General features: G+C 36.9%; 1 protein-coding gene and 1 non-coding gene across 5 annotated transcripts; one reads left to right on the forward strand and one right to left on the reverse strand.

Annotated features, from left to right (window-relative positions):
* The first annotated feature begins 32,410 nt into the window (after positions 1-32,410).
* On the forward strand, positions 32,411-102,864 carry TBC1D31 (TBC1 domain family member 31). 4 transcript variants are annotated; one of them, XM_031947155.1, is made up of 22 exons: positions 32,413-32,819; positions 44,725-44,871; positions 45,884-45,999; positions 52,295-52,473; positions 57,454-57,605; positions 57,967-58,126; positions 58,667-58,867; positions 63,798-63,971; positions 64,299-64,378; positions 64,458-64,604; positions 66,330-66,463; positions 72,636-72,769; positions 73,222-73,401; positions 75,099-75,331; positions 76,151-76,303; positions 77,386-77,521; positions 79,541-79,633; positions 85,031-85,171; positions 91,048-91,242; positions 96,425-96,539; positions 98,427-98,534; positions 99,002-99,522. In XM_031947155.1, the coding sequence occupies exons 1-22, from the start codon at positions 32,743-32,745 to the stop codon at positions 99,052-99,054; spliced, it is 3,108 nt and encodes a 1,035-aa protein (XP_031803015.1). In that variant the 5' UTR covers positions 32,413-32,742; the 3' UTR covers positions 99,055-99,522. The 4 variants fall into 4 exon arrangements, with proteins under 4 accessions (XP_012397256.1, XP_031803015.1, XP_012397253.1 ...); XM_012541799.3 differs by lacking the exon at positions 99,002-99,522 and adding an exon at positions 102,546-102,864 and having other exon boundaries at positions 32,414-32,819; XM_012541801.3 differs by lacking the exons at positions 32,413-32,819; positions 44,725-44,871; positions 99,002-99,522 and adding exons at positions 50,660-50,809; positions 102,546-102,864 and having other exon boundaries at positions 45,913-45,999.
* A 16,779-nt stretch (positions 102,865-119,643) lies between these two features.
* TRNAM-CAU lies at positions 119,644-119,716 on the reverse strand. Its single transcript has one exon. It is a non-coding gene; the product is annotated as a tRNA-Met (tRNA).
* Positions 119,717-144,179: the final 24,463 nt, after the last annotated feature.

The raw sequence follows: 144,179 nt of genomic DNA on the forward strand, positions 1-144,179 counted from the left end.
AACCAATGATTCCAGCAGATTTTGAAGTCCGTAACAGTCTTATCATTTCTTAGAAATCAATGATTCCTGAGGTTTTAAGTCCCATGTCTCAGAGAATCCAATGATTCCTGAGGGTTTTCGAGTCCCTGGCTCAGAAATCAATGATTCCTAGAGTTTTAAGTCCAACTCTTTGATGTATGGGTCAAACGCCAAACCCCACTTTCAAGGTGAGACAATCAGCAACAAACCACCCCGATTTTTTTTCTTCCCTTTGTTTCAAGGGTCTGTCCCATCTCTCTGGGTGGAAAGGGAATAAAGCCTTGGCCCAACTGATTCCTTTCCACCTGTGAATCAAGCAAACCCTCTCCCCAAGCGTTAGCCTCTCTGGTCCCTTCCATTCACCCTTTTGGTCCTCCATCACCCAATGTAAAGATAGTGGAGCTCCCCTAACCTGCCCCCGTGGGTTATAAAACCTGTCTGGAGCCAGTGCATCTTTTCAAAAATCAAAATTAATACTATAAAGGGTTAATTTAGAAGTTCTCTGGGTTCCTGGTCCCTCCTTTCTTTTGTTTTGGGAGGAGCGTCTTATTCTCTGTTTCTCCTCCTCTTGCCTGTCCTTGAGGATTAAAAAGGGTATCCAGTGGTGTGTAAAATCTTACACGTACAAAAGTGCAAAATGTTTAGAAGTATTAGAGGTCCATTGTCATTTTTATCATGGGCACCCATAATTCAAATCTTAGATAAAATTCAGTGACTGCTAGGGCTGTGTCTTTTGCTGCTGGTATTGCAAAATTGAATCCTAAAAAGGTGCCTACCACAATGTAGATAAAAGACAGGCAACCAAAAGATTTATAATGGATCATATCCATTTGCTAGATTTCATTGGGTCTCAAACCACAAGAATTCTTCCCTGGACGCAGTGTAGGAGTGTGGAGAGGAAGGCAAGCTGCACAGGCTTTTATTGTTCTCCTAGCTACCTCTCTTGTTATTCCAAATTGCAAACATAAAGCTAGAGCAGCCTGGTGATATTTAGAATGAGATTCCTGGGTGTCTTGGAATAAAGGAGTATTGGCCAGCAGGGTTAGAAGGCTATCTGCCTTTGAATTACCATCTTCCTTCTCCTGGGCACAAAATTGAGGGAGGAAGATCAGGAAGAGGACACCCCAAGGGTGTATGTGCTGGTGATGGTAGAAGTGTAGCTGGGTTGTAAAAGAAGCACCAGGCCCCTTAAACTTCCCAGGTCAGTGCTTATCTCATTCTGTGGCTCATGCGGGGCTGTTGACAACATTCCCTAATTTGTTCTCTTCATAATTCCTTGTTTGCAAACTGTGCATACCCTTTGATCCAGCAGTGTTACTACTGGGCTTATATCCCAAAGAGATTATAAAGAAGGGAAAGGGACCTGTATGTGCACGAATGTTTGTGGCAGCCCTTTTTAGTGGTAGAAACTGGAAACTGAATGGATGTCCATCAGTTGGAGAATGGCTGAAAAATTGGTATAAATATTATGGAATATTATTTCTGTAAGAAATGACCAACAGGATGATTTCAGAAAGGCCTGGAGGGACTTAACAACTGATGCTGAGTGAAATAAGGACCAGGAGATTTTTCTTCAACAAAATACTAGTGACCAGTTCTGATGGACCTGGCCATCCTCAGCAAAGATCAACCAAATCATTTCCAATGGACAGTAATGAACTGAACCAGCTATGAAAAAAAGAACTCTGGGAGATGACTAAAACCAACATTAATTCCCAATCCTATTTATAAACCATTTTTTATTTCCTTCACAAGCTAATTTACAATATTTAAATCTGATTCTTTTTGTACAGCAAAATAAGGTTTTTGTCATGTATACTTATTGTGTATCAATTTATATTTTAATGCTTAACATTACTGGTCATCCCTGCCATCTGGGGAGGGTGGGGGGGGTAAGGGGAAAAAATGGAACAAGAGGTTTGGCAATTGTTAATGGAAAAGTTACCCAAATTATCCTGTAAATAAAAGGCTATTAAAAAAAAAAAAAAAAAAAAAAAAAAAAAGAAACACTGGGGAAAAAAAAAAAGAAAACTTTTTTTTTCTTATATGTGGGATTTCTTAAAACCAATTTTATTACATTGTATGTAAGGAATTCATACTAGGGGATTGAGCCAAGACCCATAGTATGGTAGAATTCATTTAATTGTTCTCCCACTACCTTCCACATCTCTGGCTCCAACTTCTCCTCCCCAGAGAGCCACAGAGACATGCACTCCACAACATCCAAGAACTAGGTGATCTGCTTCCGAGTGGCCAACAAACCTTACTCCTTTATCAACCCAACCAAGTATTCTTCACATTTCCCTCAAGAGGGAGGCTCTTTTGTTAACATTTGCCCCATTTCGGCTGAAAAATGAAAGTACCTAGATTAGCCTTTACCAAATCTACTCCCTTTCCTGTTTTTTTTTTTGTTTGTTTGTTTTTTGTTTTTTGTTTTTTTTTTTAACTTATTCTGTTCCTGGGTCATGGGGATTCCTTGTCTGAACTTGCACTGATCTCAGCTGAGCTGCTGTGTGCTCTGCTTTCCAGGGCCCTGCATTGAATGTTAATTGTCTGGACCTGCTCACTGGAGGATTTCAGTACTAGCCCCAATCCTGATCATAGTAAGGAGTAAAGGGGCAGAATTCACGAAGATGATCAAACAGGAGTCCATTTATTCAAAATTTTCTCAGCCTTATGTAGCCTAAGACACTTACATAACTATAGCTCACTACACATGTGCTAAACATACCGTGCATGCAGGACTGTATGAACAACTTGCTATTGTGTCCAGATGCTTCCTTGCCACTTTGGAATAACTCTGCTTTAATTATAACACAGGCTGTCATGCCCCCTGACTTCTCAGGAAGACCCAGTCGCCCCTAGGAGGGATGGAGAGCCAAACCAGACACGTCAGCCAGATTCTACGGGACTAAAGGATCTTGTAACTCACCAAGCTTCCCCACTCTCTGCCACCCTCTATAGAAGTATATAATAAAACCAAGTCAATAATCTCCCCTTCAAAATTTGAGAACCCATCTTCCATTAGCTGCCTCTTTCTTCTTTCTTGGGCTTTCATTTTGTCACTATACAGTTCAAGAGGCATAGTTTTGGGATAATTTAATCATTTTATTAATAAAACCATCTGGTCATTAATAAAAGGACATAATTTGGCCAATTCTCTCAGTCCAAAGATCCTGATTGTGGCAGGATCACAGTTTAGATGCCCTTTGAAAACGAGGTATTCCAAAAGAGTGCCTACTCAACTTGAAACTGTGTTCCCTTTAATCTGAAATTGTGTCCTCTTTTGTCCTGAGAAATTAGGGTCTTCCAGGCTCCAAAGAGTCTAGAGAGGGCCCATTGTCCCAGGATGAGACAAGCAACATTATTCAAGGCAAGCCAGATCTCTATTCAAATTCAGTCTGAGGAAGCCTTCAAGCAATTTCATTTGGGAAACCCTGGTCTGATCAGGTCATGCTGCCCCATCCCCTGCCAAGAGCTCTTCATAAAATAGGTTTCCTTTTACTCATTTCTTTGCAGAAGATTCAAAGCAGCTTGCTCTGCCTCTTTGGTATAGTGGCCAGTATCCTGCTCACTGAGAAAACATTCTCTTCTCAGTGCCAGCCTCCATTTCTCTAATAGGATACATTATTTCTTGGGCCAGTCCAGGGAAAATGTTGATTCTTCCTATTAACAGACAATCTTGAAATTGATGTCTTTTTGACCAACATTTGAATGACTTAAGTCATGTATCCCAAGACAGCCTATCTCTTATTTGATTAACCAGTAAGATGATGGTTAATGGCAGTTCAGGGAATTGTGGAAATCTCCTTTTGGTTGGAGGCGCAGGTTCTTTTTGACTTTGATGAGATACGAATGATGATTCCTTAACAGCAATGGGATCCATTTGGTCAATGGCAGGCTTTGGGAAAGAATTCACAAACCTCAATGAATATAAGCAGGAGGTTTGTGGCAAAGAATAAGATTTATTTATACTAAGAAGAAAGCTTGCTAAAAAGACAGCCTTCTTAGTGGGAGGGTCCTGTTAGGAATATAGCAAAGGTGGGTTAACAGCGTGAAGGAAATGTCTTCAGTAGTGGGCAAGATCCTGTTAGGACTTCTGCAAAGATGTCTGGGCATTCAGCCCTAGGTTTATTGGGGCTGCTTTGATTTTTGGCCCCTGTTGGGGCCAACTCCTGAGAGACTGATTTTTAATTCAATTCAAAATTCAATGAGATTACTTAACTGGGAGTTTGAGCCACTCATTATTGACCATGCCCCAGGCCGAGATTTCCAATTGAAAAGAGATTACTTATCTTGGGAAGGGTGTGGCCACTCCCAGAGGAGAACTTGAGACCCTAATCACCCTTCCCCCACAGATTAAAGGGAATACAGTTTCAGGGGGCCCCCAAAGGTTAAAGGGGACACAATTTACATCAAACCCTGTTCTTTGCGAACCCAAATCTATTTCACATTTACTACTCCTAGTTCTATTTTACCTCTTCATTTTGTCTGCAACCTCTTTTCATAAATAAAGGTACCTTTTGGCAAGGAGAAAGCCATTGTAAATTCTTCACATGTGAATTGCAGTCTCATCACTTGTTGCCAAACGTAATCATTAGGTGCCAGACCCCACACAGATGCAAGTATGATTTTGTATTATTATTTTAGCTACCTGGACCAAAGATTTCATGTTCAATAGCCAGCCTATTGATGATGAGCCCTCTCCATTTTTTGCTAGATGGGGCCTCAGAAAGCAGACCCACTGTTTTGCTAAGACCAGACTCAAGTTTTTTCCTAATGTAATAAACCGGTGAGGTGTGGTGTTCAGCTGAAAAAGTCGTCAAAAGCTTAGGTTCACCTCCCTTGTCATGATGAAATTTTAGAATAGGACTTGAACCTGATGCATCGTTCTTCAGAAACTTAAAGACAGTTCTTTATGTCCTTCTTATATCCCTTCTTTCCAAATTAAGCTTTCCATGTTCCTTAAACCAATCCTCAATGGTATTCCTTCATCTACCCAGGTGCCCTTATGTGGCTAAGAAATATTCTTCCATTTTATCCTGCTCCAACTGTAGTGTTTAATTCTGAACATAAAATTCCAGAATTGATCTCCATGATCTAGGTTACAAAACCTCTCAATGGAATTTAAGATTCTATTGACTTTTTCAATTATGATATAACAATAATAACTAGCATTTATACAGAACCTAACTGGATGAGGCGAATAAAACCCCAGTAAAAAGACTCCAGGTCCTTGGTAACTTTGTGGGCCATAGGGAGAGAAGTAATGGGGAGAGGGCCTGAATTTAATGTCCAACCCACTGCTTAAGGCAATCAGGGAGGAGCACTGACAGGATCATCCCATACTTAAGTGGACCTTTTGTTCTTAAGTAGATCTTTTGTTTTCTTTAGTGGACCTTTATAGCAGTAGGTGGCCCCACTTGAATTCCTTGTCCAATTCCTTGTATTGATGTGACCCCACAATTACTGTATTCAATCAGAAAGCCAAGTTATGAGGTCAACCCTGAAGTTATTTTTCTCCTATTTGTACCCCACTTCTTTTTTTTGGTTCATTAGGAGTCCTGCCTGTATTGTGACATCAGGTCATTCTTTCCTTCCTTCCTCCTTGTTATAGCTAGATATAGCTAGATAGACATCAGGAATTTGCCTTGCCTTATTGATGAGGTTTGAGTGAGTTCTAGATTCCTGGTAGTCTAGAGGTTAGTGGCTATAAGAGAGTTATTGAGAATCCCCATTAAATTGGCCACAAGTTTTAGGAGTGAAAGAATTCACTCATTCCCGAATATTAGTTACAAAATGAAAATTTATTGTTAGAAATCAGTTTAACCAGAGACTAACTTCTATAGTGGCAGATCTATGGAAAATGGAATTTTGCACTGAGAATGCAGTTCTGGCAGCTGAGTGAGCTACCAAGGTCCATCTGCAAAGACTTTAGTTGATGGAAGCTATTATATTGGGTATCTTAGTGGGGGTTGGAAGCCCGAGCAGATCAGAACCAGTAGGGGCTGGGTGGCCCAAGGAAGTCAGAATGGGGGCTCGGACAAGCTCTGATCTCCTATTGGAATTCAAAGGGATGCTTTTTGACCAGGATTTGTAATTGAATCAAAGGCTCTGGCATCCTGGAAAGACAACTTGTCTGGGGAGGATATGCCTCAGCCAGGAGGGGCTGGGAATCTGAAAAGAATCACAGATCAACAGGAAATACAGTTTCTTAAAGGGATCATAACCCAATTCAACCTCAGATACTTAAGTCTTCCTTGCTGTGTGACCCTGGGCAAGTCACTTAACCCCAATTGCCTCAGCAAAAAAAAAAAAAAAATTATTTAGTATAGAGCTAATAAGAGGGAAGCAACATATGTGGATTGTGGGCACTGCTATCTCCAGAGCTCTGGGGTTTTCCTGCTGGCAGGTAGTAGTTGGATTGATGGATGGCGATAGTGATAGTAATGGTGGGGACAATAGGTACGTCCTCTACAGGGGTTACTGCTTTCTATGAAGACTCCAGACTGAGCTGAAAGCAGAAACTCAGATCTCGGGGGACATTTCTACTCTCCCAGCTCTTGGGCTGAGTTTGCTGGGCTATTTCAACCAGGCCTGTGATATAAGGGAGGTGATAGTCAAGGTGGTGACAGTAGTTTAACTTTCTGCCCATATTCTTCCTCCTTTCTCTTCCTCAAGATGTTTGCTGCTTGAGATAAGTACACTATCTAGTAAACACAGGTTTACCATATAAACTAGTACTTTTCCCCCATTATAAAAATATATAGTCAAGCAAAACAAATGTCTGCATGGTCCCTGTCCTAAACAATATTTGGTTCATTCTTCATTCTGAGTCCTTTGCTTCTCTATCAGGAGGAGGGTAGCATGTTTCATCATTAATCTTCTTGAAATTCTAGTTGATCATTATACTGATAAAGAGTTCAGCACATGCTGTTCCAGAAGGAATGTATGTATCATATTACCAGATTTGAATGTAAGCACAATAGTGTTCATTTTTATATACCATAACCATTCCCCAATTTATGGGCAACCTCTTAGATTTGCATTTTTTGCCATTTCAAAAACAGTTCTTTTTTTTTGTACATCCTTAAAATTTGTTTTGCTTAGGATGAATCTTTCCTTTAATTTACCCTCCTTTTAATTCTCTCTTTCCTTCTCCTCATTCTCTCCTATTTCCCTTTTGAATAAAATATATCTCTATACCTAATTCTGTATGTTTGTTCTTTCTTTTTTTGACCAATTTACATAAGATTGAAGTTCAAGTGTCAACTTCTCTCACCACCCTTCTTCATTATTTGTGTAGATATCTATTTGTATATCCTAATTATGTCAGTTGATTTCCCCTAACTTTCCTTTCCCTTCCCAGTCCCCCTCTTCTCTTGTCTTTCTATTCTTTTCTTTTCTTTTTAATTCTAGAGGTAGCATAATTCTGGCCCAACTCAATCCCCAGTGTTTAAAGACCTCCCTGTCTGTCTGTCTACACTAAATTGAGTTGAACAAATGACTTATTATGACTTTTTTTGAATTTTCTCAACAGAATTCAGTTTGATTTCTGAGATTTTGAGGAGAGAACTTTCCACACTGCTTTCTATTAATCTACCTTTTATTTATTTTTTTATTTTGAAACCATCCATTTTTTTTTTATTATTTAATAGCCTTTTATTCAGGTTATATGCATGGGTAACTTTACAGCATTAACAATTGCCAAACCTCTTGTTCCAATTTTTCACCTCTTACCCCCCACCCCCTCCCCTAGATGGCAGGATGACCATTAGATGTTAAATACATTAAAATATAAATTAGATACACAATAAGTATACATGACCAAAACGTTATTTTGCTGTACAAAAAGAATCAGACTCTGAAATATTGTACAATTAGCTTGTGAACAAAATCAAAAATGCATGTGGGCATAAATATAGGGATTGGGAATTCAATGTAATGGTTTTTAGTCATCTCCCAGAGTTCTTTCTCTGGGCGTAGCTGGTTCAGTTCATTACTGCTCCATTGGAAATGATTTGGATGATCTCGTTGCTGAGGATGGCCAGGTCCATCAGAACTGGTCATCATATAGTATTGTTGTTGAAGTATATAATGATCTCCTGGTCCTGCTCATTTCACTCAGCATCAGTTCGTGTAAGTCCCTCCAGGCCTTTCTGAAATCATCCTGTTGGTCATTTCTTACAGAACAGTAATATTCCATAATATTCATATACCACAATTTATTCAGCCATTCTCCAACTGATGGACATCCATTCAGTTTCCAGTTTTTAGCCACTACAAAAAGGGCTGCCACAAACATTCGTGCAAATACAGGTCCCTTTCCCTTCTTTATAATCTCTTTGGGATATAAGCCCAGTAGTAACACTGCTGGATCAAAGGGTATGCACAGTTTGATGACTTTTTGAGCATAGTTCCAAACTACTCTCCAAAATGGTTGGATTCGTTCACAACTCCACCAACAATGCATCAATGTCCCAGTTTTCCCACATCCCCTCCAACAATCATCATTATTTTTTCCTGTATGACTCTACCTTTTAACTAATCTTTCTTTAAAATGCGATTTGCTACAATCATGGGAATTGATAATGATGAGAGGAGCCCTGAAACTCTCTCACTCTCTCTCTCAGACTTTGGGGGAAAAGCTTGGGAAACTCCCTCAGAGAATCTCTCCCCTGAAAGATCTGCCCCAGGGAATCAAGATAAAGTGGTTTCATTCTGTTATGTGGGTGGGACTAGTTGAGTCCAGGACCACTCCTACTTACCCTTAGCTGGAGATGGAGATTTCTATACAACTCTATTGAGTTGGAGATTAGCCCAGGGACATTTGTTCAATTCCAAGATTCTCTATTCTGATTCTAGTTCAAATTGCTCCCAGCCACCCCCAAGAACTACCCATATAATCTTCAGCTCAATCCCTTGCAAAGGACCCAAAAGCAGGAATCATGCCAAGGAATCTCTCTCCCCTTGGCATAGCTGCAACCCTCTGCCTGCTGAAAAGACATTCTCTTTTCAGCATTACTCCCTGTTTATCTTTCTCACCTATTTCCCTAACAGGACCCTACCTCTCTTTACCTCTCTGTCAGGATTTCTCTGCTAGATCTTTACTTCTCTGTCAGAACCTGCCACTAAAGAAGTCAGCCTGCAAAATCTAACTCCTCAGTTTTAATAATAAACTTCTTTTGTCAGTTTAACTTTTTGGGTTTGTAAATTCATTTACAAAGGACCTGCACCAACCAGAAGGGGGTTCCCACAGCTCCTGCCCTGCCCTCATCAATAAGCTTGGAAATTTGTTGTTTGGTCATTTTTCAGTCATATCTGACTCTGACCCCTTTTAGGGTTTTCTTGGCAAAGATATTGGAATGGCTTGCCATTTCCTTCTTTAGTTTATTTTACAAATGAGGAAATTGAGACAAACAGAGTTAAGTGACTTTCCCAGGATCATAGAGTTAGTTAATATCTGAAGCTGCATTTGAACTTAGGTCTTCCTGACTCCAGGCTTGGCACTCTATTCACTGTGCCACCTACTTTGGAAATGAATAACACACACACACACACATACACAGTATTTTTGTAATTTTGTATTAACCAGAATATTTGTTTAACTCTGACCATGCGACATCGTTTATGTCACACAAAAATTTAATCAGTGATACATTAATAATTATTACAAGCAGTGTGTAATAATGGAAATGTTGATCTGGATTCCAGAGAACTTGGATTGAATCACATATTGATGAATGAATATCAATGAGAACAGTTTCACCTAGAAATCTCAAATAGCAACACTACCCTTCAAGAACTAAAGGGTCAATTGTCACTGAAGCTCAGGTCATGCAGTACTTTACTATCAGTAGTGTTTGGGATAAACCAAGTGAAGATCTCTCATGGGAATGTGACTCTGAATTATGCCGTAATTGTGACTTGAGACTTTATAATAACAAGTTGAGCAATAGCAAAAAAGCTGCAAGTGTCAATTGTCTTGAATGAACATTTCCTCTCCTGTTTCCACCCACCTCTTAACATTTAAGTACTTTTTTTTAAAGGCAAAGGTAACAGAATTCTCTCATTCAAGAATATCTGCTGTATAACAGTTCTCTGGGGAAATTTAAATTACGAGTTTGTTATATACTAATATTTTTTGTTTTTGTTTTTGGGATAGACTTGGGTATTTAGAGTGTTCAGGGAGAGGTGGGGGCTTCTGATCTATTTAATCTTGTGTTTTGCAGTTTGTGCTTTCCACTCCTCTACTGACATCTCGTCTGTTGAGAGTTGCCCTTTCTCAAGAGCCCATTTTTTTATGAGTCTCTGCTTGTTTTTGTGAGTGCTATTGTCCCACAAAGTAGGACAAGATACACAAAGAAATAAATCAGTGATGGTGCAGAGGAAGTACGTTTTTACTTCTTTAGACTCTTCTTTGATTAGCTGGTTATTCCATAAGCCATTTATAAAGACCATGTCTTTATTCCCTTCTAGGCTGTACTGCCGATTCTCCAGACTTTCTGTACTCTCACATCCTCCCTCTTACCCCTTTCCCATTCTCTCCCTTTTACAGATTCCTTTTATGTATTGTCTTACTCCATTAGAATGTAAACTTATTGAAGTCAAAGATTTTCCTTTTACTTGTACTGATATTCTCAGCTTTGCATAGTACTTAGAACTTAGAAATTAACAAATGCTTATTGACATGAATGAATGAAAAAACATTTAATAAAGGCTTATTATCTGCCTAGAGGCAGTTAGATTGAGTAGTACATAGTATACTGGCCCAGGAGTTAGGAAGGTCTGTTAAAATCCAGTTTCAGATATTGAGTAGCAGTGTGATCCCAGGCAAGTCATTTAACTTCTATTTACATCTGTTTATTCAACTGCAAAACGGAGATCATAATAGTACCAATCTCCCGGAGTTTTTGTGAAGATCAAATGAGATATTTGAAAAACACTGGGCAAGAATTTCAAGAAAAAAAATAGTGTGCAGCTGCATAAATGCTTCATATTGCCAAGTTTTCCAAGTATTAATAAGGACTTACTATAAGTTGAGTTGTTTATCACTATTTGCCCATGAATTTGACTGAAGTGAGGCAGTTACACAAAGTCATTATTTTTTCTTCCTGAGTCAGCAAAGTCCAGTGGTAAGACAGAAGTTAGAATGACTGGAAATGGCTTGGGATGCAGTGATGGACTTTGGTGTCTTCAGTGTCTGACCAAGCTCTAAGTGCTCCACAGTATCTACTTCAATCATCTTCATGGCCATAGGAACAAATTGTTCTTGTTTTGTTCCCCCATCATTTCACCCAGAGAACTCTTCAAGTGCTTTGGGTAAACACCCCCCCTAACTCACAAGTTATCTTCTGAAGTGAGAGTCTACTGAGCCCTTTGCTGGACTGCTCATCCAACTTTGGTGTCCACAACTCATGTAGTTATCATCTATGGCTCCAAGAAGCTATAGCATGTGCAGCAGCCACACCCTGATAAAACTATCTAGGTAGAAGATAGGCAAAACTCAATTAGAATTTAAAATGAAAAACAAAGCTAGTTCCTGTCTTCAAGGAACTTATATGCTTTTTTGTTTTGTTTGTTTGTTTGTTTTCGTTTTTGTTTTTAATTTTTTTTTGTTTTTCTGTTTGTTTTTAGGAGTTTATATTTTAAAGGAAAAGTCAATAAGCTTTATTGGAGAGGAATATTTGAATTACTAGAGTAGTGAATAGGGTGTTGGGATAATTACCACACTAGCAATAATAGCTAATATTTATATAGTGCTCTAAAGCTTGCAAAGAGAATAGTATGCTATATTATTTGAGTAGTAGTAGTAGATTGACACACCCCATCCAGAAGAATGATGAGTTGATTTGATTATAGTCCCAAAACTATAAAGGACAAGAAGAGGAAGGCTACGAAGCCATTTGGTGAGGTTGTAGCAGAGATGCCTTCTATCTGTTAATTATTTCCTATTTACCCTGTTTATAGTTTATTTGCATATATTTGTTTGCCTGTTGTCTTCCCCATTTTGTGTCCCTGGCCCTTAGCAAAGTACATGGCACAGAGTAAGGAATGAAGTAAAGTATGATGGTCAAAACTTCCTGAAATATTGTTATTAGAGAAACAGGTCAGTGATACTGTAGAACGTATGTTCTTATAGAGTATGGTCTCTTCCTGCTTCTTAGCAAGGACATTGGTAAGGCTAAAAAGAAACTGAATGGATAACAGGAAGTGATATGACATAAGGGAATTTTGATAATGCCATGTGAATTTAAATTCTGTTGAAGATCCCACATTATATCCACCAAAAGTTGGTAAGCATGCTTGGCAATTCCCCTGAATCTCTAAGAAATCATGAGGGTTTCCTCAATATTCTACAAATCTAATAACTATGAATTGTCTATACATGTGAACAAATCAGCTATATATAAACCAGTCTCTTTGCATGGATGTCTTGCCATATCAGGATTTCTTCAATATTTCAAGAATCAATGGTTATGTGGATATTATTATCATTTTACATCTAATCAAGTGACAAGATTTCAAGGTCTCTAAGCTTTGGTAGTTGCTCTTCATGAGTTATTGTGGCCCAGGGATTTATCATCTAGTAGCTAACTTTCTGGGTTAGTTAGAGGGCTTAGTGGTAAGAGCACTGGATCTAGAGTCAAGAAATCCTGAATTCAAATGCAGCTGTATGATCCTTAACAAATCACTTAATCTCTGTTGAATCCATTGATTTTATTCCACTAGAGAAGGAAATGGCTAACCACTCCAGCATTCTTGCCAAGAAAGTCTCATAAACAGAATGGTCCATGTCAAGAAAAGTCAGACACAAATAAATGACAACAACAAAAACTAAAGTTCTAGAGATATTTCTCCCTATCTTTACTAAGTTGGTCCTTAAATAAAATAATATCCCCTCGGCAGAAGCATGACCATTCTTGAAATGATTCTGATTTGCCAGAACTTATATTGCAGAAACATAATCTTTGAGAACCCTGGGTCACTACCATGCCACAAAACCATTTACCTCTTTGGGTATCAGATGATGTCTGAGGTCCCTTCTTGCTTTAATCCTCTGATCATAGAACCCTCCTCTTATAAATCTGGATGATTGGTTCTTTAAAGTCCTCCTTTTACCACAGTTCTATTTCTCTCTATCAAGTTCAGTATGTCTAAAAAATATTTATGAGTTCATTTTTAAGGTTGGTTCCATCCTTGGGTAAAATGTGGATTCTTGACTTTTCTGGGCTAGCCTCTGGGTCTGTACTTCCTTATTGCTATGTGACCTCAGGGGTAGAAAGCAAAAATCCCAGAATCCTAGTTTATATTTTATCAGATTCTTCCAATATTCTAAATCCAATTCCCTTGACTATTCCTGTTACTTACCAATCATATAACAATAAACTAAGTAATTTGGCTTATTTTAATCTCATCTCTAAAATAAGAATAATAGTATATCACCATAAATCTAGCATGTTCCTCTTTTTCCCATGGACCCCTAGTTACTTTTAGATACAGTATTAAATATTTTCATTAATACTAATTGATTAAGACTTTGAGTCAGGAAGAAGTCCAACAGGATATTATCGGGCAAAACCAAGTCCCAGACTTTCCTGTTATATAGAATGATGGTAAGGATGGAACTCTTTATTAACCTCCCTTGTCTATTCCTCTAACCTCTGGGCAGTTTTAAACAACTTTTGAGACATTTAATTAGTATGTCTTTTAGACAGATCTGGGACCTGGTCTGCCAGGTGCATTCCATCTAGTACCTCCTTTATCATTCCCTCTGAGCTACCAAATTCTTCCTGGCACTTCCTCTCTTCCCCTAATAAATCCCCAAGGTTGTATTTTCCCTTTAAGACTTGCCCACGATGATCTTTTCAGGACTAACCTCACTGAGGTATTCTTTCTCTCTCCTTCATAGTGTCTTCCCTTTAATGGCATCTTTCTCCTACTTTAGGTCACTTTGATTAGTCTGCTAAATATGCCTGTGGAGCTAACCTGCCAGATAGTGGCGTACTCCCACTTCATGGCATATTCCTTTAATGGAGTCTTCCAAACCCTTTTTCTTGATAATGATACCCTATTTCTCTCCCATATTTATTCCATATTTATCATTTCTGGTGCCAATTTTACCTCTTCATTTTGTCTGTGACTTCTTCTCCTAAACAAAGCGACCTTTTGGCAAAGAAAATGGCCATTGTGAATTTGTCACGTGTTTATTTTGAACTAGGAATTGCAACCCTGACCTCATCACTAATTACATGTAAATATGATTTGAACCTCCATACTCCCATTCCTATACATGATTCATATATCCTACAAAATCACAAGTGAAATGACAAAAATATTTAATATAGAAAAGACTAGGCATGCTGAATATACCTATAATTCCAGTTCCTGAAGTAACTGAGCCTGAGTGATCTCTTTAGGAGTTCTGAGATAAAGCAGTGGGACTAAAGATAATAAGAGTATCTACACTAAATTCAGTCCCAATATGATAAGCCAGCAGACTGACTAAAGAGAGACAAGCCAGTCCAAGGAATAAATGGAAAAGGTCAAAGCTCCAGTGCTGATTAACAGCTAGATCAGCTCTATGATTAACTGTTACACTTTCACTCTGAGTGAGATAAAAAGACCTAATATCCAAAGAAGGAAAAAAAAAAAATTTAGGAAAGATGGTGACGATGATAATCAATATATTTATATAATAAATTAAGGTTTGCAAATTACTTTCCATGAATTATTTCATTAGAAATGGATAAAACACTGATCCTAGAGTAAGGAAGAAGATTTAAGTTCAAATTTCAACTTAGATACTTTAATAGCTGTGTGATTCTCTGCAAGACACTTAACTTCTATTTGCCTCCATTTTTTCAACTGCAAAAAAAAAAAAAAGCATTAAGGGTGTTGAAAGGATCAAGTGAGATAATATATTTGTAAAGAACTTTGCAAATCTTAAAGCACTATATTCTAGTTATATTATTATCATGTGGATAACAATTTCCCTGCATGTGAAAAAAGATTCAGTTCTTCTGTCTCTTTTCAGCTTGGTCTCTTGCTAGCCAGTATGGAATCTATAGATACCCCTCAGATGAAAGGATTTGCCTAACCTCTGACACTGGGCTGCTAAATCAACTCTCTCTACGTGTAATCAATCCCCTGGATTATTTTCTTCCATAGTTTCTGAAGTCTGAGAATGGCAAATGTAAATTACAATATCATCATCCCTTGCTGAGCAATTGTATCCCACAGCCTCAGGCTTCTTTCTCCAATTCTCTGTTGACATCATGCCTTTTTCCTTGAGCCTTCCTCCTTTTCTTCAAACCAGCATGAGCCTCCTGATGCAATCCTCAAGTCCAGCACCAGTGTCATGGGATTTTAATGTCCTCAGGCTTCCCACAGTGAACAAGCGCTCCTGTGTTTCTGCCATTATTGACACAAAAGTGAGCCAGAAGTCCTTTATTATGGGCAGTCTGATGTACTGTTATTCTCAGGCTCAATTAATATGAGATGATATAATCTGAAGGTCATATCTAATTCTCACTTCATTTACAGAGCAGATTTGATTCACAATTCTTGAGTTCAACTAAAATAGCTCAGTCCACACTTCTCCAGCACTCCCTCCCCTTTCAGGGAGGTGGCATTTCAAATTATTATTGCATAGTATGATAATGTCAAAATTACTGTAAATCTATAATAATAACAGAATTTCTATCAAAAGCAAGAGAAGGCATTCAGTGCTGTTACGGTGTATATTCCAATAAAGAAAAAGGACAATACTAGGGCATATGAAACTACCAAAAAACTTAAGAAAAACTATTTTATAGAAAAAATGCATGTGCAGAATAGTCAAATAGTAGTATATATGGAAACTGAGAGCTTGAATGTTGAAAAGGAAAACAATTTTACATTTTTCAGGGAAAGTGAGACACTTCTTATTTCTGTTACTATAAGACTGATATGCACATGGAAATATTTTTGGTGGGCAAAGTACTCTAAGCTTCAAGGACTATGTCAGCCATATTCAGTTAAAACCAATCCAAGTATACTGAATGAGTATTTAGTGACCTCAAAGAAAATTTAATATCTATTCAAGTATGTCTATTTCTTATTTGCCAAATGCAGATTGATGAAATTAATAAAGAACAAGTATGTCCCTTATACAGCTTAGATAATATAGTAATAGGTAATAATAACCTACCTGCTGGTATGTGATCATATGTTCATATTTTCTCCTCCCTCACTCAATGCATGATCTTTTTGATAGTCATCATTTGTCATCATAGCAATAGTAGGAGAAAGCATAATTGATTTTCCCAATATATGCAGGGGCTACCCAATTTTACCTCCTCAGTATCATCTCCACTTGTTGCCTTCTCTCCATTATTATCCAGAATTTCATCATGTATGCAATGAATGAAAAGTTTGAGAGACTTAATTTTGGGACAATTAATCACATTATTAATTATTAATAAATTAATTGATTAATGAATAATTAATAAAGGGTGGTCACTTCACTTTCTCTCATAAACTAAAGACTAGTCCTGGAGGCCTCTCAATATTTATATGCCCTTGGAAAAGTGGTTGTTCCTAATAGTTGGTTATCAATTCTGATTGGTTAACAATTAATGAGAGAATTATTATTATAGCGAGAGTTAAACTGATTCTAATGATGAATTGCATTTTGTTTTAAGCCTCCCTCTTGTAATTAAACTGTTTAGAGAAAGCATTTTATTACAAGTTGTTTTTCAAAACTAAGATAAGCATCTGTGTGGTATGATATAATAAATAACATATATGTGTGTGTGTGTTCTTAAACAACTGACAATCATAAGTGTATCTTCCAAAAAGACAGGCCATCAGCCTACAGTCTAGCCTATTTCATACCAGACTCAAGTCAAGGTTTCCTCCCCACTTAGCCAGAGGCCATCTGCTTCTCCCTCCAAGTGGGTCATCTGATAAGGCTCTGTTGATCAGCACTGTCCCAAACCAAATACACATTACCTGAGTATGTGGAAGGAATGCTGGGAGCCAGTCCTAGCTAACTGCACCCTAGGAAATAGGTTGATGATAATAACAGGGCCTCAGGTGGATCTTTTATCATTTGTGGAATGAGTGTTCCTAACTTGTTTGCTACATAATTGAGTAGGGAGTTACTATATAATTTGCTGATAAAGTTGTTAATAAAACTTTTTTCATTGGTAGTCTATTTTATGGAAAGGCCTACACATGTTTATCAATTGAGAATATGCATTGTTTACTACATCATTCCATACAATTGTATATCTTTTTTTTTTTTAAATAACTTTTTATTGACAGAACCCATGCCAGGGTAATTTTTTACATTATCCCTTGCACTCACTTCTGTTCCAATTTTTCCCCTCCCTCCCTTCCTCCCTCCACCCCCTCCCCCAGAAGGCAAGCAGTCCTATACATGTTAAATAGGTTACAGTATATCTTAGATACAACATATGTGTTGCAGAACGGAACAGTTCTCTTGTTGCTCAAGGGAGAATTGGATTCAGAAGGTAAAAATAACCCGGGAAGAAAAACAAAAATTCAAGCAGTTTACATTCATTTCCCAGTGTTTTTCTTTTTGGGTGTAGCTGCTTCTGTCCATCCTTGATCAACAATTGTATATCTTAATGTTGAAAAATTTATTTAAAATAGTCCAATCACAAAATGAAGGCTTAAAACAAAATGCAATCAATTATATTAACAAACATTTCTACTACTTAATAAGGTAGTAAAACCTTATTCAGACAAAGTTCAGATAAAGGTGTTGCTGTTCAGTCATGTTAGATTCCTTGTGACATCATTTGAGGTTTTCTTGGCAAAGATACTAGAGTGGCTTGCCATTTCCTTCTCTGACTTATTTTAAAAATGAGGAAACTGAGGCAAACAGGGGTGAGTGACTTGCCCAGAATCACACAGCTAATCAGTGTCTGAGGTTGGATTTGAGCTCAGTAAGATGAGTCTCCCTGACCTCTAGGCCCAGCACTATATCCAGTTTCATTTCTAAGAAAAATAATAAATAATCATAAGAGAACTAAAAAACAAAAAACCCCTGATTTTAGAATTAAAAGAACACAGCAGAGCCCATTTTTCTTGTTGGTCACACTTCAATAACGAAGCACTTTAGCTGAGGCCAAAAGTTGTTTTAATAAAAACAAACAGTCCAACAAAATGACTTGGAATAATAAGTCCTAAGAAGTTTATTCAGAGACATACAGTTATAGAAAAGATGCTAAATCAAAGTAGATTTCCTTACCTCCCCACCTGAGTCCCTCAAGATTTAATAGCTGTGATGCAGAATCTACAGCATGGTCCCTGCACAGATATAAGTCTTACATCCTAAGGAAATAGCAAACCTCTTATACTCAAAGGGAATAATTATTGTTGAAAGCTGTTCATAACTGTCCTTTCAGACAGAGCAGAGGGATCATTTTCTCTAAATTCAGCCTCCTTAAGAGAAGCAGTATTTCTTCCACAGTTGTCTCTCCATGCATAGCCTTTCAGAACAAAGGGAAAGAGGAGTATAAACTCAAACACAGGAGATTTCTCAGTTTACACCAAATGGAACTAGATCTAAAACAGTCTTTCATGTCAAGAGACGGAAAATACAAGGCTCCTCTTTTTTTGCCTCTATTAAATGAAGAGAAGCTCCACAGGAACATTGTATCCAGTGGAGCTGTGCTGGCAACATCCCGTAAAGAATATGAATTACAGCTTCTTACAGAGTAGCAATCTATGCCCAGAGGAAACTTACAGGGATATATGAAAGCTAGCTCAAAATTTTTGGCATATGGATTTATACCTCTGAAATTAGTAAACACCACAAATGAGAGCTTAGATTTCTTGCTTTGTTGACTCTTTGACTTGTTGATTCAAGAAAATGATAAAGAAAGTATTAATAATGTTGACTGAACTTAAAATATGTCCTACATACAATTGTTCTGTTCAGAGCTAATTGGGAAACACTTATCATTGCTCCCTTGCATAGGACACAAGACTATCAGGGAACAGCATGATGGTATCACTAAAAGTTGTAGCAGCCCTACAATATTGGAGGCACGATTAGAGCTCCCTAGGTATTTGTTCTTACTACATATATATGTCTATCACAATGTATGCACTTTTGTGCCTGTGTCCTAGCAATGTTCCCTATGTATGTCTAAGAACTGGCAATAAATGTATTTGTGGGAGAGCATGCCCCAGATTTAGGGGGAAATGTTTATTTCTACTTGTATTACTATGTCATTTTTGAAAAATGACTTTGCTTTGAACTAATTTTGTCTTCTGTCTGATTATTAAAGATTCATACATCAGTGGGGGCTTCTGAACTCTGATTTTGGTGGATGATTATCTCTAAGGACCCTTGAATTATTATTATATTAGCTTGGTTTGTAAAACCTACAAACTCTGAGCTAAATATATTAATACAAAAAGTTCAAGAAATTGCATTAACAAGGAAAACTGATAAACTATGTGTCTTATTTTGGAAGGTAGAATGATGTAGTGTCTTTGAAATCAGATCAATTGTGTTTAAATATCTTCCTCTATTTGTGTGATCTTAGGCATAATATTTAACTTCTCTGGACCCTAGTTTCCTTATCTGTTAAATTAAAACTTTGGACTAGATGGCTCTCTTCCAACTCCAAAATGATTAATATTATGATCTTATGACCATATATTGTGGAGGCTGGAACTCTGAAGAAGTATACTTGAAACAAAGATACAACAAGATGTTTAACTCAGTGGAATTGATGAGATGATGGTTTTTTAGTATACATATACTTAGTACTTAGCATGGTGATGTAATGGTTATCTAGTTCACATATACATAGTATGTTGTAATGATGTAATCATACCAAGGTATTTAAGGGCTGGAAATGAGAAATTCCATTTTTGACCATCCTCTTGGTGGCTCTCCTGCCTCCTGCCCTCTTCCACTAAAGACCAAGGCTGGTCCCTAGATCCTCCAGAGAGCTAGTCCGGTCATTACAATATATACCAATTTTTTGGTTTAGAAAATATGGTTACTACAGTTATGACTTGTGGAGTAATCTTGGCTCCAGGTCATTCTTTTCCTAGGCTATTGCCAAAAATGATCCTAGACTCAAGATGATCAACGATGGGGAAATGTTCTTCTACCTCAGTCCCATTCTGAGTGGACCTAACCAGAACAGAACTTTGGACCACTAGTACAGTGAATCTGTGCTCTCCATCACTAATAAAACTCTGTACAAAGTTGCTTGCTCTCTCTCAATAGTTCACAGAGCAGAGATATCTGCTCATGGAACACTGCCATCTCTTCATAACTTTTAAAAAGGTAAAATCACAGTCCAAAGTATCTTTCTGCTTCAACCTATATTTCTTCTTCCTCTGAATTTTTCTCTGTTGTTTATGAGGTAAAAGGAGCCAGAAATATAGAGATTAAATAACTCTGGCCACTGGGCAGTAGAGAAGGCTACCATAAAGGTTAGTCAGAGGTCATGGTGGTCTCATTTTCTGGTGGGATTTTTACAAATTAATTTTTAAAAATTAGTAAGCATATATTTCTTTTTCCTCCTATCTGTCTCCTACTCCTGTGAGGTAAAGAGTAAGGGAAAGGAGGTAGTAGGAGAAAGAAAGCAAATAAACTTCATAACAAATATGTAAATCAAGCAAAATAAATTTCTTCCAGATGTCACGTTCTGTTTCCTCTTTGTCCATCTCTTTGTCAGAAGGTGGGTAGCATGTTCATCATTGGTTATCTAGAATCGTTGTTGATTATTATATAGCTTAGAGTTATTAGGTTCTTCAATCTGATGAGACTTTTAAAAAGAGACTGGGTTGTTTTGTGGAACTCACTTTTTTCTAGCTTCACGCTTTTTGACTGTTCACATTCTCTTGGCTACTCTTGTGGCTCTATTTAATGGATAGCCTAGGGAGATTTTCCAAGGCTAAAATATTAGGCAGCAGGTTTCTTTTGGCTATTATCCTTACATTATCAACTGACAGTGTCTACCAGCCATGCAAGTTACCAGATGGTACAATACCTTCCTCTTTCCCCTGTGATTTTGAAATTCACAATGCTTGATAGAATTTTTCTATAAAGGCCTTTGGGTATGTGTTTCTCTCCTTCTGTGTTGGAACAAAGAGGCACAATGGAGAAAAGAGTGAGGGGGTGATTGTTAAAAATTCGACTTTACCAGGAATTATGGGTTATCATTTTGGAGTTTACATTACCATTTTCCATGATAAATATTAATATGCATTTTAACCCATGTGCCAATTGAGCAAATTATGTGAGGGCTGTTCTGAAAAGGGTAGGAATACTAGCAAGTGAGAACACATTTATCAAAAGAATGATAACTTCCATATTCAATACAAATACATATAACAATAATAATGCCTAACACTTATAGTTAGTGCTATATAGTGCTTAGATATATATTTACATAATATACACATACAACATATGTAGTACTATAAGCATATATAGTACTTACCATGTGGCAGGCACTATGCTAAGTACTATACAGTTATTATCTCATTTAATCATCACAACAACTCTATAATGTAGGTGCAATTAATTTGAGACAAACAAAGTTTAAGTCACTTGCCTAGCATTGGACACCTAGTAAATATCTAAAATGGAATTTGCATACAAGTTCTCCTAACTCATTGCCCTTAGACAGGAATGTAGAACACGGGAAGCCTAAGGACTCTTTAGAGGTTGGGAAATACTAGAAAGTTATTTTTGAGGTGTCAGTGGAAGTGAGTTGGTAGTTTGCATAGCTGTCACAAGCCACATCTCTTAATTTAGTATAAAATTTCCTAGATATATAGAATCCCTATAGACCCAATTTGTCCCTTTGAGGGAAGGGCAAAAGAATTTCCAAAAAGTTGTAAGGTCTTCTCCATCTCTCAGATTTATTTATTAACCATATGCACAAATTACCTAATCCCTCTGTGCCTGGTTCCTTTTCTGCAAAGTGGGGGTATTATAATATCTATAGTATCTACTAGACATTTGTTTGAAGAGATATAGATGAGTTGAGATATAGATATAGATAAAATATATATAATGCTTTGTAAATATTGAATTGCTATATAAATGGCAATTTTTGTTGTAAACGCAATAACCATGTCATATTTGTGTTTCCCTTAGCACCTAATACTGTGAGTGCTCAAACTACAATTTTTGTTGTTGTTCAGTCCTGTCCAACTCTTTGTGACCACTTTGAGGTTTTCTTGACAAAAATGATGGAGTGGTTGTCCATGTTCCCTTACAGCTCATTTTACAGATGAGATAACTGAGGGAAACAGAGCTAAATCACTTGCTCAACATCTCACAGTTTATTAAATGTCTAAGGTCTGATTTGAACTCAGGAAAATGAGTCCTCTTGACCCTAGGCCCAAAGCTTTATCCATTGATAAGCTGCTCCTTGACTACATTAGGTACTTAATAAAAGTCTATTGTACTATGTTAGAGGTGTCAAATACTTTTGCTTGTAGCTGCATGCATGCTGACCCATTACAATCCTCAAATGAGCCTACCCAAATTAAAATATTCAAACAAAATTAACAGAATAAATAAGAAATACAATAACACAAAATAAAAATACAACCATAAAATTTAAACTACAACAAACATAAATAAAATTACATTTTAAAAACGAAGTCAATATGTAGCTTACAGGAATCCTTATTTTTTTGTGTGTTTGATATCACTAGACTACACAAGTACTACAACTAGGTCACCCTCTTATAGGAGAAAGAAAAGAAAATCGGGTCTGTAGGTGAAGCAGAACATTAGGAATGCATTCAGTAAAAGTATCAGGAACTCTTCCAGATGGCCACCTGCTTTATACAGGTTTCTGTGCTAAGAGCTAAAAACTGGGTCCCTGCTGCTACTTTCTCCACTCCTCAGAGAACTATAGCTGATTGGAACCCTGAGAACTTGGAGCCTGTTCAGTCCTAGTCCCAGCTGTAGAGCCTCCAATTCTGTGATCTCTTTCTACTTGGAGTCTCTAGTGATGTCTATACATATACATTCATGTTAGCATTTATCTTCTTGTATATGGGAATTGTCTCTGTGCCTTCCTGTCAGGCTTAACATTCAAGCTTTTTCTTCAGTCAAACCCTGTATTGTTTCCGTTGGAAGCACTGATTCCTTTTGATGATACATGAACCACTGCCCTTGGTTGCTTTCATGTATATTTTATGAGAACACCTAGCCATGAATATTTATTTAACTGGCTAGCAGCACATTTCTTTGATTTCCTTTTTCCCTTTCTTAATTCATACTGAAAAAAAAGGAATCTACTCTGTCACTTTGCAACTGCCATACCTTTCCTTTCTTCACTTGTGTTTTCAGTCTTGAAAAGCTGGGCTCTGTGGTAAATGTGAGAACTTTGCCTGCTTTTGGATTCATTAGTAGCATTACAAAATTTCTTCTTATTTAAGTAAATGTGACAATTTCCTTTATGTGGTCAGCTTTCCTATATCCATTAGAATGCTGGATGGGATGGGAAGAAGATTCTTTTTTTTTTTTTTTCTTCTTTTCTATATATCCCAATTCTCTTCCATATTTAAAAGTGGGCACAAATCCCAATACTTCCTTTTTTATGTCAGGCTGGAGACAATAGCGATAGAAGAAGATCCTATAAGCTAACCCAAGAAAGACAATGCACAAGAGAATGAATGGAAAAGTACTTCTGTCTGTCTTACTCTCCTCATCCATGAAACAGGGTTATAATAATAGCACTTGTTCCACCAGGGTTCTGTAGATCAAATGAGATCATTTTTTGTAAAATACTATATAAATACTAGTCATTATTATTATTGAGTGGTGTCAAGGTTGTACTACATTAAAGGGAAAGCAAGCATTTGCCCAGCAGATTTCCCTCAAGATTGAACCTCACTCATACAAACTGAAGAATCTTTGGAGTCAAAGATTATACATATTTGAGTTGGACTTGAAACAAGGATAGTAATAAGAGACTTCTCCTCTATTTAAAAGTTCCATTTTTTAACATCAGTTTTCTCTTGATTGAGAAAAGGCAACATAATAGACTGAATAGACTGTTAGAGTCAGAAAGGAAGATGTGGATTCAAATCTTTTGTACTTACTAGTTGTGTAATTAGCAACAAGTTACTTAATTTAGAGAACCTCATGCAACTTTCTAAGACTTATCCAGTAAGTTATAGATGGATGAACTTCCATTAAAGTCAAATAAAAGAAAAGCTTCCCCCGTGTATGATGCATTTGTTACTTTGAATGTTTCCCTCTTTGTACTAATTCTGATGAGTTATGTTCAATCGTTGCCTGCCACCCCACCCCTTTCTGCTATAATAACTCTTACTTGAATACCTTTTTTATGTGAGAAAAATTTCTTCATTCTACTTCTTTTTCCCTTTTATTCAGTACATCCCTTTTCCTTATCTCTTCATTTTTTTTTGGAGATCATTCCTATATAATTGATTCACATCCATGCTCTCTATAAATTCCTTTTAACTGCCCTAATAATGGTAAAGTTCTTAGGAGTTATGTGTATAATCACCCCATATAGGAATGCAATTAATTTAACATTATTAAGACTTTAGGATTACTCTTTTGTGTTTTTCTTTTTCATCCCCCCCTCCCCCATAACATGTAAGAAAAAAATTTTAACTTTTTTTTGAAATATTGAGTTTCAAATTCTATTACTCCCTTTCCCCCCTCTTCTCCAAGAAAGTAATCAATCTGAAATATTTCATACATGTGCAATCACATAAAACATTTCGATTTTGTGCAAGAAAACTGGTACAAAAAAGAAAAAAAGTGAAAATAGTATGCTTTAGTCTATTCTGGCAACAGCAGTTCTTTCTATGGAAAAGGATAACATTTTCATCACGAGTCCTTTGGAATTGTCTTGGATTACTGTATTGCTCAGAAAAACTAAGCTATTTATAGTTGATCATTGAACTATATTACTATTATTGTGTATAATGTTCTCCTGGGTCTGCTCACTTTACTTTGTATCAGTTCATGTTAAGTGTTTTTAGTTTTTTTTTTTTAATTTTAATTTTTTAAAAACTTTTTATTTTCAAAACATATATAAGGATAATTTTTCACTACTGACTTGCAAATCCTTGTGTTCCAATTTTCATCCTTTCCCCCATCCCCTCTCCTGGATGGCAAATAATCTAATATATGTTAAATATGGTAAAAAATATATAAATATATATAAATTCAATATAGGCATATGTATTTATACAATTATCTTGCTGCACAAGAAGAATCAGACCAAAAAGGGAAAAAAATGAGAAAGAAAATAAAATTCAAGCAAACAACAACAAAAGAAGTGAAAATGCTTTATTGTGAAACACACTCAGTTTCCACAGTCCTCTCTCTGGATTTAGATGGTTCTCATCATTATAAGATTATTGCAACTGGCCTGAATAGTCTCCTTCTTGAAAAGAACCATAGCCATCAAAATTGATCATTGTATAATCTTGTTGTTGCTATGTACAATGAAATCCTGATTTTGCTCATTTCACTTAGCATCAGTTCATGAAACTCTCTCCAGACCTCTCTAAAACCATCCTACTCATCATTTCTTATAGAACAATAATATTCCATAACATTCATATACCATAACTTATTCTGTCATTTTCCAGCTGATGGACATCCACTCAGTTTCAAATTTCTTGCCACTACAACAAGGGCTGCCACAAACATTTTTGCACATTTGGATCCCTTTCCCTCCTTTAAGATCTTTTTGGGATATAAGCATATCCCAAAACACTGTTGGATCAAAGGGTATGCACAATTTGATAACTTTTTGAGCATAGTTCCAAATTGCTCTCCAGAATGGTTGGATTCATTCACAGTTCTACCAACAATGTATTAGTGATCCACTTTTCCCACATCCACTCCAACATTTGTCATTATCTTTTCCAGTCATCTTAGCCAATCTGAGAGGTGTGTGGTGGTATTTCAGAGTTGTTTTAATTTGCATTTCCTGATTAATAGTGATTGAGAGCACCTTTTAATATCACTAGAAATGCTTTAATTTCTTCATTTGAAAATTGTCTGTTCCCATCTTTTGACTACCAATCAGAGAATGGCTTGAATTCTTATAAATTTGAGTCAATTCTCTATATATTTTAGAAATGAGGCTTTTGTCAGAACCCTTAAATGTAAAAATATTTTCCCAATTTATTACTTTCCTTCTAATCTTGTCTGCATTAGCTTTGTTGATACAAAAATGTTTCAACTTAATATAATCAAAATTCTCTATTTGGTGTTCAATAATGAGTTCCAGTTCTTTTTTGGTAACAAATTCCTTCCTTTTCCACAGATCTGAGAGGTAAATTATTCTATGTTCTTCTAATTTGCTTATAATATCACTCTTTATGTCTAAATCATGAACCCATTTCGACCTTATCTTGGTGTTAGGTGTGGGTCAATATCTAGTTTCTACCATACTTGTTTCCAATTTTCCCAGTAGTTTTTGTTAAATAATGAATTCTTATCCCAAAAAGTGGGGTCTTTGTGTTTGTCAAACACTAGATTGCTATAGTCATTGATTATTTTGTCCTGTGAATCTAACCTATTCCACTGAGCGACTGCTCTATTTCTTAGCCAGTACCAAATCGTTTTGATGACCACTGTTTTATAATATAGTTTTAGGTCTGGCACAGATAAACCACTTTCATTGGTATTTTTTTCATTAATTCCCTTGAAATTCTTGACCTTGTGTTCTTCTAGATGAACTTTGTTATGATTTTTTCTAGATCTGTAAAATAATTTTTTGGTAGTTTGATTGATATGGTATGAAATAAAGCAGATTAATTTAGATAGTATTGTCATTTTTATTATATTTGCTCAACCAACCCATGAGCACTTGATATTTTTTCAACTGATTAGATCTGACTTTATTTGTGTGGAAAGTATTTTGTATTTGTGTTCATATACTTCCTGACTTTCCTTTGGTAGATAGATTCCCAAATATTTTATACTATCTACAGTTATTTTAAATGGAATTTCTCTTTGTATCTCTTGCTGCTGGATTTTTAGGGTGGTTTTTTTTTTTTTTAAGATCATCCTGTTTTTCATTTCTTATAGCACAACAATATTCCATTATGATCATATAATCATATGCCATAATTTCTTCATTTCCTAATTGATGGGTATCCCCTCAATTTCTAATTTTTAGTTACCACAAAAGAGGTACTATAAATAGTGCAAATAAGTTCCCCCTCCCCTTTTTTAAATCTATTTGCAATAGAGATCTAGCAATGGTATTGTTAAATCAAAAGGAATGCTCAGTTTTAAAGCCCTTTGAGTATAGTTCTAAACTTCTCTCCAGAATGGTTGGATCAATTTATAACTCAACCAACAGTGCGTTAGTGTTCCAGTTTTCCCACATTCTCTCCAATATTTATCATTTTCCTTTTTTGTCATGTTAGCAAATCTGATAAACTGAAGTAATACGTAAGAATTGTTTTAATTTGCATCTATCTAATCCATAGTTATTTAGAGCATTTTGGGGTGGAGCCATGATAGTGGAGTAAAGGCAGCAACTAGCCCAACCTCTCCCCCAAACCACTCCAAATTTCTCTAAATACTATTTTATTTTTTCCCCACTTATGTCAAGAAAATTTTTAGCATTCATTTTTAAATTTTTAATTGTTTTTTTAATTAATGCTTTTTATTTCTAAACATATGCTACCTGAGTTTTCAACATTCACCCTTGCAAAACCTTGTGCTTTTCCCTCCCTTCTTTCCACCTTCTTCCCTAGATGACAAGTAATTCAATATATATTAAACATGTGCAATTCTTCTATATATATATATTGCCACAATTATCATGCTGCACAAGAAAAATCAAATCTAAAAGAAAAAAATAGCATTTACTTTTAAAAGATTTTGAGTCCCAAGTTTTTCTCTCTCTTCCCCTCTTTCAAAGATGTTAGGTAATTTGATATAGTTTATATATGTGCTATCAGATCAAGCCTATTTCCATATTAGTCACAGTTGTGAGAAAAGAAACAGATCAAAATAAACCTACTAGAATGAATAAAGTAAGTGAAAAAGACGTTTCAATCTGCATTCAGAATCCATCTGTTCTTTATCTGGATATAGATTGTATTTTCCTTTCTGAGTCCTTTGTACTTGGCTTGGATTGTCATGTTGCTGAGAAGAGTCATTCATAATTGATCATCACACCATGTTGCTGTGTACATACTGTGTACAATGTTTTCCTGGTTCTGTTCATACAAATTAGTTCATACAAATCTTTACAAGTTTTTTCTGAAATCTGACTGTTCATCAGTTGTTAATGCACAATAGTATTCCATTACTTGCATGTATCACAGCTTGTTCAGTCATTCTCTGAATTGATAAGCATCTCCTCAATTCCCAATATTTTGCCACCAAGAAAAGGGTTGCTATAAATATTTTTGCACACGTATGTCATTTTCTCTTTTTGTAATCTCTTTGGTATATAGGCCTAATAGTGGTATTGATGAATCAAAGGGTATGCACAATTTGATAGCCTTTTGGGTGTAGGTCAAACTGCTCTCCAGAATAGTTTTATCAGTTTACAATTCTACCAAAAGTTTATTAGTGTCTCAATTTTCCCTCATCCTCTTCAACATTTATCACTTTCCTTTTTTGTCATATAAGCTAATCTGACAGGTTAGCTGGGAGGATCTCAGAGTTGTTTCAATTTGAATTTCTCTAATCAAAAGTGATTTTAGAGCATTTTTTCATATGCCTTTAGATGCCTTTTGATTTCTTCATATGAAAACTATCCATTCATATCCTTTGATGTTTATCAATTAGAGAATGACTTTTATTCTTATAAATTTGATTCAGTTCTCGACTTGAAAAATAAGGACTTTATCAAAAGATATTTGCTGTAAAAGATATTTGCTTTCTTTCTAATTTTGGTTGCATTGGTCTTGTTTGTGCAAAAATTTTTATATAATCAAAATTATAAATTTTACAGTTTGTAATGCTCTCTATAATTATTTAATCCTAATTTTTTCCCCTTATCCATAGATCTGACAGGTGAACTATTCCTTACTCTCCTGTTTATGGTATTACCTCTTATGTATAATTCATATATCCATTTTGACCTTATTTTGGTATACAATCTGTTTCTCCTGAGTTGTGTTTAATGTGAAATTTTCTCTTCAGATGCGGTCTTTTCATCAGGAAAGTTTAGATGTTTTCTATTTCATTTGAATATCCATTCTCCCTCTTCTTCCCCCCCCCCAAAAAAAAAAAAGATTCTACTCAGTTTTACTGGGTAGGTGATTTTTTTTTTGTAATTCTAGTTCCTTTGCCTTCCAGAATATGATATCCTAAGTTCTCTGTTTCTGTAATGTGGAACTGCTAACTCTTGACTAAACTTGAATTATTTCTTTGTGGGTGCTTAATGGATTTTCTCTTTGACCTGGGAACTAAAGAATTTTCCTTTTGGGATCTCTTTCAAGAGGTGATTGGTGAATTGTTTCAATTTCTATTTTACCCTCTGTTTCTAGGATATCAGGACTTTTTTCCTTCAAAATTTCTTGAAAGATGTCTAGCTATTTTTTTTTTTTTGATCATAGCTTTCAGTTAGTCCACTAATTATTGATCTCCTTGATTTGTTTTCCAGGTCTGTTATTTTTTTTTTTTATTTGTTTCAATAGTAATTTTATTTTTCCAAGTACATGTAAAGATAGTTTTCAACATACATGCCCACCAAAACATTTCCATGTTCCAAATTTTTCTTCCTCCCTCCCCTGCCCCTTTCCCAAGACAGCAAGCAATCTCATACAGGTTAAATATGTGCAATGCTTTTTTTTTTTTTTTTTTAATTTAATAGCCTTTTATTTACAGGATATATGCATGGGTAACTTTACAGCATTAACAATGTGCAATGCTTTTAAACATATTTCCATATTTGTCTTGTGCAAAAAAAATCAGCAAGTCAGTTCTTTTTCTGATGAGATGTTGCACATTTTCTTTTATTTTTTCATTCTTTTAATTTCAGATGTCTTTTGAGTTTTTGATATCTCAAGTTATTTAGTTTCCACTTACCCAATTCTAATTTTTTAAGAATTATTTTCTTAAATGAGATTTTTGTACCTCCTCTTCCATTTGGTCAGTTCTCTTTCTTACAGATTTTTTTTCTTGTGTGAAATTTTATCCAAGGTTTTTTTTTTTTTTTTTGCTAAGCCAATTGGGGTTAAGTGACTTGCAGATTTGAACTCAGATCCTCCTGACTTCAGGGCTGGTGCTCTATCCACTACACCAACTGGCTGCCCCTTCTTCTGCAAAATTTTGTACTTCTTTTACAATTAGGCCAGTTTTGTTTTTTGAAGTATTATTTTTTGTGTCTCTTTTGCCAAGCTGGTAATTCTCTCTAATAGCTATATTTTGATAACTAAATTTCAATGTAATGTTTTTCTTTGGAATCTTAAATATTTTGTGAATTAAAAAACCTTATTTTGAGCAGGGTCTGTAGGATACACCAGACTGCTTAATGGGTCCATGACACATACTGCAAAGCTTAGAAACTCTGCTCTAGAGAGCAAAATTAGATATAATGGGAAGAAAATGATAAAATGGCAATTTTAGGTTGAAGGCAACCTATGACATATTTGGGGGCCTAATATCAGAGTAAAAATTCACATAGCATAATATACAGGAAACAGTGCTATACAGTAAAGAGTCGAGAGGTTTTGGGTTCAGCTCTCACCTATAATCACTGCTTGTGAAGAAGTAGGGAAGTCAGTTAATTTCCTTGGGCCTCAGTTTCCTTATTTATAAAATTAAAAAATTCCTTCAAGGTTCCTTCAAGATTTAGGTAACTATAGGAAGGATATACATATAGCTTTCCTATATCCTATATCTGCTCAAGACTGAGCAGATACCCCCACGTGCGTTGGTGTGGCCGGTGGCAACTGAGTTTCCTAGACCTGCGGCGATGCCTGGAGCCCAAATCTTGCTTTACATCCCTCTTCGGTTTCTATGGAGGCTATTGAGACACAGGAATTTTATCATTTAACCAATTGCAGCTCTCTCCTATCCTCCTCCTTTCCTAATGAGTCTCTCTAGGTTTTTTAGAAATTATGTCCTACCTACACCAGGGAGACTTCTCATTGAAGCTGAACTCCAGGATGACAAATGAATGAAAACTCAAATATATTATATTTAGCACAATCAAACCTGTTATAGGCCAGAACCTGAAACAAGGTGTTAACTCATTAGAGTTGATAGAAACAATGCTTGAGTTTACACCTTTGAGAGTTCACACATTACCTCACACAGTGGAGTCCACATACACCTCCCACAATCCCACTCTCTCAGAGGAGGAGTCAACCTTTGGCTTCACACCTTTAAGAGATCATAGATAAGAAGCTCTTAGAGCTTCAGTCAGTCAGACAGGCAGTTCGGGAGATTGACAAGCTAGAGACTGCAGTCGGGCAAAAGGAAGGAGTCCGAGGAGTAAGACCAAGATTCAGAGGGAGCTGGAGGCGACAAAGGACAAGCTGCAAGAACTCTTAGAACGAAGCAGAAAGAAAGGCCTCTGAGAAAACTAACCGGGGCTATTTTGGATGAGACAATAAACGATTTGAACTTTTATCAGCTGGCTGCGTTTGAGGTGATTATTACACTGAACTGAAACTAAGGCTGCCCAAGAAACCTGCTCCCAGAGAACGATCATATTTTAGAAAAAAAAAAAAGAACATCACACAAACCAATAGAAACATTCCTGTTCAGAGGAAAACTCCCGTCCCTGGGCTCCCCTCTTTTATATCCATTGTATGCCCCCTTCAAACTATAAGCTCCCTGACATCAAGAACCGTCTCACTTTTATATTAGCATTGGGTATACGTAGTTTTTTGCAGGTTGTCTCTCTCAATAGCATATGAAGCTCCTTAAGAGGGAAGACTTTTTTACCTTCCTTTTTTATCTCTAGCGGTTAGCCTGGCATACAGCAGGCGCTTAATAAATGATTCTTGATTTGATTTTTAATCCCAAGCCTTAGCACATGTCTGCTGATTGACTGCTTTGATTGCTTAACAACCAGAGAACTCCAAAAGCAGGATGGAGATACTGGGGTCTTGAAGGGGAAGCTACATCACTGACGGAGGTGCTTAATCAGTCAGCTACACAAGCGGATCCTTAATCTGTGCCTCAATTTTCTCCTCTTTACAATGAGTGCTTTGGGTTCAAAGACCTCTATGAGGTTCAAATCTATGAGACTCCCAATGCTCCTCTAATCCTTTATTCTTTAAGCGCCTGAGAATGAAAGAGTAAACTACCATTCCCAGAAGGCTTAGCGTTCTCCTAGGACAATCCTTGGAAGCAGAGGAGGAGCCCAAGGAGTTCATGATTGGCCAATTCCATCCCCGAGATCGATAGGGGAGGATGGGTCACTCGGCTGCTGGGATGCGGTTTTAAGGAAAAGCCAGTTGTGGATAATGAAAAATAAAATTTCTGATGTTAAGCACAGAGGGAACGGAATCTTAGCTCTTAGGACTGGACGAGGCCTTAGCGGCCATCTAGTTCAAGACTGAGCGGATACCCCCGCGCGCGTTGGTGCGGCCCGCGGCCTCTGAGTTTCCTAGACCTGCGGCGATGACTGGAGCCTCCCGCGGCGCTGGCGGGCAGAGCGTGGTGGCAGTCGGGAAAGGTACGGGGAACGGTTAGCCAACGGGCCACATCGGTCCGCTTTGGGCGCCGACGCCGCCGCCGCCATGCAGAAAACCGACGTGGGCAACAAGGAGTCCGGGAAGATCTGGCTCCGGAAGCCCTGCCCGGCGACGCGGGACGGGTAAAGGCGGGGGTTCTGGGGGAAGGGAGGAGGAGGAGGAGGCGAGGCCGGGCCGGGCCGGGCCGGGATGGTTCTCTCGGGATCCGAGCCGCTGCGCGAGCAGCGGCCTGCTGGAGCCCTCGCGAGAGCCCAGCTTTAGGAAATCCTGGGACCTGGGTTCGAATCCCGCCGGGACCTCGGGCGAGTGAAATAGGGGATTTAGAGGGGTATCATTACTCACGTGTGAAAATTCGGAGGTTTGGACGTGAGGGTAGGTGAGCGTCAGTTTCCCCTTCTGTCAAAAAGACAGGGAGCTTAGATGAGATGGCCTCTGCGTTCTCATTTTGACATCAGGTTTTTTTTTTTAAATGAGGACCTCAGTTTACCCCTTTGTAAAAAGTAAAACAGAATGGGTTCGGGTTAAATGGCCTCTGCATTCTACTCGGCGTCCGTGCCCTGGTTTGTAAAAATGAGGGCGTCTTTTCCCTCCCGTGTAAGAAACAAGGAGGGGTGGAGGTTATGGCGTTTGGACTTCAGTTTCACCCTTTGTAAAAAACAAAAACAGCATTTGGCATCGGTTTTTTCCCCCTTTGTTGGATTGGATGGCTTCTGTGTTCTCTCTAGTATCCATTTCCTTCTTTGTAGGATTAAATGGCACCTGCAGTTCCTTCCAGCTCTAAATTTAGGACCCTAGTATTTATTTATTGGGGAAATTAATGTGTCAAAATCAGGAATTGTACCCAGGTCCTTCAAATTCAAGTCTTACTGGCATTACTGTTATCTTTTTCTTTTTTCTTTTTTTTTCTTTTTCTTTTCCTTTTTTCTTTTTTTTTTTTCTTTTTCTTTTTTCTTTAAGGAAATATTTTTTCCAGTACCCGTTTAGTTTTCCTAGATGCATGGATTATCGTTTCTTCGTGGTGATGTATATAGGCCATGCATACACACTCTTGAATGTCAATTAGAAAAAATTTATTAAACACATATTCATTGTGATGGGAAGAAGATCGTTTTCCTCACATAATCAGGATTCCTTCTCCCCTCCGTAGTGTAGTCCCACATTCTCCTCTGTCATGTCTGACTGAGTAGTGATATGAGGGAAGGAAGGAACTATGAGCTAGTGATGTAGAGAGGAGACAGACTAAAGTAGTGGGACTTGCAAATAGTCTTGGGAAGGTAAGGGCGACATTTGTCCATTTTTGTACCCTTGTGTCCCCAATACTTAAGCACAGTGCCTGGCTTTATGCTCTGCAGATACTCAGTGTGTTTGTTGAGTAAATGGACAATTGTTTTTTTTAGTTGTATCCAATTCTTCCTGACCTCATTTGAGGTTTTCTTGGCAAAGATACTGGAATGGTTTACCATTTCCTTCTCCAGCTCATTTTACAGATAAGGAAACTGAGGCAAACAGTGTTAAGTGACTTACCTTGTTAACATAGCTAGTAAATTAAGCCATAATTGAATTCAGGAAGATGGATCTTCCTCACCCCAGACCTGGTCCTCTATTTACTACACCATCCACCTGATCCAAACAGACAATTAGCCTTGGATTAGAAGTGGAAAAATAGGGAGAGGGGTAGGTTAAGAAGAAATGAGAGTAAGTGGAGTGAAGATTAGGAGGTGATTGTGGAGAAAATTTTTCCAAGAACAAGGAGATTTGATCCAAGGCCCAAAGGTGTATTATTAACAGCAAACCTTTGATATGGGAAAATAGTGTGTTCTCTCTCATGGTAATTGTTACTGTGATCTAAGAACAAGCATTTTTAGTTCTTACAAATTTTTTATTTTAATTAAAAGCATTTAATAAAATAAAATTTATTTTAACAATTATTTTCTGTCCTTTCCACCTTCCCTCTCAGTTAAAAAAAAAAGGAGAAACATAAAACTCTTGTAGAAAATTATGCATAGTCAAAAAAAGTTCCCACGTTGACCATACTTAAGAAATTTGTGTCTTATCTTGTTAAAAATTTTTCAATTATATATAAAATTTGTTTAAACATTTTCTTTTTAAAATTTTGGGTTCCAAATTCTCCCCACTCCTTGAGAAGAAAGCAGTTTGATATTGATCATAACATGTAAAGTCATGCAAAACATTTCCATATTACTCATGTTACAAAAGAAAACATAAATAAAAATAAAAGAGAAAAATGGCATGCTTCGATTTGCATTCAGAGTTCATTAGTTTTCTCTCTCTGGTGGTGAATGGTATTTTTCTTTATAAGTCCTATGGAATTGTGTTGAATCATTGTATTGATTACAATAGCTACGTCTTTCACAGTTAATCATTCTTATAATATTGCTTTCACTGTATACAATGTGCTCATGATTCTGCTCACTTCATTTTGCATTAGTTTATATGTCTTCCTAGATTTTTTTTGAAGTCATCCTGTTCTTTTCTTGTATCACAATAGTATTCTATCAAAATCACATACAACTTGTTCAGTCATACCCACTTGATGAGCATCCCTTCAATTTCCAGTTCTTTGCCACCACAAAAAGAGCTGAAATATTATTTGAGTTCTAAGTTCTCTCCATTATCCCCAATCCCAATTAACAAATCATATATGAAGTTATGCAATGCAAGACATTTCCATAAGTCATGTTGTGAAAAAAACCATAGAACTCTCACCCTAATGAAAAAATAACCTTCAAGAAAAATAGTTAAAAAGAGAAAGAGAAGGAGAATGTTTAAATCTGTATTCAGATAACAATTAGTTCCTTCTCTGGGTATGGATAGGATTTTTCATCTTAAGTCCTTCCGAGTAATCATGGGTACTGCTGAGAATAGTAAAGTCATTCACAGCTGATCATCTCAGAATATTGCTATTGTATACAGTACATTTCATTTTGATTGAGTTCATGTAAGTGTCCCAATTTTTCACATCCCTTCCAGCAATTGTATTTTTCCTTTTCTGTTATGTTAGCCATCTATGTATGCATTGAAGTCTTTAGAGTTATTTAAATTTGCATTTCTCCAATTATTAGTGATTTGGAGCATCTCTTTATGTGACTATTGGAAGTATTGATTGCTCCATCTGAAAATATCATGTTTGTATTCTTTGAACCATTTATCAGTTGGGAAATGGTTGTTATTTTTATAAGTTTGTCTTAGTTCCCTATGTTTTTGAGAAATAAAACCTTTATCAGAGAAATTTGCTCAGAAGCATTTAACATGACCTTGGCTTCTAGGTCTGGATCTACTAAAAACTACTTGTATTTAGAGAAGCCACTGAACTTCTCTAGACCTCAGATATTTTATACGTAAACTAAGAAGTTTTAACTAGGGAATCTCTTAAGATTCCTTCTATCCATGATAGTCTGTGAGCTCTTTGTTTATTACCTTGGGGTACAAGATCCCAGTGTGTCTATCATTGAATTGTTGAGAAGAGTTTTATCAGTAGAATAAGGGATGAAGTTCAGGAAATTTGTTACCAAGTTGAAAACAGATATACTAAAGAAACCATTCTGTCCAGTAGGCCATCTAAAATAATTTTGAACCAGCAGTGGGTTCTGAATCATTTGTCAGAGGTTTCCAAGTACTCTCATTGATAGCGCTTAAAAATAAAGAAAATCAATAATAAAGCAAAACTCTACAATATATGCATATGGTATAATACAGGTTTTTTCTATAAATAAAAAATAAACTTATTTGAGAAGAGAAGAATTTATGGGCTTATTCCTTTCCTAAAAAGTAGTTTGTGATTAGAATTTATCTGAGGATCAAAATATGCTGTTGATAAAATTTTACAAATAGTAGCTTTATTTTGTAGAATAATATCTAATTTGATTTGTATAAAAATATTGATAATATATGCATAAAGTATGAGAATAAATGGCATAAATTGAGGCTTTTCTTTTTTGGAAGAGCTGCTGACATTCAAAATAATAATTCTCTTGGTTCAAAGCAGTGAACTATTGGTTATTGTGTTTTCATTATGTATTTTGTGGGTAAAAGAACATATCACCTTGATTTATAGCAGGAGTTATGAACTTTCTCATTTGTCCTGAACTTCTTTTGCAATGTGGGTACACCTATGAACCACTTCTCAGAATAAGTTTTTAAATGCATAAAACAGATTGCACAGATTAAAAAAAAAAAACCATTTATGTGGAGTTAGCATTATCAAAAGACTTTTCTAAAAGTTCATGAACCTAGATTCAGGATATTGATTTAGTGAGTCTAATTCTGATCCATTTACTTCATAATGTTGATTCTGATGTTATGTCATAGAGCTGTGACCTCTCAGAAATGCACAATTCCTTACTTTTAAGCTAACTACTCAATTGAAAAAGACCCACTGCTTAGCCTTTTAAATAATTTACTCTCTCATTCAGAATATGAAATTGTGCCTTGCTCTGAAAGAATTCATATATCTCATTCTTTCTAAGATCAAAATTTTCCATATTCTTCAAGGCTATTTAGCCATGCAATCCAAAGTCATATTGGTAACTGTGAAATGTCCCAGTCATTTATTCCTCCAACAGACATTTAAGGACTTTGAGAATTATACTAGTACTTGAGAGAAATTTTGGAGAAAACAAATTCCATGCCTTTATTGTGCTTATAGTCTAATAGAAAGATGATGTTCAAAGGTAGATAATTATAAGACATATTTAATAGCTGCACTAAAAGTTAAGTGAAATCTGAGTAAAAGATCATTACTAATGGAGGATCAAGAAAAACATCATAAAAGGAGTGACATTTAAGCTGTGCCCTAAAAGCTAGATTGGAATTCAATAGGCAAAGAATGGTAGAAAGATAGTTCAGCCATAGAAAACCACATATGAGCCAACACACAGAGTAGAGTAGTTTGTCTAGGCTCTATGAGATAGGATTAGAAAGATAAGGTGGCAGTTAGATTGTGGAAGCCTTTGAATTACTAGGCAAAGAAGTTTGAACGTAGTCATTATGTAGTAGTCAATCCTAAAGATTTTTGAACTGAGCGACATGATTAGATCTATGCATAAGGAAAATTGTTCTGACAGTATTATGGGTAAGTTGCAGAAAGGGGAAAATGAAAGTAATGTTCCAATATTATAATAAGCTAGGTAAGTGGTATTGAGGGATTTTACAAAGATGTAAATTTGGATGAAGAAAGCTGATTAATTTTTAAAAGGCATAAATGAACAAATTACAAATAGTATATTTGGATTTTTAAAAGTCAACTTTGTAGGTAGAAGATTTAGCAATCCTTGTCTAGACAATGTTGGATCTGAAAAAGACCTGAGGGTTTTAGTGGACCACAAACTCAATAGACATTAACAATATGGACAAGATAGCCAAGAAAGCATAGTATCCAGAACTGAGGAATGTCTTGTCTCCTGCCCCAGTTAACAGTACCATTTCAGGGTATCATATTTTAGTAAAGACATTAACAAATTGGAGGTCTTTTAGAAAAGAGTAACTAGGATAGTAAAGGACCTCAGTTGAGGGCATTAGATGTTGTTTAGCTTCAAGAAGAGAAGGCAGAGTAGGGATATGACATCATGTCCAAAATAGAACACATTATCTTCTCTCTCAAGCCCACCCCTTTTTCCAAATTTCTGTGTTATTGGTTAGGGTAATCTGATATATATTAAACATGTTAAAACATGTTAAATACAATATATGTAAACATATTTATACAGTTATCTTGCTGCATAAGAAAAATCAGATCAAAAAAGAAAGAATGAGTGTAATGGGCTGACGTTTGAGTTGATGCACTGAGGTCCCAAGTACGTGAAGCTAAATAGTAATTGGGCTATACTCCATTAATATACATGATTGGATAAAGAATGGTCCCTGCCCATTCTCCATGCAAGTCCTGATGTGTTGTATAGGAAATGACGATTTTGGTGGGTGGAGGCAGAGAGAGACAGGAAGAGAAGCTGGGAGAGATTGGGCCTGGGTTCCATACTCCTAACTGCTGGTCCTGTGGCTGCTGGTCTAGCTAGCTTCTTGACTCAGCGGCACACATTGCTATCGCTGATTCCCTTCCACCTCTGATCTTTCTTCACTGAGAATAAAGACTGATGATTTTCCCCTAACCTGAATTCCTGACTCCTACTGATTTAAAAATACCGGTCTTCACAAATGAGTAAGAAAACAAAATGCCAGCAAACAATAACAAAAAGTGAGAATGCTATGTGGTGATTCACATTCAGTCCTCACAGTTCTCTCTCTGGGTTTAGACAGTTCTCATCATCACAAGATTATTGGAATTGATCTGAATCATCTCATTGTTGAGAAGAGCCACATCCATCAAGATTGATCATCGTATAATCTTGTTACTGTGTACAATGTTCTCCTGGTTCGGCTCATTTCACTTAGCATCAGTTCATGTAGGTCTCTCCAGGCCTCTCCGAAACTATCCTGCTGATCACCTCTTATAGAATAATAATATTCTTTTATTTATTTATTTTAATAGCCTTTTATTTACAGGTTATATGCGTGGGTAACTTTACAGCATTAACAATTGCCAAACCTCTGAACAATAATATTCTATATCATTCATATGCCATAACTTATTCAGCCATTCTCCAACTGATGGACATCCACTCAGTCTCAAGTTTCCGACTGCCACAAACATCCTTGCACATATGGATCTCCTTCCCTCCCCTAAGATCTCCTTGGGACACAGGCCTAATGGAAACACTGATGGATCAAAGGGTATGCACAATTTGATAACTTTTTGAGCACAGCTCCAAATTGCTCTCCAGAATGGCCGGATCCATCCACAACTCCACCAACAAGGCACTAATGTTCCAACTCTCCCACATCCTCTTCAATATTTGTCACCATCTTTTCCTGTCATCTTAGCCAATCTGAGAGGTGTGAAGTAGTATCTCAGAGTTATCTTAATTTGAATTCTAGAATTGTTTTTTGATAAATGATTGTTGACTGATTCAACATTACTTTATATCCACAATGGCCTTCAAGATTGTTCTTTGGATTTAGCAGATCTCTTGGTTCTTTTCAACAATGAGATGTTTCAAGGCAATTCCAATAGATTTGGGATGCAAAGTGCCGTTTGCATTCAAAGAGAGAAATATGAAGACTGAAGGGGGATCTAAGCATAGTACTTTCACTTTTTAAAAATTTTTTGCTTGCTTTTTTTTTCTTGTGTTTTTTTTCCCTTTTGATCTCATTTTTCCTGTGCAGCATGAGGAATATAGAAATATGTTTAGAAGAATTTGTTTAGGGCACATGTTTAGCCTATTTTAGATTGCTTGCTGTCTTGGGGGAGAGAAGAAGGAAGGAGAAATATTTGGAATGTAAGGTTTTGTAGAGGGAAATGTTGAAAACCATCTTTGCATGTATTGGGGAAAATAAAATATTGAGAAAAAATAGAATTTGGAAACTCACCTCCTGTGTGTACTTAAAACATGATTTTCCTATTAAAAATAAAAACAAAAAAATGAAATCATGAACCTCAGTTATGTATAGTTTGGTGTTTTGTTTTAAAAGTATATAATAATTTCAATATGGTAATTTCACTACCGCCCTGGTTTTGTCTTTTTCTGAACCTCTGTTGTGTGTATTTTATCAGTATTTCATTAATGCTCTTTTTTTTTGTATCACTTACTACTCTTCTTACCCTAACCCCTCCCCCAAACTTGTATCAAGTATCATTAAGTAAAACAGATTGTGCATTGGCCATGTCAGAAAATGTTTATCTCCTTCTTTAACTCATATATCACCTTTCTTTAAAGAGGTAAAAAGTATAATTCATCATCTTTCCAACTTGTTTTACTTTGCTGTGTTATTATTGTATGTGTTTCTCCTGGTTCTGCTTAGTTCTTTCTGTCAGTTTATATTAGTCTTGCCATATTTTCCTGAATCCATCCCTTTGCTATTTTTTATGGTGGGATAATATTGCGTTACATTTATTTACTGTCAGTTGCTTAGTCATTCCTTGATATACAAATATAACCCCTTTCTTTGCTATGACAGAAAGAACTGCTATGAATTTTTTTTTTTTCAAATTAATCCATTCTTTGATCTCATTGGAGTTAGACCAATGCCAAACCAAAGACAGTTTAGTGATTTTTGGAATACACTTCCAAATTCTTTTCCAGAATTGTTGAACCACCACAAAGCTCTCCCAAGACTTCATCACAAATCTGCCTGTCCTTCTACAACCCTTCCAGCAACTGTCATTTTCCTTTTTTAAATTATGTTTGTCTTTGCTAACTTAATTTACATAATCATGGAACCATAAAGCTGTTTTAATTTGCACTTTTGTTAGTTTTTTAGAGCACGTTTTCATATGATTGTTAATAGTGTGTAGTTATTTTGAGAACTGTCTTTATCCTTTGATCATTTATCTTTTGGGGAATGGATATCTATTTCTCAGATTATTCCTGGGCCTGAAATGTCTTTCCTCCTCTCTTCTTCTTAGAACCTTTATCTTTCTCAGTGCCTTTTCTTACTCCAAGGACCTGAGTTCAAAACTAGTTGCAACATTAACCAATCTAATTACCTTAGGCAAGTCATATAACCCCTCTGAGCCCAAGTTTTCTTGCTTGTAAAATGAAGATGTTGGCCTAGATGTTATTTTAAAGAACCTTCCAGCTCTTAAATCTGTGATCTGGTTTAGGATCTGCTTTTTACCTTAAATTTACTTGCCTGTATATATATTTTATTCTTGGCCCTCACCTTCATCCTTTGTTTTTGTTTTCAACAAGTTGTTGGATTCAATGACATGCTATATCCTGGAAGCAAGGACAGAGAAAGATGGATTTTGAGCATTTTCCATTGATAAGAATTGTCAATTTATGTATGGCAGAAGGGCAGAGAGGCAAGACTGTCTACCTCGGCAGTGCTGCACACCAAGGGTTGCAGGATACATTTGTTCAAAATGCAGCCTCTTGGGTCTGACTGCTACTGTTTCTCTAGCATTTTTCAGTCTTCTGTATTTCTTGAAGTTCTGTTACTGTAGCATCTACCATGTCCCCTCTGAGTATATCTCTTCACAAATCCATTGATGTCTCAATTCCATCTCATTGGTTTGGGGAAGTGCTCTACCTGATGTACTATAGACTTTCTTCTGGTTCTTTTAATATTTTGTGAATACCAATGTAACCCATCAACTCTGGCTCTTAATCAATGAATAATACTCTCTCTTGAGTTCTCTGCCACATTTTCCATCATAATTAGTACTGTGCTGCTACCTCCTTACACTTATAGTGAACTTTCCTCTTCCCCTTTGGGGGGATTTTTTTTCATGGCATTCCATGATCCAAAACTATCTAATAGTATCACTGAGAGAATATTGGAGGGTTTATTTCTTTTTTTTTTTTTTCCTTTTAATGGTTTTTAATAGCATTTAGCATGTGTAGGTTCTTTAAAAGTATTCTAGTGTTTTCTAACCATGATCCAGGCTGATCATAGCCAGCTAAGTGTTACAGTAGGTAGAGTACTGGTAGCCTGGAATCAGAAAGACCTGACTCCAAATCCAGTCTCAGACACTTATTAATTGTGATTGTCATGTTACCACTATTTGCCTCAATTTCCTCATTCTGTAAAATGGGGGTCGTAATAGCACTTCCTCCCTAGGTTTTTGTGAGGATGAAATGAGATAATAGTGGCACATAGTAGGTTCTTATCAGTTCTGAGTTTGCTTGTTATTCATCTGAAGCAACATTGCATGTTTCCTGAGCACCTACTACTTATAAATGATAAGCTGGTATGGGAACTTTTTCTGTTGCCATCTATTTAGTATCCTACTATCATCAGCCCCAACACAGCACTATGGCCCAAGCACCTCACTACCTAATCGTTGGAAAAGCACATTTTCCTCTGGTGATATGATTAGGCATTTGGGTGTTGTCACCTTCCTCCTCACTACCCCCCAGAATGTAAAAACTCACATTTTTTTTCAATATAGAATATTAAAAAGCAGAGTAGACATGGTCTAAGAGATAAAAAGATAGATTTCCTGTTCATACAATTCAGGCTTTATTGCTGACATTAGGCAGCCAACAATTGCTCTGAGTTTTCCCCAATTCCTTTGAAATTAACTGTCTCATGTAGTAGGTCGTAGTAATAGTAAATAGCAGTAGTTATACAAAAAGTGTATATTCTTAATTTAGCTATCTGAATTTCTGAGCTGCTTATTTGCCATCACAGTCCTTTGATTTAAAGTTGTTTTTCTTCTCTTGGGAATCGGGATGATCCTAAAAAAACTAATGTTGTCCCCTAACTGTATTTAATGTGCATTATTAGTAAGAATAAAGAAAATGTTTCTAGTTAGATGATTTAGAAAGTCACACAAATTCACTTAAATTAAGATTTTAAAAAAGAACTGGAGATGATGGTTGTCAGAATAGAATTAATGAAAGAATAGATCCAAGAGCTGGTCTTCTAGTCAAGAAGGTATGGATTCCAGTCCTGCCTCAGGCACATTGGCTCTGTGGCCCTGGGCCTTTAGTGCCCCATGCAACTGTTTCTATAGTACTTGACTCACTCTAAGTCTGAAAGTGCAAAAATATCCCCATTTTTCTGATAAGGAAACTGAAGGTTAGAGAAGTTAAATGACCTTGTCTTTGGTCATGCCCAGTAAGGCAGGACTCTTGTTCAGGCTTTCTGTTTCTAAGTCCAGATTGCTTTCCTCTGTGGCTTGGTACATCTCTAAGTGGGAAGAATACTGGATGTGGGTGGAGTCAGGAGAAACTTGGGCTTGAATCTGTTCCCTGTATTTAATATGTGTGCCCCAGGACTAACCTTGTTGATTCTTCATTTCTTTATGATTGATACCAACCTCAGAGATGGTTGTGCAGGTTTAGTGAGATAATGAATACTTTAAAAGTAGAGAACTGTTCGCTGTATTCATCATAATTAGGTTTACCCCTGTGATTTCATAGGATCATAGGTTTAGAATTAAAAAGGATCATAGAGGCCATCTAGTCTAATTTCTTTTAAGGAAACAGGGTCAGAAAGAAGTGACCTGATCAAAGTCACACAAACAGAATTTGAAACCACTGTGGACCATGCTAAGCCAGCAATTATATTATTCACTCATGTAGGTTTTTGTACATTCTTTAGCAGCCGGTTTTGTTGGTACTTTTAGTCAACAGGTAGTATTTGTTATTCTTGTAATCCTAGAAAGTAATGATCTATTTGGAATTTGAAGGGTATAACAATCTTTGACCTGTTATTGTTTACATCTATATATTTACAACCCATTTATAATGAGAATGAAAAATTAAAATCAGCTTGACTTTTAAAAAAACATTAAAAATAATATAACTGAGTTTAAGTGAAATATTATGAGTATTAGTATTATCCTATGAATATTAGTTTTATATTTGATAGGGTAGATTTAAAAGAAATCTTTCATAGCTACTGTGTCTTGAAAAATTCAGAAACATTCAAAAGCTCAATGGAGTGTCATCTGCCAATTGATAAAATAATTTTATCTCATTGATAATTTTCACTCATTAATAATTTCTAATTAATAGAATCTATTCTTTTTGTGTTAATTCTTTTTATCAGATATCATTACAATATCTCTGTCACATTAATTACATTAACAATGACTAACTGAATGCATGATGGCATAGGTAGAGAGCAAGTTTGGAGCCAGGAAGATCTGGGTTCAAGTATGACTATGCATTGGTTATGTGCCTTTTTCAGAGCCTCAGGCTGTTATTTTAAGTTTCAGAAGAGGTACTGAGCTCCACTGATAATAGGAGTTTCCCCCGTTGGGTGTTTTCCAAATCAATAAAATCACAGGTCCAGGCCAATGTCCCAATTCCTTCAAGAAAACAATCCCTGAATTCTCTCAGAAGTTATTTTAAAGTTGTTTATTGAATTGTAGAGGAGCATTTAATTTATTTTGAAAACACCATTTCTTCATCACTAAAAAAGTACACCAAAGTCATGTTTTTTGATGTACCTCAAAGCCCGACATACACTTTGATGAATTTTGTTTTTCTTTCAAAACAGACTCATAGTGAACATTGTTCACACTGCTGCAGAGTATCAACCGAAGTCCCTCAGGTTTTTGAATGTGGCTTTTGATTCTACAGGAGATGCCTTCATTGCTGGAGATCACCAAGGAAATATATATGTTTTTGACCTAAATGGAAACAGGTAATAAGATTCTCCAGTTGGCAGCATCAAATTCAAAGAGACTAGGCATGGCAACATATACCTGTGACTCTTGCTAAGGGGTGGGTTGCTGAGCTCAGGATTTCTGAGCCACCTGATTTAAGGCTATCTAAAGAGAATTTACTGTCCAAGCCAGAAACAGAGCAGGCAGAGGCTTCCTTGAGATCAGTAGTGGGATCAGGCCTATGAGTAGTCACTATACTTCCAGTTTGGGTGAGATAAGAAACCTAAGCTAAAAAAAATTCTAACAAGTGAGCAGCTTCATGCTCTGGAGGAGAATTGTCAAATGTACAGCTTTTGGAGAAACCAGAATGTAATTGAGAAATATTTAGCAAAGTAAATTAATATGTTGTAGAATATAAATAAGTTAATGTGTGGTTTTCTATTGTCAGTATGTGGTCTACAAGAGATCCTTATATACAGTTTGGTGGCCCTGTTTCTATTTGAGTTTGATATTTTGGAGGATTCAAATATGAGTAGGACATGACACCTGCATGTGCTAAAGAAGTTAATAATTGTTTTGAAAGGATTTCTATCCACGACTTTTTTTTTTCCTTTTTTAAATTTGTGAACTCCATCTCTTCTTTACTAATACTGCACTTACTGGCTGGTAATTAAAATTAGTTTTTAAAAAGTTATTAAGGGCTATATTCCCTTGAATCACCAGGGCACTCTTTTATGCATTACTATGGGACGTCAGAGAATACATATAACTGCTTTATCTGGTACTTTATCTTCTGAAAATCTCTTGATCAGTCCTTTAACCCTTTCTAATGTCATGAGAGTTGATATGCAGAATGATGACTCTGAGGTTCTAGAGCTTGGCACCTCCTGGTTGAAAGATTAAATGGTACAAGCACTCTGTAGTTTATGTACATTAAGTAGATTTTGTTGCATTCTAACTAGGAAGTTAAGATAAATGTAGGTTGTGAAGTTGATTATCTTAATACAAACCGAGTCTCTTATACTAATTGATTAATTCTTTTAAAAATAGGTTTACCCTTGTACAACGAACAAATCAAGCTTCTACAGCTCTAGCCTTTAATCTTCACAGGAAGTCTGAATTTCTTGTGGCTTTGGCAGATTATTCCATTAAGTGTTTTGATACAGGTAAAAATCTTTCCTGCTCATTTTTTTGTAATGTAGAAAGAGTTAATTAATAATTCAAAAGCAACACATGCAAATACTCGGACAACTAGATGGATAGAGTACAGGCCCTGGAGTCAGGAGGACCCAAATTCAAATCTGGCCTCAGACACTTAATACTCCCTAGCTGTGTGACCCTGGCCAGGTCACTTAACTCTGATTGCTTCTCCAAAAAAACCCCAAAAAAACTAATGATTTAGAATTATTTTTATATCACTCTGATGTTATTTTTCTTATTAGAAACCTTATCAGAATCCTCATCGTTATTCAGATTTTCCCTGATGCTTGACCATATATATTTGAGCATTTGAGCATAATAAAGCCTATCTATTAAAAAAAAAAAGTGCAAATATTCTCCTTTGTTCTACTCTATAAATTCCATACTATAGATTCTATTACTTCTAGGAGTTTCTAGAGTTTCTCCAGGGGCCTGCACCCCTTTTAGCCTTTTATCAGTAGTAGAAATTGCATGTTTTAAGGTGATAAAGTCTATAAGTCCAGATTTATACAAAAGATAAACTAAGTCATAATAATTCTATTTGCAGAAGATTCAACTTTATATCTTTAATGTGTGTGTGTGTGTGTGTGTGTATATATATATACATATATATGTATATATATATATTTTATTGATTAAACTCTCCTAATAAATTTAAATGGACTTTACTAAAATTTCTTAAAACCCTAAATCATTTCAGCAATTGATCTTTTGTAAAAATGAGGGATACTAACAAAAGGAATAGTATGCCATAGACAAAGGCTTCCCTGTGTTTTCTATGAGACATCTAATTTTTATTTTCTTTAACTGACAAGATTCCTGAGAGAATTCCAGGAATAGTGCCAACAGAAACAAATGTCCACCAAATATCACTTGGCCTATTAACCTAAGGGACCAAGAGGAAAGAGCTGGGTCAGCTGCCTTTGGAATGGTCTCTACTTCATTATCCCCACCAAAAGATCACATATGGAAAAGAGGCATAGTGGCTGCTGCAGGTCCATGGGTAATCAGTGGTCATAAAGGTGAATTGGAAGCTTCTCACTGGGAAGCTTCAGATTATATGATCAACAACATGAGAGGTTTTTCCCTTTTGATTTTTGTTGATATTTTTTTCTTGTTACATCTGGCAAACATATCTCAGCACTTACTGGCACAGTGGATAGAGCTGGTAGGTAACATTGAGGTGGACAGGGTGCTAGACCTGAAGTCAGAAAGGTCTGATTTTAAATCCAGCCCCTAACACTTCTTAGCTATATGATTTAGACAAATCTGTTTGCCTCAGTTTCTTCAACTGTAAAATGGGGATAATACATCTCCCTCCCAGGGTGATTGTGAGGATCAAATGAAATAATTATTTGAAAGCATCTTGTAGAGTGACTGTTATGTAATAGTTGATATATAAATACTTATTCCTTTACTTCACTGCTTCTCCCCCAATTACTCGAAAATAATAAAGCAAGAAAAAAGGGGGGGAGGGGAAGTAGCAGTTCGACAAAACCAACCAAGTATATCACCCGTGAATGATGGCCAATATAGTACTCTGCACCCATATCTGCCGCCTCCTTCAGAGAAGAGAGGCAGACACATTTTTTCCACTCTTCTCTGATGCTGAGTTTGCTCATCATAACTCTTAAGCACTTAGTGTCATTTTGTTGTTCCGTTTCTGTGATGGCAGCCATTATGCACATCTTTTCTTTGGTTCTTATTTCACTCCAGCCTTAGGTGGAGTAGGGATTGTCTTTGTGTTCCAAGCACTGAAGACAGTACCTGACACATGGTAGGCACTCAGTAAATGCTATTAACATTTAGTAATTCATAATATATAAAATGATATGTTATTACTGTTCATTCCAGGTTTATATAATAAGGTCCTTCTCCACTTGTGATATCTATCTTGCTGCAGAAATTGAGCAAGTCATACCAAACTTTGTATTTACTGTTGTTCCAATATCATTCAACTCTGCCATTTAACATCATGACAGATCCAATGATGTTTCTTTAGCACACTCCACAATCAATAAGTATAAGACTATAACTAAATAGATTAATTATGCAATCCTGTAAGAGTAATTATACATTCCTTTATGAGATCAGAGTTGTGAGATCACTGTATGTTTCATGATTTTTATAATGACAAAGAGATAGTCTCAGAACTGTTAAGTTAGATGCTGACCTTTAAAAAAAAGTTTTGTTTGCAACCTATATGCAGCAATTTGTCATTTCCCCTCTTCATCATTGCTATGACATACATTGTTGTTATTTTGGAGTCACATCTGACTCTTCATGACCCCATTTGGGGGTTTTCTTGACAAAGATACTGGTGTGATTTGCCATTTCCTTCTTTAGCTTATTTTTACCAAAACAAAAAAACAAACAAAAAAAAAAAAAAACTGAGGCAACAGTTAAGTGACTGGTCCAGGGTCACACAGCTAGTATATTTCCAAGGCTGAAGAAGGTGAATCTTTCTGTCTTCCTTATTCTTTGTCAACTGTGTCACCTAGCTGCCCCATGATATATGCTGATTTTCAAATATAAAAATCTTATGTTGGTGACTGCATGGATATTTATTTGTTAAAGAATTTTACTTCTTATGGTAGATCTTTGGAGAAAACTGAATGGAGACAGAAAGGAGTACACTTTCTTCTGAGCAGTTCATGGAAACTATATAAAAATTGACCATATATTAAGACATAAAGACCTCAAAATTAAAGGCAGAAATAGGAAATACATTCTTTTCAGATCACGATGCAATAAAAACTACATTCAACAAAAAGCTAGGGGTAAATAGATCAAAAAGTAATTGAAAACTAAATAATCTCATTCTAAAGGATGAATGGGTGAAACAGCAAATCATTGACACAATAATTTCACTTAAGATAATGACAACGATGAGACATCATACCAAAATTTGTGGGATGCAGCCAAAGCGGTAATAAGCGGAAATTTTATATCTCTAGGGGCTTACTTGAATAAAATAGAGAAAGAGAAGATAAATGAATTGGGCTTGCAACTTAAAAAGCTAGAAAAAGACTAAATTAAAAACCCCCAATCAAATACTAAATTTGAAATTCTAAAATTAAAAAGAGAAATTAATAAAATTGAAAGTAAAAAACTATTGAATTAATAAAACTAAGAGTTAGTTTTATGAAAAAACCAACAAAATAAATAAACGTTTAGTAAATTTGATTAGATAAAGGAAAGAGGAAAATCAAATTGTTAGTCTTAAAAATGAAAAGGGAGAACTTTCCACCAATGAAGAGGAAATTAGAGCAATAATTAGGAGTAACTTTGCCCAACTTTATGCCAATAAATTTGATAGCTTAAGTGAAATGGATGAATACCTTCAAAAATATAGGCTTCCCATATTAACAGAAGAGGAATTAAATTGCTTAAATAGTCCTATTTTAGAAAAAGAAATGGAACAAACTATTAATCAACTCCCTAAGAAAAAATCCCCAGGATCAGATAGATTTACAGGTGAATTCTACCAAACATTTTTATTTATTTATTTTATTTATTATAGCTTTTTATTTATAAGATATATGCATGAGTAATTTTTCAGCATTGACAATTGCAAAACCTTTTGTTCCAACTTTTCCCCTCCTTCCCCCTACGCCTTCCCCCAGATGGCAGGTTGATCAATACATGTTAAATATGCATAAGTTAAGCATAAGTTAAATACAATATATGTATACATGTCCAAACAGTAATTTTGCTTCTACTAAACATTTAAAGAACAATTAACTCCAATGTTATATAAATATTTGAAAAAATAGTGAATGAAGGACTCCTACTAAATTCCTTTTATGATGCAGACATGATACTGATACCTAAACCAGGTAGATTGAAAACAGAGAAAAAAAATTATAGATCAATCTCCCTAATGAATATTGATGCAAAAATCTTAAATAAAATATTAACAAAAAGACTACAGAAAATCATCCCCAGGATAATACACCACAACCAAGTAGGATTTATACTAGGAATGCAGGGTTGGTTCAATATTATGCATACTATTAGCATAATTGTATCAATAACCAAATTAACAAAAAACATGATCATCTCAATAGATGCAGAAAAAGCATTTGATAAAATCCAACATCCATTCCTATTAAAAATGCTTGAGAATATAGGAATAAATGAACTTTTCCTTAAAGTAGTCAGTTGCATCTATTTAAAACCATCAGTAAGCATCATATGTAATGGGGATAAACTTAAAACATTCCCAATAAGATCAGGAATGAAACAAGGTTGCCCACTATCACCATTACTATTCAGTATTGTATTAGAAATACTAGCTTTGGCAAAACACTTTCCACACAAATAAAATCATATCTAAACTATATAAAACCAAACTATATTAAACTCAGATTAAAGTATATTAAAGTCAGATCTAAAAAATATTAAGTGCTCTTGGATAGGTTGTGCAAATATAATAAAGATGACAGTAGTACCTAAACTAATCTATTAAGTAGTGCTATGCCAATCAGACTCCTGGAAAACTATTTTAGTGACCTAAAAAAAATAACAAAATTTCATCTAGAAAAAGAATTTTACCTCTCTAAGCTAAATGTCTGTGAATTAGACATTGATTTAGTGACCCCAGAATGTTGTTTTGGTCATTAGGAACATACACCCAAGCTTACTTTTTACTGGTGGTCATATACATGTGAAAAAGACTTATGTGCATGTTGGCATGGATTGGAGTTGGCTCAGAAGTGAGGTGGTGACCTGATTCTGGGAAAGAGAAGATGAAAGGTCGCCTGTCAGACTTTGGTGAGTTAAATGGTCTTGGGAAATAAAGACTTCATTTAGTACAGTCACACATTGATACATATTGCAAAGTGATCAGTGTAAACAAATAAATTATTTTTATCCAATATACAGTATAACGTTTATTATTTTACTTTTGAGAGTGTGGATAGGTTATTTTTCCTTGAAAATAATTTATTTTTCAGGAAGGAGGAAACAGCATGGTACCATGAAAAAGCAATGAATTTAAACACAGAGGACTTGAGTTCAAATTCTCTTGTCACTCTGTCATTCACTCCCTATGTGATAGGACAGTTCACTTTACTTGTGGCCTTGGTTTTCTCAATTACAAAATCAAAGTTTGGAATATAAGGATCTTTATGGCCTCTTCTAGTTATGAATCTTATGATCCTTTAACTGAGATACATAGGTTTTGACATTTTATTTAAATTTATTTAATAAAGATCTACCCACATGAATAATAATAATATTTATGAAATACTCTAAGCTTTGCAGAGTACTTTATTTCATTTGATCCTTTCTATAATCCTAGGAAATTGGTCTTGAGGTTAATAGCCTCAATTTAAATTTGAGGAAACTGAGGCAAACAGGGTTAAGTGAGTATCATCATATAGCTAGGGTGTATCTGAGTTTGGCTTTGAACTGAGGTCTTCCTGACTACAGGCTCCATGCTCTATCCACTGAGCTACTTAGCCGCTTTTAAGACTTTATGGGTCATTATTTAAAGACTTATTAGACACAATTTGCTTTCAAGATGTCACTAACTCACATGAATCTGATTTCTAAATTGATGGATCCTATCTGATAAAACTCAACCCTTTCAAAAGTTGTTGGAAAAATAAACACGGGTCACTGCCAATTCAAACAGTTATTGGCAGTAACATGTTTGAGTCAAACATTTGAGATAAAAATAATCTTTTTCTCTTCAGATGCAAAGAGCAAGTTTTTCTGTTTTTCTTTTAACTTTTTAAAAAAAATTTCCATATGCATAGCTACTGCTGGTATTAAGCCTTTTAGTTATAAACAAAGCCAGATATTTGAGGAATGTTGGTGATTTGAATATACCTTGTAACAGTGTTCATAACAATAGATTTGAGAGACTGACCTGGAGACATTTACTTAAACTTTGTACTTCAGTTATGAAAGAAGAAAAGAAGCAAGTTATACAACATACCTATTTATGCAGAACTTAGAAATGACATGAAATATTTTCTCAGACTCAAAAACTTCTTCCCATAGTTGTAGTTTTTACCATTTTAAAAACATAATTCTGCTTTAGATAATCTCAGATTGCCTTTGTAAGTAACAAAAGCAGTTTTCCTATTTCTCCTCTGGGAAGGAGTCGTTTAAGAATGTTTATATAATTCTGCGCCTGCTGTAAAGGTATTTCTTTGTTATAAAGTCTAGCTTGATACGTTGAATATTCAGTAGATTTCAAATAGAGCTCTTTCTGTATTCGCCTTGTAAGATTTAAAGTTTGTATTACAGTCACTAAAGAACTGGTTAGCTGGATGAGTGGACATGAATCTTCAATTTTTTCGATCTCTGTCCATGCATCGGGGAGGTATGCCATCACCACATCTTCTGATACGGCCCAGCTCTGGGACCTGGATACTTTTCAGAGAAAAAGAAAGCTGAATATTAGCCAGTCTGTGGGCATACAAAAGGTCAGTAAAGAAAGAGAATTCATTGTAAGAAATAATTCACTTCAATCCTAAATTCTGATGAAGGCATTTGTGTCATTGTATTTTTCAAGGATTTTCTGATCAATGTTAGTCTGCCATTGTTTATAAAAATGACTCTTAGCATGTATCATCCCATTGAATTGAATCATCTGTGATGTTCCAACTTTAACCAAGTAAAATAACCAGTGGAGTTGCAGGTGCCATCCCTGGCCACAGATTTACATTTAGTGTGCATTTTCTTATTCTAACCTTGAGACTATGGTGATGCGGTTAGTGGCAGTGCATAGAATTGAGGTGTGAGAATCCCCTTCCTGTCAACACCGGTTAAAGGAAGTTTTAATGTTGGCCTTGCAGAAGTCAGCTTTGGTAGAAAGACAGACTTGTGAGTGACAAGGTCTTAACAGAGAAATAAAGGTCTTAGCAGGGAAATCCTGGCAGAGAAATAAAAAGGGCTTATTGCTGAGAAGAGAGTGTTTTCACAGAGGGCAGGAATCCTGGCAGGCAGCTATGCCTGCATATGCCTCTGCATATTATGAGTTTAAAATTGCCTTTTTTATAAGAATTCATTTGAATGAGATTGAATGAGAGGAGAGTTGTCACTGCCCCCAGGCCTAGATTTCCAGTTGAATGAGACCACTTCAAGTTCAAGCTAAGTAGGAGTGGTCCTGGACTAATTTTCAATTCAATAGAGGGTACAGCTACTCAAAAGAGGATGTAGCTAGTCTCACTGAGATAACAAAATGAAGCTACTTTATCTTGATTCCCTGAGGCAGGCATCTCCCAGAAGAGAGTTTCTCAGGCTTTCTCAAGAGTTCACCCCATGGCTTCGCCCCATCAGAGTCAGAAAGGACAGTTTCAGGGTTCCCCCCATGAATAGTATTCTTCAGAGAGTAGCTTGTGTATTATTTTTATATCTACCTAGCAAAGTCAAAATTCATATTATCACTTCATGTCTACATATGTTAAGTTGTATACGTGATATTTTCAATTTTTATATTGTGACTATTTCATGTTAATAAAAATTCATTTCAACAGACATCCGAGGGTCCTTTAGTTTAAATAATTAAAGAGAGATAACAATTATACCAAGCTAATTCATTAGAGATTTGAACCAAATACCTACTAGTCTTTTCCATCTCTAATTGCCTTAGCTTTAAAATTGAATTTTAATTCCTGGAGAAGAGACCAGTTTCTGTCTCCACTGGGACTCAGTTCTGCCACAGATCCCACATTACAAAACAAAGTCACAGAAACCAGCTGTTCTCTCTACCACGGGATTGTACCTAGATTCCATGGGACGGTACCAGATTTTAAAATGTGTTACCAGTGCTGGAGAGCTACCAGTTCTAACCTTTGTGGACATTTAAATGATAAAAAGATTATCTGACTTAGAGAATTCCATACACTAAAGCCCGGTGGCATATGAATGAGAATTAGAGATATTCCAAGTAACTTAAGTAAATTGGAATCAAGATATAATGTTTTAGAGTTGTGAAGGAGCAGAGTTTTATAATAAATGAATGAATAAATCTAGTATTCAGAAGAGGAAATTACAGTAACCGTATCTTAAAATAAAAGTTTAGTTCTTTTAGAATTTTAGGATACTATCCCAGTGAATATTTTGGCTCCTAATTGATGATTTTGAACATTACATTTGTAATTTCGGTTGGTAGGGAATTTATTCTACTAGAGCCCCTCATGATGACATTATTTTTGGGGACTTTTGTCCTGGATCCCTTATATAAGATGATCTTTTAATGAATTAATCTCTCCAGGATTCAGTTTGTTATCTAGAAAATTTATGGGTCATATTAGATAAATTTTACAGCCTTACTAGCTCTGATATTTTTTATTGAAAACATTTACAGCCTTACTAGCTCTGATATTTTTTATTGAAAACATTTTTATTAATTTTGGTATTATTTTTAATTAATTAAATTAGTTTAAAAATTAAATTTTATTAATTATAATGTCACCTTTATTTCCAAATGTATTTTTTCCTTCATCTTCTCTCCAGAACCATCCCTTGTGGCTTTATGATCCTTTAAAGAAAGAGTAGGGAAAACTAGCAATTCAGCAAAACTAACCAACATGTCATCTGAATCTGACAGTATCAGTGTTTTCTACATCCATGGTTTGCCAACTCTTCAGAGAAGGATAGGGGGTGCTTTTTGTTCTTTTAGGGTTATTACAGTTACTCATTTTTGCATTGTTGTAGTCTTTATATATTGTTTTTCTAATTCTGTTGACTTTACTTAGCATCAGTTCATTCAGTTTTCTCCTTTTCTAAGTTTCTTTGCATGGGTTACAAAACGGAATCCCATTTCATTTTAAATCTTTACAATCAATCAATTAATAATTTTATTAAATTCCTATTATATGCCAAGCACTGACCAAGGACATTCTCTGTTCACCAGGAGCTTAAATCTGATGGAGAGACAACATGTAAACAAATATATACAAACAAGCTATGTACAGGATAAGTAGGAAGTAACAAAGAGAGGCAGGTATTGGAATTAAGAAGTGGGAAAAACTTTCAGTAAATGATAAAATTTTTGTTAGTATTTAAGGGAAGATCAGTAGTCAGTGAAGGGAGAACATTCCATGAATGGGGCAGAGTGGGATATAATACCTGGAGCCAAAAGAAGGAGTGTCTTATTTGTTGAATAGCCAGGAGGCCACATACCACTGGATTGAAGAGTATGGAGGATGGATTGGGGTAAGGGAAAACTAGACAGACAAGATCACTAGCAGTTATTGCCATAGTCTTGGTAGGAGATGAGTTCCTGACCAGAGTTGGGATGGTATCAGAGGAGGGAAGAAAGATATTGAAAGGGAGAATAAAGGTGGTTGTCTATAGCTTGTGTATGGAGAGAGATAGGAGTTAGAATGAGTCCTCCCCTAGAGAATAAAAGGGATTATTTTGAGGTCTGATCTTTTATCATTAATTCTCATATGTACTGAATAGGTTTACTTTGTGCAACTTAATGCTTTTCTGAAAAATTGAGTTAAATCATATTTCCTTTGAATTACAATATGATTTCCAAAATAGCCTCACTAGCACAAATCCTTTTCCTGAGTCGTCAAGGGTCATTGTGCCCAACAACAGCAGGGCTAGCAACTTAATATCTGAAAAGGATAAGATCTCATTTTAACTCGGTATCTTTTGCTGAAGTAAAGTTCTGGCAATTTCCATGAGATATTGAGAAGAAACAGTGAGCTATTGGACAGAGATCAATATATAGAACAAGAGTTAGAGGAGGCCTGAGATCAAATCCTGCCTGTTCACCTATTAGTATAAACATGGGGAAGTCACTTAACCTCTCTCAATCTTGCTTTCTTCCTCCTTAAAAATGAGAACACTACCTCTGGTACTTGCCTTTCAGACATTTGGTAAAGATTGAATGAGATAATATACGTTAAGCACTTAGGGATCCATCAAGTACCAGATAAATGTTGGTAGAATTGTTATTGTTAACTCCTACTAGTCTCTTCAGGGAGCAATCTTGGGTGTTGCTATCTCTACTCCTTTAATGACTGGAATCCCTGAGAAATCACTCTTGTATTCTGAAAAGTCACTGTGATGCATGCAAAAGAATATATTTCACCACAGGGATTCTGAAAGAAGTGCCATTGAGCAGGACTCTGCCCTTAGCAGGTGTTCAGTAAACTATTGTTGAACATTTTCCCTTAACTTTTAGTAACTGGAACCCCAGAGTCCTGAAGTAACTAAGGCAAGGCCAGTTTCCCCAAAAGACCAGTATGCTCTTCCCACAGAGCATTTTCCATTGCTATTTATAAAGAAGTTATCACTTGGAAGATAACATGGTTGAAGATTCCTTAAGCTTTGAAAACAAGAGATAATGGTGTTTCCATTGACAATGATCTCTATTAAAATCTTACCCCTACTAATGAACAGTCACCTAATCCCTAATATACCAAAGCTAATCCTATAGAATAGTTTCTCCTCATTTATTTATAAACTTTTGCTTTCATCAGAAGAAATAACATGTATTACTTTTCTGGAAAAATAAATTCCTTTTTAACAAGGATTTTCTCAGATTTCTTTCTTATGACATGAGCCCCAGGATGATTTTTTTTAAAACATCAGATGGATCTTGTTATAGATCTTCATATTAAAAGTATTTCTTTCACAACAGAGCAGTTCATATAGAGTCTTACCAGAGCCCATCTTTGGGAAGAAGGGATCTAAGAGAAAAGACAAAAGATAGGGAGAGATCCCTGTTCCATCCCTATCCTATCCTAATTCAGTTACATCAGTCTACAACTGAGTTAGTATCCTTACACATGTAGAACATGCCTTAGTACAACATATCATGTTGTATTTTTAGTGTATGTTTATTATATGTTGAGTTTGTTAATGACATTGTGATCATAAGATCATAAATTTAGAGTCAAAAATAACCTATTTAATTACCTGGTTCAATGCCTTCGTTTTACAAATAAGGAACCTTAACCCCAGGAGGATCATATCACTATCCATGATCCTATATAGGTAGGAAGGGGAAGAGCTAGGATCAAATGCTCATCATCCTCAGACTTCAAATCCAGTGCTCAAGTCTTGATAGTGCCTGGCACAGTGCCTGATATATAGTAGGTACTTAATATATTTTAGTGAAAAATAATCTCAAACCATTAGTAGTGTTTTTCAGTGAAAATATTGATTAGTATTTATATAGTAGAAAAAATAAATTATGTGACTAATATCTTATTTTTAATATTGCCATCAGTTCATTTAGCCTTTAGTGCCCTCGTTTGCCCATCATTAGAATGGTGGAAATAGTTTGAGACCCTTCCAGTAAGACTGATGTTAAGTGTATTGGAATAATATTATTAAGTTAATCTTATATTCTCATTCAGTGAAAATGTTTATTGTTGCAAAATGTGGATAAAGAATTTTGTTTATTATTGGAAAAAAATGCATATGTTCTTTCCATTCAGGTGTTCTTTCTTCCATTCAGCAATATCATCCTTAGCTGTTTTAAAGACAATTCCATCTTTGCCTGGGAATGCGATACACTTGTTTGTAAATATCAGTTTCCACCACCACCAGCTGGGTCAGATTTGAAGTACAAAGTTTTTGCTGTTACCAGGTATATAGTGGGGAGGCGGGAAGGGTGTGGGTGTGGGTGTAGGTGTTCTGTAGTGGGGAGACGGGACCATTCCTTAAGACAAAAATGGGTGGAGAGGGAGTTCTTGGAGCAGAAAGCCTGTTCCTATTTTCTTCTATGTATCATGATAGCTATTTTCTACTTTCTAATCATATAGGTTTATATATGTGTGTATGTTTAGAAAGATATATCATATTTGTATACATATAAAGTATTACATATGAACATAAAGTTTTATATTTATAAACATGATTATTTTTTCTGACTAGAAAAAAATTTTTTAAAGAATAATGCAATAGTAACTTATGACATCATTAAAATTTCTCACTTCTGTCTTATGTAGAGATGGTCGAATCTTGGCTGCTGGAGGTAAATCGAACCATATTCACTTGTGGTGTTTGGAAACTCAGCAATTATTTAGAATAATCCAGTTGCCTACAAAAATCCGATCCATTCGCTATATAGAATTTATTCCTGACAGTTTTGATGCTGGTTCTAATCAGGTTAGTTTTGTCCCTTTACAGTCAAAAATATGTTGTTGCTGTTGTTGTTTTTTAAATATATATGTTTTCTGAGCTGTAAAATATTTTCTAAAGAGACTGATTGATCTAATTTTCAGTTCAAATTTTATACTATCTGTTAATGTCCAATTTATAGTTATTCTTATTTGTATGTCAGCATGGAGGTAAGAATTGGGAATCACCTTACATCTAGGAATACTTGAGTCTGAGTTTTGAATCTCACTTATACTGACTATGTGACGTTGGTCAAGTCATTTAATTTCTCAGGCTTCTAAGTAACTCTTACGACTAGAAGCTGCCAACCTGCATTGATAAGAGAGAATTTTACAGGTGTGATTAATGAAATCACAAATCCTATCCCTATCACTAGCTTGGTCTTGATTATTTATTGTTTGTTTTAAGAACCTATGTTAGTTCTCATACTTAGGATATTCCCAGTAAAATGTTTTGAGCCCTAACAGATTTTACTGAGAAGCGTTTAAAATAATATTTCTATAATTGGACATTGTCTCTTTGTTTTAGATTCTTGGAGTGTTGGGTCAAGATGGAATTATGAGATTTATCAATATACAAAACTGTAAACTTCTTTTTGATATTGGGACCCTTGATGAAGGAATCAGCACATCACTAATTAGTCCAAATGGGCGATATATTACATCAATAATGGAAAATGGGAGCCTAAATGTATATTCTGTTCAGGTTTTAACCCAAGAAATAAATAAGGTGAGACATGAAGGCTCACTAAATCATCAAAGACTTATTAAGTACTGTATCATTTGAAGTAAACTTTGTGTATTTCTCTGTGTACTTCTTCCCTCTTTTCTATACTCCCTCTTTCACCTACTTGACTAATTTCCCCTCTCTTTTTTGGGTTGTTGACTTCCACATCTGTCTCTAACACTTACTATAATTGTGTGATTTTAAATGGTGTCTACATTTCTGAAACTGTTTCCCACTATTCCGTTTCTGTGTTTTGTCCCAATAGACTTTTTTTTTTAATAGATTTTTATTTACAAGATACATGCATGGGTAATTTTTCAGCATTGACAATTGTAAAACCTTTTGTTCTAACTTTTCCCCTCCTTCCCCCCACTCCTTCCCTTAGATGGCAGGTTGACCAATACATGTTAAATATGTTAATGTATAAATTAAATACAATATATGTATACATGTACAGACAGTTATTTTGCTGTACAAAAAGAATCGGACTTTGAAATATTGTACCATTAGCCTGTGAAGGAAATCAAAAATGCAGGTGGACAAAAATAGAGGGATTGGGAATTCTATATAGTGGTTCATAGTCATCTCCCAGAGTTCTTTTGCTGGGTGTAGTTGGTTCAATTCTTACTGTTCTATTGGAACTGATTTGGTTCATCTCATTGTTGAAGATAGCCACATCCATCAGAATTGATCATCATATAGTATTGTTGTTGAAGTATATAATGATCTCCTAGTCCTTCTCATTTCACTCAGCATCAGTTCATGTAAGTCTCTCCAGGCCTTTCTGAAATCATCCTGGTGGTCATTTCTTACCGAACAATAATATTCCATAATATTCATATACCACAGTTTATTCAGCCATTCTCCAGTTGAGGGGCATCCACTCAGTTTCCAGTTTCTGGCCACTACAAAGAGGGCTGCCACAAACATTCTTGCACATATAGGTCCCTTTCCTTTCTTTAAGATCCCTTTAGGATATAATCCCAGTAGTAATACTGCTGGATCAAAGGCTATGCACAGTTTGATAACTTTTTGAGAATAGTTTCAAATTGCTCTCCAGAATGGCTGGATGTATTCACAGTTCCACCAACAATGTATCAGTGTCCCTGTTTTCCCACATCCCCTCCAACATTCCGCATTATCTTTCCCTGTCATTCTAGCCAATCTGACTGGTGTGTAGTGGTATCTCAGAGTTGTCTTAATTTGCATTTCTCTGATTAATAATGACTTGGAGCATCTTTTCATATGTATAGAAATAGTTTCAATTTCTTCGTCTGAAACCAATAAACTTTTAAAAAAAATAGCTTTTCATTTTCAAAATACATGCAAAGATAGTTTTCAACATTCACCCTTGCAAAACCTTGTGCTCCAAATTTTTTTCCCTCCCTTCCACCCCCTCCTCTAGATAGGAAATAATTCAATGTATGTTAAACATGTAGTTTTTCTATATATATTTCCACATTTATCATACTGCACAAGAAAAATTAGGTCAAAAAGGAGGGGGAAAAGTGAGAAAACAAAAAATAACAAAAAAGGTGAAAATACTACATTTTAATCCATATTCAGTTCCCATAGTCCTGTTTCTGGATGCAGATAGTTCTGTCCATCACAAGTCTTAGAATTGGCTTGAATCACCTCATTGTTGAAAAGAACCATGAACATCAGAATTGATTATCACATAATCCCAATAGATTTCTAGACCAAACCATGGGTGTGGGCTTGGATCCTTCTTTCCTTTCTGTTAGCTCCCTGATGATCTGTTCTTATGAATCTCCTGCCTTCACTCTTATTCACTCTTTTCCCCAGTGCTACTTCTTCCCTGCATAAGAAAAAAAACAGGTATATATTAAGCCTTACTTTGTGCCAGGCACTGGACTAAGCACTTTACAAAGATGACCTCATTTGATCTCACAACAGCCCTGAGAAGTAGATGCTGGAAACAGGCAGTCAGAGGTTAATTGCTTTGCCTATAGTAATACTGTAAGTGTCTGAGATTGGATTTGAAGTTGGGTTGCTTGGACTTTAGGTCCAGCACTCTATCTACTTTGCTGCTTCTGTGGAAAGGGAATTCTCTTTTCCTCATCTCTAGGTGGGAGTCTTTAACTCTCATTACTACTTTTCAATCACTTTTTTCAGCCACCTTGGGAACAGTCCCTACCTTACTCATCTTTACCCCAGCTCCGTTCATTCCATGAGTCTACCCTCAGCATCTTCATAATTTCTGTGCCACTGTAGGTCTCCCAATATTTACCTTGAAGTTTCTCACTATTACCTGTCTTCTTGCTCCCTGGACTCCATGCTGTTTGTATTCATCACACTTCTTAGAAACCTTTTTTCCTCCCCAGCATTCTTGCTTCTCTGATATCTTGGTTCTATTAATCAGGGCCATCTTTGATTTCCATTTTAACCTGAAAAACCTCAGTCTTTAACAGTGTTGGACACATACACACCTTTAGGAACTGCTATGATCTTTCTAATAATTTAATACAGGATCTTAACCTAGGATGTTTCCATTCCTAGGAAGTTGAAGATTTAAAAGTTATGTATTTTCCCTTCCTTCCTCTGAACTGTTGGGGACACCATTTAATTGTTAATTGTTCTGTACTGATTTCATTTTCTCCAGTTACACTAGAAGATGGACCATGTAATGTTTATCACTTTTAAATATCCCACATTACTTAATAGTTTGTGCTAAACCTACAGCAGGTACTCAGCACATAGTTGTTGGGTTAATTTAAATAGACTTTATTAATTAGAGTGAGTTAAGTGTTAGGCTTCAAATCTAGAAAACCTGAATTTGACTCCCAACTGTTGTGACCCAGAGCCAGTTACTTTATCTCTGATGGCCTCAAAGATTATCTCTACTTTATGGTCTCTAAAATCTCTTCCAGTACTAAATCTCTACTCTTTTGAATCTTTTGTTTATCATTTGAACATTTATCATTTAGTTATTTAATTAGATAACTTTCTCATGTCATCAGGACACAGACCAATTAATTTCCCATTTAAGAGATTAAGACTCTACACTCTTTCTCAGGCTCCTGATCCTCTTTAATTTTGTTTTCCCTTTGGAGTCTTGGTTTTGTTCACCTTGATTGCTGTTTGTAAGTACTGTCCAGCCAGGTGACCTGACTCTCACATATCAAACCTTTGTCCAGAAAACCTCAAGCTCTGACCCAGTCACCAATATTTTTACCACTGATGCCATTGACCTTTGCCTCATTTTTTAAAAAAATTATAACTATTATTAATTATAATTATTTATAAACATATTGTAACATATGCCTGAGTAATTTTTTTACAACATTATCCCTTGCACTCACTTCTGTTCTGACTTTTCCTTTCCCTCCCTCCACCTCATCCCCCAGATGATAAGCAGTCCTATACATGTTAAATATGTTATAGTATATCCTAGATACAATATATGTGTGCAGAACCAAACAGTTCTCTTGTTGCACAGGAAGAATTGGATTCAGAAGGTAAAAATAATTTGGGAAGAAAAACAAAAATGCAAACAGTTTACATTCATTTCCCAGTGTTCTTTTTTTGGGTGTGGCTGCTTCTGTCCATCACTGATCAATTGGAACTGAGTTAGATCTTCTCTTTGTCGAAGATAGCCACTTCCATCAGAATACATCCTCATACAGTATCATTGTTGAAGTATATAATGATCTCCTGGTTCTGCTTATTTCACTCAGCATCAGTTCATGTAAGTCTCTCCAAGCCTCTCTGTATTCATCCTGCTGGTCATTTCTTACAGAACAGTAATATTCCATAACATTTATAAAGTACAATTTACCCAACCATTCTCCAATTGATGGGCATCCATTTATTTTCCAGTTTCTGGCCACTACAAACAGGGCTGCCACAAACATTTTGACACATATATGACCTTTGCCGCATTATCTGATTTAAGGCCTGTTTTATAGAGACAATGAATTGTTACAGCATTTGTAACTGCCATCTGATTCATGTATTTCATATATTTGAATGATAATTCTTTTTTTTTTAAATTTATTTATTATAATAACTTTTTATTGACAAAACCCATGCCAGGGTAATTTTTTACAACATTATCCCTTACACTCACTTCTGTTCTGATTTTTCCCCTCCCTCCCTCCATCTCCTCCCCTAGATGGCAAGCAGTCCTATATATGTTGAATATGTTGTAGTATATCCTAGATACAATGTATGTGTGCAGAACCGAACAGTTCTCTTGTTGCACAGGAAGAATTGAATTCAGAAGGTAAAAATAACCCAGGAAGAAAAACAAAAATGCAAACAGTTCCCAGTGTTTTTTCTCTGGGTGTAGCTGCTTTTGTCCATCATTGATCAATTGAAACTGAATTAGATCTCTTTTTCAAAGAAATCCACTTCCATCAGAATACATCTTCATACAGTATCGTTGTTGATGTATATAACGATCTCTTGGTTCTGCTCATTTCACTTAGCATCAGATGATGATTCTTCAAAGAATTATTTTGAAATGTTTCTCAAAAAAAAAAAGCTGGGTATGATAGAGCATGCCTGAAATCCCTGCTGCTAGGAAGGCTAAGTAAGGCTGGCAAATCTCTTGAGTTTGATAGTTCTGAGCTACAGTGGACTAAAACAGTCACGTATCCATTCTGTGTGTGACATTAAAATGTGAGCCTGCAGAAGCAAGAGTCCACCAAGCTGCCTAGAGAGACAAGAGGAGAACAGATAGCAGCTCTTGTGCTGGTCAGATTAAGAAAGATAGGAAGACTCGGGTTTAAAAAAGGAACCAAGTTGAGAAGAAAGAAGGAAGGAAGGAAAATAAATTTTTTATTGTTTTTTCTTCCCAGAAGTTTCTCATGGCCTTTAACCTAATTAACGATCATAGATAGTAAAATTGAATTAGTTTAGCAATCTCATTTGCTGCTCTAAGGTAACCGCTATGTTATTTATCTTTTAGCCACCTCCTCCTTTAGTGAAAGTAATTGAAGATTTGTCCAAGAAGACAGGACCAGGTCAGCTTAAAGTAAGAGTGATAGGAGGAAAGGTACAGCGACCACGGAAAGCCAAGGATTGCAAAACCACAACTAGAATATTAAGAAACATGATGGACACTGACCTTGAAAATAAAGAGGTGAGATAATGGCCTTTAGTTGACTTGCTTTAGTTTTGCCAAAGATATTCCTAAGAGATGACCATGAAAAATGATTTCCCCAAATAACTTTTCCTTGCCCAAGATTTAATCAAAACTTGAATGGTAGACAATAGCACTAAAAGACCTAACAGAAACATTATTTTTTAAAATTCTAAAAATATTCTTAGAAGTAGGTTAAAAGGCCAGTGAAACAAATGTTACTTCAAAGATGGCTATACATTTATGCAAAAAAAGAGAAGATCAGGTTATAAGGAAATAGGTAACATCACATAGAAAATGACTCAGTTTCCATCTTCCTCTTTGTAGAATGACCTTCCTGAAGGATTATGCAAAAAAAGCCTACAAACCTTATTGAGAGGCTATGGAGAATATCCAACAAAATACAGGTAAGAAGGGAAAAAATTCCTTAGTACTATTCTTGGTTGATGGAGAGAAACTTTTTGTAAAATTATGTCTTAATTTCAGGATGTTCATTTGGCGTTCTCTACTACAATTGCCAGAAAATTATTCAGCATTTAATAGTCTACTAGATAAGGGTACTCACTGTGCATTTCTCAACATTCATGAAAAATATCCCATCAAGAGTAGGAAATTACTGAGAATTTTACAGAGGTATGTACAATATTTAGATACTGTATTTTTTAGAAATCCATTGATATGATAAATGTTGATTGATTAATTGATAAAGTATGCCCTTAGTTCTCAATTCTCCACACCAGTGGGATAGTATGTGTAATCTAGAAATGATTTGTATCTGTCATTGGAAGGTTTTCCTAATCATTTTAAAATATAGATATGTCTAATGTTCTCAGAGCCCAGGATACTTCAAACAAGCCAATAAGGCCACACTTTAGATGTAATTCAGGAGGAGCTAGAACCTTGTTCAGATGCCCCATGGTGTCCTATGATTAAAACTCCTTACTCCTATTTTGTACTTGAGAGAGTATCCTATTTTATCCATGTGGCAGAATGTCAGCCTGTATTATTCTGTGTGTTATCTCTGAATTTGTTATTCATACCTTGAATTAAAGTGTTTTGGTTTGAAAAAGTTCTAATTATATATCAGGTCATGTGAAAAGTAAAAGACAAAATAGGGTATTATTTCTCCTCATATTATTAACTGTTTAAAGTTTCCTTGTCTTTTGTTAATAGCTTAAAGTTATTTAAAAATGGACTTAAGTTCAAGACCCGCCTTTAACACATTTTGGCTGTTTTTACTCTAGCCAGGTCACTTAACCTATCAGTGTTCTAGGTTACTCTCTAAGGCCAGAAATTGCAGAGAAGGTGTCAACTTGCACTGGTAGAAAGCGTTTCCTCATCAATGAAAATCACAACTTCAGGATCCATCCTTATCCCTATCTTCAGAACAATGTAATGTGGCCAACATACAGCATAGAACTGAAATCTGTTCAATTCTCAGAAACCATTTTAATAGAAGGGAGAAGAGTTACCAATGATCTGAATCGTATACAGACTTACCATCACCCTCTGTTTCTGGCCTCTTGAATCATAGCCTTTTGGGGAAGCATTCTGTTAATAGTGTCCTGAGTCCAGTTGATCTTTGACAGTCGGTAACCTTGGGCTCTTATGAATGGTCCACTTCACAGTTGGGTAACCACTCTCACTATTGCAATAAGCACAAAATCACAGGAAAAAAATGATGTTTTAATATTTGTAGCAAAAGACCTTATTCTACTTTTCTTTGGGTTGTGCTTTTTAACACTTGATGAAACTTATTGAAACTTTTTGAAATTTATTTTAAATCTCTTTAATTATAAGCTTGTCAGTGAGCAGTATTGCTACATTTTCAGAAGTGTTATCCAATACAGTGTCAAAGATTCTAGAGCTGGAAGGGAACCTAAAAGATTGTTTTCCCTTAGACTCTACTTTTACACTTTGGTGGGAAGATTAAATACTGAATTGTGCTGCCATATTTTTTTTAAGAAGCAGTGAATGAATTAAAACTTAGAATCTTGGGACTAATGCTATTCTTCCAATTAAGATACTACTAGTGATTCTTAAGACTTGTTTTATGATTAGATTATTCTAATATGGCAAGATAGATCCACATCTTCCTAATTTGTTAGTTTTGTAATAACCTTTATGCAGGACCCAGCAGCCTGTTGGAAAAATAGCAAAAGCTTAGTTTCTCCTGTGGAAGTGCTAAGTCATACATATGTCTGTGAATCTTCAAATTATAATTATTACTTAGGAGAATTTTTTCCAAAAAACAAAAATTTCCCTTTAACCAATGTAGAGCATGCTTTTTTTTTTTTTTTTTTTTTTTTTAACTTCTGTAAATATTTTCTAGCCTCTTGGGCATTATTTCATTCACAGGACCATGTCTGCCTTAGCTCACTGGTCTGCTATCTTTGGTGACACTCCATATCTTCCTCTGTTAGCATTTCCATTCGTAAAATTATTCCAGAACAACCAGCTCGTCTGTTTTGAAGTTATTGCCACTCTCATAAGTAAGTAAAATTTTATCAAGTAATTACAATTAAAGAGTAAATTTTTATGAATTTTTTTGAAGTGCTTTTTCCCACAGCATTGAAGTTAACAATGAAGTTAGAAGAAAAAAAAAAACTACTCTAGATGTTAGACTTGTAAATTTTCAGTTTGATTAGTTTGAGTTAGGAGTTTATAGATAATGACTTTGAGAGTTCAACTGAACTGGACAACTGAAGCCTGTTTGCAGAAAAAAACAAATCTTAATAGTCTGGTTGTTTACATATGGCTGAGTATAAGGAAATAGGCCTTTATTGCTTATCTCTTGAATTTGCAATAGCTTCTCACTTTTTCAAATAAGAAATCGAATTTGACCTGAAATAATTTAATATATCTCCCAGTAAGTAAGAAAGCATCAGCTAAATTAGATCTCATCACTTACATGAAGTGATGCTGAGTGAAATGAGCAGGATCAGGAGATATCATATATTTCAACAACAATACTATATGATGATCAGTTCTGATGAACGTGGCTCTCTTCAACAATGAGATGAACCAAATCAGTTCCAATAGAGCAGTAAGGAATAGAACCATCTACACTCAGCAAAAGACTCTGGGAAATAAGTGTGAACCACTATATAGAATTCCCAATCCCTCTATTTTTGTCCGCCTGCATTTTTGATTTCCTTCACAGGCTAATTGTACACTATTTCAAAGTCCGATTCTTTGCGTACAGCAAAATAACTGTTTGGACATGTATACATATATTGTATTTAACTTATACTTTAACATTTTTAACATGTATTGGTCAACCTGCCATCTGAGGAAGGGGTGGAGGGAAGGAGGGGAAAGGTTAGAACAAAAGGTTTTGCAATTGTCAATGCTGAAAAATTACCCATGCATATATCTTGTAAATAAAAAGCTATAATTTAAAAAAAAATTTTTTTTAAATTAGATCTCGTCTATATTATTGATCACATCACTGGAAATAGTAGATTTTACGTATAGAAGTAAAAAAATTTTTTGAGATTATGATTTATGTATTTTTAGTGAGAATGAAAAATGTGATTTCCACATGGAGTAGACCTGCTCTATGAGTGTGACTCTCTAAGACAAGAGTTTTTTTGTTTGTTTGAAACAAATGAAACATGACCATTCTCACTTTGGGATGTTAGACTCTTAGTTCATTAATGTGGATGGCTTTTCCAGAATGTTTTGGGAATTCCTGTTTTAAATTTCCTTTAGAGCCAATTTCATTTTCTTGATTAGAAATACCATCCCTCATGCAAATTGGCACCTGTCTTACTTTTTTGAAATGTCTTTACTGATGGGAAATTGTCTGACCTTTAAAGATGGAATTGATTTTTGGCTATTTACAAAGCCAAGTTTGATGAGTAAGTCATGTGATAGTCTTTTTAGACAAAGGTAGGACATTACGGTCACATTTTATTCAGTCATTTCAGTCATATTGACTCTTTGTGATCCTTTTTTTGGGTTTTCTTGGCAGAGGTACTAGATTGATTTGCCATTTCCTTCTCCAGTTCTCCAACTCATTTTACAGAAGAGGAAACTGAAGCAAAACAGGGTTACATGATTTTTTCCACGGTCACACAGCTAGTAAGTGGTTGAAGCTGGATTTTAGCTCAAGTCTTCCTGACAACGTGACTAGTGCTCTTTCCACTGCTCCACCTAGCTACCCTTGACTATTACACAGTAAGATTGTCTTATATGAAGTTCATAAACTAACGCAGAAGAAAGTTCTCAAAAAGGAGTTTCCAAGGTATTTTGAACATTTGGTATCCTAGAGATTAACATATGTGTTCACAAATGACTGCTTTGGAGGGCAACACTCATTTGACCATCTAAGTTTATATCCTTTAGTAGCCCTCTTCCCTGTGCTGATCTTTATTTATTCTCATTACTTTGCAGTCATACCCAAGCACAAGGAGGGCTCTGTGAAATAGGTCATCAGCTTAATGACATCCTCCTAGCCATCTCCACAATACATATCGCTGCCAAGAGGAAAAGCCATCCATCTCGGGGGTGGTGGGCAGTGGTGTTGGCCTTTACACAGTTTTCTGCTCCTTTGTCATCCTGTCAGCACCCTGCCCACAGGTCTTCCCTCTGTTGAGCTCTGACTTCTATTACAAACATTATAATCATAACAAAAGAAAAACATGTTCCAATTAATATAGAAAAGGGACTCCTGGTCCATGGCCCAGACTTTCATGGTCACCCCACAAGATACAGCTTACCTGAAGCCATAGGAAATTGACTGTGTGTCAGAGTTCTCCTTTAATTAAACAACATTCATTTAATCAGGTGTGTTTAACCTGAGGTCTATTAGTTTGGTTGTTGTTTTTTTTATGTTACGTTATTTTCTATTCTGTTATTTAGTAGGCCTGTTTACAAATTGATATAGCAGGGCCATTTAATATAGGCTTTGATTAGGGATTTATTTTAAATGGATCACTCTATATAACAAGAAAGTCTAATTGAAGATGTTTGGTGCTTTTTGTTAATCACTAGTAATATAATAGAACTAAAGATGGCTTTCAAAACCTATTTTCATTTAAAATCTTAGACTTCTGCTTTGAGATTATTGTGTCCTAGATATTAGGACATTGTAACATAATGTGTTGAGGGGGGATGACTTCCAAGAGTAGAAAGACACAAGACCATGTCATATGAGAATTGTTTGAAGAACTGAGAATATTTACATTGTAAAAGAAGGTGTTTAAGGTGTTAGAGAGAAATGATGTGAAAGTTAATTTTAAACATGTTCTTTATACTCACTGTGACCTCCAGTCCTAGCTCAACTCTCCACCATTCTCTCCTGTTGAATCCTGAGCTTTCTAGTCCTTGCCAAACTTTAACTCTGGTTTATTCTCACCATCTGCTGAGTGGAGCTGGAAGAAGTCAGGCAACCATGCTTACAGGGTCCATTACAGTCCATATTCTTTAATCAGTAGTTAGCCTCAAACACTCAGCAGTCCCGACCTCAGTGCATCAACCCAATAGTTTCAGCCCTCTACATTTGCACTAGTCTCTAATTGGCTCTCTGCCTCACTTACCACAGTACCTATTCCTTCTTCCTTTTCTCCTCAAGCCCTCCACAACACTTTCTCCCATCTTTTCACCTTAGGGCTTCTCATATATCATGAAAATATTGAGACTATTCACTGCAACTCCCTCATCTCTGCTTTTCCTTTCATATCTCTTTTTAACTCATTTCCCATTCTCTTCTTTACTTCCTCTGATGAAGTTGTGTCCCTTCTTGCTAAGGCCAGCTCTTATATGTATCTTTGATCTCATCCCATTTCATCTTCTCCAGCAGAATGTCCAAACTGTTGTCACCTCCATTTCTCTCTCTGTCTCTTTCTCTTTCTTTCTCATCTTTAGTCTTTCTATAGGTGTCTTTTTTACTTCCCTGCTACCCATAAACTTACCCAAATCTTTCCCATCCTTAAAAAACCCTCACAAGATTCTGTTTTCTCAACTGTCATCATGTCTCTCTTTTCTTTTCAGTTATATTCCTTGACAAATCCCCTTATACATAGTACCTCTGCTTCTCCTCTTTCTTTTTTAAGTCCTCTATAATTTGCCTTTAGACCTCATTATCCAATATAAATTGTTGTCTCCATAGTTTACAAGGATATCTTCATTGTTAAATCCAAAGGCATTTTCTTCATCCATATTCATCTTGACCTCCTTGCATCGTTTAACACTCGATTACCTGCTCCTGGGATATTTTCTCCTCTCTGAATATCACTTTTCTCTTGGTCCTTTTTCTGCCTGAGTTGACTACTCTTTAGATTTCTTTGATTTTCATCTATGTCCCACTCACTGGGCACTCTTTCCTCCTCTCTCTCTCTCTCTCTCTCTCTCTCTCTCTCTCTCTCTCTCTCTCTCTCTCTCTCTCTCTATCTCTCTCTCTCTCTCTCTCTTTCTCCTCTCTTCTCTCTCTCCCTCTCTCCTCTCTCCTCTCTCTCATAATCCTCTGTGCCCCACCAACACACATACACATGCAGATAGGCAGGTGCATCCTTCCCTATTCTAAAATTTCCCTATTAATGTTAAGGTAACCACTGTTCTTCCAGACATCCAGTCTCCAATTCTTGGTGTTATCTGCAGCTTCTCAATCTCATTTCCCCCTCCCCCCCCCCCCCCCCCCCCCCCCCCCCCCCCCCACCCCCCCCCCCCCCCCCTCACACACTTTTCACTTGTGCAGCCACACTCTAGCTCAGGCCTTCTTACTTCTCAGCTGAATTATTTCAATCATCTCCTAATTGGTCTCCCTGCCTCTAGTTTTGCCCTCCTGTTCCTTAATACATCCTCAACAGAGTTGCCAAAGTGATTTTCCTAAAATATAGGTCTAACCACATTACCTTTCCTACTCATTAAACTAATGTGGTCTGTTTTCCCGTCATCCATTTGTGTCTGACTTTGTGACTCCCTGGACCATAAGCAAACCTTTCTAACTTCTATTATCTCTTCAAGTCTGTCCAAGTTCATTTTTGTTGTTTCTGTGCTGTTACCTCTGGGATCAAATATAAACTTGTTCTTCACAGCCTTTCTCTTTCCTTCCATCTTCTTTATACATTAGCTCCCTCCTTAATTGCTCTTTTAATGCAAGACAGTCAGTCTCCTGTCTCTGTGCCTTTTCACTTTCTGCCCCCTTTACCTTAAATGAACTCTCTCTTCACCTTTACCTTTCAGAATCCCTGGCTTTCTTTTAGATTCCCATTCAAATGCCACTTTCTGCAAAATGCCTTTTCTAGTAAATTCTGTAAGATTACTTTGTATCTACTCTGTTTTTGTGTCTGTATTTATGCCTATTTATGTACCTGCTTTCATCTCCATTAGAATGTAAGCTCCTTGAGGGCAGGAAATAATGCATTTTTGTCTTTCTATCCCTAGTGTTTAGCACAGTGCCTAATGAATAAGTAAGCATTAGCAGATGCTTCTCAAATAATTTATTGATTTGATGGATTGTCACTTGAAAAAGAAATATGATTCACCTTGTTTGAGCCCAGAGACCATTAAGTTGGACTAGTGAGTGGAAATTTCAGAGAACCAGATTTAAGTTCAATTTTTGGAAATTTTTCCATATGATTAGATTTTGTCTTTTTTTGTCCAGTAGAGTTACTCATCACAGAAAGTCTTGAATTAGAAGCTAAATAACCACTAAACTAGGGATTTTGTAGATGAGAAAATTTGTGTTTCAGGTATAGCTTGGATTAGACAATCTCTCAAGTGCCTTCCAGCTTTGATGCTATGATTCTATGATTTTGATTATTTCTTATTTCAATACTTAATGCTTTTGGGTTTTTAAATTAATTTTTATTATTATTATGTTTACTGTGGATATTCTCTGCACTGATACTGTTTTGCCAGCTCTCCTATCCCTTGGTGTGTAGTCCTCAAGAATATTTGAATCCAAAAATTCATTACCTTGCACCCAAACTGGTGATGAACCTCTGGGGCTTTTGCTAAATTGATCCTTGGAAAATATTATATGTCCACATCATGAGCCTTTCCATCAAAGGAGCATATGATCAATGGTTTAGGTTTTCAGGAGCCAGATCCTCCCCCTCTTCCCGCCTTTCCCACCACAAGGAGGCTTCAGAGTAGTGCCTAAGTATGGCCAACAGTGTCAGCATGAGGAGGTGATTTGTATACCTTCTAACTATAATTTATAAAAATTTCTCCTCCATTTTTGAATGAGCAAAAATGGTTGTATGTTATTTTTCTAACCAAATAGCACTTGGAGATTTATGGGTTTTGCCTAGGTTTATGAATGCTATTTTTTATTCTTTTCTTACACATTGCCTTTTAGAAATTCAGTGAATTTGCAAAATTTCTGAAGAATGAGAGGTTATTTATTTAGTCCATTGTTCTAATGCAGAAATCTATGTCTTCTGCTTTTTGTACATTTGAATAATAGTGCTTTAAGTGGACATATTTTAGTCAGCAAGGATCACGCAGTACATGGAGGACCTGTGATTTCATTAGTGTAAAGAACAACTTTCACCAAGCAGATCATAATCCATAGTTTAGTCTTGGACCCATACCTTCCTGACTCAAGGCTCCATCTTCTCTCCACTATCACATACTATCCCATGATTGCAGAGTACTTTCACAGAAAACAGGGCACTGCATGAATGTAATCATTATCCATTTCTTCCTTCACAGTTAATTGGTGTCAACATTGGTTTGAATATTTTCCTAATCCACCTATCAACATCCTCAGTATAATAGAAAATCTTTTGGCCCATCATGACAAGGAACTGCTGCAGCACTATCTGAACTGTGGAATTACAGCCCAGGTAAGATATTCTCTATTTCTAGGGACCAAAACTGCCCTTTGTATTTCACCTTCGCTTAGGTATCAGTGCAAATTGTGGCACACTTTCACTTTGTAAAACCTTACACAAATGGCACAGCATCTTCTACACTTGTCCTCTTAAGAAATAAGTCCTGTCTGTTTCCAAAACTTATAAAGTAATAAAGGGTAAAAATTACAGAAATTTTTGATAACTTCAGTGTAATGTTTTTGTTATTTCTGTGCTGTTACCTCTGGGATCATTAAATATAAACTCCTTGTTCTTCACAGTCTTTCTCTTTCCTTCCATCTTCTAAATACATTAGCTCCCTCCATACACACCTCTTTTAATACAAGACAGTCTCCTGTTGTCAAACCAGAATTACTCAGCATTACCAGTACATTCATTTTGAAATGTGCCTATCAAACTAATAAGTCTTTTCTTGTTTATTTTAGTTATATGCATGGCCCCTCCTAGAAACGGTATTCTCAGAGGTTCTTACAAGAGAAGAATGGCTTAAAGTTTTCGACAATGTCTTTTCTAACCATCCTTCGTTCCTACTCATGATTGTTGTGGCCTACAACATCTGCTGCAAGGCACCTTTACTTAACTGTAATCATAAAGATGACTTTGAGGTACAGATCTGTGATTTTGTAAATTGAAACTCTCCATCTGTGTGTTTCACTTGCCAAAAAATAGTCACAATACCATTGGATTTTATGTTTTTTACTTTTTCATTGTTTCATTGTTAAATTACCAGTTATCCTAATAGAAACATCCTATTTCTTGACAGATAAAGCATATAATATTTAATTTTTTAAAAATGAAAATACTTGTAACCCATCTTAAAATTTAAAGGCATATCAGAGAAATAGCCTCAAGCAATGTTTCTTTTTTCACTTTTTAATATTCCTTTTTTTTAACAATGAGCTTGAAGAAAACAATTTTAATTATTAGAATGAAAAAATTTTTTTGTATCCACAGAGAATAAATAATCCAACAGCACTGATAACCTTTCCTGCTCACATAAAAGTACTTATTGCCTATGAGACATGTTTAGTTAGTTCTCTAAAGGTCTCAGAATTCTTTCCACATTTTGCTGATTTTTCTTCTAGCAGACAACCTTCTGCTTAATTTCATAAATGTGACTGACATAAATGTTCAGAATTGATGATCACATTTTGCATTGGAAACTTCATTGGTAGTTTAACCAGGAATTTCTTCAACTTTAGACAATAATCTCTACTGCTTTCAAGACATTTCTTCATGCAGAGTGAAATCAGCAGTACCAGGAGAACAATTTATGTAACAGCACTGTAAAAATGAACAATTCTGAAAGACTGAAAAACTAATTAGTGCAATGATCTCCCACAATTCTACAAGCCTGAAGAGGAAGTACATTCTCCACTTCTTGATAAATAGGGATCCAGAGTACTGAATGAGATAGATCTTTTCTGGAAGTGGCCAATATGGAAATCTATGTTATTTGATTATGAGTATTTATTACAAGTGTTCATTTTTCTTTTTCTTTTTTTTTTTCTAGGATTAGGGTTGGGCAGAGAGAAGATAGAAGAACAAGAAAAAAAGTACTTGTTACATGGAAAAAAAAGTTTATTAAAAAAAAAGAATATTAAAAGTGAAAAAAGCAACATTTCTTGAGGCTGTTTCTCTAATATATCTTAAAGTTTTAAGGCATTATATAATGACTATTATGCTGAATTGGGTTACAAACACTTTAATTTTTTTTTTAATCACATAACAAGCATTTATTTTCTTGTTCTATCTCCTTACCTCTCTCCAACACCCACCTGGGGGAAAAAAAAGAACATTTGTAACAAATACTCATAATCAAGTAAAACAGATTTCCATGTTGGTCACTTCCAAAAAAAGTCTGTCTCATTCAATACTCTGGATTTATTGCCTCTTTGTCAAAAAGTGGAGAATGTGCTGCTTCTTCAGTCATGTAGAATTGTGGGTGATCATTGCTTTGTGTGTGTATAGATATAGATATTTACCTATATATACACACAAACACATGTATATATATATTTTTGTTTATGGGTGTTTGTTTTTTGTCGAGGCAATTGGGGTTAAGTGTCTGAGCTCAAATTTGAATTCAAGTTCTCCTAATTCCAGGACCAGTTTTCTATACACTGCACCATCTAACTGCCCCAGGACTCATGTATGTTTTAAGAAAAGTATTATGTTTCCTGGAAAAATTTCCTGTTGAAAATAAACTTGTTTGATTTTTTTTTTTTTAAGCAATAGTACTCTATAACTGCATTCACAAAAAAGAAAAACCTTATTTTTAAAAGAAATTTTTTTCTTACAGTATTTTTTCCACCATCGTAATAACATGGATATAAGTGTTGTAATTCAAGAAGCCTATCGCCTCATGCTTTGTACCCCAGCTGATATTCATCCAGAGACCATGCTTGATGACTTTATACCTCTGACAAAAAGCCAATACCCAGTCTTTAATAAGTATCCCAAATTCATCGTGGACTATCAAACTCAAGAACTAGAAAGGATAAGGAATGATGAACTGGAATACTTAAAGGAGAGGTAAATCACGGAATAATAATAACAACAGTAATAATAACAATAATGGAAATATTATTATTATCCTTTTAAAGTTCACAAAGTTTATTATATGTTATCTCATTTGTTCTGAAGTGAAAAATCATGGTTATTTGTCACGTGTAAACTGAATATCTTATGAATGTAAACAAGGGTTATGCATAAGAACACATTTAGAAAGTGGGTTTTTTAAAACCCTTTTTAACCATTTTTTTAGCCATTCATCAGAATGCTGGTAAAAGCCATTCTGCTGTTGCAAATCTTAATTTTTTTTCAGTTTACAGCTATATCACTAAAGGTATTTTTTTTTTGTGTGTGTGTGTGTGTGTGTGTGTGTATTTTAGTATATATAGTAAATATATTTGTTTCTTGTTTCACTTTAGATTTAAAGACTACTTATAATGAAAAAAGATCTGAAATGTACTACTTCTTAATGCTTAGAGAAAGCATTTTCTGAAGCATTTAAAATTTTTATTTTTTTTTTTTATTTATTTATTTTTTAATAGCCTTTAATTTACAGGATATATATACATGGGTAACTTTACAGCATTAACAATTGCCAAACCTCTTGTTCCAATTTTTCACCTCTTACCCCCCCCCACCCCCTCCCCTAAATGGCAGGATGTAAAATTTTTATTTTGTTCGATACACAATCCTAGTGTCCATCCAAATCAGGCCTGTCTTGATAGATTAGTAAATTTTTACATTCATTTAAAAAACTTTAAAAAGCAAAAGACCTTTTTTATTGGTATTGATCTTTTGATTTCATTTTTCATAACAATACCTGGAAATGTTTTAACTCAGGCAGGCAGTACATGAAGTGGAAGCTGAAATAATGCGACAGAAAGATGAAGACCAAGTTTGGTACCAAAAACAGAAGTTGTTGCGTGAGGCTGAGGACAAGAGGAGGGATATTCTTCTGGAAGAGGAGAAGAAGCTCGTAGAACAAAGAGATAGGTACATAAGAGGAAATTGTGTCTTCTTGTCTATATGAGGTCAATTTCATTATCTTTTACTTTTTTTACTCTTAAATTTTAGAAATTCAGTATCATTTAGCTTAAGAGCATTCTGGTTAAGCATTTAATTTCCTTATACAGTTATACCATATAGAGTTTGATGAAGTGTCAGATAAGTAGGATGTAATAAAATCCACTTTATACTAGAGCTACTCTGAATATAAATTAATTTTTCTTTGATTATTTGAAAAGCACTGCAGTTTTTTATATGGCCACAGAGCTATCTATCATCATGAACATCTGTGGCTTTATTGACAAATCACAAAAGTTCTGGTTAATAGAATTCTATATAAACCAGCTTTTGCTGGTTTATTTCATTCAAATTCTGTGTAACACCATCTTGTTGGTTTTGCTTTATAATAGCACATATGTGTCTTAAAAATTTTTTCCTGACTATGTAATCCCTTCCATTATACTATTCAGAACTTGTCTTTTGAAAAAGTCCTTCTTCTAGTAAACTGCCTCTTTGTACTCACAAATTTGTAATTCAAAATATCTGTTAATTAAAATTGTTGAGAGTGGGTTAATTGGACTTGTGAAGTATGCTTTGATTCGTATTCTGTAGTAGTGACTTAAGAAGTTTATTTGCAATATGAATTTAAAAAAAAAAAAACCTTCAAGCCATTGGCTTCCTTTTAATAAATACTAAAAACAACCCAATGCTGCTGAAGCTAGCCTGGCACAAAATGTCACATTCTTCTTTTGAACAAAAGTTAGAAATGGGTTTTCATTTGTTTAAAACAATTAGGGTAACAGACTTAACAGAGGAACTTTTGAGTATGAAAAAGATGGGCAATGGTGCATAGGCAATTTTTCTAGTCATAGTGAATTCAGGGTTGTTTTGTCATTGTGAAGCTTTCATTTCCCTGTTGTAAACACAGCTGTGGAACAATGGAACCCATTTAAACAGAAAATAGATGAGAATAGGTGAAGGCCAGCTGTTGTTGCAAAATTTAATATTTTTTGATTTAGAATTATATCGGGAAAGGTTTTATTTGTTCTTGTTGCATTTTGGGTTTAAAGACTAGTTGCAGTGAAAAGAGATCTGAAATTAAAAGAAATACAGCTCCTTAATGCTTCAAGAAAGCGTTTTCTGCAGAATCAGCTGGACCAACGTGAAATGGAACTGAGAAGACTAGATGATGAAATTGAAAGAAAGGTTTGTTATTCTTATTTAAGTATTTTTCCTGAGAAATTATTATGTGGATCATATTACTGATACATTCAAAAAAGTTGGAACAAGACTAATTTTTTTCAAATTTGAAAAATATACTTTTCTAGTAAGATAACTTATTAGTGAGAGAATAACTCTTATTTTCTGTGTCCTTTTATCTTCTTTGAATATTTTCCTTATACTCAAATATCATTTACCTTAATATAAACAGTAAAATGATTAGATTAATTATTAATAAGTTAATCTTATTTCCCATTTCTTTGAAGTGTGCAATATTGTGTATCTTCTCTCTAGTATTAATAAACTGAAGACTGAGAATTTAGGTCTTGATTTTTTCCCGCCCATGGATTAATTATTGCTAGAATTTGGTGTATTTCTTTTCATTTCTAAAAAATATTCCCATTTTCTATTTGGGAAAAATCTTATATATACAAATTAATACATTTCCACATAGTCCTCTAACAAGAAAACATTATGTTGTCCTGAATAAGCCATAAAGAAAAGTTGTGTCTTACATTGTGTCCCTAAGACCAAGCCATTAGGATTTTTAGGGAATACTGAGGATATAAAGCACTTCCAAAATAACTGCATGGAATGGCATGACTTTCCTCTTCATTGTGCTGATAGGGGAAACAATTATAGGGACTTGATTTTTGATTTAATTTCAGGAATCTAATATGTGAGGTAATTCACCTGGCCTTTCTTGACCACCCATCTCCCATGGACATCTGAAGATGTCTCAAACTTCTAAAATAATGTGTAAAACTTATAAAATGTCTTATTTAAACTCAACATGTTCAAATGAACATATTATTTCCCTCTCTAAAGCCTCTCTTCTTCCTAACTTCCCTATTACTATTGGATTCCACCATCCTTCCAGTTATTCTAGCTCACAACCTAGATATCCTCCTCAGGTCCTCAGTCTCACTCCTAAACCCTTCCATCCAATCTGTTGCCAGGTCTTGTCAGTTTCACATTTATATTATCTGTAAATCCCTCTTTTTCTCCTACAATATTGCTACCACTCTAGTGCAGGCCCTCATCACTTTATACCTGGACAAATGATTGGTTACACCTGGTTGGTCTTCATTTCTCCAATATATTCTCATTCATCTGTCAAATTGATCTTTCTTTTAAAGAACAAGTTTGACTTTGTTTTCACCTGTTTTTGTGAATTCTATGGGTACATAGGATCAAATAAAATATCCTTTGACTTTTAAAACCTCTAACTTGGCCAAGCAAGAGACCTTCTCTTCTGACCCATCAGTCTCAGAAAGTGTCATCTAGAAACTGCCATACACACAACGCATAACAACAAAAACTAAATAATCAAATTTGCAAATGTTATTGGTAAGTTTGTGACACTTGTACTTCTGAAATTATTGAAGCCTAAAACTATACTCAGAATTCTGAAACATTCTGTACAAGAGACAAGTGACATGTGTAAGTAACATGAGCAATGCTGAGACCTTTAGGTTAATTTGATAGACATATTATAAAAATAGTGAAATGATCACAATTGGGTACAAGAATTCAAACTTGGAATTTAACAAGCATATAATGACTAGTAAGAAATTTGGAATTTAATGCTGCCATACATTAGAATGTATTGATTTTTTAAATTTCCATAGACAAGACCATTAAATACTTCATTTAATCAGTAAGATTATCCACTTAGGTTATAGCAGCTGAGATTTTAGATTTTTCCACTTGCCCCAGTTTATAACTAGAGTACAAAAATGCTAAGAATTACCATCTGTTCTTATGAGTTTCAGAAATGAACATATGGTAATAGTGTTTTCTCTTAATTTAAGAGACAACTGTAAATGAAAGATTATTTACATTGAAATCAGGGAGCAGTATTTTTTTTAGTATCTCATTCAGGCACCTATTTACTATCATTGTATCCACTTTCACAGTGTGTTTGTCAATTTAAGAATATTTAGCCCAGAGATGAAAGTGTTTTGCAAATTTGTTATGTAACACTGCATTGTTCTTCTGTAGGTATCTTTGAGAGGTGAAGAAGTTGCAACTACAGCCAAAGAAGTAGGATTACAAAAGTTAGAAATTGAAACTCAAAGAAGATTCTTGGAACAGGTATAAATTAATTTTTGCAACTATGAGCAAAGTCTGGTTTTGAGAAATCTTATATTAGTCTAGAGCAGTTCACTATTGGTTTATCCATACTGATCAGAGTTAGATTTTTGATTTGTATTGGTGCTCAGTGGTGGGTATGTGGCTGCTGAAATTTTGAAATTCAAGGGTGATAGAAGTAAGGCTGAAGTTTACTTTTTTAAGTATGTTATAAAAAAATTAATAGTAGTATTCCTGAAACTTCATTTTTTAGGAATTTAACATAAGAATTTCATGCAAATGAAGTTGACAACCTAGTCTATTAATCATTATTACATAAAACTTTTCTACTTCAGATTAGTGAAGGAAAGATGAGGGTAATTAAATACTGTTGTTTTGCTTTTTGTTTTTGTATTTTCATTTTTTAAGAAAATTTTTTCAAGATTTTAATAATACTAGAAAAAGGAAACATTTCTATATACAATATAGAATTCAAGAAAAGGATTATACATCAAACCCTGAATTTCTATCACAGTTGCTTTATTCTTTTTTAAAGCACATTACAAATTTAACACATTACTTTCAAAGCTGTACTAACTTGTTCTCTTCTGAACTCCCTTTTGTTCTCTTCTGTCCATTTGTAAAGATGCTTGTCACCCCTTTTTATTTTTATTTTTTTTTGTTTTTGACATCATCATCAACATTTGTTACCCTTGCCATTCCCCAAGGTATAAGGGATATCTATGTAACATTTAAAATAAGCATAATCAAGCAAAAAAAAGTACATTATTCACATCTCTGTCTTCTCTATGACATGAGTTAGCATGCTTTTTATAAATTCTATTTTATTCTTTTCTTCATAGATATAAATTTTAACCTGAATTTTTCCCTTTGAAAAAAGATTTTATTTTAAAAAGTACATTTCTTATAGAATTAAGTTTTTCTTCTGTCTGAGGACCAATTCAACCAAGTACAAAATCTTATCAGTAAATTGACAATAAGGTAATGAATTTTTTGCTCATAAATACCCAGAAAATAAAGAAAAATAAAAACTGGCTTTTAGTTATGTATGATTGGCAGCAAAGTGGTGGAAAAGGGAATAAAGGGGTGGAAGAACTTAGATGTTCTTAACTGTTCTTTTCCAACTATATAAGAGCTTTGTCCTGTGATCAATAAATTGGCATAATTGTTAGAAGAATTTAATTATAATTATTTTATTTTTAAGATGCACTTAGAAGACCAAAGAAAATTTCAACTAAACAAGGATGCTTTCCTTGGAAAGACAAAAAAATTGGTAGAGTTATTGTTGGGCCATCATTTCATGAGAAATTTAGTCTTTTCTTCTTATAGTATAAGTAAAAAGCCTTCTGTTTAGCTTCAGTTTAATATACCAATCTTGCTATAGAGAATAAAGGGGTCAAGAAATTTTGCAAAATATTTGAAGAGATCCTTCAAACCAATTTCATATGGACATTGTTACTCAGTGACTGTAATATGAAATTGTATAGAGGGGTGCATGGTGAAATGTTCAAGATATTACTCAGATAATATAAGAAATAAAAGATGTCAAAGGCTTCATCCAAGTTGATTTTTCAGAAGTTTCACTCTGCATATCCCGAAAACTTTTTTTTGAAGAGAGTAAGAAAGTACTGGACATGGCAAACACCAAATAACATCACAATGCATCATTTACTGTCTATGTAGTCTAACTATAACTATATAGAGCCAAAGTCAAAATAAGGATACAGGAAAGTAAGATAAGAAGATGACCCTTTGTTCAATTGCAACAGTTTCAGTTTTCACTTTGTTCAGTTAGTCATAGATGCTGAGAAAATGGGAAATGAAAACAAGACAAAGGTCTTAATTGTTACTGTTTGTTGCAAAAGTTTAACCAACATGAAACAATTGTGACACTTGAGGCAAAAGGAGTCTATAAACTATCAGAGCCACCATATACTTGTTTTCCTTACCAGTTAGAGATATGGCAATCCTAATTTGTTTGCCTTTGCATCCATAAAGCTTGATGAAGGAAGATGGAAAGAAGATTATAAACAGAAACTTGGTATGAGACCAGATGTCTAGTGCAGTACCCTGTATTATTATAGTGAGTCTTTATTAATGCTTGTTGGATTGAACTGAGCCACATCATCCCAAGAGCCTCCCAAGATAAAACTGGCAGCAAGACAACAAATAGAGAAAATGAAAAGAATATGGTAACATTTCTACAACAAATCTATTTTATTTATGACATTTGGACCACTGGGTCTATCTCTGATGTGCTGAAGTCTGGAAAAGAGGCTAAACTAGACTAAGTACTCTTGGAGAAAATTGTCCTGGAAACAATATGATGTTGTTGTTGTTTTTTTTTAATAGCTTTTTATTTTCAAAATATATGCAAAGATAGCTTTCAGCATTCACCCTTGCGTTCCAAATTTTCTCTTCCCTTCCCTCTAGTCTCTTCCCCCAGTTAGCAAGTAAGCCAATATATGTTAAACATGTACAATTCTTCCATACATATTTCTGCATTTATCGTTTGCACAAGAAAAATCAGATCAAAAAGAAAAAAAAAATACAGACAACAACAAAAAAAGTGAAATACTATGATCCACATTCAGTCCCTATAGTCCTCTTTCTGAATGCAGATGGCTCTCTCCATCACAAGTCTATTGGAATAGGCCTGAAAAGAGCCATGTCTATCACAGCTGATCATCACATCATCTTGTTGTTGCCATGTTCAGTGATCTGGTTCTACTCATTTCACTTAGCATTAGTTCATGCAAGTCTCTTCAGGACTCTAAAATCATCCTGATGATCATTTCTTATAGAACAATAATATTCTATCCATTCATATACTTATTTAGCCATTCTCCAACTGATGGGCATTCACTCAGTTTCCATTTTCTTGCCACTACAAAAAGGGCTGCCACAAACATTTTTGCGCATATGGGTCCCTTTCTTTCCTTTTAAGATCTCTTTGGGATGCAGATCTAGTAGTGGCACTGTTGGATGAAAGGATATACACAGTTTGATAGCCCTTTGGGCACAGTTTCAGATTGCTCTCCAGAATGGTTGTATCAGTTCACAATTCCACCAAAAATAGATTAATGTCCCAGTTTTCCCAAATTCCCTTCAACATTTATCATTATCTTTTCCTGTCACCTTAGCAATCTGAAAATTGTATTGTAGTACCTCATGAGTTGTCTTAATTTGCATTTCTTTAATCAGTAGTGATTTAGAGCATTTTTTTCATATGACTATAAATGGCTTTAATTTTTTTCAAGAAAATATGGTCTTGAAAGAATTGAAGAATAATTTTCTAAAATAGCTCAGTGAGGGGAAGAAACTAAAAAAATGTAGCTGAAAATATCCCACTACTCACTGAGGTGCCTGTGTTTTTATTTTTATAAAACCTTTGAGAATCACTCATTTGTATTTGAAGGTATACTGAAGAGAGGCAAGAGAGAAGGGGACAGGCAGTTTATAAGCCTTCATTAGATATATACTGTATACAAAGCACTATGCTAAGTGCTGAAAATACAAATACACCCAGAAAGAAAGATCACCTCCTTCCCTCAGGGAGCTTATATTCTAAAGAGGGAAAATAACACACAAAAGGAAGCCGAAGAGGGGTAAATGTACTTGATATGGTGATGTTGTAGAAGTAGTTCAGGAAGAAAGTCAACAGTGTGGCCTGGTGAGAAATTAAAACATATTTGCTCTGGGGATACTTCCTTAAAGTAGCCGTAATGGAAGGAATCAGAAGGCAGAGGATACTTAACAATGTGAGAAGTAGTCCAGTGGCCAACTGAGCTTCCATAGTGGTATGGTAAACAAAATCCTGTGGAGGTGAGTCAGTAGTGCAGCCTGGAGAGAAAAGCAGACTTTTCCACATCATTTCTGCCATAAACCACATTTTTGGGGAGACAGTTGACTGAAAGGTAAAAAATAGGATGTCCTTGGAGTTTTACTATGTTGTTTATTGCAAAGCTGCATTTTACTTAGAAAGCAATTTTTTTCTAACAAGGAACTTCTTGTGCATATATTAAGTTCACACAGTATTACCTGGTGAATGAATCACAGAAAGAACTGCTTAGTGGCTTTCTAATCATTAACTTCAAATGAGGCACAAGATGGAGGTATGTGCTCACTAAAGATATTTATTACTTTCAGGAATGTTGTCCTATGTGTGGTCCAAATAGAGGACAGGAAGTATTTCCTATCTAGGATGTGATTCTCCAGGTTATTATTTTTATGGATAACATTGTGCTCACTGCATCATCTTAGAATGATGCTTTCTCAGTGGGATCATGAATATTCAAGAGGTTGGGCCAACAATTATTTTAAGGGGGAAAAAAACTTAAGTGAATAAAATTTCATTCCTATGAATGAAATGACTTTGATATTACAATTGCATGACCTTTCCATTGAATTAATAGTAAACAAGCATTTATTAGGTACACTATGTGTGAGGTATTATGCAATACGACCTTAAATTTATCTTGAACAGAGACTGCTGATGGACAGTAAATTGAGCTTGTGATTGAATAGGAGTAAGGAATTGCAGATGCTGCATTGCATTTGGGGAATTGTACAGTGCTTTTCAACAGTCCTGATCAATCAATAAGCATTGTTGAGTGCCTGGAACATAAGAAGCATTTAATAAATGCTTATCAACAGATTGACTGCCATATTCCAGCCTCTAATCTAAGTACTACTCCCTGGGATGAAAAATTCATCATCTTAACCCATTCTTTCTGTAATGCAATGTGGTTGTCAAGCTTGGAATACCACAGACTCCAAAGTAATTGAACTTGTGGGTGACCTAAAGGGCAGTGGAAAGGTACATAGAAGCATTTTTCTAGCAATGATCTACTCTCAAGAAATAGCAGAACTCCCAATGCAGAAGGCTACTTGAACAGATTAAAATGCAATTGGGAAATATTTAACAAAAATTTTAAAAATAAAATATAACATTGATTATAATTAGTTTGAGTTTTTCTAAATCAATATGAGGCCTGCAAGGATCCAGTTCCATTTGAGTTTTTCTCCATTGACAACGTGTCAGCAATAAGTATATGATTAGATAAGGAGATGGACCAGTCATGTAGCTATTTCCAGGACAAAAGATAGGCTTAGCAATGGAAAAAGACCTAGACAGAAGGTTTGTATCACATTGGGTAGAACTTTGTTAGAGGATATCTTGAGCAAGAACCACATAGGGTAAGAAATCAAGGATGAAATACAAATCCCAGGTAGGAAAAACTAGCCACATCACTCAGCCCCACAGATCCACTGAAGGATAAGTGTTGATACCTTGGGTCACATTTTTTATGTTGAAGTCATACCAGTACAGCAAAAGTCATGTATATGAGTTTATTACCAAATATATTTTAAAAGATTGTTTGTTCAAATCATTTGCAGCAACTTGCTAAAAATGAGAAAATTGCTTCACAAGAAATGAAAAAAGGTCTCAATAACTACAGAAGAAAGGTTGACCTGGAAGAACGCAGATTTCATAAAGCCGTTGAACGGGATGAGTGTCACAGCCTGAAAACATACAAGGTAAGAATGGACAATAATATTGCCACATCTGTTCTGTGCATCCTTTAAGTTATAAAGAATTTACTGCACAATAGTTCTATGCTGGGCACCAAGCTGGGTGTGGTCATACAAAGAAACAGAAGTGATTGGTCAGGGCAGGCAGTGAGAAAGGACTCATGCTGAAGGGGGATATCTAACCAAGGCTTTCAAAGGAACAGGGGATGGAGGTGAGGAGAAAGGGCTGGGGGGACGGACAGCCTTTACAAAGGCAGAGAGGACAAATGGAGTGTCTTGAGTGTAGAACAGCAAGATTACTTGTAACTATTTTCATTTTCCCCAGAATTTTAGAATTGAATGAATGGCTAAATAATTGTTAAATGCTTACTAGGGGCAGCTGGGTGGTACAGTGGATAAATTATCAGGAAGGAAGAGCCGAGTTCAAATTCAACCTCAAATACGAACTAGCCGTGTGACCTTGGGCAAGTCATTTTACCCACTCTGTCTCAGTTTTCTCATCTGTAAAATGAGTCACTGAAGGAAGTGGCAAACCATGGCAGTATCTCTGCCAAGAAAACCCCAAATGGAGTAACAGAGAATCAGACATGATTGAAATGACTCAACAGCATCAGTGATGTGCCAAGAATTCAAGTAAGCACCAGATATAGCAACACAAGTAAGCCAGTCTTGGTGGCCAATGAAGGGAGTTTTCATCAGATCAATCATAGGAATGATAAGTTGGTCTATAATAGTTGATGTGCCTTTTCTTTTTTTTTTTTTTTTTAATTTTTCAATTTAATTTTTTTTTTTATTGTAGCTTTTTATTTACAAGTTATATGCATGGGTAATTTTACCGCATTGACAATTGCCAAACCTTTTGTTCCAGTTTTTCCCCTCCTTCCCCTCATCCCCTCCCCCAGATGGCAGGTTGACCAATACATGTTAATTATGTTAAAGTATAAATTAAATACAATATAAGCATACATGTCCTAACAGTTATTTTGCTGTACAAGAAGAATCGGACTTTGAAATAGTGTACTATTAGCCTGTGAAGGAAATCAAAAATGCAGATAGGCAAAAATATAGGGATTGGGAATTCTATGTAGTGGTTCATAGGCATCTCCCAGAGTTCTTCGCTGGGTATAGCGGGTTCAACTCATTACTGCTCTATTGGAACTGATTTGGTTCATCTCATTGCTGGAGATGGCCACGTCCATCAGAACTGGTCATCATATAGTATTGCTGTTGAAGTATATAATGATCTCCTGGTCCTGCTCATTCCACTCAGCATCAGTTTATGTAAGTCTCTCCAGGCCTTTCTAAAATCATCCTGCTGATCATTTCTTACCGAACAATAATATTCCATAATATTCATGTACCACAATTTATTCAGCCATTCTCCAATTGATGGGCATCCATGCAGTTTCCAGTTTCTGGATACTATAGAGAGACCTGCCACAAATATTCTTGCACATACAGGTCCTTTTCCCTTCTTTAAGATCTCTTTGAGATATAAGTCCAGTAGAAACACTGCTGGACCAAAGGGTATGCACAGTTTGATAACTTTTTGGGCATCATTCCAAATTGCTCTCCAGAATGGTTAGGTGTATTCACAATTCCACCAACAAGTATTAGTGTCCCTGTTTTCCCACATCCCCTCCAACATTCGGCATTAGTTGATGTGCCTTTTCCAGCAGCAGTAGTTGTGTTGATGTGATGACCGTGCCCAAGGTAAGAGGTGAAAAGTAGAGTGAGGGGTAATTCATGCAGTGGAAAAGCTGAGGCCCAAGATGATGGCATCATGGAGATACAGTTCTAGCACTTCGAGAAGAAGTTGCAGTTCTCCATCACAGTATTTCTTGACCCTTTGGCGCCCTTATCCCTGTGTAACCAGCAGTCATTGTGAGCTCCCTCCCAATCTAATGGCCATTATTTGTCATTTTTTAAAGATACAATATAGTAAACATTTTTTAACCACTCATTATTTGCCAAGCACTGCATTGAGGATAACAGTAAGAAAAAAACAGAAGAAAGACAGCCTAATAGAGGAAAGACAGAGCACAAAAGCTAGGTAGTAGAGGCAAGATAATGACAATGGAGTAGAAACCAAGCAGAGCAGTTGATGGCGATTGAGGCTTCAGAATATTTTGCTTTACCTTCCTGAGGCTGCCCGATGATGAATCCTTTGAATCCTTTTAAAATTGATAAAAGAGGGAGAAGTTCCAATCACAGAATTTCAGAATAAGAAGGAACTTTGTTGGTCATTTTGATTAACTCATCCTTGAACCCTGTTATTATGACATCCCAGAAATGGTCATGTAGCCTTTGCTTACAGACCTCAACTGACATAGAATTCAATACCTCTGGTGGAAGCTGTAAGCCCTTTCCACTTTAGCTAGCTCTAGCTGTAAAGGAATTTTCCTTTATGTTAACCCTAAATTTGTCTCTTTGCAATCACCCCACTGCCCTTCTTTTGCTCTATGGAATCAAATACAACAAATCCAATACCTTTATCTTTTGGATACTTAAAGATAGCTGTCATGTGCCTCTCCTCCAAATATTCTCTTCTACAGGATAAATATTCCCATTTCCCTCAACTAATCTTCATATGACTTGAATTTGAGGCTTTTCCCCATTCTCGTCTCCCTTTTTTGGATACTTTAGTTTATCCTTGTTTTTTCGAAAATGTAGTTTCAAAAATTACACACTGTTCTTCTAACAGTTGTTCTCAGCAGGGAAGAATGTAACCTAACCATCACCTCCTTAGAAGCAGAATCTTTTTTAATTACCTTAAGATCATGTTTGCTTTCTTGACTTCTTTCAAGGCACCAAGTGATAGAGTGGATAAAGTGCTGGTCCTGGAGTCCAAAAGATTTGAATTAAAATCTGTCTTCTGGTACTTACTAGCTGTGTGACCCCAGCCAAGTCACTTAATTTAACTGTTTGCCTCAGTTCCTCATCAGTAAAATAAACTATTTCTGTTTCAGTTTTCTCAACTGCAAAATGAGAATGATAAAAATAGCACCTCTCCCAGAGTTGTTGTGAGGATCAAATGAGATAGCAATATTTGTTATGGCTTTGTAAAATCTTAAAGCTCTCTATAAACTCTAGCTACTATTAGTTGCCATATCATACACTTTTGACTTGTTGACTCATAATTAACTAAAACATCCATTAGACCGTGTCCATACTTATCATGTCTTCCTCCCCTTACACTTGTGAAGTTCTTGTGTCTTTTTTAACCCAAATATAAAACTTTACAATGGATTTGGTTTTGTTTGTTTTTTTTTTTAACCTAAAATCTCTGTGTGAACTTGAGTTTATTTTTTGGGGGGTTTTTTTGTTTGTTTTTTGGGTTTTGCTTTTTTTTAATAATTTTATCTATTTCATCGTATTTCTTTAAGCACACGATTTGGATAAGGAGACAATGAGCTTCACGAGCCTGCTGAAGGGTCATAGACATAAAAATAAGTCAAGAACCCTAGCTGTAGAATTATTCTTAGTTAATTTTTTTCAGTTTTTTAAATTTTATTTTTTCCCAGTTACATGTAAACAAAAATTTTTAGCAGTCTTTTTAAAAATCTTGAGTTCCAAATTCTCTCCATTCCTTCTTGAGAAAGCAAATAAATTAATATAGATTATATATTTACAGTAATGCAAAACATTTCCTTGTTTACTATAACCATATTGCAAAAGAAAACACAGACCAAAAATAAAGAAGTAATAAAGTAAAAAAATTTACTTCAACATTTATCCATACTCTTTCTTGGGAAACGGATAACATTTTTTTATCCTAAGTCCTTTGTTTTGGATCTTTGTATTGCTAAGAACAGCTAAGTCATTCCCAGTTGATTGTCATACAATATTACTCTTACTGTGTGCAATGCTCTCCTGGTTATGTGCATTTTACTTTGCTTCAGTTTATGAAAGTTTTTCCAAAATTTTCTGAAATTTTCTGAAACAACCAGGAGGGTTGTTATTTCTTATAGCACAGTAGTATTCCTTTACATTCTTATACTCCAACTTATTCAGCCATTACCCAACTGATGAAATCTTCTCAATTTCCATTTTTTTGGCACCATAAAAAGAATTCGTGTGAAATTTTTATCTTATTTGACTCCACATTCTGGATTGTCATCAGTAAACTCATCTTGTTTTGTGTTACTTGCAGATCCGATCTGTGCCTTTATTCAATGAAATACAAATATGTTTAACAACAGAAAACCAAGTAGAAGTACTAAGATACTCCTGGAGACCTGGAACTGCTCATAACTGTTCTATGGGTTAATTACTCAGCCACCTTAGAACCTATCTAGGTATACTATTGTCTGACTCATAATCTTTTTTTTTTCCTTCACAAGAATAATAAGAAAACCATGATAAAATGCTTTGCTAAGATCTAGGAAAACTATCTTTAGCATTCCTCTGATCTCTCTAAAACTTGGGTAACCCTGTTCACAAAAAAAATGGGTTTATCCGGCATGGCTTGTGCTAAATGATGCCAGGGCACTCCTTCTCTACTTATCCATTAATCATCCCTTTAATGACTATGTTATAGTCAAGTACTTTGGCCTATAGTGGGCAATTCCATACTCTTCCCTTTTTTGAAGACCAGAACACTATTTGCTTTTCTTCAATCCTCTGTCATTCTTTACAGGTTCTCAGGGATCCCCCCTCAGTGGCTCAGAAGTCACATCTGCCAGTTGTCTTAGTACCTGATAGTGTAGTCCATATGGGCCTATATTTGGGCCTATAATGCATTTCTAAGCATAAAGGAAACCAAACTTTGTTTTCTTTTATATTTTTTATGCCTCTGTGCTAGCGTTGGCATATTCAGAACCAAATTTAGAAATATGCTTTGGAAAGACTGATTGTGCTGTTTCATAAACTAATAAATACGCCAATCAGATCTTTCTGATAGTATTTTAATTAACAAAAACATTTGCTATGCTTAAATGCATTTAATTTAAAACATTTTTGATTTGGAAGCTTACCTTTTTTTTTATTTTATTTTTAACTAGAGACTATCTAGGAATGAAATTTTTTAAATAAATAAGATCTTTTAGCCAGATGGCTCTGGGTTAGATAGTCTGTAGCATATTTATAGTTCGCATGGACTTTAGTTTTCAGGCAATGTCCTTTGGAATATATAGGAGAAGTCTTAAGTAGATTAACTTTTATTTTTCATAGATATGCTTCTGAGGTATACATGACTGTATACAAACATAGTAAAAATATTATATCTTTCTTGTATGATTTTCTGACATAACTGTGTGTATATTTTCTGAATTGTGTGTGTAAATGTATTTCTATTTTTTGAAATAAAATTGTAAAAAATAATGAGCAGGTTAATTTATAAAAACATGGAAAAGCTTACATGAAATAATGATGAGTGAAATGAGCAGAACAAAGATAATATACATAACAGCAATATTGTTCAAAAAATAAATGAACAACGGAGTTATTCTGCATATTATAAGTACTCAGATCAACTGCCAAAAAAAACTATGAAGGAATACAATATCCTTCTCCAGAGAAAGAAGTGATAAATAGAAATATGCATAGTTTGTTGATCTTACACATACACGTACCCGTGTGAGTGTTAGTGTGGGTCAAATGGTGGTCTACTCCAGTTCAGGATGGCAAGAGAAAAATTACAAAATTGATGACAACTTTGGGATGTTTCTGAAATAGCTTTGTGACTAATTACAAGTAATTAAACCATAAAAAATATGATGCTTTAAATTCTATCAAGCACCTCACATAATTCTCCTTGTATATTGATCATAATTTATTCATAAAATATTTTAGAAAAAGCTTAACTTGACTGTCACTTCTTATATTAGGGATTTCTGCTTAGTTCAAAATACTGACTGTGTTTCTGTAATTCCTACTTTTAGTTTGTTGAAGAAACTTTGGCAAATGCTGAACAAGCATGCATTGATACTGACTGGCAAATCCAAGTTTTACTTAAAAGAAAATTTGATGAAGCAGAACGCAAAGAACATTATGAAGAGATGGCCAGACTTCTTCGGAACAACAGAGCTAGAGAATTGGATACATTAAGTGCACTGAAGGGGTTGGAAATAAAAAAGGTAAGGACTTGATTTGTTGTTGTTACATATTTTCCTAAAATTATTTAATTTTTGAAATGGTGCTTAAAAGTTAGGTGGTATTTCTTTATTATGTAAATTTTTTTCTCCTTAGTTTTAGTGTCTACAGGCTCCCTGGTGGATTTGTGGGCATATGAAGGGTCATTCTGGGAATGAAATTGAGCAGAAGCACCTTGGAACCCTGGGAAAGAAGTGCACATCCCACTTGGCAATGCCTCCCTGTCTAATCAGGAGGTGTAGAGCTAAGTGTCTGTGAGCTCTCCTAGCTCCAAATCTATAGTACTGTCTGACCATACTGTGTATGGCAGTAATGTTGGAGAATCACAGGGTTTTATCATTGGAAGGCACCCCATTGGCCCTGTAGTCCAGTCTGTTCCCCAAACAATTGTTTCCTTCAATGTGACTCAATAAGTGGTCATATAAGTCTTTGCTTAAAGACTACCACAGCCATTGGTGGTAAGCTATTACACTTTTAGAGAAGCTTTCATTAATAAGAAACTTCCCTGACAGTGACTTCCCACTTTGCAGCTTTTCTGAACCTTATCTCTCCCCCCCCTCCTTCCCAACTATTGCCTCTTGTTCAGCCCACAGTTCCAGGTGGAATTAGGTTTATTCCTTATCTCTCAGGTCTTTTCTGCAAGCTAACCTATCTCAGCTCCTTCAGCCATTCCTCAAATAACATAGACTAAAGGCTCTTCACCATTCTGACTGACTTCTTCTCAATACTTTACAACTTATAACTGTTTTCTAAACTAATGTACCCAGGCAGTCAATAAGCATTTGTTAAAGACCTCCTCATTTCCCACCTAGCTGAACTGAGGATATAAAGACAGAAATGATATGCTTCTTTCTCATAAGCAGTTTACACTCCTTTGGGGAAAATTAACATGGGCAACTTGGTATTAGAGTTTGGAATCTGAGGTCCGGGCTTTAAACCTATGTGACACTGGTCAGATCGCTTTGCCTCTCTAGGCCTAAGAGTCTTAATTTGTAAAATGAAGTTCTTAGACCAGATACGGCCACTTAGACCAATATGGTATTTTCCAGCTCAAAATCTGTGGTCCTGTGGTTTTTAATATACAAGAAATAGATACAAGTTAGTTTGGGAGAGATATAAGGAGTGAAGCTCCTAGCAGCTTGTGGGGGATGGGATCATGGGAAAAATGTGGCTAAGTCCTGCCAGTTCTTAATCTGTAATATTTTTGTTCTTTTCATTCCAATTTCTTTGATCAACTTGTCTAGGTGTTTTTAAAAGAATTATTCTTGCCTCTGATTCATAATAATAATTCACATTTATATGCTGCTTTAGAAGCAATGCTTTAGCTCTTTATAGGCTTCTAGAAGCAATTGGTATTTTATGTAAGGGGCGACTCTTGAATCAAACATAGAGGAAAAACTAGGGATTCTAAAAGATAGAGGCACAGCCTTTGTAGTTTTGTTGCTTACTCATTTTTCAGTCATGTCAAACTGATCCCCATCCCATTTGGGGTTTTCTCAACAAAACTACTAGAGTGGTTTGCCATTTCTTCTTCTATCTCATTTTACAGATGAAAAAATTGAGATAAACAGGGGTAGGTGACTTGCTCAGGATCACATATCTAGTCAGTGCCTGAGGCCAGATTTAAGTCAGAAAAATGAATCTTCCCATTTAGAGGCCCAGCACTGCACTCGCTGTCCCACCTTGCTGCTCCTAGCCAATGCAAGGAGGATTGTTAATTTTGTTTGTGAGGAAGAGCAAGAATAACTGTTGGATTGGTCTAAAAAGTATAAAAGAGTAAAATGTAATAAGATTGGAAGGGCAGGTTGGAACCAAGTCAAAAAGGACTTTAAATGTCAGCCAGAGGAGTTTTTGATTTGATCTTAGAAGCAATAGGAAACCATTGGAGCTAGAATTGGGGGTAAGGGGATGGATGGTGACTTGGTCATTCCTGTGCTTTAAGGATCCAATTTTAGTAGCTTTGTGGGAGGTAAACAGAAAAGTAAAGATTTAGGTAGAGGAACTAATTCAGAAGCTTTTGCAATACTCTTTGATCTTATAAGGCTGTATAATCTTTTATATGCCTTATAAAGGGCCTGAATTAGGCTGGTTCCTGTGACTTGGTAGAAGGGAACAGATGTGAGAGACATGGAAAAAACAAAAAAATTTGGCAATTGATTAGGTATATGAGGGGAAGGGGAGTTAGGAGTCAAGGAATGAACCTGAATAACTATAAGAATGGAGGTACCCTCTACTGAAGCAAAGACATTTAGAAGAGGGGGGTGGGTTTTAGGGGAAGTGTAATGAGTTCTGTTTGGAGCTTATTGAGTTTTGAGATTCCAAGAGAACTTTCAAGTGTGCAATGTCTAATGGGTAATTAAAAGTGTTTGATTGGAGCTCAGGAGCCAGACCTTGAAACATGAGAGCCAGTCAAGTCATCAAAAAAGAGCATGGCATGAAGAGAGGGCCCAGGACAGAGCCTTGGGGTATCCTCACTGTTAGTCATAGTATTTCAGGTATTGTTGGCTCAGCAATTCTATCTGCCAATTCTTCAAGTATTTGAGGATACAGTTCATCATCTTGGATTCATCCAGGGAACCTAGGTGATATTTTAACTTATTTGTCTTCTGTATCAACTCTTAATTAGCCATTTTTGTTCTGCTTTTTCCTATCTTAAAACCATTCTCTTTATCAAACAAACAAAAAACTAACAACAAAAAACCAGAGGAGATCACAGTTCCACTTTTCTCTCAGATGTTTTATCCACTATCCCTTTGGAGCACACTCCTCTCTTTGAGCCTCCTCTCTCTCCCAATATACCTTTTTTTAAAATCTTTTTATAAATGGTCAAAGGATATGAACAATGTTCAAAAGAACTGCAACCTAGAAGAAAAAAAACTGACATGAAAATATGCTCTAAATCACAAGTAGTAAGAGACATAAATTAATATAATTCTGAGGCTTTACATCAATCATATAGTTTGGCATACATGATAGAAAAGGAGAACAACCAATGGTGGAGAAACTTTGGGCAGGTACCTTGATGCTTTGTTGGCAAAGCTATGAAATGGCCTGATTTCTTCTTTGTATTTATACAAGAAAAGTTGGCCACATCCTTTGATTTAGCAGTTGCACTCCAGGACATGTAGCTCAAGAAAGTCAGAAACCATAAAGGACCAATATATATCAAATTATCTGTAACAGATAACCAGAAGCAAATTGGATGTCCCTCAGTGGCAAGAACAGCTGAGGAAATTCAGGTGTATGGATGCAGTGGAATATATTGTATAGTAAGAAATGGTGGACATGATGAATTAAGAGCAACGTGCAACTTGTAGGGGAAGATCTTGTCTTGCAACAAATAAAATTTTTCTGGCAATTAAAATTGTCTTTATCCAAAATAGAATGAGTAGAATGACATCTACTACTAGATGTCTTCAAGTGGAGGCTAAAGAATCTTTAATGTCGGTTTATATTTTATATTTGATTTTATTGTCTAAGTGATTTTATTCAGTAATCATATTCCTCTTCTCTGCCTCAGTTGAAGAAGCTTTTGTGTGCTTAAGTTCAATCTCTCCCTCACTGAAGTTAGATAACAATGTTAAGCTTTCCCACAATTGATGTTAAAGAAAAACTGTTTTCAGTACTTTTGTAAAACATTATTTCAATATTTCTCTGTTGTATCCTTGAGGAGCTAGGACTAACTGGCCTTGTCCCATTTTTAGCAGTTAAGTTGGTCTTATCTAACTCTGTATTTGAGTCCCTATGTTAATTTCAGAATATTGCCAAAACCCATTAATTCCCAAAAGCAGTTCTTAGGAGATAGAAAGAGGTGGTCTTCATCCTGCATGGGGTCTATGTCTGCTTTCTTTGTTGTATGTAACTAGTCATGATTTCTAGGCCCATGATGTTGCCAGTCCTGTAACCAATAATATCATTTCTGTGATTATAAAAATGGCATGCATCTTCAGGCCAGAAGCAGTGCCATTTGACCCATCCTTTAATATCAGGTCACATGCCCCTGTTAATAAATGATATCTTCCTCAGAGAATTGCCTCAGTTTATCTTTTTGTTAAATTTCACATGCAACACATGCTTTTTTTTTTTACATTTGATTTTCTTCTACATGATTCATATTTTTTGATTATCATTTTGGGAGGTCTTTGAAGAAAGTGTAGTTTATATATAGTCCCAGTTCATAGCTACTTTGGCATATTGATTAAATTAAGGTATTTTCTTAATATTTTTCTAATTCTCTTTATGTATAGTAATCCAAAAAACTAAATATCATCTCTTAATCCTGTACAAATTATTTCCATTTTGTACACGCCAGTAAAATATGTTGAAAGTATACCATACTAGAGATTTATTAAGTACCTAAAATACTTAATAAGGAGAAATTTCTACTTTAAAACCCTGATCCAAATGTTACATTAGAATAGCTTGCCCAGGGGCAATGAAGGGTCATGGGTAGAATCAGCCATGGAGATAGGACTACCTGTGACAGATTCTGGCCCTGGTTAAAGCAAGTTCCTTAACCTTTCAGGGCCCTAGCCAACTCTCAGACTGCGGATTGACGAAAATTTGCTAACCCGCTATTGCTAGAGCCGGTTTCCTCAGTTTAGAATTGATTTAAAAGTCAATAAAATCAGAGGTCCATCCTTGAGTAATTGTAGAAAGGTTTTTACTTTATCCAGGCATAAATTTTTAAAAATAATTTGTCTTCACAAAACAATCAGTCAAGTCTGTGGTGTCATGTTTTTTCATATATTTCATATATTCGAGAATATTTTTTTTTGATGATGGTGGTACTATTGCTTAACTCTAAAAATATGTATTTATCTTAAAAATACACTGGATTTCAAAATCATAGGACCTGGATTTGAATCACAGTCATGTGATCTTTCCATCATTTCAGTGCTCGGGTTTTCAGATTCCTTATTTAGAAAATGAAGAGACTGAAACAGAAATTCCCAAAGGTCCTTTTCATTTCTAAAATACTACCCAGCGTTTCTACAGTGTTCCTGAGTAACAAAGTATAAACTTTTTATGAAACATATCTTAAATTAGGGATAACTTACGATGACCATAGGAGCAGGTATCATTAGTTTGTTTTATACTCAGTTGGACACCGACTAGAGCTTCTGCTCACCTTGTGTTCTCCTTGATCTTGTCATTTATCTTTAGGGGAAAGAAGATGAATATCCTTTACAGACATCACATTCAATTGCTGCTTCATGTAATCGCGAGAGAAGGGAATATATTGATACAGAAGATCCTTCACACCAGGATGACCGCTTTGGTGAGAGCAATCCCTTTCCTCCATGTCCCTTGCCCAGCCCATCACTGCTGCTCCCCAGTCAGATTAAGGAACTTGCTTTTGATTGTGCAGCCCCTTATAGCCTCCTGTTGTCCCAGTGTCCTTTCAGGTGGTAGCTGGTTCCCAGCAGCATCAGAACTGCATGGGCCATACTTGTTTACACCACCATTCCATTAATAAGTGAAACATGCAGGCTCCATGACAGATTGTATCCGTTGAATATTAAAAGCCCTTTCTGCCTATCAAGCAGCACTTCCCCGATTCAGAAATGACCAGCATTTAGAAAAAAGACCCCTTCCCTGCTCAGCTTTCTTTGTCCCTGCTCATCCTTTGGGGCTCAGCAGGGGAGGAAGGGGAGAAGCTAAAGCTCTGAAACAACTTCAGGGAGTGAGCAGGGTCAGAACTTCTAGCCTGTCCTTCAGTTCTGCTTCCCAGGAGAGAGAAGCCGCTCATGCTCCTAGGCAGATTTCCTTCTTACGTTTTATGGGATGAAAACTGGGTCTGCAAGCAGGGCCTTGTCTCAACATGTTTTATGGGGACTGTGAAGAGAAGTCTTTTTTTTTTTTTTTTTTTTTGCCACAGCCCGTGCAGGGTCCAATCTGGAGCTGGTCAGTCCTTGCACATCAACCTTGAATGACCCTTGAACTCCGAAACTTGTGTTGTTTTCATAGTCATATGTAAATAAGTAGCTGGTGCCCTTTACTCGTGCACCAATCTAGGGTAATAAAATGCCTTGCATTAACTAACCTAGGGCATCTTTCAAGAATAAACTATTAGGGGCAGCTAGATGGCCCAGTGGATAGAGCACCAGCGCTGGAGTAAGAAGGAATTTGGTTCAAATCTGGCCTTGGAAGTTTTTACACTTCTGAATTCACCAATTGTTGACTGTATCTGCCAAAATGTCCTATTTTCTCTGGGGAAATGGACCAAATATGACCTTATTTATTTTATTCTTCTCTTCTCCTCATATGCCCCTTTTCCTACTTCTTTCTCCCTCTTGCGCTACCCCAAGGGGAGTTTGGGATGAATAGGAAATTCAGTTTAATTCATGTTGCCCTTTGAGGTATCAGACAAGCCTAACTTCTTTTTTTTCCCCTAATTTAGTTTTATTCTGCATTTATCAACAAATAAAATGAGCAAAGTGAACAGAAAAAGAGGCATGAGAACTAGCAAAGCTCTAATGCAAATGATTTGCTTTTCAAGTATATAATAAATTCAGCATGTTTTTTTTTTTTTTTTTCAGTCCTATAGTCCAATGTTTCAGAATAGGGATGCTTTAGTGGACAGCAGGGAGTCCCTCTAAGACCTGGAGCAAGAGTTATCAGACAGTGAAAAATACAGAAAGAGAGCTGAAATGCTTCCACAGACCAAAAATCTATTTTGAAATTTTACCTTAAGCTAACTCTGTATCTAGAAAGTTCTTCCCCCCTCACTTTAAGACTTTGTTTTCCTTTTATTCCTCTTCTTCAAAGCCTATATACCCTGAGTCCCCCACCCCCCCAGGAACTGGGACTTAATGTATTACATCATCCGGTACATGGAGCATTGAAGGCCCTCTAGGCCCCCAATTGCAGTTGATAGCATTGGAGCTCAGACCACATCTTCAAAGTAGAAACAAACAGTAATAGAACCTGTAAAAGAACTTCTGAAGCTTATGGCTTATGTGTGGGCCATCAGTTTTAAGGGAATGAAATCTGTATCATTCCAGTTATTAAGACTTAAATGTCTTTCAACTATCCTTTTCTTGTCTCCAGAAAGGTATCAGTCTTTTCTTTGAAATCCACATAACAATATTTTGTGATTCTCGTGTTAATATTTGGTTTGTACTCACCCAGACACGCTTTTTCCTTCTCTCCTTTTTATTAACAGAGAGACTTCAGGAGATAAAGGCCAAAAGTCCACTGAAGCCTGTTTCTTCAGCAATCCTGTCTGAAGGCCATCTCAATTATATTCCTAGGATTGATCTTGAAACACATTGTAAGTTGCAACATGGAGGTGAATCCTTTTATCATAAGTTTTGATTTTGTAGTACTCAGTGTAAGTATCATTAGTGGATTGATTTTTCAGTAAGACTTTACTTTGAATTTCTCTCATATCAGCTATAGATCTGAAGGGCAGAAATCTTTTAAGATGGGGACAGTGGTATTCTCTGAAATGTCCTGAAACTTGTTAAGAGTGTTAAAAACTGGAGGGGAGACTGCCAAATGCTAATTACATTATTCCTTAGCCTCACTTTCTGTCTGACCATCCAAGTGTCAGTTTATCACAATTTGCAGTTTGTCAATATTTTTGTTGGATGTTAATGAAAATGTTTTGACCGCTTGGTGGAAAATAGCCTTAGCATTGTTTTTCAAACCTGTGACTGTTTTCTTCTTTCTTTACTTTTGTTTTCTCGATCTGTCTGTCTGCACTGGACACTCTCCAACCCATTTATTTGCTCTGAGCTCTTTGCTGGACCGCTGGGACTGCAAAGAGTAGAGGGAGGATGGTCGCCTGACAGGACAGCAGCTTCCTGCTGATTGGTTACATTGGAGCCACAGACTTTATTCCCTGAGGAGAAGAGTTTCTGTTTGTTTCTATGTTGTTGTTGTTGTTGTTGTTGAATGGAGGAAGCAGCCTTATGTGGTTGTGGAGGGGAAAAGTAGGAGCCCAAGAAAGGGGTGATTGGTCTTTTGCCAGTCTTCTGCCCCGCTGCTTTCCAACTGAAATACTTCTTGCAGGCAAAAAACAGCTCAGATTTTTCTGGATATGCTTCCTCTTAATACACTCCATGGGCCACTCCATGGCCTAAGTGACACATGAATGAGCAGTACTTTGGAGGGGCCTAACTGTGCCAGGATGGGTGCTTGGCATAGGGGTTAAAGCAGGGAAGGGGGCACTCCCTGTTTGCAAGGATCTTATTTGCTGTTGTGAGAGACCATGAGATATATACGACAAACAGGTAGTTTAGGGATTAAGACAACCTTCCTTTCTTTTTTTTTTTTTAATGTATTTATTTCTGTAAAATTTAAAAACAAAATAGGAAAAATGTAAATAGAAAAAGAAATAACATTGTCATGTGCACAGAAGAACATCAGAGAGGATTCAAAATATATATAACAATTTCCATGTTAAAAAAGAATGTAATAACACATATAATATGTGTTCATAACTGTGCATCTTTTTTTTTTGCTTCCTTGTAGGTTTTCTTTTATTCTTTGCTGTGCATATTTTATTTTTTTTTTTCCCATTTCCTCCTTCCCACATCCTCCAAGCAGTCTATAATTAAGCACAGATATATCTGTGTGTGTATGTGTGTATGAATTCAATACACGCATATATACACATATATCTAAAACAATATTAATGTGGTTAACATATAATGTTTCTTTTCAAAGGTAATACTAGCCAAAGGGAGGAGGAAATACATTTTAGGCATGGAATCGGCCCCTTTACAGCCTTTTCAATTGGTTAATTGATCAATCAATTAGAAATATTTCAGTGATACTCAGAGATTCACTGCCAGGAAGCTGGATGATCCTATGAGTAAGCCATTGATCAGAGTCAAACATGGGGGAGATATGTTTAAAGGGAATGAAATATAGACATTCTTAACTTTTTGCTCTTATCATAATGTTAGAGCTTTTATTAAGCACCCACTTAATAGTGTATGTTTTCTTATGCTACTGTGTGCACTGTGACAAGGGCAAAAGTTAATAATCATTTTCTTGAGGAACTTGCATCCTATTGGAGATGACATGTTCATATGGAGCAACAAGGTTATTTGGAGAGAGGAGCCCTAGTAACTGGGAAGATCAGGAGTGGCGTCATGTAAGAGTGTGGTATTTTAACTGAATTTTGAAGAGGAAAAGGATTTAAAGAGCGGGAAAGAAGAGGAAGGATATTTCAGGTAGAGAGGAAAGCCTGTGCAAGGGTCCAAAAGGGAGAGAGCATGTCATATATTAAGTGCTTATTATGTGCCAGAAGTTGTACTAAGTGCTGGAAATAGAAAAAGCAAAAAGAGAACTTTTCCTTCAAGGACCCTACATTGGAATGGGGAGATGCATGTGTGGGCACAGACCAGACACATATAGAGCAGAGCAGGTGGAAACTGAAGGAAAGACATGAGTCAATTTGGGGGAATGGAGGAGGTTGGATGACAAGAGACAGCTTTGGCAGACGGTGCCGGAATCCAAGCTGAGTCCTGAAGGATTCTGAGAGGGAGAGTATTGGAGGCCTGGAGAATGGGGGCCGCCCCAGAGGCAACAGAGAGGGAGAGCACGTTGCATGGGCTGTGTGAGGAGTGGCAAGTTGGCTCAATTCTAGATTGTAGAGTGCTCAGAAAGAGTGGTCTGTCACCAGACTGGAAATCCAAGCCCACAAGGAAAGGGCTTCCCTGGGACCCGAGGCACTAGGGAGCCACCGAGGGTATAAGGGGTAACATGGTCAGGCCTGGGCCTGGTAGCTGAGTGCAGGAGGCACTGGGGAGATGAGAAGCCCAGGGGATTCCCGGGAGAGGCTGAGAGCTTCCCAGAGATTTTCCTTGGTCTGCCCTGTGTGTCTTTGTGGACTTAAACTGGGGGAATCTCAGAAACCCCCGATTCTGCTAATGAGCACATAGAGCAGATGCTTAAGTGCCCATGCTAAGGGTGTTGGTTGCAGGACTGCTTGTAACAGTCCCATGGGAAGTTCTGGTGGTCCCTGCACTCCCAGCTGGCGGGAGCAGGAAAGGCCTCTCTGCCTCTAGTCGGGCCCATGGCCCAGGCCCTCCCTCAGAGCTCAGCTGTGTGTGGAGAGCAGGGGATGTGAGAACCGAACCAGATGATGGTTCCCACAGGAAGGGGACCTGTGCTACCTGTTATTAGCTAATATGTGTGAGTGACCACTCTGTTTTACAGAGGAGGAAGCAGGCCCAAAGGGGCTCAAGGAAACCGTTTATGATCTGGGGTGGTTCCGTTGTCAGTCATGCCTGACTTGACTTTGTCCATTGGGTTTTCTTGACAAAGTTCCCAGAATTGCTCTTTCCTTCTCCATTGTGTCTCCATTTTACAGATGAAGAGCTGAGGCAAAGAGAGTGAAGTGATTTGTCAGGATCTAAACACAGGTCCTGACGCCAGGCCCAGAGCTCTTTCCACTGCAGGGATGATTAGAGGGAATGCAATCCATACACAAGTGTTAGAAAGGAGATGTGATAGCTCATAGGAGGGCCCAGGCTGGGAGGAATTGGAGGCACTCACCCCAGTGCTCGGGGCAGAGCTAGAGCTAAGTCCAGAGCGCCTGATTCCAAGGTCACAATTGTCCCCACTGGGTCTTCCCCCATGTAAGAATCACACAGCTATTGGGTCTTCTCAGAAGCAGAAAACAGGCAAGGAGAGATTAGCCCGTGGTACCTCAAGGCTCTGATGAGTCTGACGTGGTTGACTACATGGAGAAGAGGCTATAAATTTCAGAAATTTTCAACTTAGAGTGCTGTCTCCCCCTTCTTTGCATATTCATGCCCTCCTTTCCACCGAGTTATTTGGAATTTTTAAGAAGTACAGATAGGGTAACTAAATGGTACAGTGGATAGAGCACCATTCCCTGGAGTCAGGCCCTCAGTTCAAATCCAGCCTAGACACCTAACACTTAACTGCTGTATAACCTCTAGTCAAGTCATTGGCCCCAATTATCCCAGGGGGGAAAAAAGCACAAACCCAAAAGCAAACATAGCTAGCTAGCAAAGCACTTTGTAGTGTGCATCTGGAGAGCTGGTGTGTAAACTGAAAATTCAAGGAATCAGATTTATTTTTAGAAAGGAACGGGTTAGGTGGGTGATGGCTTAGATAGGGGTCAGGGATAGGAAGAGGTATAAGACATAAGATAAGAATGCCCTTCTTTTATCCTTTTTCAGTAAAAGGTGCTTTTTTTTAAAGTGTTCTTTACTTTATTGATTTTATAACACATTGATCTGTGAAAATAAAGATTTGCTTGTATGTGTAAATCAGCATTTTTTAAATTTCTTTTTGCAAGTTTTTTTAGATCGAAAACGAGAAGAGTTGGAAAAGAAAGAACATGAACTAATGTCAGAAATAAGGAACCTTCGCCACAAGCATGCCCAACAGGCTCGTCAGAGATACCATATACCTTCTTCCCACCACCGTTGTGATACAGATCTTCTAATTACCTGAAATAGATTGCTATACCTGTTTATTTTGCAAAGACCTGATTTTAGATCATTTTGAATTAAAGAGAAATAATGTACGCTTCATGTAAGCTCTGGCAGTTTATTTGTAAATAGTTTCTTGTGCTTTTTGAAATAAAAATCATCTTTTTTTTTATTTTAAAAACATTAAGTTGTAGTTGTTTTAAATTATTTAACTTCTTAAAAATCCCCAATAAAAGAAAACTTAATCTGTATAGCAGGATAATTTAAGACTTCATATTAAGAGCTGGATTGACTCTCTCTCACCTTTCTAATCCAAACCCATTTACAGAGGAGGAAATGAAGCCCAGTGAGATCATGGGACTGGCTCAAGATGCCAAAGGTCGTGTTTACTCCCACTCCATTGCATCCCTCTCCATCTGGGCTCTTTGTAGATGAGCTACAATTTAGCTTTATTAAGTTCTGGGTTTTTTTATTTTCCTTTTTCATCTATTCTCCCAGGGCCTGGTCTAATGGTGAGACAATGAAAGATGCTCTTCCTTTGAAGACAATTAATTTTTATAAAAAAATGATTAACCACATAACCACAGGAATACCTTCATTCTTTTCTCCTGAATTGCAAGAGTGAATTTCTTAATGATAAGCTAATTACCCTATTTGTTGAGAATGCTTTGCCCTTCATGGTTCATTGCAGCTTAAAGACCCAAATTTCTAGAATTGCAGTTTTTTTCCCCAGTAGGTTTTGCAATCTGTTTTGGCCTGGAAAACCAACACAGATTGCAGGATCTTCTGGAGGTGGACCAGTATGACATCATCTTCCTATATGAAAGACGGCACCTTTTTGGATAACAGTCTATGCCTTATGTAGAGATTTGCACATCTGGGCAAACTTCATAAAATCTAAGGGCTAGAAGGAATATCAAGAATCTAGTGCAGGGCCCTCTCCAAACAGACTGTCTTCAAACATTTTCTAGCTTTCTAGAAACAAGGAGTCTGTTTCAGTATTAGCTTCCTGGTAATCATGTAATATGATTCTCCAAGGGAGGGGGTTTGGGGAGCCAGAGTAACAGAGTGGAAGAAAGCCATACACCTGAGTTCCTCTCCACAACTCCACCAAATCTATAAAATACTCCAGATAAAACCCTTTGGAACTTACATGGTTATGTGAAAGAAATTTTTTTTAAGTCATTGATTAGAGAAATGTAAATTAAAACAACTTTGAGGTATCTCATACTTATCAGATTGGTGGAGAGCAGTTTGAAACTATTCCCAGATAAAGCTACTCAAATCAACTACAAAGGACCCGTGAAGGTCCTTTCCTCTTCTAGAGAAAGAACTGAAAGAGGAATGCATAGTGTAGTTTTACGGGTATGTGTTTGTGTATGTGTGTGTAATGGCAGCCTTATGCAGAATGAAGAATGAGGACTGTTAAGAACTTTAAATGCAATCAAAAAATTTTTTAAAGAATTATTGGACTATTTGAATATTGTGACCAAAAAAGAGCCACACCATTGTATTTCAAAAAATCCTAAAACTGTCCAAATCTCTTAGAACAAGGTGGAAATAGAAACTACTGGGCACTTCCCGATAGAAACAAAAAATTAAAACTTCCAGGAACCATAGCCAAAATTCAGAGCTTTGTTTTTTCAAAGAAAAAATACTGTAAGCAGCTAAGAGGGAAAAAAGTCAAGTCCTGAGGAACCACAATCTGGATCACACAATTTAGCAGCCACCAGAATAAAGGAGCATTGAACTTGGAACACAATATTCTGGAAGACAAAGGATATGGGCTTATAACCAAGAATAACTTACCTAGCAAAGTTGAGTATTATATTACAGGAAGGAAATGGGTCTGTAATGAAATAGAAGACTTCTAAGCATTTCTGATGAAAAAAACAGATTTGTGGGGAATTTTAAAGTTTAAAGACAGGAGAGAAGAGAAGCATCCAAAGGTAAATATGACTGAACAACGATAAAGGATTAAATATCAAACTAGTTAAAATAAAAATATGGGGACGTGTTATAATTGTCCCTTCTGTACTCTACCATCAGGGTTCATAGTAGGAATCCAGCTAATCAAGATCTGAGTTGTTCTGATCTTAAGTAAGGAATGAAAATAGAAAGGAGACACTGAGAGAAGGAGGGAGAAGGGAAGGGAAGATTAGAAAAAAGGATTTCACATAATCAGTTCAGAAGTGGATATCTATATAAATGAGTGGCTGACACTTGAACTGACTTACCAAAACTAGTCTCTAGAAAAGAAATACAGAATTAGATGCAAAAATCCATTTTACTCAATAGGGATTTATGTTGCTAATTGATATCTTATAAAAATTAACTGACTTCACAAGGGAGAGAATCTTACTTTCAAAATGAATTTAACCTCCTTGATTCATCAGAGTAAAGTAAAAAATCCATTTCAGAAAGAAAATAGGAAAGAATAAAGGGGTTGAGTAGATTAAGGGAGGAATTTGTCCTAAGTAAACTCTCAGCTTGAATAAAAATATAACTCTTTTTAAGGTGACAAAGAATAGGAATGTGGAAGCGTGCTCATAAATTGGGGAATGGATGACCAAGTTATAATATATAAAGATGATCTGTATACTGAGATCTTTATCAACATAATGACCCATGAGGATTCCAGAGGACTAAAGATGAACTATGCTATCCACCTGAAAATGCAAAAGGAGACAAATAATTTTTTGACTCAAAATGCAAAAAGAGAAATATCTTTTGGACGTGGCCAATACAGAAATTAATTTTGATTGAATATATGTTTCTAAAGGGTTTTATTTTCTCACATCTGAATTGGGGAAAGGGGATTTGGAATAGAAAGATAAAAAGATTGATCTCAGCTGATTGTGTGTCTGTGTGTGTGTGTGTGTGTATGTAGTTGATTCTCTACAACTGCAGTTTCCGTTCATTTTTTCAATTCTATCTTTGGAAAAAGTGCATTCATTTTACTAACTTACTATCCTTGAATATAATTGTGTTCTTCATCAATTAGCCTTCTTTCTCCTTGAACAGGGATTCTTAACCTGTAGTCACTGATTAGATTTTTTTTGGGGGAAAAGGAGATTATATGTGAACTTAGAAAAAATTAACAACTTTTTAAATTTTCTCTAACCTTTAGCTGAAATGTAATATTCCCTTCAATAATTAATGTAGGCAATAACATATTATTCTGTGAAGGGGTTCATAGACCACCAGATTGCTGAAGATCTTATCAGCACATGCAAAAAAGTCAAGAATAATCTCCATCCTAGACTGATTTTATTTTAATAACCTTAATTTGTTTTTGTTCTTCATTTTTCATCCTTTGGGGATCTGTTGGCAATGTCTTGCTTCAGAATCACAGGCTCTTAATTGTAAAGAGCCCATTTAAGCCAATTCCACCTGAACAAGCGTCTTCTCTATGTTCATACTTGACAACATCACCATTGAGTCATTTTGCTTGAAACCCCTCCAGTGAGGAGGAAGAGCTGCCCTTTGATCGTGCCCTATTTGTTACGAAGGACTTATTTCTTCCATTGAGCTTAAATCCCTGCAAATCCCATGCATTGCTCCCAGTTCCATCCTCTGCAACCCAGCAGAATGATTTTTCACTTGACAAACCTTCAAATACTTGAAAACAAATATTCTATGTATTTTTTATTTTGCTTTTCTTTGTTCTACCAAGGAGAATATTGCCTTTGGACTGGAATGACTAACACAAAAATGATTTTTAGAGAATCGATAACCAAATATGTAAGGAGACAATGAGAAGATTAGTTACTCTCACCATTTCCATCAATGGCTTTCCACTCCAGGGACCATCATGCCTTCTCCAGAATAAGCTGGTCACCTGAAATTTCATCACTATGCTGGCTCCACCACTATTAATATTCAGCACCACAATTTACTCTCAGTGGCCTCCCCCCTCTGAGAGGAGGGCTGGAGGAAAGAGCATTCAACTCCTCCTAAAAACTTGCAGGTAACACTCCATTTACCCCCAGCATCTTGGCTTGGTCTCCATTCCACCTTACTTTCTGATTCCTTCCTCCCTCGCCTTTGAGCTTCCTTTTGTGAATTATCTTCCTCCATTAGATTGTAAGCTCCTAGAGGGAAGGGATTGCCTTTCTTATTTGTGTCACTGCTCTTAGCACAGAACCTAGCACATAGTGCTAACTTTATTATAAATGGTTTTCAAATTGAATCTTGATTAGCTCAAGTCACCAGATCCTAATGAATTACAATGCTGGGACCTCAAAGAACTAGCAGATACTATTACTGTCACCTACAGTTGGTGGAAAGAAGGGCAAACATCCTTGGGGCTGTTTATTGTTTGTTTTTTGTTTTTTTTCTGGAGTGTTCAGTCTTAAACCTCTGACGAGAATGAGTGAATGCAGATGTCAGGTAAAACAGCCTATCATGACTGCATTGAAACAATTGCTTTTCTATCTCATACTGATGTGTCTATAACTCTGTTTCATGTGTTTTTTAAACAACTTCATGACATACCTAACTTATTTTAAGTGTGATTTCCTCAGACTTTCAGGAGCATCATCTTGATGTGGCTTAGGTCCAAACGATGTGTTTGGGGTTTAACACCAAATGAAGAGATTGTAAAAAAATAAGTGTTGGGGTTCAGTCATGTGAAGAATTCACAATGGTCCTTCTCTTTGGCAAAGGTAGGTTTATTTAGGAGAAGGGTTTACAGACAAAATGAAGAAATAAAATAGACACCAGGAGTGACGAATACAAAATAGAATTGGGAGAGCTTATAGTTAGCAAGGGATTTTAGCAATTTATGATAGAAAGGATAAATTGCCTAGTGGAACTAATAATTTACCAGGAGAAAGGAAACGCCTTATGAGGTTGGAGTATGCCCTCAGTTGACAGGCTAAATATATAGAGGAGTTTCACCCTAAAAGAGTTAGTTAGCTGTAGGAAGGAGAAAGAAGAGAAGCATAGTGGGGAAGGGACATCATGTTAGACAGAAGGATGAGGGGAAAGACACTGGGAGGCAGTTTTGTGGCAGTCATAACCCAAAAAGGTTCAGCAAAGATGACATGAGCCATAGACAGACTTATAGGGGAAATTTAATGGATTTCGGAGGGAACATAGCTAGGTGGGGCTGCTCCCAACCGCCACAGAGGGTGGGACTAAGAGTTTAGACTGATCCCCATTAGAGCCCTTCCCTATCTGCCCCAGGGAACAATTCCATTAACATCCAATCCTTCTCTGTCAGCCTCACCCAGTTACTCAGGACCTTATCAATCTGATGTTCTTTGCCTGCCCAGTTCAGAACTAGTAGGGAACCTAAAAGCTTTTCCCCATTTAATACTCAGTAATTGGTTATTTCTGAATGTTCTTACTGATCTTGATGATGATGAAAGGTTTCTTTAACAGAGATAAGATTTTGACAGTTCATAATAATCAGTAATTGTGTAGTTTGAGCCTCTAGACAAACATGTGAGGTAGATATAGGTATTACTCTAATTTTGTAGATGAAGAAATAGGCTTTAGAGAAGTTAAATGATTTGCCCCAAATCAAACAGATCCAATTAAGTTTTCATTAATCATAGTAACAATTAAAGGAAAAGGTTGAGGGTATCCCCCTCTCTCCAGATTATTCATAGCTCAGAGATTTCTATTTCTACAACATCTCCTTAGCTGGGCCAGGCTCTCTTTACCCTTCCCCTAGACTATTTCAGTAGCCTTCTAGTTGGACTTCCCACATCTGGGATAAAATATGAAGGCCTTTGTTTGGCTAACAAAGCCCTTCAAGGTCTGGCTCCAGCCAGCCTACCTTTGCAGGCTTATTATTATATGTTACTCTCCCCTTTCTATACTCCAGCTAAGCTGGTCTATTTTTTTTTTATATCTGTTATCCCATCTTCCAGGATTTATGAGTATTCAGGGAGAACTCTGGTAGGAGGGCTTACTGAGCTGTTTTCTGGGCTGCTCATCCACCTTTGGTGTCCATCTTCCCCTAACACTCACCTGTGCTCTAAAAAGCTACAGTAAGCCCAGCAGCCATACCCTGGTGTAATATGTCAGCAGGTGGACTAAACCAGGTTGAAGATAACCAACAGAACTCAAACCTGTTTATGAACAAGTTTATGTAGCATTTATGAAGCAAGGGGATATCTACCCCAAGCACAAGAAGACTTCTGGTGGAAAAAGGAGATGAAAGCAGTTTGTTCCAGTGACCATGAAGCTTAGTCAAACATTGAAGACCCCAAGGTCATCCACTATATCCTGGGCTACCAACAGTCATTCTGACTTTTATCCTGCCACTGGGCTTTGATGACTCAGGAAGAGAGACTAAGACTGTTGACTTTGGGCAACTTTGTCTCACTTTAGTCACTTCACACATGAGTCAAGACATCACTCATGATGTCATTGGTGCTCTTTGAAAATGAAAGATGAATAACAATTGCATCTTCCATCTTCATGCCTTCTTTCCTGCCTCCTCCCCTTTTGTAGCATTCTTGACCAACAGAATGTTGGATTTGAACTCTTTGATTCTAGATTGAGTAATTCTATCCTCTGAGCCACTTGGTAGACTAAATAACATGAAAAATGATAATTATACTGCCTAACTTTCAGGAGTGTTATTAGGAAAGTAAGTCCCTTTGCCAAAAAGAACATTCATTTAGAAGAGGTTTACAGACAAAATGAAGACATAAAATAGGCACCAGGAGTGGTGAATATGAAATAGATTTGGGAGAGCATATAATTAGACAGAAAAGTAGTTTTAATAACAATTAACAATGGAAAAGACAAGTTCCCTCGTGGAACTCAAAGAACATTCACCAGGAGATGAGAGTACTTCATTGGCTCCAAATCCAGAGGAATACAGCACCCTAAAAGAGTTAATTAGCTATTAGAAGGAGACACCAGGAGGCATGGATGGGGAGAAAGACACCACAAGGTAGAGTTCCATGGCAGGCTCACCCAAAAGGATTCAGCAAAAATGGTGGGAATCATGGACCAATTTATAGGGGGGAAATTTAACCTCAGGGGTTTGACATAACTTGGCTTTTTGACTAGATACAATAAGGTGGAATTACCCACGACCTCCAAAAGGGGTGGGACTACAACAATGAGCTGACCCCCATCAGTGCCCTTCCTAGTTATCCTCAGGGAGTAATCTTATCAGTACTTCAGGCTTTCTCTGCCAATGACGAGATGACCCAGGACCTCATCATTGCCCACATCCATAAAGGGCTTCCTTACAGAACCATCCAAATATGGAACAGATAATAGAAATATCATTTATATAGCACTTTGAGATTTACAAAAAATGCTTTACAAATATTATCTCATTTGATCCTGACAACAACCTTGGGAGGTAGATGCTATTATTATCCACATTTTATAGCTGAGGAGAATGAAGGAGAGAGATATTAAATGACTGGCACTGAGTCATACAGCTATTAAATGTCTGAAGTAGAATTTAAACTCAAGTTCAACCCTCTATCCAGTCTCTATTCAACTAAAATGCCTTATGAGGTAATAACAGTTCACATTTGTATAGAACAACTTTCTTAATAACACTCCTGAAAAGTAAGCAGTATAATTATCATTATCCAGGTTATTTAGTCTACCAAGTGGCCCAGAGGATAGAATTACTCAATCTGAAATCAAAAAGAGTTCAAATCCAACAATACAAATGTTTGCTATTATTATTGTTATCAAGGAAGAGAGCTGCTGTCTTGTACACCTGCACAGGTATATAACAAAGCTTAGGGAAGCTGACACATCTTCCAACTTCTGGTGATTCATGTGGGCACAAACAATGCTACCAGAACAAATCTAGAAAACCTTACTAAGGATAGTGCAGTCTTCTAATAAAGTCAGTTAATGAAGACACTAAAAACTTAGTCACAGGTGATTCTTTCATTACTATTCCCAATCAAAGGAAGGAACTTCAGAAAAGAAAGGCAATTTGAGGAACTACTTAGTACAAAACATAGTTGCCATTGGTCAGTGATGTCTGACTCTTCATGATCCCCCTTTGAGGTTTTCTTGTAGAGACACTGAAATGGTTTGCCATTTCCTTCTCCAGCCCATTTTACAGATGCAGAAACTGAGGCAAACAGGTTTGAGTGATTTGCTCAGGGTTGCACATCTACTAAGTATATGAGACCAGATTTTAACTAAGTCTTCCTGTCTCTAAGTCTGGTATGGTATCCACTATGCTACAGTATTTGGAATACAAAAAGCACTTAATAAATGCTAGTTGACTAATTGATCAAGAATGTAGTGGCTGAGAATAGGTTTGCTATATTACAACTTAAATACAGTGGGATCTTGGCTAGGGAGGAATTGCACTTCGGAAAAGCTGATTTTTTTTTTTTAAACAGTATCATCTTGTAGTCTTACAAATCTAATTACATTGTCTTTTTTATTGAAAAAGAAAGTTTTTACATCGAAAAGGAAGGTGAACAGGGAAAATTGCCTACATATGTATATTTACCACATTAGACACATTAGATGTCATAAAGAATAATTAGAATATAGGAAGAATAGCTATTGTTTGTCCTTTGTTCTTGAAGAGAACCATTTCATCAGGGAAGTAACACATGATATGCAAGTGAATTGGATTTAAATGGAGGACTGGGTAAGATCACCTGCCTCACTTTCCCCTCAAGAGCTATCTGGATCCAGTGACCAGATATAAATCAAGACAACTGGGGATGGCCCTGGATGTAGAAGTCCCAGAAAATCAATAATTAATCCTAAAACATTGTACACAAATTTGGGGGAGAAATTTAATCTTGGGGATTTGACATTGTACACAATGGATGGATTGATTGTTCAATGATAAACACTGTTTGATGATCAGCTGTAAATGTCTTAGCTCTTTTCAGTGATACAAAGATCCAAAACAACTCCATAGTATTCATGATGGAAAATACTATCCATCTACAAAGAAAAAATTAATGGAGTCTGAATGCAGATTGAAGAATATTATTTTTCACTTTATTTTTTTCTATGGTTCTTTCTTTTTGGTGTATTTCTTTCACAACATGATTAATAAGATTTTTTTGTGTGATATATATATATATATATATTTAATCTATATGTGGAGAGAGGAGAAAAAATTAAAACTCAAGAAAATTTTTAAGTGAATGTTTAAAATTGTCTTTACGTATAATTGGAAAAAATAAAGTGCCATTTAAAAAAGTTTGGTATAAGTAAAAGGCAGGGGGGAAACAGCATTGTATTATAAGAAGGTCCTCTCTTTTTCACTGTTTTAAATTTTATTTTTTTCTAATAGCATGTAAAAACAATTTTATCATTCTTTTAAAATTTTTTTGAGTTTCAAATTCTCTCCATCTCTTTCTCCTCTCTTCTCTTGAGAAGGCAAGCAATTTGAGAAAGATTATATTTGTGCAGTCATTCAAAACATTAGTTCCATATTAGTCATGTTATAAAAGAAAGCATAGAAAAAAAGAAAAGAAAAAAAATTTAAAGTACATAAAAGTATATTTCAATCCACATGCAGACTCTTTTTCTCTGGAGGTTGATAGTATTTTTCATCATGAGTCCTTCAGAATTGTGTCAGATTATAGTTTTGCTGAGAATAGCTATCTTTCACACTTGATCACAATACAATATTGTTGTTATTATGTACAATGTTCTCCTGATTCTGCTCACTTTGTGTCAATTCATGGAAGTCTTTCCAGCTTTTTCTGAAAGCATCTTGCTTATCATTTCTTATAGCACAGTAATATATCATCACAATCATATACTGCAACTTGTTCAGCCATTTCCCCAACTGATGGCTCTCCCTTCATTTTCCAATTCTTTGTCACCAAGAGTTACTATCAGTGTTTTTGCACAAATAGGTCCTTTTCCCTTTGTAATCTCTTTGGGATAAAGAGCTGGTAATGGTATTACTGGGTCAAAAGGTATACAGAGTTTTGTGGCCCTTTGGACTCTCTCTAGAATGGTTAGATTAGTTCTCAATAAGGTCTACTCTTGTATGAAAAATATAGGCACTTGAAGAGAGAAAGATGGTAGAGAACAGTTGACTGAAGATCATAGTTCTTTTTTTTTTTTTTTTTTTTATTTAATAGCCTTTTATTTACAGGATATATACATGGGTAACTTTACAGCATTAACAATTGCCAAACCTCTTGTTCCAATTTTTCACCTCCTTTTTTTTTTTTTTTAATTTTTTTTTTATTTAATAGCCTTTTATTTACAGGATATATACATGGGTAACTTTACAGCATTAACAATTGCCAAACCTCTTGTTCCAATTTTTCACCTCTTACCCCCCCACCCCTCCCTAAATGGCAGGATGACCAGTAGATGTTAAATATATTAAAATATAACTTAGATACACAATAAGTATACATGACCAAAACATTATTTTGCTGTACAAAAAGAATCAGACTCTGAATTATTGTACAATTAGCTTGTGAAGGAAATCAAAAATGCAGGTATGCATAAATATAGGGATTGGGAATTCAATGTAATGGTTTTTAGTCATCTCCCAGAGTTCTTTTTCTGGGCATAGCTAGTTCAGTTCATTACTGCTCCATTAGAAATGATTTGGTTGATCTTGTTGCTGAGGATGGCCTGATCCATCAGAACTGGTCATCATCTAGTATTGTTGAAGTATATAATGATCTCCTGGTCCTGCTCATTTCACTCAGCATCAGTTCGTGTAAGTCTCTCCAGGCCTTTCTGAAATCATCCTGTTGGTCATTTCTTACAGAACAGTAATATTCCATAATTTTCATATACCACAATTTATTCAGCCATTCTCAACTGATGGACATCCATTCAGTTTCCAGTTTCTAGCCACTACAAAAAGGGCTGCCACAAACATTCGTGCACATACAGGTCCCTTTCCCTTCTTTATAATCTCTTTGGGATATAATCCCAGTAGTAACACTGCTGGATCAAAGGGTATGCACAGTTTGATAACTTTTTGAGCATAGATCCAAACTACTCTCCAAAATGGTTGGATTCGTTCACAACTCCACCAACAATGAATCAATGTCCCAGTTTTCCCACATCCCCTCCAACAATCATCATTATTTTTTCCTGTCATCTTAGCCAATCTGACAGGTGTGTAGTGGTAGAAGATCATAGTTCTTGCAAGGAATTTCAGTAATCATCTGGTTTGGTCTTCCATGTTATAGAGGAAGAAATTGAGGCCTATTGATATTAAGCAACTGCTTAAGGTCACAACAATAATAAGTTTCAGAGGAAGAATTTAAATCCTACTTCCTCTGCCACTAGAGCTGCTGCTACTGGCTGTGTACCTTACTATCCTCCTGCCATATCCCTTCCTGCTCCCCATTCTTGATAGCAGCATACCACAGTCTTATTGCCAGAAAAATATAACAGGGTACTTATGAGGAATTTGAATTGTTAGGACTTTTAATAATAGATTTCACACTACCAAAAGCAGAGGCACTAATAGTTCAATTACATTTTTTTGTAATTAAAGCTTTTTATTTACAAAACATATGCATGGGTAATTTTTCAACATTGAGCCTTGCAAAATCTTCTGTTCCAAATTATCCCCTTCTTCCCCCCAACCTCCTCCCCTAGATGGCAAGTAGTCCAATACATGTTAAATATGTTTAAAAATATGTTAATATATTTTATTATATATTATATTGTATAATATATATTATCTATGTATATATATATGTATATATATATACATATTTATACAGTTATCTTGCTGCACATGAAAAATCGAATCAAGAAGGAAAAAAAGCTGGGAAAGAAAACAAAATGCAAGCAAATAACAACGAAAGAATGAGAATGCTATGTTGTGGTCCACACTCAGTTCCCATAGGTCTCTGGGTGTAGATCTCTGGGTGTAGATCTCTGGGTGTAGATGGCTCTCTTTATTACTGAACAATTGGAACTGGTTTGAATCATGTCATTGTTGAAGAGAGCCACGACAATCAGAACTGATTATACCATCAGTATAACCTTGTTATGTTCTCCTGGTTCTGTTCATTTCACTCAGCATTAGTTCATGTAAGTCTCTCCGGTCTCTCTGAAATCATCCTGCTGGTCGGTTTTTATAGAACAATAATATTCCATAACATTCATACACCATAACTTATTCAGCCATTTTCCAACTGATGGGCATCCACTCCAGTGGATGTTTCTAGCCACCACAAAAAGAGCTGCCACAAACATTTTTGCACATATGGTTCCCTTTACCTTCTGCCTCCCCCCATCACTTCTCTGTCAAAAAATTAAAAACATGTTTCATCATCAATGCTTCAGAATCAAGGATGGTCATTGTATTAATCCTAGTTCTTACTATTTTCAAAGTTGTGGGATTTCTTTTTCTTTTTTGCAGTGTATAAATTATTCTCCTTGCTCATTTTATTTTTTATATAAAAGTCCACAAATGTTTTTCATTCTTTAAGATTGTTATTGTCCTTATATTGCTCACTTCACTCTGCATCAGTTCATACAAGTCATTCCATGAGATGGCAGCTAGTGGGGATGGGTAGAACGGGTGAAGTTTTTTGAAGATGCGGGAAATAGTCATATTTGTAGGCTGGAAATAAACCAGTAAAGAAGAAGAGATCTCTTCAAAGAAAAATGAGAGTGGGAATGATAGAGGTGGGATGGGAGAGCTTTCTGTGAGAAAAAGGATAGAATGGGATCATTTGTGAAGGTAGAGGGTTTGTTTTGGCAAAGAAAGGGGAGCTTCATGCAAGACAGGAGTGAAGGAGGAGGGAAGGCAGAAGATAGTGATATGAGATAAGAAAGAAAGAGGGGATCACGGGAATGACCTCAATTTTTTCCCCTATAAAATATAAGGCAAGTTTCTTGCCTTGAGAGAGTTGAGAGAGTGGGGAGGTTTGAAGAAGGACAAAGAACCTCTATAGAGTTGCTAAAGGAGGTACAGAAATATTATCTAACAGCAGTGGGATCCGTTGAAGTTCTAAAACAAACAACTAAAAAATCACAGGGGACCCCATCAGACCACCGGTATGAATTTCTCTGCTCTTGTTACACCAGCCCCTGTTTAGAAAGCAAAAGCATCAAGGTGGGAACAACTCCAGGTTAGGCTTGAACGGGTACAATTAGTACCCACTCACTGAGGGTAGGGACTTTTGTTTCTGATTTAGTGTACCCAGTGACCAACACAACCTTTCCTCCATTCCTTTCTCCCTTCCTTCTTTCCTTTCCTCCCTTTCCCTTTCTTTCCTTCCTCCCTTTCCCTTTCTTTCCTTCCTTCCTTCCTCCCGTTCCCTCCTTCCCCTCTCCCTTCCTCCCTTCCTCCCTCCCTCCCTCCCTTCCTTCCTTCCTTCCTTCCTTCCTTCCTTCCTTCCTTCCTCCTTCCTTCTTTCCTTCCTCCCTTTCCCTTTCTTTCCTTCCTCCCTTCCTTCTTTCCTTCCTTCCTTTCCCTTTCTTTCCTTCCTTCCTTCCTTCCTTCCGTTCCCTCCCTCCTCCTTCCTTCCTTCCTTTCCCTCCCTCCTTCCTTCCTTCCTTCCTTCCTTCCTTCCTTCCTTCCTTCCTCCCTTCTTTCTTTCCTTCCTTCCTTTCCCTTTCTTTCCTTCCTTCCTTCCTTCCTTCCTTCCTTTCTTCCTTCCTTCCTTCCTTCCTTCCTTCCTTCCTTCCTTCCTTCCTCCCGCGTTCCTCCCCCCCTCCTTCCTTCCTTCCTTCCTTCTTTCCTTCCTTCCTTCCTTCCTTCCTTCCTTCCTTCCTTCCTTCCTTCCTTCCCTTCCTTTCTCCCTTCCTTCTTTCCTTCCTCCCTTTCCCTTTCTTTCCTTCCTCCCTTCCTTCTTTCCTTCCTTCCTTTCCCTTTCTTTCCTTCCTTCCTTCCTTCCTTCCGTTCCCTCCCTCCTTCCCTCCCTTCCTTCCTTTCCCTCCCTCCCTCCCTTCCTTCCTTTCCCTCCCTCCCTCCTTCCTTCCTTCCTTCCTTCCTTCTTTCCTCCCTCCTCCCTCCCTCCCTCTCTCCTTCCCTTCCTTCCTTCCTTCCTTCCTCCCTCCCTCCCTCCCTCCCTTCCTTCCTTCCTTCCTTCTTTCCCTTCCTTTCTCCCTTCTTTCTTTCCTTCCTCCCTTTCCCTTTTTTCCTTCCCTCCTTCCTTCTTTCCTTCCCTCCTTCCTCTTTAACATTCTTTATTTTTTAATTAAGTTCCAAATTCTCTTCCTCTCTCCAACCCCATTTAGATAACGGGGCCGGGACCCGAGGGAGGAACACCGTGTCGGGAGGGACCGGGGCACGCGGTGGGCGCTACACAACCGGCGCCGATTGTCTGTGGGGGATGAGACACGGGGAAGGGGAGGGTGGGGAGGCCGGGACGGTGATGGGTTGGAGGAGCAGCGGAAGGAACATTTAGAATGACTTCTGCTGGGCGCCTGCCGAGTTGTGCTTGGTCCTCGGTTCTGAAACTGAGCAAACTTCCTCGCAAATCGTTGCCCCGGGTTTAGCCACTCTAACCGCGGCCTCCTGACCCGCTCTGCGCCCCGCACTCCCCGCTCTCCCGACCTAGTCTCCTTCGGCCCCAGTCCGACCTTCCCGCTGACGCGCTGCTGCCCGGCTCTGCAGGCGAGGACCCCCTCCGGGAGACGCGGCGGAGCGCGGGGGCTCGGCCTCCGCTCGGATCTAGCGGCGGGGCTGCTGACAAGTCACTTAAGCAAAGAGTTTCTTCATCTGTAAAGTTGGGACAAATATCTTGCAGCGCTTGGTTCACAAAAGGCTGTGTGAGCGTCAGGGGAGATGGGGCGTCTCCTCCCTCCGCAGTGGGAGCCCGGTTTGGGGCTGGGGGGAGGGCACGGCCTCTGCGCATCCTTTGACTCCGACCTAGCCCTTCTGCGCGGTTGGGAGCTTGTGTGTGCGCTGGGCCGGACCTTGTACCCGGAGCCGCTCTTGCTTGGCACCCGGCCTCCGTCGGGATTTATTGTGTATCTATACTGTTTATCGTTTTGTTTTGTTTACTTTCCTGAAAACATCTTTACTCTGCGCTCTTCCCTTCCAATAGAATAGAAGCTCCCTGATCATTATATACCTCAACAGCGATACTGTATGAGGATGTATTCTGATGGAAGAGGATTTCTTCGACAAAGAGAAGATCTAACTCAGTTTCAATTGATCAAGGATGGACAGAAGCGGCTACACGGAGAAAGAACACTGGGAAATGAATGTAAACTGTTTGCATTCTTGTTTTTCTTCCCGGGTTATTTCTGCCTTCTGAATCCAATTCTTCCTGTGCAACAAGAGAACTGTTCGGTTCTGCACACGTATGTTGTATCCAAGATCTACTGTAATCTATTTAACATGTATAGGACTGCTTGCCATCTGGGGGAGAGGGTGGAGGGAGGGAGGGAAAAATCGGAACAGAAGTGAGTGCAAGGGATAATGTTGTAAAAAAAATTACCCTGGCATGGGTTCTGGCAATAAAAAGTTATTAAAAAAAAAAAAAAAAAAGAAAAAAAAGAATAGAAGCTCCCTGAGGGTAGGGACTTTTGTTTCTGATTTAGTGTACCCAGTGACCAACACAATCTTTCCTCTCTTCTTTCCTTCCTTCCTTCCTTCCTTCCTTCCTTCCTTCCTTCCTTCCTTCCTTCCTTCCTTCCTTTCCCTTTTCCTTCCCCCTCTCTTCTTTCCTTCCTTCCTTCCTTCCTTCCTTCCTTCCTTCCTTCCTTCCTTCCTTCCTTCCTTTCCTTTTCCTTCCCCCTTCCTTCTTTCCTTCCTCCCTTTCCCTTCTTTCCTCCCTTTCTCTTTCTTTGCTTCCCCCTTCCTTTTTTCCTTCCTCCCGTTCCCTTTCCTTCCTCCCTTTTCCTTCTTTCCTCCCTTTCTTTCCTTCTTTCCTTCCTCCCTTTCTCTTCTTTCCTTCTCCCTCCCTTCTTTCCTTCCTCCCGTTCCCTTTCCTTCCCCCTTCTTTTCCTTCCTCCGTTCCTTTCTTTCCTTTTTCCTTCCTCCCGTTCCCTTTCCTTCCTCCCTTTCCCTTCTTTCCTCCTTTCTTTCCTTCTTTTCTTCCTCCCTTTCTCTTCTTTCCTTCTCCCTCCCTTCTTTCCTTCCTCCCGTTCCTTTCCTTCCCCCTTCCTTCTTTCCTTCCTCCCGTTCCCTTTCTTTCCTTCTTTCCTTCCTCCCGTTCCCTTTCCTTCCTCCCTTTCCCTTCTTTCCTCCCTTTCTTTCCTTCTTTCCTTCCTCCCTTTCTCTTCTTTCCTTCTCCCTCCCTTCTTTCCTTCCTCCCGTTCCCTTTCCTTCCCCCTTCCTTCTTTCCTTCCTCCCGTTCCCTTTCTTTCCTTCTTTCCTTCCTCCCGTTCCCTTTCCTTCCTCCTTTCCCTTCTTTCCTCCCTTTCTTTCCTTCTTTCCTTCCTCCCTTTCTCTTCTTTCCTTCTCCCTCCCTTCTTTCCTTCCTCCCGTTCCCTTTCCTTCCCCCTTCCTTCTTTCCTTCCTCCCGTTCCCTTTCTTTCCTTCTTTCCTTCTCCCTCCCTTCTTTCCTCCCTTTCTTTCCTTCTTTCCTTCCTCCCTTCCTTCTTTCCTCCTTTCTTTCCTTCTTTCCTTCCTCCCTTTCCCTTCTTTCCTTCTCCCTCCCTTCTTTCCTTCCTCCCGTTCCCTTTCCTTCCTCCCTTTCCCTTTCTTTCCTTCCCTCCTTCCTCTTTAACATTCTTTATTTTTAATTAAGTTCCAAATTCTCCTCCTCCCTCCCACCCCACTTAGGGTAGCCGAGCAATGCAATGATACCCATTATACAGGCGAAGTCAGGCAAAACACACTTCCGTATCCGCCTCCGAAAAACAAGTGGCCATTGACGACCTCGAAGTTTCCAGCCTCTGGTCAAAGACTTCCTGTTGGACAGAAAGGGTTCAGGTCGCTGCCCACGGAGGGGGGGACGCGGGGAGGTTGCCCCGTCCCGGGCCTGGGAGGTCCCTCTTGGCGGAGCCTCATTTTGCAGCGTCTGCCAAGCCGAGAGAAGCGTAAAAACGACTCCGTTCTGAGTCCGGGTCTCCAGGACAAAAGTATTGTGCCCCGTGTGAGGATCGAACTCACGACCTTCAGATTATGAGACTGACGCGCTACCTACTGCGCTAACGAGGCACCTGATGACTACTTCCGGCTTCAGACTATTGAATGGAAAATACGGAACTTTAGCGCATGCTCAGTCAAGACAAGACTCCAGGGTTTTTTTTTTTTTTCCCTCTAGCCTCTTCCTTTCCTGTCTCCGGGATACGAAACTAACAGATTCTGCCCTTGTCCCGGGGGCCGGGCGCATGCGTGTCGGCAGCTCGTGCGCGTGCCGCCTTGGACCACTTGAAGTTTGCAGTCCCGCGTCTGGCTTCTCGACCCCTCCTTGCCCTGCCTTTCTTTGATACTCTCCCATCCTTCAAAGTCCCGCTCAGACCTCCCCTCCTCCACGAAGCCCTCCGTGATTGTCCCCTCCCTGCGGTCCCCTCGGAGCGCCTCTGCAGCATCTGACTCTTTAAACCTGACGTCACACTTTGGTCCTTGAGGCGGTGGCCATGGTAACAGTAATTGACACTCGGCCTGGAGTCTGGAGACGTGAGTTCCAATGGGACCAGCTGGGTGATCCTGGGCAAGTCCCTTACCCCTGCTTGCCTCAGTTTCCCCACCTGTAAAATGAGCTGGCGCAGGGCCTGACGGGCCAGTCCGTCCGGCGTCTTCGCCAAGAGACCCCCAGATAGGCGGGCCACCGGACTGAGCAACAGCAAACACAAGGGCGCTCGCAGGGTGCTGGAGCCTTTACAAGGATGCTCTCGTTTGATCTTCACAACTGCCCTGATCCCCCGACGCTTCCGGCTCCGGCCGGTTCTCGCCAATCCCGGTCCTGGATTATCTCTGATGTCACTGAAATATACATACGCACAGCGTATAATGACGTCACCATTGTCATTTTCTATAGAAAGCCAAGAAAGGATAACTAACTGTATGATGGGGTGGGGAAAACGCTACATCGGAATCGGAATCGGAATCTATTATGGGCAAGTCGCTTTGATTCCCGCTAAAATCCTCATCTGTAAAATTCAATTTAACCAAGACTTATTAAGCGCTTACTGTATACAAGGCACTCGGTATTGAGGGAGGAAAAAGGGGGAAAGAAGAAGTATTAAATGCTACTCGGTGCCAGCACAATGCTGAGTGCTTTATACATATTATCTCCTTTGAGCTTGGGGATTTGCAGACAAAATGAAACAGCCACACACTTGGGGGGGCTTCTGTTCTCCTGCGGAGGGGGTACAGCGTGTCCTCAGAATAATGGAGGGGCCTTGAATGCCAAGCCGAGGAGTTTTATAGAGGTTTACAAACAACCCCAGTTCTCTTTTATTACTTTTCCAGCTATGTCTTTTCCTTTTTCACCTCCGACCTCTGCCTGCTCTCCCATCCCACCCATGGCTCAGGCGAGCCTCTGCACATATTTGTACATATTAAAACCAGATTTTTGATGTTCAAAACTAGGACAGTCTGAGTAGGTCCCATCTGATCTGGCCGCAATAAGCAAGGCTGGCTGTTTCTAGCAACATGCAGGGACGGGGTCTGTTAACATTCCTTTCCAGGACAGTTTGGGAATTTGCTTCAGTATGGGAGAAAATTGGAGGATTGTTTTCCTCCTTCTAAGGAAACTGCAAATTAAGATTATTATGAATCAAGAGCAAAAATGGAACTTAGAGATGTTTTCAGATTAGGAAACTGAGACTGGGACAGGCCAAACAGTTTCCTCTAGGCCATGAAATTAATAAGCTTCAGAAGGATTTGAACTCCGATTCTCTAGTACAAGTCATGCTTTTTTTTTTTTTTTTCCCCCAGATTATTACTCATGACTTTGTGGGTGGGAAGAACACAAACTTATTGAATGACTTTCAAAATAAGTCAAAAGTTCAGTTCTTACCCTTTTTTTTGCATCATGGAACCCTTTGCAGACTGGTGAAGCTTATGGACTCCTCAGAATAATTCTTAAAAATTCATAATTGAAGGAAATGCTAAATTTCTTTAAGTTAATGAAAAGAAATATATATTTTTTTCCATCCAAGTTTATGTATCATCTGAGATGCTCTAGTCAAACCTGTTTTTTTTAGGGGAGAAACTAAGGTCTTGAGAGGACATGACTTCTCCAAGATCATCAAGTAGTAAATAGGTAGCACAGCTGGAAATGGAACTCAGATCCACTAACTCCTCATTCCAGCATTCTTTCCATTTCATCATGCTATCTGTCAAGCAGATTTTCCCATTTCATGAATAAATATGTAAAAACTTCAGCATTTTTACCAGCCCATGGTCTCAGAGGGGGTGGAGGGGCAAAGGTGTCTAATGTCATTACTTCTGCTGTGAGGAGCCAGGGGAAGGAGCCCCTGGACATTAGCAGAGAGGCCGTGTCCATAACTTAAGTAACTCAGATTTGGCACCAGTGCTTTAGGGACATGCTTCCTGTCTAAATCCCAGCTGCCCGGCGGGGCATGGGGTGCCAGGCTCAGCAGAGCCCCTGGAATCAGATACTTGTTTGCTGGGATGTCCCATTCCTCCCTGGGCCCTGACCCCTGTAGAACACCTATGGTGAGGGAAGTGCACAAGGACCCCAAGCCACCCTCCCTTTCTGATTTCTGACTCAGCAGGCCTTTCTTGGCCTTGAGTCAAATCATTGTTTTTGGATTTAGCAAAGAATCCTTTGTGAGCAGTTGACAAAGAGAGGGAAGACAGAGACAAAGAACATTTTAACTCTTCAATGATAGGTCCTTTCTTCTACACTCAGATAGGAAAGAAATGAATCTTTAATCTTTCTATCTCAGAGATCATAAGTCTGGACCCCTCCCCCCTCAATTTATAAAGGAGGAACCTGAGTTCTAGAGAAAAGGATTTTTTTTTTTGCTCAGTCATCCAGCAAATTAGCAACAGAATCAAAACAGGATGAATGATGCTAAGATTAATGGAAAGAGACAGAGCCAGAGTTCAAATCCTCCCTCTTCTTTCTACCTGTGTCTCATTGGGCACATCACTTGATTCCCTCCTTGGACTGTCAATCCTTTTTTCCCCCCTCTTTCTTTTTGGTGAGGCAATTGGGGTTAAGTGACTTTTCCAGGGTCACTAGTAAGTGTTAAGTATCTGAGTCTGGATTTGAATTCACGTCCTCCTGTCTCTATCCTGCTGCATCATCTAGCTGCCCTCTCATTCCCTTCTTTTTATTATTACACAATTTATTAAATTACAAAGGGACTGGATTGGGTGAGTTCTGAGGCCTTTCCATCTCTGCTGTTCCATGATTCTGAAGTGGTCCTGAGTAGTTTTAAACAAAGTATATTAAAGGCTTTAGAAATCAGAGCCATCTGATTCAGACCAATACTAATGGATTTCTGATGGAGGGAAGATTATGGGGACTACATGTGGATCACAACATAATATTTCCACCTTTGTTGTTGTTATTATTTATCTGCTTGGTTTTTTTTCTTTCTCATTTTCCCCCCTTTTGATCTGATTTTTCTTATGCAGCATGATAAATGTGGAAATGTGTTTGGAAGAACTGCACGTTTAACCCATATTAGATTTTTGCTGTCTAGGGGAGAAGGTGGGGAAAGAGGGAGGGAGAAAAATTTGGAAGACAAGGTTTTGTAAAGGTGAATATTGAAGGCTGTCTTTGCATGTATTTTGAAAAATAAATAGCTATTGTTATACTCCCAAAAAGGTTTTAAAAAAAACCCAGAAACAAGAAGAAAGAAATGAGAGCCATCCTTATTGATGGTGGTCAGGTCTCCTGACTTCCCAGATCAGTGCTCGATAGGAGTGATCTTGATATCTTTCCATATCTTTTGGGGATATGGGACCCTGCTCCTCTTTCACATACTCTCAAACCACTCTTTTGGTCCCCTCTTACTTTTCCTAACAACACATACACACAGAGAGAGGCAAGTCTCCACTAGCTCAAAGGAAGTTGCCTATGGGAAGGTTTTTAGCTGATTCATCAATCCCTCAGAACAGGTGGGCCATAGTAATCAAAGTAAGGTGTCAGCTTCAACTATTTAGAGCCCAGCTGCTCTCTGCCCTCTGGAACATGCTGGGTGGGAGGGAGACATCCTACATCTCACAGTCAGGCTGTGCATGTTAGTGCTTGTACCCTCTGCCTGCCCCTTCCCCACCTGTGCAGCTTCCACCTCCCCTTCTCCCATCAGCACCTGAGCATCAGCCAAAGGCTGAGATAATTAGCTGCTGCTGCTTCTTGGAGTGGGGGTTACTGGAATGTGAACAAACCAGTCCCACCTACCTACCTACCTACCCAGGGCTTGGATGGAGACTGAAGGGACTTCAGAAACCATTCAGTCCAACCCCCTCATTTTTCACACAAGGAAATGGCCAATTTCACCTCTATTCCCAGTTCAGTCCTAGAGAAAATGTCTTTAAGAATTCAGCTAGGAACTTTGAGGTACTATTATACATATCTCAGATTGGCTAGGATGACAGAAAAGATAATGATAAATGTTAGAGGGGATGTGGGAAAACTGGGACACTGATACATTGTTGGTGGAATTGTGATCATAGCCAACCATTTTGGAGATCATTGTGGAACAATGCTCAAAAGCTTATCAAACTGTGCATACCCTTTGATCCAGCAATGTTTCTACTGGGCTTATATCCCAAGGAGATCTTAAAGAAGGGAAAGGGACCCATATGTGCCAAAATGTTTGTGGCAGGTCTCTTTGTAATGGCCAGAAACTGGAAACTGAGTAGATGCCCCTCAATTGGAGAATGGCTGAATAAATTGTGGTATATGAATGTTACGGAATTATTGTTCTGTAAGAAATGACCAGCAGGATGAATACAGAGAGGCTTGGAGAGACTTGAACTGATGCTGAGTGAAATGAGCAGAACCAGGAGATCATCATACACGGCAACAAGATAATCAACTTTGATGGATATGGCTCTTTTCAACAATGAGGTGATTCAGGCCATTTCCAATAGACTTGTAATGGACAGAGCCATTTGCATTCAGAGAGAGAACTGTGAGAACTGAGTATGGATTACAACATAGTAATTTCACTTTTTTGTTGTTGTTTGCTGACATTTTGTTTTCTCTCTCATTTTTTTCCCTTTATGATCTTATTTTTCTTGTGCAGCATGATATTTGTGGAACTATGTACATAAGAATCAAATATATGTTATATTGAATAATTTGCTGTCTAGGGGAGAAAGTGGAGGGAAGGAGGTAACAAATTGGAACATAGGGTTTGCAAGGCTAAATGCTGAAAATTTTCTATGCATAAGATTTTAAAAAGTAAGAATTCAGTTAAACATTTTCTCTAAGTTTCTTAAGTTAGAATGGAGTCTCAGCATCAGAGAATTTTATAGGAGGAAGGTTACCTTGCTTAACTTCCCACGCTATGAATCTCTACCATGTTTTTGCCAGATGGTCATCCAATCTCATTATTATAGACTCTTGTTTGGCTCATTATAGACTCTTATTTGGCTCCTCTACCTCTGTTCTCCTTCTTTTCCAACACATCTATACATCTCAGTGATGACGGCACTTCTTCCAATTGGACTTCTCACAATCCACTCATACCTTCCCATAAATTCTCCATATCCACCTATAAATTCTCCAAAGGGGTTCCACCCAAAGTGCTGAAGAGAGTCTTTGTTTGACTTTCTTGATATTGTATGGATGAAGCATTCAAACTTTAAATGAATTAATCCTTGCTCTCTTTACATGATCAATTGATCTTTTCAAGGGAGAAACTTTTCTGCTATATCTTATGTCATTTCTATGGCATAGCTTTGCACCCATCATTTTAATGCCATTTGGATGACCTCTGAATTGCTGCTTCAGAGACTGATATTTTATACTCATATAGCAGCCTTGTAAGAATAATGATGTTGGGGAAAAAAGTGGATCTTTATTTCAGGAAAAAACCTGAGGTCATTAAAAGCCTTGTTCAACTTCCCTGATGCATTCCAACCCTCTCTTCTCTACATAGCAAAAAAACAAAACAAAAAAAAACCCCCCAAAAACAACAACAACAATAAAAAAAACTACAAATCCCACAATCTTGCTAAGGCACAGACCTACCCCTATGATCTCCCTGCTCAAAAATCTTCAATGACTTTCTCTTATCTCTTGGATAAAATCTAACTTTTTAAACTTGTCTTTTAAGAAAATCCCAAATCTGACTCTTACCTAATTTTCCGATCTCATTTGTCATTTCTTTTTGTGTACTCAATACTCTATTCAACCTGGATAATTGGTCATTCCCTGAGCTTAACAGGCTTCTTAATTCACACAATCCATAGACTGCACCTGGAATGCACTTCCTCCTGGGGCTGTGTACTTGAGGTTAGGAAAAAGGAAAAGGGCAAGAAAATGAAAGGATAACCCCCCCTCCAACTTTTAATCATTTCTCCCACATCAAGCTCCCTAGCTCCTATAACTATGGAGCCCTGCAGAAATGGGGACCTCATTTCCGAGGTTCTCTAAAGCTTTTAAAAGGTGCCCTGGTGAGGTGCCTCACCCCGCCTTCTCCCTCTCTTTACTTCATCAAGAGGGCAAGCAGTCTTTACCTGTCGGAGCTGAGTTGATTTTATGTAAAATAGATTTATTGAGGTTGACAGGGAGCTATTTACCTGTCTAATTAATTATGTCAATGAATTTTCAACTTAATTGCACTTAGCAGGTTGCTGGATAATTAATTTCTGCTTCTTTTGATTCTTTTACTGTAGAGAAAACTTATAAAGGTAAAACAAGTCTCTGATTCAGATCATTGAACTCAGAGTTCAAAAAGATCCTTAAAGGTCATCAGGACCAGGGGTACTGAACTTTTTTTGTATCATAGATCCCTTTGACATCCTCATGAGGTCTATGAACCCTTCCTCAGATGAATGTTTCTAAGTGCATAAAATAAAACACTTAGGATTAGAAAGAAAATTAATTATATTGACATACAGATTATCATTGTTGAGTCATTTCCAACTCTTAGTGACCCCATTTGGTGCTTTTCTTGGCAAAGGTACTGGAGTGGTTTAGCCATTTCCTATTCCAGCTCATTTTTATAGATAAAGAAACTGAGAAAGAGTTAGGTGAGAGCTAGTAAGTATCTAAGGACACACTCAGACTTTCCTGACTCCGGCACTCTGTCCATTTCTCCCTCTCACTACTCTGCTCTCAAAATATTAAAAGAATAAGTAGATGGATCCAGCTTAAAATCTAAACCCCTGTATTTTACAGAGAAGGAAACAAAGGCCCTTGTTTAAAGTCAGGCAAGTAGGTATGAGAAGACAAGGGAGCCACAGACAGGAGGGCCCCATAACTTAGATTTCCCATTTTGTTAGAGTTATTCACAGAATAGACCCAAATAAGATGCTATTAGAACCATAGACTGAGAGCATCTCAGAGCAGAAAGAGACCACTGAGCTCAATGGTTTTAATTTGTCCCTGAACAAGAATCCTCTCACCACTACTTTGGATAATGGTAATGTTATTTTCAATATTTTATTTTCTTCAATTACATATAATAGAAAAACATTTAACATTTGCTTTTTTAAATTTTGAGTTCTAAATTCTCTCTTTCTCTCCATCCCCTTCTCTCTTCCTGAGAACATACACAATTTGATATAGCTATACATGTACAGTCAGATAAAACATTTCCATATTAGTCACAAAATACAGATTAAAAAATGAAAAAAAAATTTAAAGTGAAAAAAAGTATGTTTTGATATTTATTCAAACTCCATCGGTTCTTTCTCTGGAGGTGGATAACATTTTTCATCATGAGTCCTTCAGAATTGTCTTAGATCATTGCAGTGCTGAGAATAACCAAGTCATTTACAATTGATCATTATACAATACTATTGTTATTACTGTGTATGCTGTTCTGGTCCTACTCCATTTTACATCAGTTCCTGTAAGTTTTTCCAGGTTTTTCTGAAATCATCTTGCTCATCATTTCTTTTTTGTTTTATTTCTTTCAAAATTTTATTAAGAATCAAAAGCAAAATCACCAGCCTCCACCAGAATCATCTTCTTTCTCATTTTGAAGCTCAGAAAAAGCAGTTGTTTTCTTCTTTATCATGAGATCCCTCCAGTTCATTTTTATTTCTCAAATATCACTACTAATAAGCCAGTGATAACATGTATCAGTCTATTTCCTTATCACTGTTCAGACAGATAAAAGATATCAATTGCCAACCAGCAAATTACCAAGAGCATAAGGAACTGAGAACAAAACTTCAAGTTATTAACAATGATGGTGATAAGGAAAAGTAGGGAGCCGACAATTCCTTCTCACTACTAACACAGTGATGATATTTCACATTTTATTTTATTTTATTTTTTGGCTTTTAAATTCCTTTATTAGTTGCTCATCATTTCTTACATCACAATAGTATTCTATCACAATCAAATGGGAGGGCTAATTCTGCCATTCCCCAATTGATGGTCATGTCCTCAATTTTCAATTCTTTGAATGGTACTCCCCTCATTTTACCATCTATGTTTTTGACTCAATTATCACACTGGCTTCCTAACTGATCTCCCTGCCTCCAGTCTTCCTCCCACTACAATTCCTCTACTGCTAAGATCATTATCCTATATAACAAAGGTCTGATCACATCACTCCCATGCCCAGAAATTTTTAGTGGGTCAGTACTAGTGGTAGCAGGGAAAATGCATTCTCAGTTTGACATACAGAGTCCTTCACAATCTTTCTTTATTATTCCTTTCAAAACATTTCATATTACTGTCCTTCACATAATCTATATTCAAACAAACTGGCCAATTCCCCAAGTTTAACTTTTCTATTCTCAGCCCTTATGTCTTTGCTTAGATCATTCCTATCCCTGGAAAATAATTCTTCCTCCCCTTCCTCTTAACATCCTTAGCTTCCTCTACAACTCAGCTCAGCTACTCCCTCTCTTAATGTTGATAATCACAATCCTAAACAAAGAACTCTTGAATCAAGTTTTCTTTGTGTTTGTTCTTGTATGATTTTAACATTTGCATGAGAGATGCCTTGTTAAGGAAGAGATTTTAAGACTGAAGTTTGCCTTACTGATACAATAACCTCACTCATTTATTGTTTATTTTGTGCAAACATTGTGCTAAAGTGCCAGGGATAAAGAAAAGGCAAAAACAGTTTCTGCCTTTAAGTACTTCTATTCTCATTGAGGATACCTTGTAGATAAGTAAGTATATACAAGATATATACACTAAGTATCCACAGAAACTAGAGGCTAAGGCTATCATGAGGCAGGGAAGTGGTTAAGGTCTCTTGCAGAAGGTGGCAATCTTGCATTCCCTGCACCTTTTAGTTACAATTGTGTGACAGTGATAGTGTCGCCTACTGTGTAGATAATTTTTGAAAGTGTCTTTTCACAGTTTCACAAAGGACATGAATAGATTATTCTCCTAAATATTTTATAGAGATAAGAAAGTATATATAGGGGTCAGGAGTTAAGTCATCTCAAATCTAATAAGATGGAATGCAAAATGTCAAGTCTTTCACTTGGGAACAAAAGGATCAGCTTCACAAGCACAAGATGAAGCAATCAGTAGTTAAAGAGCAATTTATCTGAAAAAGATCTGGATGGGGGGGTAGGGGACTATAAGTTCAGGGTAAGTAAACAGATGATGTCATAGCTAAAAGAAGGTCACTGTAACCTTGGGTTGACTAAAGAGTCATAGTTTCTAGGAATAAGGAGCTAATAGTTAATAGAGTATTTGTTAAGCTCTTACTGTGTACCAGGAATTGTACTACATGCTAGAAATGTAAAATAATAATGATGATAATTAACATTTATATAGTATTACATTTTATCCTCATAACAACTTTGGGAGGGAGAATTATCTCTATTCTACAAATTAGGAAACTGATGCAGACAGAGGTTAAGTGATTTGCCCAGCATCATACAGCTAATATGTGACTGAGGCAGGATTTGAATGTAACTCTTCCTGACTCCAAGTCCACAGCTCTGTGTTCCGCCACCTCGCTGCCAAATGTCCTATGAAATATTTCTTATTGCTTCAGGAACAGGATAAGATTCATCTTGGCAACTTTCACTCCCCCAGGATAAATTGTGAGCTATCCTTCCATTTGGCTACAATTTCCTAGTGCCTTTTAGTTTCATTTATACATAGCATTTCCATGTTGATATGATGTGGTATCTCCAGTAGAATTTTAACTTGTTGGTCATTAGAGAAAAATCTGACATTCAGAAAACCAATAATTGAGTTAATGTCTACAAATCACCTAAAACTCATGGGGCTTTTTGCTCATCAGCTGTCCTGCCCACTTGGAATCTTCACTGAAGAAATGAGAAGAGGCCACAGAGGACTGAAGCCATTTTACATTTTTTGTGTGTTTTGGGGCCATTTTTTGGCTATGGCCAAAGAATTCATCCAAATTCATCCAGCATTTGGATCCAAATATCATCTGTGATGACAGTAGAATAATGGCTGGCTCCAAAATGATAGGATTTGGGTTCAAATCTTAACTCACAACCAATAGGTCTTTAGGCAAGTCATAACATCTCTTCCCTCCTCAATCTAGGTTTCAGTGTCTCATCTTTATAATTTCCTCATCAAAGAGGGACAATTGAGTTCTTTTCCAGGTTCACATATGTGATCTTATATTCTTGTTGTACTGAGCTATTCTGATTCCACCCCCCCCACACACACACACAAATTGCACAAGTTTCCTATTTCTTTAACAATTTCATGGGCTCAGGCAGATACAACACAGAAGGCAGTCTTAATGACTGAGCCTATTCTGATTTTTAAATTGGACGTCAGGCTTAGTCTGTAGCAGGACCTTTCCAGTGGAGTAGACCCTGCCAGACCTTGTGCTCTTTGATAAAAACTTGAGGAACGCAGTCAGGGATGCAGTGACCTTGTGATGGCACATCAGCAGAGTTCTATTATGAAATCTTTTTCCATCTTGCTCTCCTTAAAATAGTTGAAGATAAAGATTATATCCCTACATGTCATGCCATATTATGTTTATAGATCTTTTAAAAGAAAAAACTTTATATGATAAATGTGGAAATATGTTTAGAATAATTGCATGTGTTTAACTTGCTATCTAGGGAAGGGGAGGAAATAGGGAGAAAAATATGGAACATAAGGTTTTGCAAGGGTGAATGTTGAAAATTATCTTTGCATGTATTTTGAAAAGTAAAAAGCTATTTTAAAAAAGAAAAAGCTTTATTGGTGGTTTTAAAATTTTTAATAGTCATCAGTCCCTCCTCCCATACTGAACCCTTCTTTGTGAGAGTAAAATATCTGTTCCTTCTTCCTCTCCTGTGAGGAACAAAGATTTATTGATGGAGAGCTGGAAGAGATCCTTGAGGTCAGATAGCTCCACTCCCTCAAATTACAGACTCACACAGCTTTGTACATTAGAGAGTCACACAACTAGTAAATACCGGAAATAGGATTTGAATCCAGAAGCTAGGTCCAGTCCTATTTGCCATATTGCTTCTCAGTGGGACTTTGTCTGAAAAATGGCCATAAGAACCAAGAACAGAAGAGAAAGGTCAAAGTCAGAGAGAAAGGGTTGAAGAACAAAGGCAGGTTTGTTCCTCATTGGGAATGGATGGATCCTGCTCTTGGGTGAAATAGCTGAGGTCAGAAGTGGTTCAAAAATAATATCCCATAGAAGTAATCTATAATACAAGGACCTGCCCTATGTTATTGGAGCAAAGATTAAAATCTACTACAGGCATCTAATAGGTTAAGTTTAGAAAAGGAAGGATGGAGGAAGAGTGGGGAAAGGTGGGGACATTTCTTAGTGGATTCATGACCCATGCTAAGTGTGATCCTGCTTGTACAGTTGGGAGAGACAACTCTAGGCACTGTTGAAATTTGGTTTTTAGTGACAAAATAAATGCCCTTTCTGCCTCCCCACTGAGGGCAACCAGAGTACCTGTCAGACTTATGACTTACCTGGTACTTGGGGAAATTTTTGAGAGTATTGAAGGAAGCTTAGAAACTCAGGGAGTACTGTCATTTAAATATATATATATATATATATATATATATTTTTTTTTCAAATAATAAAAATCTGTTTTCTCTCCTTCCCAACCCACCCTGTGGAGAAAAGAAAGAAAAACAAAATGCTTTTAACCAATATGTAGAGGTAAGAAAAACAAATTCTGCCCTTGAATGTGTCCAAACAATATAGGTCTCATTCTGGGTGCACTGCTTTTTAACGTATTTTGATTAATTTCTGTGGGTTTTCTTACAAGGCAATTGGGGTTAAATGATGATTAATTTATAATATTCTGATTAACATCATTATTAGAGCATCTCCTGTTAAGATCTAGTAGTTCTTTTAGACATTATTTGATTTTTTAAAAATTAATAAAATCTATTTTCTTTCCAGCTCACTTCTCCCCTACCATTTAAAAAAAAGAGGCAACTACCTGTCTTAGTGAATAGAGAGCTGGACCTGGAGTCAGGAATTCAAATAAGTTCAAATCTAGTCACAGACCCTTCCTGCCCTTGTGACCCTGGACAAATCATTTAACCTAGTTTCCAAATCTATAAAATGAGGCTAACAAAAGCATCTAGTTCATAGGATTGTTGTGAGTGTCAAATGAGAAAATATTTGTAAAGTCCTTTGCAAATTTTAAAATACTATATAAACGCAAGTTTATTCTTTTTTTTTTCCCTAAAGAAAAACACAACCCTTGTAACAAATATGCATAAGCAAGCAAAACAAATTCCTGCCGAGTGCCAGTGGTTTTCCATCTTGTTTTGTTCAGGGGCACAGAGTCCTTTGTTTGAGGAATCACAACTAATTGCATGTTTTAAGTGTCAACACTTTGGGAGAACTGGCTGCTCTTACTTAAGGTCAAGGGTTGCTGAACAAACACTCCCCAGTCAACTCACAGCAAGGGCAGGATTGACAAGGTCCATACTTCTTGCTCCACCCTCTATGCATGAGGCTTTAAAGTTCCAGATGCTAGGCAGTCTTCCTTGCATCCTTCGTTCCACTGCATCTTGGAAAAGGTTCCTCCTTTTCCAAGAAGCCGGCTGTTAAGGCAGCTGGTGGTAGTGGATAGAAACCCATGGTCAAAATCAGGAAGATCTAAATCCAAAAATGGCCCCTGACACACTTCCTAGCTATGTAACTCTGATCAAGTCACTTCACCTTGTTTGCCTCAGTTTCCTCATCTGTAAAATGAGCTGGTGACAGTTCAAAACACTGTAGTCTATTTGCCAAGAACAACAATAATAACAAAGAAGGAATAATAATAGCACCTATTTCCCATGAGATAATATATATTAAAAGGTCTTAGTACAGTGCCTGTCAGTAAGTTATTAACTAATGTTATTAACAATATGTTAGTTATCATCATCATCATTATGATTCCCCCTTTGGAAAGTCTGATCAAGGTAATAAGCATTTATTGAGTTCTCATCATTTGCCAGGCCCTGTGCTAAGGGCTGAAACATAAATAGAAACAGAATGATAATCCCTGCCCTCAAGAAGTTTATATTCTTTACAGCCAATGTTTCTGATTAAAGTCTCATTTATAAAATGTATATATATATATATATATATATATATATATATATATATAAATTGTGTTAAATTTATAAGAATACAAGTCATTTCCCAATTGATAAATGGTCAAAGGATATGAACAATTTTCACATGATGAAATTAAAGCCATATATAGTCATACAAAAAAATGCTCTAAATCACTATTGATTAGAGAAATGCAAATTAAATCAACTCTGATATATTATCTCATACCTCTCAGATTAGCTAAAATGACAGGAAAAAGTAAGGATAAATGTCGGAGGGGATGTGGGGAAACTGGGACACTAATGCATTGTTGGTGGAGTTGTGAATTGATCGAATTATTCCAGATAGCAATTTGGAACTATGCCCAAAAAACTATCAAATTGTGCATGTCCAGTGATCCAACTGCACTAATTCTGGGTCTATATCCCAAGGAAATCATAAAAGAGGGAAAAGGACTCACATGTGCTAAAATGTTTGTAGTGGCAAAAAAATTAGAAAATGAGTAAATGCCCATCAGTTGGGGAATGGCTGAATAAGTTATGGTATATGAAAGTAATAGAATGTTAGCATTGTATAAAACAAGAGGAACAAGCTGGTTTTAGAAAGGCCTGGAAAGATTTACACAAACTGATACTGAGCAAAACAAGAAGAACCAGGAATACATTGTACACAGTAACGGCAAAATTTTATGTGCTATGATCAGCTATAAAAGATTTGGTTTTAAGTAGTTCAATGATCCAAGGCAATTCCAGTAAACTTTGGATAGAAAACACCACCTGCATCCAGAGAGAGAACTATGGTGACTGAATGTAAGTCAATAAATGCTTTGTTCACTTTATTTTCTTTTTCTTCTGTTTTTTTTCTCTTATGGTTTTTCTTTTGTTCTGATTTTTCTCTCCCAATATGATTCATAAAGAAATGTGTATAAAAATTAATGTATATGTATAACTAGAAAAAAATTAAAAAAGGGGGGAAGAACAGGTCAAAAAAAAGGAAAAAGAAAGGAGTTTATATTCTAACAGGGTAAATAATGCATAAAAGGAAGCTGAAAAGGGAAAGGGGAGAAGGGGAGAAGGTATCTAGCAAAGAGTATGGTAGAGAAGTGCTAAAGGGTCAGGAGTGGAGCCCAGAGAAGAATGAAGATATGAGGATGGTCTGAACACTTCTGATGCCCTGAATGTTCCTATAATGAGATGTTTTTGTAATTATTTTTTTTTCATGTGTAATGAGGGATAAGGAAGATTAGATTTAATCTCTATGGATTAAAGTTCTTGTTTAACTAGACTTCAAACCAAGCCTGGGACATTTTGTGTGTTGTTGTTCTATGTTCTATGTTGTATGTTCTAACACACAAACACACACACATATATATATATATATATATATATATATATATATATATATATAACATATAAAACACTTGTGTGAGGGATAGCATTGATGTCAATCCTTCTTGAGAAAGACACATAAAAACACAGGTGATTCTAGAAATGCTTTGCATGAGACACATGGAGAATGAAGTAGCGCAAAATGATTCTTCAACACAGTCCTGATTTCCTTCATGCCTCTCTATTGACTGCTGAATTGGGTAAGATTGTTTTGAGCTGATAAGTCAGTCTCATTCCTAGATAATGTCTTTGCTTTGGGGCATTTTCTAGTATATTCCAATCTATATAACTTCTCCAATTTCTCCTTGGTGCAGGCTTGGATAAATGGGTTTTTGGTGTATTCACTATTTATGATGGTCTTTTGTGTAATTTGGTTGGAAAGAGATAAGCTGGAAAATATAAGTCAAGGGCTATTTTTCCCCCTTTAGAGTGCCTAATGAAGTAACTTTTGTTTTGAAGCTTTCGTGTTCCTAGATCAGCAATACTGAGAAGGGATAGGGTGAGAAGCCTTTGATATAATTCTAGTCTGATATCACTTCTTGGAGATAGGTGAGGAAAGAGAAGGAAAGAAAAAGGAAGAGCAGGGAAGGCAAGGCAAGGGAAGGGAAGGCAAGGGAAAAGGGAAAAGGAAGAAATTAAGAAATTTTCTTCAAGGCACTATCTTTTTTGTAGAGGGATGAGCAGGATTCCAGATACACCTATCCATGCCACCTGAAAGCCATTTCTACACATTTAGACAACCCATGTTTGCCCACCCTACAAAGTGACCCAGTATCTCACATAAAGAAAGAGGAGGATAAATTGCCTAGCATTGTATGCAGAGAGTAGAGGAGGCAAGACAGCTGGGAATCTATCTTGTAGTACTTTAGATCAAGGACCACATTAGGTCACACAAGGACCACTTTAGATCAAGATTCAGTGACTTAGCAAGATATCCAGGTAGTGATGGAGAAACATGACTCCTCATGGTTACCCTTTTCCTCCTTGTCTTTCTATGTTTATTATATTGAACTCATGTTATATCTGGGTGTTTAAAGTCACTATCTCTGTTTTTTCTCCTTCTCCTACTTCTTCCTTGGCCTACTGAAAATATAGTGGGTGATGGTTGCCACAGTTCCATTCTTCTGTGAGGCAGCTCATTGGTCTCCTAATTTAGACAGCTCTATCTCTTTTATCCCCTTAGTCCAGCTTGTTAAAATTCCCACTACTGCTCTACCTCTCTACCTCAGATGCTTCATAGTTACCAGGTGGTTTGTATGCTAAACCCATTATCCATACGAATATATACACATGTGTGTATACATATGTGTGTGTGTGTATGTATGTATGTATGTTGTGTTTGTGTGTGTATAGAGCAAGCAAGACCATAAGGAGAAAAAGCTATGAGCCAGATGTTTTCTGCCTTCCAGAACAGGAGAGATTACTGCTCACATAGAAGAAGTACAATCAATCCTTCCTTTCTACATATAGTCTGATAAGAGAAGTGAGATCAAGTCTTATTCTTTTTTTTCTGGAAAGAAGGCCCATTTTATTTTATTTTATTTTTATTTTTTTGGGAGGGGTCCTTTTTTATTATAAGAACTTTTTATTGACAGAACCTATGCCAGGGTAATTTTTTTACAACATTATCCCTTGCACTCACTTCTGTTCTGATTTTTCTCCTCCCTCCCTCTACCCCATCCCTTAGATGGCAAACAGTCCTATACATGTTAAATATGTCTCAGTGTAACCTAGATACAATATATGTGTGCAGAACCGAACAGTTCTCTTGTTGCACAGGGAGAATTGGATTCAGAAAGTAAGAATAACCCAGGAAGAAAAACAAAAATGCAAACAATTTACATTCATTTCCCAGTGTCTTTCTTTGGGTGTAGCTGCTTCTGTCCATCATGATCAAGTCTTATTCAATTGGCATTTGGGTCATAATACCTTTTCTGCTAGCTATTGTTCTTACAATCCTTTTGGAGGCAGGGGCTGGGGTGACTTGAGAGGTATAGATACAACTTATAAGTCCACTTCTCAAGATGAATATTCAAACTCCAGACATTCTTCTCCTCCAGCTTCTTTTCAGAAATCTCTGTGAAGTCTTCCCCAAAACATTAAATAGGCACACATTCTGTAAATATGAGTTTTAAAAAGAGGCTATACACCAGCTCACACCAGCTGAGAAATTCTAGAATTTGGGAACTCTCAAATTCAAGAGAATCTAAAAGATTACAGAATCTAGAAGAGAACTCCCTTCTGAGTCTCTGAAAATCAAGGAAAGTCAAGAATGAGGAGAACATTGTGCACAGTAATAGTAATATTGTATGATGATCAGCTATGAAAGACTTAATTATTCTTAACAATACAATGATCTAAGACAATTCTGAATGGCTCAAGATGAAAAAATGCTATATACCTCCAGAGAAAGAACTGATAAAGTCTGAATGTAGATTGAAATATCCTTTTTTTAAACATTTTTGGTGGCTTTTTTTAGTCTGTTTTTGTTTATAACATAACTAATATGGAAATATTTTTTCATGATTATACTTGTATAGTGTGTGTGTGTGTGTGTGTGTGTGTGTGTGTGTGTCTTATAATCTCAGGAAGGGGTTGGGGAAGGAGGGAGAGTATTTGGAGCTCAAAATTAAAAAAAAAAAAGAAAGAATGGTAAAGACTATTGTTATATGTAAGTAAATAGGCAAAAAATAAATTGAAAAAAAAGACAGAATCCAAAATATAAAATTCCAGGGTGGGAGGGAGAGTCAGGGGGAATTCTAGTCTCTGACCTGGCCTCTAAAAAGGAAAAGAAAAAGCAGAAGATATCCAGGAACTCAAAGCCGATAATTCTCTTCTCCAGACATCTGGATAAATTTAGACCACCATTTGTTTCATCTTCCTCATACTCCCCTTGCTGCATTCCATTCTGGAAGTCTAAGGGAAAGAACGTGTGCAAAAAAAAAAAAGAGTTTAAAATCCCCATTTTGCAGATGAAGAAATTGAGGCTTGCAGAGGTCATGGGCAGCCAGATGGTGCAGTGGATAGAGTGCCAGTCTTGGAGTCAGGAGAATTCATCTTCCAGAGTTCAAATCTGGCTTCAGATACTTATTAGCTGACCTTGAGCAAGTCACTTAACCCTGTTGACCTCAGTATCCTCATCTGTAAAATGAATTGGAAAAGGAAATGCAAGCATTCCAAATCTTTGCCAAGAAAACCCCAAAAGGAGTCCAAATAGCTGGACGTGACTGAAATGACTGAATAGCAACAACAACAAGAAAAGTCATACAGCTAGCTATTGGGTCAGAATCTGGATTTGAAGTCAATTTTCTCCTGACTCCAAGTATAGAATGTTATTCACTAAGCTGTGGCTTAAATAAATGAAATCTTGAAAAAGCCAAAAATTCCATTCTACTTATTTCATTTATAACACTTTAAAAATAATTAGCTCATCTTAAACCTAAAAGCAATATAATGGTCCTCAGATCCACTTGGAGCATTCTTTAGCATTTACTATGAGCCAGACACTGTGCTAAAGTCTTTTAAAAAGATTTAACATAAAACCACCATGCAAGGTAGAAGCTATTATCTTACTGGGTTAGCTGGCTAGTTCCCAGGCTTCTCTGAGCAGAAAGTACAATCCCCAGCAGTACTGCAAACCAGTTAGCCTTTGTTTACCTCCATTTCTTCAAATGCAAAATGGGAATAATAGCATCTATCCTGCATGTTAGTTTTAAGGACCAAATGAGATATTTGTAAAGAGTTTAGTACAGTGTCTGGAACATGATAAGAGGTATATAAATAGCTCCAGTTGACCTAGGTGATGGCTGTGACAAGAGCAATGAGGCTTTGCCTGCCCCCAGCCAGGACTAAGATTGCAGATGGATGGAGACAAGGGACAAAACCAGGGGAAATCCCAGTAGGAGCCAGAAGAGAAACAGAAGAGAACTATCCCTCCTGGGTTATTTCTGCCTTCTGAATCCAATTCTTCCTGTGCAACAAGAGAACTGTTTGCTTCTGCACAAATATATTGTATCTAGGATATACTATAACATATTTAGCATGTATAGGACTGCTTGCCATCTGGGGGAGGGGGTGAAGGGAGGGAGAGGAGAAGTTGGAACAGAAGTGAGTACAAGGGATAATGTTGTAAAAAATTACCCTGGCATGGGTTCTGTCAATAAAAAGTTATTAATTAAAAAAAAAAAAAGAAGAGGACTATCTTTCCTTACATTCAAAGTGCAGCCTGGAGCTCCAACTTCCAAGCCCTGCCCCTAACCTGGAGAAGTGGAATAGTTTATCATGATATTATTCTATTAGCTGGGCAATCACTGTCAATTCCCTTCTGAGTCTCTGAAAACACAATTTGTTCCTTAATTCTTCTTGGAATAGGAGCTGTACATTTCATATGAAATATATGAATCACTGGAGAATTCCACACACAAGAAGTTCATCCTATATACAGGAAAATCTATGTTGCATGATAACTAAAATATCAGACTCAAAGCAAGGAAAGTCTGGCTCCAAATCTACCTTCTGCCACTCATTAACTTTGTGACCTAAGGCAAATTATTCTCAATTTTCTCAGATTTAACAAGATGCAGAGAAGGTGGCAACCTCATCCAGTACACACACACACACACACACACAATATTTCAGCCAAACTAGATTAAAGTGGTCACTAATTTTGTGTGTGCCAGAGGAGGTTGCTATAGCAACTCTGTTAGTAGTGACAAAAAAAAAACCTGGAAATCAAGGGGTTGCCCATCAATTAGGGAATGGCATGTTACTTACCTCCTGGCAGAGAGGTAATGGACTCAAGTCCTGGATGAAGCTTGCAGTTTTGGATATGGTCACTGTGGGAATTTGATTTGCTTGATTAAGGTATGCATATTTTAACATGTTTTTCTTTTAAATTGAGTAGAGGTAAGAGGAAGAGAAAAATGCTTTTTAACTGAAAAATAAAATTTAAAAAGAAATATTAAAAATTGACCTGAAGTTGGAGAAATGACCGGAAATATTCTCTTGAATTTCCTGTAGGTATTTCTTTCAGTTTTTGGTGTGGTAAAGTATCTCCTTTTTGATTCTTATATTACATGTTTTAAAGTTAAGATTATTAAAGTAGTTTATTGAAAAAACATCTTAATAGGGGAAGACAACATATAAAGGAGGTATGGTTATAACTAGAATTATCCCAAGATTGTAGAATTGTGATTGTGTTTTATATCCTTTTTCTTCTTAAAGTCCAAGATGATTTCAAGAGTAGAGTCAGTGGAAAAAGAAAGATAAAAGTCTGAGTGAGGAAGCGTGATTAGAGATGTATAGGATAAATATTTATTGAATTAAAGTGAATTAACACAAATAATTGATTGAGAGCTTGACTTTAGGTAAGTTATTTAACCTTTCTTTTCTTTTTTTAAAATATTTTTCCTCTTTCTTTTTTTATTTTAATAGTATTTTATTTTTCCAAATACAACAAAGATAGTTTTCAACATTTGCCTTTGCAAAACCTTGTGTTCCAAATTTTTCTCTCTCTCTTCCCCCATCTCCAAGACAGCAAGCAATCTGCTATATAACCTTTCTTTTCTTTAACCTCAGTTGTCTCATTTGTAAAGGGATGGAGTGAGACTAAAATAAGGGATTCTTAATTTTTTTTGTATGAAAGACATCTTTGGTAAAATCAGTGACTCCTTTTTACAACAATTTTTAATGCACAAAATAAAATATAGGAATGTAAAGGAAGTCAATTATATTCAAGTACAGTTATCTATTTTTTTTTTTAATTTTAGGGATCCCAAGAACCCTGACACTAAATTATCTCTAAGATCCATTCGGTTGTTACTGTTAAGTTGCTACAGTCACATCTGTCTCTTTGTGACCCTATTTGAAGTTTTTTTGGCAGACATTGGAATACTTTGCCATTTCCTTCTCCACTCATTTTACAGATGAGGAAACTGAGGCAAATAGGGTGAAGTGACTTGCCCAGCATCATATAGTTAGTAGTTGTCTGAGTCCAAATTTGAATTAGTTCTTTATCTTCTGTGCCACCTAGTTGCCGAAGGTCCCTTCTAGCTGCTAACATTGTATGATTTATCAGCTATCTAAGTCTGTGCCAGATGCTATAGGAAACAAGACATGATAGGATCCTTTCCCTTAAGCAATGATTCAGGGAACAAGACATAGAATTCATCAAATAATTTTAAAACAACACATGGCAATAGATTAAATCCCATTCTTGTAGGAATTCAGAGAAGAGATTAGGGTGGACCTTAAATCTGAGGAAGATTTCATAGATGGGGCTAGTGGGGCTAGAACTTGGAATGGGTGGGCAAGAGAAAATAACACTGCCCTTTTTCCTTTTTGAAGAGGATCAATGACATCAAGGGTAATGTCTTTACATGTAAGAATAGGATTTAAGTCAGGCAGAGTTGTACAAAGTCATCAGCTTCGCTCTCTCTTTCAGTCATCAAAGTCCTGTGGCAGGACAAAAGTCAGGATGACTTGCAGTGGCCTGGGATGCAGTGGATGACTTCGAGGTCTTGGATGTCTGATCAAGCTCTCAGAGCTCCTCAGTCATCTCCATGGACATTGGAACAAGTTGTTCTCTACTCAACCTGCTGGGTTGCTCTCTGTCTCTCCAAGACAGAGACAAGCATTCGCATGCTTAGGTAGAAACCCCCTAATTCACTGACAAGCTTGAGGTTTGTCAAATACCCTCCACCTGGTTTAGCTCGTCTGCAGAGATAGTTTACCAGGGTGTGGCTGGGACACATATATTTTGGGGCTGCAAGTGAGAATTAAGTGAAGGAGGATGGGTGGCCCTGAAAAGCGCCCTCACGCCAGAAGAGCTAGTCCTCCCTGACCACCCCATATTCCTCCTGTATGAGGACAAAACTATAGCCTCAAATACATGACTGTTAAGTCAGCCATGAGTTTCATTTAATGTGTGACACGAATGCAAGTTTACCTGTGGATAGGAAACTCCAAGTATAGACAGAAATGTTATTACACTTTTGAACAGAAAAAAAAAAATGTACAGAACTGATCTTGGGCAAAAGACTCAAAAACTTCTTTTAGTCTTAATTTCTTCATCTGTAAAATAGGGACAATAATATTTGTAACCACATCTTTGTAAGATCTTTATTAGGATTACATGAGACAACACAAGGATGAGCTACTTCTCTCTGTCTCTGTGTCTGTCTGTCTGTCTCTCCTCCCCACTCCCACCCCAGTCTCTCTGTTTCTGTCTCTTTTTCTCTCTGTCTCTTCCTGTCTCTTTTTCCCTATCTCTGTCTCTGTTTCTTTCTCTGTCTTTTTCTGTCTCTGTCTGTCTATCTGTCTCTTTCTCTTCCCCACTCCTACCCCAGTCTCTGTCTCTCTCTTTCTCTGGCACAGTGCATGGAATGTCAGGCCTAGAGTCAGGAAGATTCATCTTTCAGAGTTTAAATCTGGCTTCAGATACTTATTAGCTTTGTGACTCTGGATATATGCCTTCACCCTGTTTGCCTCAGTTTCCTTGTCTGTAAAATGAGCTGGAGAAGAAAATGGAAAACTACTCCAGTACCTTTGTTAAGAAAACCTTAACTAGGGTCAAGTCTGAAAACAAGTAAACAAGAAGAAGGATGGGGACCTAACTTGTGATTTCACTGGCATAGAAAATGCCCTTTACTAATACAGTTGACATCTTCTCTGCAATTCTTCTTAGAAAGTTACCTAGAACACTGAGAGATTATGGGGTATGTTCAGGGTCACACGACTAGTATGTGGCTGAGGTTGGGTTTGAACTTTGGTCTTTCTGGCATTGGGGACAGCTCCCTCAATTACAGCATGCTGCCTCCCCTAATGTGATAAAACACTACATGAACATTAAAATACTGTATGTAATGATAATAATAACAATGTCTAAATATCTAGAGACAGTATGCTGTCATGGACCCGGCTTCAAAGTCAGAACACAAGTTCAAATATCACCTGTGCCATATCTTGTTTATGTGACTCTGGGCAAAATATTTAACTTTTCAGCACCTTTAACAACTCAGTAAGATTTTAAGTTTCAGAGGGAGTATCAAATTATCTTAGTTAAACATGTTTCACTTTTGGAGTTCCTTTCAATGATGAAATCACAGATTTGGAAGAAAGATCAGAGAGAGACAAAGAGAGACCAGGATTGGAGAGAGGGAAAGAGAGAAAGACAGAGACTGGGGTAGGAGTGAGGAGGAGAAAGAGACAGACAGACAAGACAGATAGACAGAGACAGAAAGAGACAGACAGACAGAGACAGAGAAAAAGAGACAGAGAGAAAAAGAGACAGAGACAGAGAGACTGGGGTAGGAGTGGGGAAGAGAAAGAGACAGACAGACAAGACAGAGACAGAAAGAGACAGAAAGACAGAGACAGAGAAAAAGAGACAGAGTGACAGAGAGAAAAAGAGAGAGACAGAGAGAATGGGGTGGGAGTGGGGAGGAGGGACAAACAGACACAGAGACAGAGAGAGGTAAACAGAGATAAAGAGAGAGACAGAGACAAAGAGAGAGACAGACACAGAGAGAAACACAGAGAGAAAGGGAGAAGGAGAAAGAGAGAGAAATAGAGACAGAAAGAGAAAGAAACAGAGAGAGAGGGAGAGAGAGACACACACAAAGTGAGAGATACAGAAACTCGGAGAGAAATAGAGACAGACACAGACACAGAGAAGGCTTTAGATAAGTGGAAAGGAATTGGATCCAAATGGACCTGGCTCTTTTCAATAATAAGATGATTAAAGCCAGTTCCAATGCCTTGTGATGAAGAGAGCCATCTGCACCCAAAGTGTGGGGACTGAATGTGGATAACAATATAGTATTTTCCTCTTTTTTTTTTTTCTGTTGTGGTTTGCTTGCTTTTTGTTTTCTTTCTCTTTTTTTTTTCCTTTTTGATCTGATTTTTCTTATACAGCATGATAATTGTGGAAATATGTATAGAACAATTGTGCATGTTTAAAATATATTGAATTACTTGCCATCTAGGGGAAGGAGTGGGGGGAAGGAAGAGAAGAAATTCAGAACACAAGGTTTTGCAAGGGTGAATGTTGAAAATTATTTATGTATGCATTTTGAAAATAAAAAGCTTTAATAAAAATTAATTAATTAATTTTTTTAAAAAAGGAATTGGCTCCAAAGGGACATACTAAGCAAAGAAAAATGGCTTGAACAAAGACATTAAAGCAGGAGCAATTAGGGCATGTATGGGGGGACAGTGAGGAGTGTGGGGTGGGGAGGGGTAGAAGAGAGGGTTGGAGGTTTCCTCCCACGGGCTTAGGGAAGACACTCCTCTCACCTATTAGCTCTTGCTATCTCACCCTCTCTCCTGACACTTTGCCCTGAAGACTTCCCCACCCTACAACTCCTGCATCTGTGGGAACTTGCACAGAATATTAAGTTAAGTCCCTGTTTTTTCAGACCTACTGCAGTTCTGCAATACCTTCAGAAGGGTCTTTCAAGGGATTGTGAAACCCTGAGGTTCAGGTAATTCATCTCAAAGTTCAGGGAGATTAAAATATGAGATGAAAGAAAAGGCTTAATGTAATTACATGGAAAGTAGAGTCACAGGCAACCCCATATATAATTTTCCACACTCCCTAGTAGTCCTGAGTGCCTGATTTGCTGGACTTCATGATCCTTCTGATTTTGCTGC

The sequence above is a fragment of the Sarcophilus harrisii genome, chromosome 1 (genome assembly GCF_902635505.1).
Source record: "Sarcophilus harrisii chromosome 1, mSarHar1.11, whole genome shotgun sequence".
In the NCBI taxonomy this organism is placed as follows: Eukaryota; Metazoa; Chordata; class Mammalia; order Dasyuromorphia; family Dasyuridae; genus Sarcophilus; species Sarcophilus harrisii.

Excerpts from the sequence above, each read along its gene's own strand:
- TBC1D31 (XM_012541799.3), top strand. The coding sequence starts at position 32,743 with ATGCAGAAAACCGACGTGGGCAACAAGGAGTCCGGGAAGATCTGGCTC. Across the intron at positions 46,000-52,294 it reads CATTAAGTGTTTTGATACAG|TCACTAAAGAACTGGTTAGC; the intron begins GTAAAAATCTTT and ends TTTGTATTACAG. Across the intron at positions 72,770-73,221 it reads ACTGTGGAATTACAGCCCAG|TTATATGCATGGCCCCTCCT; the intron begins GTAAGATATTCT and ends TGTTTATTTTAG.